At 32.7% G+C, this 144,179-nt stretch overlaps 6 protein-coding genes across 8 annotated transcripts; 1 reads left to right on the forward strand and 5 right to left on the reverse strand.

Moving 5' to 3' along the window:
* Nucleotides 1-13,331: 13,331 nt before the first annotated feature.
* On the reverse strand, nucleotides 13,332-25,815 carry LOC132725640 (innexin unc-9-like). Of its 2 annotated transcripts, none has more exons than XM_060710816.1 (6): nucleotides 25,722-25,815; nucleotides 23,212-23,485; nucleotides 21,918-22,450; nucleotides 21,217-21,328; nucleotides 19,928-20,067; nucleotides 13,332-15,411 (listed from the first exon to the last, which is right to left on the reverse strand). In XM_060710816.1, exons 1-6 carry the CDS (start codon nucleotides 25,730-25,732, stop codon nucleotides 15,216-15,218), a joined length of 1,266 nt encoding a protein of 421 aa, XP_060566799.1. In that variant the 5' UTR covers nucleotides 25,733-25,815; the 3' UTR covers nucleotides 13,332-15,215. The 2 variants fall into 2 exon arrangements, with proteins under 2 accessions (XP_060566799.1, XP_060566800.1); XM_060710817.1 differs by lacking the exon at nucleotides 25,722-25,815 and adding an exon at nucleotides 24,162-24,277.
* A 1,583-nt stretch (nucleotides 25,816-27,398) lies between these two features.
* On the reverse strand, nucleotides 27,399-32,323 carry LOC132725653 (innexin unc-9-like; the record flags this gene model as incomplete). The annotated part of the gene is made up of 5 exons (XM_060710831.1): nucleotides 27,399-27,745; nucleotides 28,588-28,712; nucleotides 30,421-30,532; nucleotides 30,966-31,495; nucleotides 32,117-32,323. Coding segments are annotated over 5 exons (1,161 nt in total), but the record flags the coding sequence as incomplete, so codon positions are not given.
* Nucleotides 32,324-35,280: 2,957 nt separating this feature from the next.
* Nucleotides 35,281-87,383, reverse strand: LOC132725654 (uncharacterized). The gene is made up of 13 exons (XM_060710832.1): nucleotides 87,082-87,383; nucleotides 66,191-66,242; nucleotides 55,114-55,396; nucleotides 52,436-52,965; nucleotides 51,257-51,368; nucleotides 50,678-50,805; nucleotides 49,712-49,912; nucleotides 46,779-46,826; nucleotides 39,808-40,090; nucleotides 38,671-39,200; nucleotides 38,201-38,312; nucleotides 36,904-37,031; nucleotides 35,281-36,090 (listed from the first exon to the last, which is right to left on the reverse strand). Coding segments are annotated over exons 2-13 (2,580 nt in total). The 5' UTR covers nucleotides 66,193-66,242; nucleotides 87,082-87,383; the 3' UTR covers nucleotides 35,281-35,867.
* On the reverse strand, nucleotides 79,993-81,294 carry LOC132725656 (innexin unc-9-like). The gene has a single exon (XM_060710833.1). The coding sequence runs from the start codon at nucleotides 81,292-81,294 to the stop codon at nucleotides 79,993-79,995; it is 1,302 nt and encodes a 433-aa protein (XP_060566816.1).
* Nucleotides 87,384-99,286: 11,903 nt separating the features above from the next.
* On the reverse strand, nucleotides 99,287-105,134 carry LOC132725642 (interferon-inducible GTPase 1-like). Its single transcript, XM_060710819.1, has 2 exons — nucleotides 104,899-105,134; nucleotides 99,287-101,967 (listed from the first exon to the last, which is right to left on the reverse strand). The coding sequence occupies exon 2, from the start codon at nucleotides 101,951-101,953 to the stop codon at nucleotides 100,718-100,720; it is 1,236 nt and encodes a 411-aa protein (XP_060566802.1). The 5' UTR covers nucleotides 101,954-101,967; nucleotides 104,899-105,134; the 3' UTR covers nucleotides 99,287-100,717.
* Nucleotides 105,135-114,961: 9,827 nt separating this feature from the next.
* Nucleotides 114,962-126,868, forward strand: LOC132725643 (dopamine beta-hydroxylase-like). 2 transcript variants are annotated; one of them, XM_060710820.1, is made up of 11 exons: nucleotides 114,962-115,112; nucleotides 118,346-118,541; nucleotides 119,277-119,409; nucleotides 119,911-120,012; nucleotides 120,532-120,711; nucleotides 121,226-121,392; nucleotides 122,198-122,441; nucleotides 123,964-124,060; nucleotides 124,696-124,859; nucleotides 125,331-125,424; nucleotides 126,487-126,868. In XM_060710820.1, exons 1-11 carry the CDS (start codon nucleotides 115,099-115,101, stop codon nucleotides 126,830-126,832), a joined length of 1,737 nt encoding a protein of 578 aa, XP_060566803.1. In that variant the 5' UTR covers nucleotides 114,962-115,098; the 3' UTR covers nucleotides 126,833-126,868. The 2 variants fall into 2 exon arrangements, with proteins under 2 accessions (XP_060566803.1, XP_060566804.1); XM_060710821.1 differs by lacking the exon at nucleotides 114,962-115,112 and adding an exon at nucleotides 117,262-117,424.
* Nucleotides 126,869-144,179: the final 17,311 nt, after the last annotated feature.

Raw genomic sequence — 144,179 nt, forward strand, 5'->3', positions numbered from 1 at the left:
ATCCCCACCATACTACGTAGGACGGACGAGAAGAGCGTGACTTATCAATCCTATCTTGGAATGTTGAAGGATTAAAACACTGTTTAACGGACAATGAATTCTTAAACTTTGTCACAAATTTTGACTTAATTTTTGTTAGTGAAACTTGGCAATGCATAAATGATGAATATTGTATTGATGATTATGTTTCGATATGTGTGCCTAGGCCTGAAAGTGTAGCGTCAAACAGACGTAGTTATAGAGGCCACGGTGGTGTTTGTCTTTTTATTAGAAACATCATACAAAATGGCATTACTGTTCTTGAAAAACACACAGCTGGTTTTATAGTTGTTAAACTATGTAAAGATTTCTTTTGTCTTGAAAATGATATTTGTATATGTTTTGCATATATTCCACCAAATGATTCCCCTTATTTTAGACTGCATGATTTTGGCTATTTTGAACATTTAGATCATTATATTAGAAAATACAACGATCTTTATAAAATGTGTGTCATCGGTGATTTAAATGCCATAACTGCAGATAGAAATGATTTTATAGTGTCATCAAGTGTGTTTGATAAATATGTTCACACACTTGACCAAAATACGGAAGAGTGTCCATTACTTTTAAATAATAGGAAAAGTGAAGATATGATTTGTAATGCGTCTGGATTGAAATTGCTTGATATCTGTCGTAGTTCTGATTTAAAAATTGTTAATGGACGAATTGGTGATGATGAGGGAATTGGTCGTTTTACTTACTTGTCCAGTAACGGTAAAAGTGTCATTGATTACGCTATTGCATCATTATTCTTATTTCATATCATATCTGACTTTATTGTACATGATTATTACACATTTTCACAACATGTTCCTGTACAGATAAATTTTAAAGTTAATTGTATAAAAAAAGATAAACATGTTAAATACAATAATGTACCCAAACTTATTTGGGATAAAGAAAAAGTTAATGACTATAATAATGTTCTATTAGATGATTTTAGTAAACTAAATGACATTGTTAACCAAATAATTTCCTCAAATGTCACAATTAGTGAGGGTGTTGATAATTTTGGTAATGTACTGTATAATGCTGCATATCATGTATTTGGTGTAAACAAACCTGTGTACTGTAATACAATAACATTTAATAAAAAGCATGATAATCCGTGGTTCACGAGCGATTGCAAAACTGCCCGACATGAGTTAAATAGAGCAAATAAAGTGTATCGTCGTTTAAGGACAAATGAAAATTATCTTGTGGTTATTGATAAACGGAGGTATTATAGAAAGGTAAAACGCAAAGCAAAAATTTTGTATGAGAGCAAACAAAAAGTTGAATTACATAATGCTTCAAAAAGTAGCCCTAAGAAATTTTGGGATCTTGTACGTAAATATAAGAAGAAAAAGTGTAATTCTAAAACTGATTTGTCAGCTAATGATTTTTATGAACATTTTAAGTCACTGTTTTCAGATACTAACATTTTTAGCGATCAAGATGTGGAAAATACAGTTAATGATGAAAATTTTGTACATGTTATAGAGCAGTTAGATTGTGAATTTTCAGATGATGAAGTGATTAAAGCTATATCTAATTTAAAACGTCAGAAAAGTGCTGGTGAGGATATGTTAATTCCCGAAATATTTTTAGACTCTAAACATATTATTGCACCTTTGTTATGTAAATTGTTTAATTATATGTATAGTAATTGTGCGTACCCAGACTCATGGACCAAAGGCATATTGGTCCCTGTACCTAAAAAAGGAGATCCAACTATCGCTGATAATTATAGAGGTATTATGTTAACCAGTATATTTTCTAAAATATTTTCTCAACTTTTAGATACAAGGGCCAGAACTTTTATCGAAAATAAACAATTATTAACCGATTGTCAATATGGATTTCGTCAGAATCGTAGCACTATAGATTGTATATTTGTTTTGCAAAGTTTGATAAATAGAATTTTACATCAAGAAAAAAAAAGAAACTATATCGTGCATTTGTAGATTTTAAAAAGGCATTCGACCTCGTTTATAGAAATGGAATATGGTTTAAGTTGTTGAATTATCAGATGTCATCTAAATTTATAAATATGTTAAAAGCTATGTATCGATCAGTGAAAACTTGTGTAAGATCGAATGGTAATATATCAGATCATTTTGAAAGTTTATGGGCGTAAAGCAAGGAGAAACATTATCTCCTCTACTTTTTATAATGTTTATTAATGATATGGAAGCTTATATTAAAGATATTAATGCTGATCTTGTAACAATAGATCACATGCAAATTTTCATGTTGCTATTTGCAGACGACACAGTGTTATTTTCTTATTCGTTGTCTGGTTTACAGGCGTTACTTAATAAATTGCATAATTATTGTGTTAAATGGAATATTACAGTAAATACAGCTAAAACTGTTGCCATGGTATGTAAATCTGGAAATAACCAAGAGCGTTTTGATGTATATTATGATAATACAAGATTAAATGTTGTAAATAAATTTTGTTACCTTGGTGTAATGTTAACTAGTAACGGCAAATTTTATAACGTTCAAAAGGCACTTTCTGAACAGGCATTACGTGCATTATTCACTCTCAATTCCTTATTTGATGTTGTACCTGTTGCTTTATCTGAAAAACTTAAGCTATTTGATTCTATGATCTTACCTATTTTAAATTACGGCTGTGAAATATGGGGATTCCATAATTCCCCGGATATTGAAAAAGTATATGTTAAATTTCTAAAGCAAATATTGCATGTTAGACAACAAACAACTAATGTTACTGTATATGGTGAAGTTGGGAGGGTTCCTCTTAATATTTTGAGAAAGGAACGCATTATTAAATATTTTTATAAAATTATTAACACACCCGATGTGCTTGTATATAAATCCTTTATGGATAGTAAAATTAACAATGTAAGAGGTTCTTGGGCAATCGAAGTTAAAACATTATTAGAAAATTTAGGATTTGCATATGTATGGACAGAAATGTCATTTAGTAAGCAGCAACTGAATGCTGCTATTGAAACATTATACTGTCAATATTATCAAAGGTTTTATTCTTCTGTTGATACAATGCCAAAACTGTGCACTTACAAATTATTTAAAAACTGTATAGGATTTGAAAAATATCTATCATGTGTAAAAAATGATTCTCATCGCATAGCTCTCACTAGACTTAGATGTTCATCACATAGACTAGCAATAGAAGAAGGTAGATTTAGAAACATACCAAGAGAAGATAGAAAATGTAATTTTTGCAATATGAATGTAGTTGAAGATGAATACCACTTTGTTCTTGTATGCTAACATTACCGTGAAATAAGAAATAAATGTCTTCCAAAATATTATTGTCATTGGACAACACTACTCTCAACACAACAATCGAATGTTTTAAATAAACATGCTAAATATATATTCTTAACAACAAAACTACGTTCTCCAGAAATTAGTTAAAAAATGAAAATTTAAAATGTAAATATTTTTGAAATATATGATGTCATGAAACCATAATATTCAGTACCTATATAAATTTGGCCTGACCTGATTTATCTGAACTCCTAATATAAACAAAACAATGACCGCCCAGATTATATTATTTACTTTGTATGCACCAGTGATCAGATGGGCCAAGTTGTACTGGTACGGAATATTGTTCTTTTACAAATGTTTGTATTTTTTTTACTTGTGTTTCAACTTTGTATAAATCAATTTGTTTTGATATGATTAATTTTATTCTATACTTTCTATTTCAATATTAATGCTGTCACTGGTTATATATATTCATGTGAATATTGTTCTTTAGTTATTTATATAGTTCATTGTAATAACATAATCATGCTCTTCTCATTGTAATAAATGTCACCGCCTTGCATGTTATATATGTGGGTAAAGAACATTTAAATATGTTCATATGCTCAATAAAATATTGAATTGAAAAAAAAAAAAAAAAAAAAATATAAATAACTGTTCATACTTCTGAAAATTAAACATAACTTTGTAATGGACGACACCTTCATTATGACATAATAAAAAAGGACACCGACTTACAATCTGGCGGATTAGATATGACCTTGACCTCTAAATAACTTTGACCAGTAGTATAAAATGTTCATAATTCAGGAATTTAAGCATAGTTTTTTTACGAATAATTTCTGTTTAAAATGAAAGCGTTTGTACGTGAGTTAACTAGATGTTCTTTGACCAACAAACAACGAATAATGAAATAATAAGTTCATGAAGAATCGCCTGTTCTTCTATAACATGTTTAAAGCTGATTAAATAAAATTGTTGAAGAGAAGTTGCCAAGACACGTTGCAAATAAGTCCAGTAAATAATCTGGTTTGCCTCTATAACTTAAGTTTAATGGAACATGAACAATTACAACTTCAAACCATTTCAATGGCGTAACTTGTATTTGAGTGCTTATAGTTTTCCGCTTGGCAGGGCGATATGCAAACAACAACAACAACAACAATCAAACAAAATCATGAAAACCCTTAAACACGGAACAACAAGAAAACAAGCAAATAACACGACAAACGACAAAGCAACAAAGACGAAAAGGCTAAAACATAAACGAATGAAAGGTAAAATTACCATTCAAAACATTTCCCCGGATCTCAATAATTCGAAATTCGACGGAAAGAACCGATAATTTCCGATAAGTTAAATCACATAACTTAAATATGCCCCGCTTTATTTTGTTTTTTTCTTATTGTTTTTTTGTTGTTTTTTTTTTAAATTTTTATCTGAAAACTTTTGTTTTAGATAAAACTACTTTTTATATGTTTTCATTAAAGCTGCATGCAACTAGATGAGCAAAATTATTTCAATAAAATCAAACCTGAGAAAACATGTACTGAGATTTTAGGAGAAGTAAAAAGATTCAAGATTTTAGTAATAACTTACATGTTTTATGCGATTAATGATATATTTTTCAGTATGTATATTCAGTAAGCATATTTCTACTGCTTTACTAACGCAGTTAAGGCTTTTTCCGAATATTTTGACCTCATTTTGGTAATTTACATGAGTTGTGATTGCTGTTTGTAATGTATTAATTGCTTCCTTTGGTTACTTCAAGATATTTTACTCATAAAAACATTTTCAAAATTTTCATGAAAATTAGCATGCTGCTTTAAATGCTGAAGCTATTTTCCTCCTTCTGTTTTTTAGTAGATTGTGACGCATACGCACAATAGGATATTGATAAGAAAAATGAAATGCAAATATCAACGTATGAACATTTTATCAAATTGTAAGTACTTTTAAGGAGGATATAATTTTGTACCATTATGTATCATACATACGTGTTCTGTATCTTGTCCCTCAATAAATAAAATATGACGCAATCCAAGGTTTAACAAGTTTGCATAAAACATGCATAAAACATGCTTTTAAGGAAAATTTACCTACCTTTGTATACAATTAATACGGGTGTTCAAGGAAAACTCTCGTCCTATCTTTGTAAATATTCGCGTATCAAGAAGTATTTTTATGGGTAGGTTTTAAACAGAACAAAAACTAGTGATATGAAAGTGTGCATGGATACTGTTTTATGTTACTTTATAATTTACAGAATTTTTATATGATACTTAATAGTACATTTTCAATGTAATATTTGAATCGGGTTTCAAAAAAACAAAAAGAAAATACCGGATGCAGATATATAAAAATAATACGTTTTTTTTCGTGATAATTAAAATTTTGTGAGTATTACTTTGCCCAACTCCCGGATTTATTTAAAACAAATTAGTACATAAACATAAATTATGTACATAATTACAAACTGATATGGCAGGGGCATAACTACTTAACTATACTGATATGGTTATAACTACTTAACTTAAAACTTGAGCACCAAATGTTTGATATACATGTATGCTGTATAATAATTTAAAACACCCAACATAGAGATGCTGTCATTTAAGCTCGTGAAATGGAGATACATTTTTATATTTGATATGTCATTGGTCCCACATTATTATTTTTGTCTCAAATTATAAACGTTCGTGTCCGGGTATAAGTAGATATGAAAAGGTATAAGTATATATATACACAGAGATTTGCATATTGAGCATATTAAATGGGTGACAGAAGTACGAAATATCCAAACTTTCTGTACCATGTAGAAAAGTTGGGTCGAAAGATGTGTGTTTTGTTTTTGATATGCAACGGATGTTTAAAATATTCAGTCTTTTCTACATCGAACCGTTTTCATACGCGAGTCTAGATGCAGTGGGCGCACACACTCGATTGTTACTGGAAGAATCCTTACAAGGGTCAAGCTTTTTGTTTACACCATTGCTGATTCATTATCAAATGCTACAATAACTATTACTCCTTTATTTGACCAGAAATTGTTTAAAAACAAGATAATTCGGAAATAAATACTTGATTGTTGTACTATTAGCAAATATCGCATACCGCACAGGCAATGTATTTGTTGAATTTATCTGGTAATTTATTACCTCCCTTTGTCCATAGGATGAATGTATATAATTTTTTCCTTCTATTTAACCAATTTAATATGATAGTAAACATCTGTGGAATAATGAATCGCTTTAGGCAGAACTAATTTTTTTCATAAGCATTAAGTACATACAAAAAAATTTTTCCCTCCCCCCTCCCCCGATAAATGAAAGCCTCTTCTTCGTCGTCTTTCTTATTTATCAGGATATTATTTTGAAGTTAAATAATAAATCATTAATGTTTGACTAAGTTAAATAAAATAAAAGAAAACATAAAAGTAAACATGCGTGGAATATTGAACCTCTTAAGGCAGAATTTTTAGAAAAATTCACAATCATTTAGTACATCAGGGTCTTTCATACATACATACATACGTCCGTACGTACGTACGTACGTACGACGTACGTACGCACGCACGCACGCACGCACGCACACACACACACACACACACACATACATACATACATACATACATACATACATACATACATACATACATACATACACAAAATATCTTCTTTTCTTCTCTCGCAAAAAACATCCATTTTTTGAAGGATTTTAGGGGTAACTTTTTATCAGTAGTTAACTCTACAAAAAAGTTTAGAGAGCTAATGAATAAATTACTTTTATACCGTATGATTAAGTCAAAGGTCAATGAACCCATCAACTATAATTAACATTTTTTGTCTACCTAAAATTGCTGTATTAGTACGCATGGTGTGTGTTTTTTCACATACATTCTGACAGCCTTTTGTGTCGAGGCTAGTAATTTTTCGTAATAAAAAAGATAAACGAATGTCTAACTCCAGCTTTTTACCTCGGTCAGACTGATGCATACATTTTTTTCTGACATCTTTACAGACCCACCACGAACTGTAATAATTAGCACCTATATACCTATCAGCCACAAATTCAATAAAAATTTAAAACGACCGTTTTTGTACTTTTTATGTTGACTTTTTACCCTTTCGTTAACTGTGTTGTAAACAATATTGTACACAGAATAATATAGTACTACAATATGTTACAAAAAAGGTAAACCGTTCGTGTAATTTTTGAAAAAATTGAGAACATAAATATTCATTTTTCGCCCCAAAAGGAAAACAGCCGCACACTAGACTCTTTTCACTTACTTTTGTTGGTGAAAATCATAGAAAAATAAAAATAGAAAAACGCATAGAAAAAACAACTGCTGCAATACATGTAATTTTCCAGGTATATTCTAAAGTTTGTGTTATTCTAGATATTTTACTTTACATAATTATGTGGACATGACACATATGACATCTTAAGAAAAAACTTCTTTAACAATAATAAACATGACAAGAGACGCGGAGTCGCCCTATGTCTTTAACCACATAAATAAACCACTTTTTTATTAACGCTTTTAACTTTTTAGCTATTTTTAACCTCAAAAGGACGCGGAGTAATACATTGTATGAAGTAATAAGGTCATGTGCTTTTTAAAAAGCCCCTTTATATACTTCAAAAATGCTATCATATTAATACTCAAAAAAAACTTTTTCCTATTTTGGAACCTTATTACAGTTTTCAAATAACAACTCATTTGCCATATACTTAAAATATATATATTTTTCCTCTTGGCTCTGTTGGCAGTAGGTATAATTATAGTGTATTGAAGTCAAAATATTACTTTGATTACATTGTGCTACCGTTGTTACACATCACAGTACGATCAGCGCTACTTTTGTCAGTTGTAGAACATCTAAAATGCTCCAAATCCATTATTACATTATAATTGAATATTTCCAAAGAATTTTATAAAGTATGGTTTTCGGAAGCACATTGTGCCTTTAAAGAAAGATATACATGTATTGTGCGTATAACTTCAACATCTCTTTCGATGTTTTCACGTGACCTGACAACAAAATGCGCAGCAAAAAGTAAATTTGTCCTTGTAAGCTTGGGCAAATATATAGACGTTCTGTTTGACATTGGAAAGTTTTTTTTTTACATACGTACGTAGCTGGGATTTAAATTGTAGTCACGTATGCCTAATTTGGAAAACGATTACTTCTTATTTGAAGGGAAGATTACTTCACTGATGCTACCTGGTTTTTTAGAGTGCATTTTTGGTGATAAGTAAATCTGTATGAATGAGATAGTTCAAAGGGGTGAACTCCTTTTAAATCCGTCGTAAAATCGAATATATTCACAGATCAAATAAATAAATTTAAAAAAATGTAAGTTATTAGCATGCATGTCTACGTTTATTGTATATATTAAAGCACGCATTAAATACAAACATTTTAAAGCCGCTCGCCTTCATATTGATGAATTTTATTGATTTTTATGAAAACTTTAAGAAACTGTTCTAATGAGTATACAAATGTTTTCATACGTTTAAACTTATACAAAATGTATTTAAATGATATTTTCCAACCCTAAGACTCTCGCTTTTCACAAAAAATCAGCTTCATCCTGCCTAAATATGCAGAATTTCCCCTTGATCCGTTAGTAACGGGATAGAAGGGGTAACATATTTAATCTTGTCATAATACATTCCATTTTTTATATATATTTTTTAATTCTTAATTGTCATATTAATATATTGCATAACGACAAGTACATATATACATATGTTGTTCTTAAGTAAGAATTTTGAAGATGCATTTAAGTCACCTGGAGGCGTGCCACTTTAAAGTGTTTTAGCAGTGATGATTTCATGAAATGCACGCGCATTATGCTGTGAAACAGACCTGTTTCAACTTCCTAGGACCCTTGTTGTTTACACGTCTCTGAGAAGGCACATGACAATTGAAAATCCACTGCAACGTGTAAGACGGCAAGTTCGCATGTTTTCTACAGCTTGGGGTAACGTTAAAGGTGGCACGACTTGGCCTCCATGAAGTTAACTGCCGGTGTCCTGACAAAAGCCGAAGGGAGTGGCATATAAAGTAGACAGGGACGACGAGAAAAGTGTACTAGGGTGCATGAGCTGCATTTAGTGCCTTAACAGGCGGATGGACATCATTTCATAGAATACATACATACATATATACAGACCTGTTTGAAAATTCAGAGCTAGGGCAGTCGGTCAAATATAACGCATGTGGATCCTTATAACTCATATACAGTACGGTCGTTCAAGGCCGAATAATTCACTAACTGAGACTCAATTAAAAGTACTTTATTGGCAAATAATTATAGTGCAGAGTCAATTCTAAAGAAAAAAATTGGGCTGATAAATAGATTCGAAACTAACACAGAACATAACTTCAAACAAATAGAGAAAGGTACAATCACGAATTGCTTCGAGTAACATTCTTGTGGGCTCAAACCCAACTCGGCGACGACCTTGAATCCACAAATGACGCAAGCACTGGTTAATCCCATGAAGTGGTTCAAAAACACTCCAGACATACAACGCGATTGAACTATCGAACTAAAATCAATAGTTTTTAATCAAAGAAGATTATCTAAAAATATCAACAAAAAAATATTTCTGAAACGTACGCTTAAGTGTTCGCCCACTTGTATCATATAAGTCTTATCTATCGTTTATGATTTGTCAAAAAATTGATAATAAATAAAAATGAAAATCTTAGATCTTGGGCCATTGTTTTGAGAATTTTAAACTCTGGATCTGGAGAATTCCTAAACCCTTGATCCTTTCCAGAACTGAATAAGATAATCTCTTATCTGATCAAAAGTTTACACGAGTTTATTTTGAATTGTTATCTAAATTGAAAAGAATTGTAAACTGAAAAAATAAGGCCCAGGTATACTTTTTCAGTAATGTCAGAAGAAAATGATAGTTTTGTTCATGTCAAAGAGTTTGAAAATCTAGATTGAATGAAATTAGGTGTGTAGAACATTTTTAATGACAAACTACCAATCCATGAAAACAACAGACACAACAAAAACAACAACAAAGAACTCTTTTTTTTGTTGTTTTGTTTCTGTTTCTGCTGGTTTAGTGGCGTCCGTGGCCGAATGGTCAAGGTCATTGACTTCAAACCGTGTGTCCTTTACCGTTGTCGGTTCGAGTCCCATTAGGAACTTCGGATTCTTCCATGCTAGGAAACTATCCAGCTAGCTTATCAAACGCCGGTGGTTCTACTCAAGTGCCCGTTCGTGCCTGAAACAATGCACGGAGAGGCACTAGTGAGCTTCGTCCACCAGTAAACCTGTCGCCATTTGACCTATACTGTGTTGGTTCAACGTAAATACCAACCAATAAAAAGGTACTGCCGTGAAGCTCATGCAAAGTTGCAAACCCAATTTGAAAAAAAAAGACTTTTTTTAAAATAAGAACATGCTGGGTCATATTTTGTGACTTACGTGGAGCTGCACTGAATAATGTCCTAATAAAATGGTAAATGTGGTATTTTTAAATGTACTTTATACAACGTTAAAGGCCTATTAAACCTCAGAAATGCTATCAATTTTATTTCTCAATGGTATCTTGTTACACTTTCAAAAACATGCTCATTTTCTATATGCATGAACTGTCTTCTGCTACTTTTGCTCTGTTGGCTATTGATATAATGATAGTGAATTAGTATTTTGCATGGCAGTCAAAATACTACTTTGTTTACATTTTGCTACCTTTACGAACCATAACAGCATGTTCAGCGTTGTAAAACATCTAACATGCTGTTAACCCATTATTCAAACATTCTTTAAGGCATTTGATATTTCTAAAGAATAAAAAATGGATTTCTGAAGCAAAATGTGCCTTTAAAATACAAACTAGACTGTTAAAAGTGGAAAAAAACTTGATCTGTTTAAATTCGAGTACTTCTTTAAACAATAACATTATTGTTAAAACGTAAGATAACGGTAAAGCGAGTCACAACACTGATTCGAAAAAAGGGGCCACTTCAAGTCCATTGTTTCTACCTTGTTTACAAACGTTTTATACCGAATTAACCTTATTTGAGTCATAACCCAATCTCTTCACGGCATGTTTTGATGCACTCTTTTATCTATCGGTCTTTGTTTGTTTAATATACCCCATCTCATCATTAGCCCAAGTTTGGGCATGGATGGGATCGTTTGTTGACATACAATTTCGGGTATTCGAGTGGGGGATGTTTGTTTTAGGGTGTGATAAAGCTCAATACCTATAGATATTTATTGGCTTAATATAACGTCCCGACATATATTAAGATATACCGTTGTCGTAATATTTACAGTGCATTGCGCAATTTTGAAATTAGGGGTCAATATCTCTAAATCGCCTGAACTCGTAAATACTTTTATCTTACCTTTTTCATAATTGGTTTTGATTTAGGAGGCTTGAATCATAATAAGAAAAGTGCATAGCGACGCAGGAATGCATGCATCGTGTTTATAGTATATCTCCTCTCCGTTGTTCAGTAGTCTCCTCCGAACTATCTATGCTGAAGACGTACTTTATTGTATAGTAAGGAAAGACCAGATTCATGAAGACACAGACTATCAAAGAAAAAAAGACACTATGAGGTATCAGGAAGACCCCTTATATTTCAATAAGGGGACTACTCTAGTCTTCAACCGTTGCGCGTTGTATGATTTTTAAAAACCTTCTGTTGATTTGTTTGCACCATCTCTGGCTGCACCCATTGCAATTAAAATATTTAAGATATTGAGTACCGAGTTCACCCCATTTTTTTCCCCGATCCCGTGTGACTCGAACGCTGTTTTAAATTCATCTTGTAGACAAGCGTAACTCAAAACTAGACAGTTATATCCCTTTTTTAATAAAGCATCTTTTTATTGTACCGAGATTTCATCACCCAAGAACACAATAAAGGAGTTCAAATAGATATATATTATTATTCTTTAAGATATATATTGTGTAATTTCAAACGTACATCAATATCATTGAAAATTAAGTAGGAAAATTGGGCGTAATGTAATAAAAGTTGTCTGCAAAATTGAATCGTTATTAGACTGACGCTTTGATGTCATTTCAACATGCATCTTTCCGTGTGAAATTAATAACATTGCCGTAAGTTTTTTTCTTTTTTTAATGACTGTTCAATTCGCCACACAAGTAAACAGTTTAAGTGCATTTTAAACATAAACTATATACATTTTAATTTTTTTATAAATAATATCATAAACTTGTAAAAATGGTTTAAATTGAAAATTTGATAAATAATCAACAACAGATCAACTACACACGAAAATCAAGAAAAACAACAACAACAACAAAAACAAACAGCTAAACACATAAGATGATACACAGTGAAACCTTTCTTAAAGGCCTTCTGTTGAAGTCATACAACATATAGCATAACCCTAATATCCAAGGCCATCGTTCCACTATCATAATTAGAAGAATAGAACACGAGCATTTAAAAAACAAACAAAACAACACAAAAAATCTTCTTTTTTCATTTAAAGAAATAACCAATTTTTGTCCACTTAAACAACTTTACTCATAAGCGAATAAAACCCTTTCTGTAAAAACAACTTTAATTTCATTAAAAAAAAACCTACTGTTTTATTTCCCATGATTGGCTTATATTTACAACGGTTTGATTATATTGACGAGCAAAACATGCAACACTCAAAATTATAAAAGTGGATTACATGAATGATTACATGAATGATAGCATTTGAGAAAAAATAACTACTGCCTACGACAAATATCATGGCATATGACTCGAACTCGAGAGATGACAAAGCAAAATGTGTGCATACACTCACTTCCTAGTCGTAACAAGTACTTATATATTTTAAGTTTAAACCCATGTTGCACCACTTGAACTGTCCTGAAATACATAACAGGTTGTTTATTCAACAACAAAATAATTTATTCAACAACAAAATAATTTATAAAGTGCAAAAAAGGATTTAATATCCAGATTAAAATGCAAAATTTAAAACACTTTTTATGTTTTAATAACCGAAGGATTTCACACGTGGTAAAAATATACAATAAACCAATCAATCATTTATGGTTTGTTTAGTATAAGATTGCTAAAAGTTTTCAGGAAGCATTGTTTTAGAGAAAGGACTAAAGAATTTACAGGATATTAACTGAATCTGTTTTGTCTCACTGTAGATACTCTAATTTTTATAATAAGTTTGTATCACTGAAGTATTACTCTATTTGTTTTGTATCACTGAAATATTACTCTACTTGTTTTGTATCACTGAAGTATTACTCTACTTGTTTTGTATCACCGAAGTATAAATCTACTTGCTTTGTATCACTAAAGTATTACTCTATTTGTTTTGTATCATTGAAATATTTATCTACTTGTTTTGTATCATTGAAGTATTACTCTATTTGTTTTGTATCATTGAAGTATTACTCTACTTGTTTTGTATCACTGAAGTATAAATCTACTTGTTTTGTATTACTCTACTTGTTTTGTATCACTGAAATATAAGTCTACTTGTTTTGTATTACTCTACTTGTTTTGTATCACTGAAGTATAAGTCTACTTGTTTTGTATTACTCTACTTGTTTTGTATCACTAAAGTATAAGTCTTCTTGTTTTGTATCATTGAAGTATTACTCTACTTGTTTTGTATCACTGAAGTATTACTCTATTTGTTTTGTATCATTGAAGTATTACTCTACTTGTTTTGTATTATTGAAGTATTACTCTACTTGTTTTGTATCACTGAAGTATTTCTCTACTTGTTTTGTATCACTGAAAGTATAACTCTACTTGTTTTGTATCACTGAAGTATTACTCTACTTGTTTTGTATCATTGAAGTATTACTCTACTTGTTTTGTATTATTGAAGTATTACTCTACTTGTTTTGTATCACTGAAGTATTACTCTACTTGTTTTTATTGTATCACTGAAGTATTACTCTACTTGTTTTGTATCATCAATTAAGTATTACTCTACTTGTCAATTTGTTTGTTATTACTGAAATATTACTCTAATTGTTTTGTATCACTGAAAATAACATTGAAGTGGTACCCTAATTGTATTACTTTACTAGTTCCGTATCCCTGAATAATTATTCTACTTTTTTGTATCACTGAAGTAGTACTTCAATTGTATCACTGACATATTACATATTCTACTTGTTTTGTAGCATATTTTCACATTTTCGGTTTGTTAATTTTTAAAAATTTGAATTGCAGCAGTCACAAGAAATAACATGACGTAAAGATAACATAATGATATGATTTGATACCGGCAGTATAGAGCATTTAAAAATGTATATTGGCAAAACACGTAATTTTTCATGATAACTTATTATGACGTCACAAACAAGTACTTTAATTACCAAATCAAGACGCGGTCTATTTATAGTGACGCCAAGACTTAGGTGGATATTTTCAAACACATATGTATCATTATATGAAGATTAAAATTCATAAACGTTACTAAATGATTTTTGTTTAAATGTGGTAACCACTCGAAAAAATGACGTCTGTAATGTGCGTTCAATGATGTAATGAAAATAAACATGTGACATTGTGGCTTGAATAATCGAAACAAAGGAAATTCCTCAATTCATCAATTCGGAAAAAAATGATCGTTCATTAAAATATGTATACTAAGATCTGATTTGACTAGCATTTTTTTCGTACATTGGTTAAAAAATGTTTTTATGAGCATTTGGGCACCTATAACCAAATCTGCAATTCCGTGACCGATTACAACCTATAACAGAATTTCAAGGTCAATGTTTACCCATCGTGCTTTTAACCCAGAAGCTATTTATAACCAACCAATTAAACCTCTTAAATTCAAATACATTTAGCCAATCACTTTTCGTAGATCTATATTCTTCACATTTTTAAACCAATCATAAACCAGCTTGTAATTATCTAGTGTTCTTCGGTTTCTTGGTCAATGTACGGTACATCCGGGTATTCATCATCATCATTTTGACCTTTGGATATTTTTCGTAGTTCTTTATCCTTTTCCTCTTTGAACTGGTTCCAAATGTGTTCAACAAGATCAGCAACTACTACGTCTGAAGAATTTAGAGACAGTATTCTTAGAACAAAGCAACCATCATCCCTGAAACAAAAGTATATAATGAATAATGAACTGTTCTGAAAATAGCTGCACACTTCGGAAAAATCCGTAATTTATCGTTAAGTTCCGTGAGTCGATGGACTAGGCACAGTCAGTCCTATTAGAAACGTGCAACAAACGTGCAACAAGTAAAATGGTTTCCTTGGGTGAATAATTTAATGATGTAAAGATATTTCATTTAACTACTTTCAACATTATTTGGGGGTTGGGGATCAATCAATGTTTGTATCAGGAATATAGTTGACAATTGAATAAACGATCAATATAGAAGAAGGTCTTTGGAAACTGGTAACAGTTGAAGAACATAAAAAAAAAATATTTCTTTTTAAGAAAATGATTGAATATGCCTACCATTTTATGAATAATTCCGAGAAAAAAATAAATAAAGTAAACACACATGTTTACGCAGAAAATATCTCTATTTATTTAAGCAGATGCCGCTACGAATCTTTTAATTTTGTAGATTTTCAATATAAACAATTTATTGTTTGTAAAATTTGAGATAGATATTAAACAATGATAATTTTCAAACACATCATTCAAGTTTTTCCACTTTAAACGGTAAAATAATTTTCAAAAATAAGAAATATCACGTAATAGTTTTTTGTTCTTAATTAGGTTATTCGGACTAATTCCCTCCAGGTAAATCCGTAACGTACCGGCAAACGGTATTTAGCTAGGTTTTCGAAAAGATCATTTAACCAATCATGTACGGTTAACAGATCACATGCTCCTCCATGTACCGAAAACAGGTCACGTGCTCCTCCATGCCTCAAAAGTTAAACGCGTACCAATACCCTGCGGTCTCCGTACCGCAGGGAACAAAATATATAAATACAAGACTAAATATATTTGATCTTTTAGAACCAAGCCATCATGAACTGCTTTCAAGTACGTATGTACTCGTTATGAACTTAATTCATCAGAAAAGAATGCAGATCCAAATTTTTGTTGATTTCAATATTTTTTGCGCATAATTTGTTTATTAAAAACATAAGTTAATTTCTAAACCTCAGAGGGTTTTTACCATCTAGCCAACCATAGAATGGGGGGAAGGGGTCATGACCACCTCAATTCCCCCCTCTGGGTCTTCATATGACAAATATACGAATAATGTACACAGTCATATCTAATACTAAAATGAGATCGGCTTCTTTCGCAAGCAAAATAATATCCCTAAAGAAATTTGTCAATTTTGATAAATACATGTACACTAAAAAAGCGTGCAATAAAATGTTTAACTGCCATTGGCAATAAATTAGTCTGCGTATGTTGCAAAAACCACTTAATAATATATACGCTTGATATATTTGTTATGAACGGTTTCAATTGAACAAACTGGTAATTGTAAAATTATACATTTTCCTGTCGTAAAATATATGACATACATGCACGTGTGCACGTAAAGTTTATGCATACGAGTAAATCTACGGAAACTTATAAGAACCAATATATAGCGGAATACATATTTTTTATTAGCATGTTAATGACCCTTGAAGATAAGAAATAAATATGATTTTTTTACATTAAAACCAGTAATGCAAGTTTCTCCCATAACGTGAAACTGAATATTTAAAGTACCGTAACAACAGTTACTTATGAGTATCCATTAAATATTCTCTTTTGTGAGCAGAGAAACACATTTGAAAACATAACACTTTTACAACTGTATGCACGTTTGAGTGATAGTTAATCCGAAATTGACTTTTATGTCATTTAATATTTGTCTAGTGTAAATGTATTATTTTATTCCTTTTATTTCAGAAAAAGATAATCCAAATAACAATCAACCTCTTTTATTTTCGATTTCTTTACATATATTAAACACAGTTTGTGTTATATATGGTAAGACGTGCCTAAAAGCCTTTTTAATTGGATAAGGATATAGTTATCATTATTTCTAAATATAATCTAATGATGTCCATTTTATTTAATCATCATTACAGCTGAAATGATTTGGCACTTCTTGGACACCATACTTTAAATCAAAGCAAAGTTGTTGATAAATTTGAAATATAACTTAAGACGATATGTTTTTACAAAATTTTAATTTTATGAATGTAAAAAAATATCCCAGTAACATCGAAATAAATGTCATACTTTCTTTTTTTGCTATTGCGTAAATCTAAATGATACACGCTGCACATTTTATGAGCATTTATGTGGTATGTTTAAATGTTGCTTTACATTTTAAAACATTAACATAATACTTGATGTATCGCATTAATTTTGATCTAAGAGGCTAATTTAATGAAATATGTGATGCATATATATCAATGTAAGAGGACATACAGGGACAAATTCAAACAAACACTTCACATTATGGCAATTTTTTTTCTGTTAAAGGCACATTTTGCGTTTAGAAAAACAAATTGATGTTTACTTCTTTAGAAAGGGCAAACATGAATTTTTATAATGTTTAGATAATGGTTTTAAAGAATGTTAGATTCTTGTTAACTGAAGGAAGTAGCAATAAATATGATATTACTTGTCATTAAAGTAGAAAAGTGTAAACAAATTATTGTTTTGACTTCCAAACAAAATACCAATTCACTATAACTGTACTTGTATCGTAGTTCGGAGACCTTTCTGTTGAAAATGTGTCAGGGTTAAATCGTATACATATACATGCACAGTGCGTTAACTGGAGTGCGGGGATTAGTTACCCGCACTCCAGAGCATGCCCATTGATTGGCTCATTTTTGCTGGGGTTTACATATTTTGACGGCAGAGAAAGTAGAGCGACAGAAATATCATATTCAGATGTTCGTTCATTGGTTCATTTTTGCCGGGGTTTCATATTGTGACAACAGGGAACGTTTTTTTTTATGTTTACTATGATACAAAAGAGAAAGAACACCAAAACACTCGGTAATCTAATTAATACTCGTGGGCTACGCCCCCTCGTACAAATCAGATAACCTCGTGTTTCGGTGCTCTTTCTATTACATATTGCAATAAACAAAAAAAAAAAAAAAAAAAAAAAAAAAAAAAAACAAGAGCCGGTTGAACCGGGTGATGCTCCCCGATTACGTTTTGGACACAGGAAGGTATACCTCTTGTTGTGTCAGAGTTATGCCACAGACAAAAAAGTTCAAAGTGTAAAAACAACCCATTATTGTGCACAACACATTGTCTCAATATTGTGATCATTTTCGTGAAATAGTTGTAAAATCCGACTTCAAATAACGAAGTAATGCGCCGGACATGATTTTGCTGCAAGGTCATGACATGACCTTGACCTTTAAGGTAGGGACCCAAATGTTGCATGCCACACGTCGATTCAATATGGTGATAATCTCTGTGAAATATATGTTAAATCCGACTTCCAGTAACAAAGTTATGGGCCAGACACGCTTTTTGCTGCAAGGTCATGCTGTGACCTTGACCTTCAAGGTGGAGACCCAAATGTTCAGGACCCTGCGTCTCAATATGGTGATCATTTCTGTGAAATATTTTTAAAATCCGACTTCAAATAACAAAGTTATGGACCAGACACGTTTTTGCTACAAGGTCATGCTGTGACCTTGACCTTCAAGGTAGCGACCCAAATGTTGCACGCGACACATCGTTTCAATATGGTGATCATTTCTGTCAAATATTTTTAAAATCCGACTTCAAATAATGAAGTTATGGACCGGAGACGATTTTGCTGCAAGGTCATGCTGTGACCTTGACCTTCAAGGTAGCGACCCAATTGTTGCGCGCGACACATCGTCTCAATATGGTGATCATTTCTGTGAAATATTTTTAAAATCCGACTTCAAATAATGAAGTTATGGACCGGACACGATTTTGCTGCAAGGTCATGCTGTGACCTTGACCTTCAAGGTAGCGACCCAAATGTTGCGCGCGACACATCGTCTCAATATGGTGATCATTTCTGTGAAATATTTTTAAAATCCGACTTCAAATAATGAAGTTATGGACCGGACACGATTTTGCTGCAAGGTCATGCTGTGACCTTGACCTTCAAGGTAGCGACCCAAATGTTGCGCGCGACACATCGTCTCAATATGGTGATCATTTCTGTGAAATATTTTTAAAATCCAACTTCAAATAATGAAGTTATGGACCGGACGCGATTTTGCTGCAAGGTCATGCTGTGACCTAGACCTTCAAGGTAGCAACCCAAATGTTGCGCGCGACACGTCGTCTCAATATGGTGATCATTTCTGTGATATAGTTTTAAAATCCGACTTCAAATAACAAAGTTACGGGCCGGACACGAATTCGGGACGTACGTACGTATGTACAGACGGACGGACTGACGGACGGACAGACAACCCGACGACTATATGCTCCCCCGAAATTTTTCGGGGAGCATAAAAAACAAACAAACAAACAAAAAAAAACAGATGAAAAAGATGGTTCATGTAATTGGTCAAAGAGTAACGTTTTTTGATACCATAAAAGCAAACAAAAACTAAATAGCTTTTGAGAAATAAAAATTAAAGCATTTCTAAGGCAAGATGGGTCCTTAAAACACTATACAAACCTCAGATAGAATTCAGCGAATCTGTGGCAGAGTTTCTTTTCATAGACTGTCATGGTTTTCTCCTCACCAGTCTTAGAGACCTTCAGATATTTCCGCACAAACATGTAGTTATTCTTCCTCATTACAAGCAATAAGAACCACTGAAATAAAAGTATATTTGCAACATGTTTCAGAATGGTTTTTGTGTTAAAGGGACTCCACTGATTTTCTTTTTGACATGACTGGACTGGAAACTATTTTCCGAGATTATTAGGGTGTAGACCAATAACTTGTGTGCAAAATTTCAGATCATTTGCTCTCTTCGTTTCCACACAATAATTATTTTGTTGAAAAATGACTCAAAGTTTCACTCAAATCGGGCTAAGAATTGAACAAAAGTACTATTTCATTTTTTTCTTGGTATATCTCTTTATTAACCTATAGCTCTTCAGCACTTCTTATGTAAAATGCTTCCAAGTATAATTTCCAATAATCGTAAATTATACCATACCCAGACTATGGTATAATTTTCAGTTTTGAAGATCGAAGGAGTAAGTGTTTCTGGGCGGAGCTATAGGTTAAAACAGATACACCATTGGTGCGTTGACAATTTCTGGGTTTGCGTAAATTATACCATAATCACGTGACCTTTCTTATGCAGCCTCACTCGACTTCGTCTCGTGCGGTTAAGGCATAAGAAAGGTCACGTGATTATGGTATAATTTACGCAAACCCAGAAATCGTCAACGCAGCAATGGTATATCTATTATCTTGCTTATGTGTTTCTGTTTCAAGCGCCCCAGCTTTTGTATAAAAAAAATAAAATTTTATATTCCAGACTTTTGGACCTCAGTGGAGTTTCTTTTAAATAAACACTTTTTAAACACAATTGTAAAAGGTGGAACCCTTAAGAAAGTCTAAATCAGCAAAAAATGAAAATGTTGTAGGCTCGGTTTGATTGAGCCTGTTCACTGACATTGGTATATGCAATGTACAGTCCATGCCCCCCCCCCTAGCACCGGCTTAAGTAGAATTAAACAATTAGGCAAAAATGCTCAGATAAAATTCGGTTGGTCTGTCGGGAATTTGAATCACGGAAAATTAATTAATACATGTACCATATCGCCATGCAGAGGTATAAATATGATAGGAGTCTGAAGTTAATTAGCGCAAGGGTGAATACTAGTTTGTCTTTAATTTTTCTTAAAATAAAATTATATCATAAGTAAAAAGAAAAGCAGAAGAAAATATCGAGATAAACACCATTTATTTGACACAGAGTGACAGATTTGATGATATAGGTATCTTACCTTGAAAAGATTGACACACGACAAGACAGCGATGAAAAATAACCAGAACCAAAGAAAGATAAAGACCTTCTCGTTGAAGAGATTGATTGGTAGAACACACTGGACTGTGTACCTGCAGAAAAATAGAACTTTGATAACGTGTCACATTGAAGGTTCCATGATAACCGCCGTATGAACACATCTGTGGATGTTTCTGAATTCAATTTTTCACCATTTTCGTGTTTAAATGTTGAATTCTGCTTGAGCCGGTGCTAGAGTCGTGGACGGTAAGTTGCATTTTTCAGTACCGTCAATGAATAGACTCAATCAAACCGAGCCTGCAACATTTTTAAATTATTTTATTCGTTCGTTCTTTCCGTTGTTCTATATTTTGTTTCAAGCCATTATTGATATAATCTGATAATCATCATCGAAGTCTACATTCTTTAAAATAGAAAGAATCCCAAAAGAAATTCTAAAACGTCAATGTTAAAAATGTTCTAGGTTCGGCATGATAGAGCCTGTACATGGACAGTACTGGAAAGTGCAAGCTACTGTCCACGCCCCCCTAGGACAGGCTTAAGCAGAATTCAACATTTTAATCGTTTGGTATCATTGTCGAAGTATGAATGAATGTTGCACTTAGAAAACGAGTAAAGCATCTTGTCTGAAGACAAAATATAAATAAAATAACGCATGTATATTCATGATTATTGACATACCTTTGGATGTTTTCCAGTTGGCGAATTCTGAAGTCACATAATGTAACCCTTGGAAATCGGGGACTTTCAAGCCAATTCTCAGAATCTGCTAAACCATTTAACACGTTGTATCCAAGGGAATTATAGTCCATTCCAAGAAAGCCATTAAGTAAATAAAATTGACATATGACATTGACTACATAAAATACTTTTATATTGAAATATAAAGCTGTCAAGTATTTCCCCTCTCGTTTATTACATACAAAACATAAGACTCGAGAAATCCGCGTTTTTGCACGTGCCACAAAATTATGCTTATTATGATAATGGTGCGAACGGAGCCACATGTCAAGAAAGATTGCCATGTGATTGATATGTTCGTCACGCTCTTTCTTTGATGCTAGCATAACTTTTTCAGATATAGAAACCAGTTTCATCAGGTTAAGGCCCGTGTGGGTGTTCATCATGGTCCAAAGCAGGTGTGGGAACTTGAACATGAATGCCATAAACATAAGTATCAGGGGAACCCATTGGTAATATGTCAGCTCGGCATTCTGAAATAAAAATCATGGATATCACTAGTTTAGAGTCCACCGGCTAAATACATGTATAATAAAATGCGGATCTATGAAAAGATAATCATTCGATGGTAGTAATCAAAGTTAACGCTCAATAATATAATTAGTATTCGTTTATACTGATTCAGTCAGGTCAAGATAGTAGAAGATCAAAGCATTTCAAATTTGATAGAAAACGAGAAACAAAAGACACGTGATAAATCAAATATTCTTAAACATGTATAATATGCAATAGATATAGATACATTAATTTTACAATTTATGGCTTTCAGGATAGTCTGGTTTCTAGGCTACATTTACTACGGCAAATAATGTAGTGTAAGTGGTAAGAACTCCAGACTCTTAAACATAGTCTTCTCCAAATCCCTCCCAATGCGTGCACGTCGCGGAGAATGCACACGGCAGGTCAAGGCGATTTCGTCTCAAGTACCAGAGACAATTGATTGACCTGTCGGGACTAACTCGGGAGGGTGGCACTAACAAGAGCCGTTTTATGTACCGCCTGTTTGCTGCCGTCACGGAACATGGTGCCTTGACAGTATCGTCATTCCCCCGCACCAACGAACAAACAACAGATTAAGGAAGATCGGCATGAAAAAGACGTCCCAGATCGGAAGTTTAGAGTGAACCGGCATGGACGCTGAGATCTCGGATACATGTATATGGAATTTCCGGCGCCGAGCTAAAATAAAACTAACAACACTAAAACAGAGAACATCTGGGAAAAATCTGCTTACCGATCGTACATTGACGTCAATCGGAATGGCGTCGCTGATTGGGACAAAGTACGTGTTCTTGATCCAACAGTACCACTTCGTGTACGCCTCATATGCGTTTGTAAACTCTGCCGGGACCCAGCAAAATATTGGATCCCCTACAAACTGATTGGTTGAAATCACTGTTGCAAGAATGATTAGGATTGTGACGGTGTAGACGTGGTTTAGCTTATCGATCCAATCATCCGTGGTACTACTTATAAGCTTCTTGAAGGTCACAAGACCTGTGACCGCTCTACAAGAGAAATACATTTTAATTTTGGAATGCTTAACAGTGGTGGTAAGTTTGGCAATTAAGTACATATGCCTCAGCAATCCATATTTATCAAATTCTTTAGAAATGTCAAACGTGTGTTTAATGTTTTAATAATGGATTTAGAGCATACTACATTTTAAACAGCTGAGTAGCTCTGAATGTGCAGTAATGTATCGTAAATGGTTTTTTTGTGAAACTGTAACAAAAAAGAAGTGTTTTAGAAATAAAAATGATAGCATTTCTGAGGCATAATGGCCTTTAAGAAAATTATGATGTCCACTCAAAGCTATCAATATATTAGGCATTCAAATAAAAAGAATCTTATAATGTCTAAAATGCATTTGATTATTGTAAACACTATTTGTTTTAAAAAGGCATCGTGCTTGGTTAAGGCGAAACTCAAATCAAGAAAATTAAAAGGAAAACGAAAGTATTAGCATAGATTAAGAATAAAACAAGAGTTAAAATTAACTAATAACTGGCGATTATTAATAATATCGTTTTGGCTGTAAGGTGGTTGCAAATAAGGCGTTTTCCGTTTACATTCCATCTATGCCTTGAGATGACATCACATTTGACGTAAAAGTTTATCATGACATAAAATGTTACGTTGAATATACTATAATTTTTCATAAAGAAGCAAAACTGAACTCACTTTATCGACATATTCTGACCTAATATATGGAAAACATAGAAATACAGTGCATATAGACTGGGCACAAGAAAAACTTCTTCTGTCTTGGACTGGTAATATGTGCCATCAGCTATGGTTCAAATAACCACTACACCTATGAAATAAATCAGTTACAATTAAAGTATATAAGCACATTACATGTATTTCAAGAATGACGTTTACCTTTACGCGACAAGTATTTGCATAAGGATATTAAAGATATTTCGAATTGATAAATAGTTTGCAGTTTTAAAACATACATTAGAGAAATAGGAATCCATGAAGAAAGTCAATAACGGCAAAATTGAAACTGTTGTAGGCTCGGTTTAATTGTTCAAAGCTGATTTCTTTGTTCTCTCTCTTCTGAAGTTTCTTTCATATACATATTTATATCGACTAGGTGCAACTGATTATCTAATTGTTTCAGTAAGAATATCAAATGTTTTAAATAAAGTTTAAATCAATGAAATTGGCATCTTATTTAAAACTCGAGCTTGCACCTATCAAGACAATACAAACGTGTGTTTGGTGTTCAGTTGTCCACGACCCCCACCTCCTAACACTGACTTTTGCAGTACTTGTCGAAGACGTTTATTATTCATGTGTAAACATACAATCTAAATAATCCACACGCCTGGGATTGTTTGTCTCTCTTAATAAATGAATGTGCTTATAAGACTTGCGTTACAAACAAATTGACCAATAAATATGGATACTGGATAGAGACATGATGGACGGTCTAATATCTAGTAACGCACTCGACCATAACATTAATAAATGTTCAAACTGTACATATCCATTTGAACTCGAAAATTGTCGGTAATCTGCACCACTATGGAATCTACTTCCTGAACCCTACCAGACCTGCATAGTGCCACATGGTTGTGACCAAAGTTCAGTTCGAACTCATGATTCCTGGTAAGAGAACCAGGCGCCTAAACCAATATGCCATCTCGTCCCTACTACTTGATTACTTGAGGTGGTATTAATATTCTTATTCATATTTTTCTCAAGATCAGTGACTAAATTGATCGTTTTACAGGTCTCAAAACTCAGTATAATTTTCAAACATCAACTAAGTCCAGCTACACAATCTTTATCCGCTAGTATGTCTTTTGGTGCGGAGACGTCATGACGGAATCAATCTGGTTTAAACCAGCTCCTAAAATGTTCTACTCCTTGTAAGAAATATGTGTCAGATTGGGACGAATTGGTTTGACCTTGATTCATGCAGTTACCGTCCAATCAAAAAGCATGCATGCATGCTATGTCCACAGCATTTCGGTGTGAAAAAATAAAAGCCAAACATCACACACACACAAAAAAAGAAGAAATATGGCAAAGATAAAATATATTTCACATGTCAGAAAATGTTTTATTTGCAAAGCATGTATTTACAACAGTAAAATATTCGAGAACATCATAATAGTTAATATTACTTATAACTAGACTGTTTAATTGACATTAGGCATACTTAACAAATGAGTCACGTGACAAAATATGTAATAACACTCACAAGATGAACATTATTCATATACTTACATAATCGTCATTGTTTCCTATAGTCTGCTTCACTTTTCTTGAAAATTTCCAATTTCAATCTATAGTCCTTTTCATTTTTTCAAACGTTTTTTTTTTTATTCTTCGTTTTTACAATAATTTTTTGAAATACATTCTTTTCATAAATGTATGCAGTGACAATCGTCGTTAAAAGTATATCAGTTTTGCAATATTCCTTTCGATTTTGTTTTTCACAAAACAGATATCAAATATATTTTCATCGAATAATTATCCCATTTTATTCCAATTGCTTTAAGAAAGAATAGTAAACGAAAAATATGAAAAATAACTGACGCAGCAAATCTGTTTTATCCAAATAATGTTTTTGTACCGATTTTATTTTAGCTCTTTAGGATTTAAATATTTCAACCTTTGGTATTTTATAATGAATGTATTGTTTTCATTGAAAAATCATACAAATGACAGAACAGAAGTCCAGATCCCACGGTCAGATTATATTCTAAAGTCTCGGAGAGTTAATGTCCGAAAAAGAAGAAGAACAACAAAAAATTGATAAAAATAAGAATGCACTGCGCGAACAGAATATCGAAAGACCTTAATGTACAATTCTGTTACAAAATATTCAATATCTAATCAAATATTATTTTATTTTTCGTAGTTTTTATTTAACTTATCTTTTGAAACAATGTAGTTTTAATTACAGTATATTTACTTAGATAAAATCATGATGTATATATGCATAAAGTATGGAGAAGCATTGTTTTAGTGGCTTATCAAGATTTGGTTGCTTGACAATAAATTATTTCAGATCAGTATCTCAAAGTCTGAGTTATCTGTCCCTTGTTCTAAATATGGTACAAGTCAGGTACCAGCAATACCTTAAACCGGTTACGCTCTATTCTATTTTTAGAAACATTTTACGACATCATGCATATTATTTCCCTCGTGATATCATATTACAAATTAAAAAAAATGAGATAATTTGATATCTGCTGTGCAATGAAAGATATATTTGATAATACAATAGTACGTCACAACAAATAGTTGTCAAACGAAAAAATAAAACAATGCATCGAAAACAATTAAAACATACTGTTACACCGGTTCTGACAATTTACAATGATATAAAACATGTGAAAGTGAAATAATTCAACAAATAAAAATGATAATATCATCATGTTTCTAATATTAAATAAGATAATATGATATTATTATGCCATTGGATTTTATTGGACGAGAATACAGCTGTTAAACCTATATTATGTTTTGCATCTGTATACGAGTCCAATATAACCAGTATTGTATAATGACATCTTTAATTCACACCAACAGTTTTTAAGGAGTAATTACAAAAATCGATTTGTTTGACTCTGGAAATGAAAACAAGGCCGGATGAAGTACACTTATAATAGGGTATGAAATTTGTATTTTCTGGCTAGATTGAGTACAATATGGATAATCTTTATTACGCTAATGTCAACCATATATCAGATAAAAGTAAGGCTATATGACCATAACAAAAAACAGAATTGAAAGACATTCTCTCTTAATATATGATAAAAACTATAGTTACCGTACTATGAAGTTACAGTATATTGGTAACAAAACAATATTTTTTAATATTGAAAATATAGAATTAATCAATTTTTTCATAAATTAGATTGTAATTTAGAACCTTTATACATCGTCATTATTAACGTCATCACAATTTTTGAGATAATTTGCGTCACCGTTCGAAAACTGGCAACAAAGTTATTGAATACTGTTTTAATGATGTAACGAAACTTATTGACCGGAAGTACTAGTATGCGCAATAAATAAAGTACATTCGTTGTCTTTTTCGTTTAATTTATTTTTCTCAATGCTCATAATTTTCTTTCTCCATGAAGGAGCCATCATCGGTGGTTTCGCTAAGGCTCGTTTCGCTCTTTTTCGCTCGTTTCACTTTTTGTCTATATTTGTCAAACATACAGTCTAGCAGGTCTGCGGTGACTAAATCTGTCGTGTTGATGGCAATCATCCGGGCAACAAAACAGCCGTCATCTCTGTGAAAATGTAAGATAAATACGTGAGATTATCATATTGTAGACAATTTCATTTAAAAGAATTATGCTACATATAAAGTAGAATTTAAACTGTTTAACAGACTTTATTAAAACTTTTGCATGACCTTACAATTAGATAACAAAATTAAACCGAAAAATGGGCAGATAACTCGAAAACGAGGTCGGTGACCTTCAATTTTCTTTCGCCTATAAATGTTCATTCTGAATCACTAAGAACTTTATCAACATTTATTTTCTAGAAAGATTTTATAGATATATCCAAATGATGTATTTCTATTTTTTTTAATCATTAATATCTGAAATACTAATGGAAAACGTGCCCATTGTAGACCAATCCACTTTAAAGTGTGTCGGTTGTCAAATTGTAAAGGTTGAGTAAAATTTTATCCTTCAATTTTCATTCGGCTATAATGTATGTATGTAATTTTAGCATACTATATGCCTTTAATACAAATGATTATCTAATCTTACTGAAAAGATGACGCAACTACCATGCCTCTATTTGTCGTGCTACGTCTACATTATGTCTACTTTTATAGTAATTTTATCGTACTTTTTATCATATTTTACAAAGTTATATTTTTAGTTCAAAGGAATTAACGCCCTATATCTTTTAAGTATATAGTTATCTCGTATTTTAAGACTTATAATCACATGTACCACATTCTTGTTTTTTATGACATGCACACATCGTTGTCTAATCCTTCATTCTTTTTTTCCGAATTTACAACACACGTCAATTACACGGTAAATTAAACAATCTTTAGGTACACTCAAAACAAAAATTCACGCTTATGTTATGTCAGAAAACAGAGCCCTACCTGAGATAATTGTCAGCAAACTGCCGACATAGCTGTTTATCTTCTGGTCCAATTCTGCCGGAAAGTTTCAGGTATTTTTTCACATACATGTAGTTGTTTCTTTTAAGCACTATAAGGTATAGCCACTGAAATTGGAAAGAAAATACAACTACTAGTATATATTAAAGCGACTCAGTTATATAAATATTGTGATTACAAATACATGTATTAATATTGACGAAGGCAATAACTTGAGTGCAAACTTTCAGATCATTGGCTCATTCCGTTATTTTTCCCAAGAATAATACGCAGGTTTGACTGCCTCTGTACTGGTGGCAAAGACCCCATTTCGGTTCCAGCAAGGTATGAGTTTATATTGACTAAAACTAACATACGAACCCTTCTAATCCGGTCACCTATGGCAAATATGATTTTAATGAATACTATAGACACTTATTTCTAAATCGTATAAAACAATTTCTTATATCTTTGCATATTTGAATAATATCGTCAATTCGAAAAAAAAATAATAAAAAAAAGAAAAAATCACATGAAAAATCTTAGTAACTGGCCTTCAGAGAACATGAATAATGGACATATGATACTTTTTTAATTGAAAGCGGCATTTTAAACAGGTATGGTCGTTTAAGATATCTTCCAAACAGATATGTGCAAGCCACATTCAAATCAAATAATAAATATGGTCGTTTAAGATATCCTCAAAACAGATAGATGAAAATGGTCTGTTATACATGAATGGTTGTTAAAGATACCCTTCATACAAGATATATGATGCATCCATAGCACAAACTAATTCTTTTTAAATTTTCAGAAAAATAACCTCCTGGGTGCCATCTAATATTTCGATGTGTTTTTTCCCTGCACTTAATCTTCACAGGTGGTCTATTACTGTTTTAAAATTTACTTTTCCAGCAAGATAACCTACTTGAATGTTGTCTATACAGCAGGTTTAACATCGTGAGATATTTTGAAACTTTTCTGTGCAAGTTTGTGCCCCATAATCGCTTTTATTGAACATTTAACACCCCAAACTAAGCCCATGGATATAAAACTATAGAAAAGATAGAAAAAGAGGAATTTTGATCCTCTCTGCTTACATTTTACTTTTCCTTGCGTGATAAAAAAGAATACATGTAGATAAAAGAATTGTGAATTATTATCTGAAATACCGTAAAACCTGGTTCTTTTGACCCTTTACAATACACTGCTTAGTTTATACTAATCTATTTAAGTTCGATTTAGTTGGAAGTTATAAGCTTATTGAAACACCCTCGAATCCGTTCCTTGAACCAATCAGTACTAAGCAATGAGTGTAATGTTTCTTGCTTACGGAAACAACGGCTTGTCTTTGTGGCCAACACTCCTCAGATTACTAGTCCGACGCGTAATCCAATCGACCACGCCGCTTGAAATTGTTATTAAGGAAATATTTTCTTATAGAACTAATTAGATTCATCAATGAATATAGCCAACAAAGTTCTTCGGTGTTTTTGTATTATTGTTGCCATTTGTGACAACCGAACCTTGACGGAGCACGCTGCCATGGCAATAGAAGGGAACACAGCTTTGCAACAACACAGTACATAAAGAAACAACTAACGAAACAGTTAGCAGAACAACATCACCCAACAGGAAAAAGGGATATACTCATAGAGCTGATATTGAGGACAGACCTTGGCCATGTTATTATCAGAAATAGTGCTCAATATAAACACCAATATGTTGTTTCCGAACTTACCTAAACAATATTATAAGCAAATTAAACGTCCATTTAGAACAACCGACAAAATTGAAAATGTTGTAGGCAGATAGAAGGCATCACACAACACTTACCTTGATAATACTGTAGGCAGAAATAACGCCCATTAGGAACAACCAGAACCAGATGATGATAAAGATCATTTCATTGAAAAGATTGATAGGCAAGACGCATTGGACAGTGAAACTGAAAATGAAATCATTAGTATACGTAAGATAATGGCAATATGTATTTGCTTTAAGCTAATGGCAGAGTTTCTTTTGGATGTTTTGTATTAATATTTCAATTTATGTGATTTTGCTGATCAATATCTTTAGAAGCTTATCGTAGGAACAGAAACAATAGACAGTTATTTTGTGGATTTTGAGAACATAAATTGAACTAAATGTGATACATGTTTTAAATTAAATGTTCTACTTTAATATATCTATATGTGACGTGTTGTAAACGTAACAAAGTAATGTTAACAAAAGGCATGTAGCTTTTAAACCAGGGTATTTCACATCTTCTTTTTGAAAGACGTGCTCTAATTATTTTTGTATATCCAAAACTGCTTCTTTTTTGACATTTGTCATGTACAGACATTTTTTTATTTGTGAAAATCATGATTTCCTCTTACTCTTTGATATTCTGTAATTGGCGTATCTTGAAGTCACATAAAGTGACCTTTGGAAAACGTGGGTTAACTTTCATGTCTTCTCCAGACTGCATCATGTGTAACCAATGGAAACCATAATTGTTGTAGTCGGTTGCCATGAAAGCGCTTAGCATGAAGAATTGACCGATGATATTTCCCAGGTACAATCCCTTGATACAGATGTAGAGTGCCGTAAGATAGGTTCCTTCTCGCTTGTTACAGAAGAAGAAGAAAATGTGACTTAGCTTCGACCGAAAGCGAACGAAACAGTTGTGTTCGTACTGCTGCTCGGTGTCTAGCCATTTATCGAGTGTGCAACTCAAGTTGTCAATCAAATCACGCCTGTCGTCACGTGATTTATAATGTGACCATTCAGCGTACTTGATGATGTTTCCGATTTGAATGCCACTCCCACCGTGAAGGATTTCCCAGAAGACATTTGGAAGTTTGAAAAGTAACACTTGGAGGAGAAGGATAATCGGAACCCATTGATAATAGGTAATCTCAGCTTCCTGGTAACACAAAGAAAATGTTGTATTAGACAGGATACAGATTAGTGCATTCTTGGAATTTGCGACATGTGAAACTTAGACCATTCTTTATATAATTGTGTGTTATAAGAACATATTATAAACTTGAAATAAGTTCGTTTACTTCATGCTTGTTATGGCAAAGTTATTGAACATAGATACATGCAGTTTATTTTATGTTCTGAGAAGATTTTGTTTAACGTAATGGAAACATTTAAAAAGTTATAAAATTTTAGTTTACATCTTGCATAATTGAAATGAACCCAGACATGTACAATAAACATGAAACCAATTTCCTGACGGTTAAAATGATTTCAGAAATACTAAGTATTTCTTAAGTGTGAATTTATTTTGAAAGAGTTAGATTTAAATTTTGAAGTCAACGAAAAAGTAGAATACATCCTATTAGTTTTGAAAAAACAAGACTAGCACCTACGTCCATTGGTTCAGGCATAGATAATATTATTTAACAAGTTTTGCAAAGTGTAGGTTTTAGCCCGCAACGAGGAGCAACATTTTTTTTTTTTAAAAAGGATTAGAAATTGTCTACTACGGACTTGCCTTAACAGAAGAATGACAAAAATATGAAAAACTCTCTCTGACCTGATGAAGACTTATGTCCTCCGGAATATAGTCGTGTTGTGGTATGTAGTACGTGTTCTTGATCCAACAATAGTTGTGTACGTAATCTTCGTATGCTTCCGTGAACTCCGCCGGGGTCCAGCACCTTATTCTGTCCCAACCAAGTGGGCGGTGCTTATCAAAACAGCAAACGCCAAGAGGATGAACACCGTGTAAATATGACTCATGCGGTCCGCCCAATCATCACTCCGGCCCCTCGTCAGTTTCTTTAGTTGAGGGAGCCCCTCCCATGGCCCGACTAACCTATAATTAGAAATCAACCTTAAAAATGCATGACGTCTTTGCTTGGCACCAACATCCCTCTTCAGGGTAACCGCGTTCTCATTGGCCGCCTTACAGTGACTTAATTTTGGCTTAAAATTCATAAATGTGGCTAATACTCGGTAGAAATTGCATGGAGGTAAATTATCACCACTTTATGCTTCGAAATTCACCCTATAAGGACATGACTGTTGACATTTTCGGGGTACCGCTCAAACTGGAAACTCTTTTTGTTAATGGAGTGGACTAAAACATAATTAATTCATACATATCCTGAGGTCTGACGTGCCAATGACCGCATATGAACATAATAAATGTTAAACTGCGCCCGCATTGTCAGACAGGTCCGAGTCCTTGTCACAAGCTTTTAACAAGTTACCAAATTTTAGTACTGTTACATTTTTTCACCACATTGATGCATGGCCATTTTTCTTACTTTTTCGTCACATGAACTAACACACATCTGCACTGACAAAATGGGTTTTAAATTGTTTAATTCATTTTCTCATACAGAATATCAATTCTGACAAATAATCACACGAAGTCTCATGACCGAATTGTCAAATATATACGGATATATACCCTGCCCTACGATACCTAACTTCGTAGAATGGCTGGAAATTTGACCATCAAATCACTGGTAGAAATCCCTGGTTTAAGCGGACAGTTGTGATAAAATGACCCCAACCGCATGGACATGCCATATTATGCATCTCTTAACGCTGAATTGAGACTGGAGACACACAAGAATGGAATGTCAAAACAATTCACTCGAGTACTGCTCGTGTTTTCCAATGTCAATGTCTTTATTTATTGAAATTGTAATTGTGAAAACTAGAGGAGCCAATACCAAAACAGATTAGCCTAATGGTTGTGTTGTTAGCCTGCTTATCCATGTCTTGTAGGTTCGAGCCCTGCTGGTCTCACGAATACATTTCCAGGAAGCGGATCCGAATGTGGTCCAAATATGTTATAAGCTTTTTTGTCATAATAGAGCGAAAATAAATGTATTCAAAACAGAAAAAAGCAAGCAGCTTTTCGGAATATACTTCGAAAAATAACTAAATCACATCGAAACATATCGAAACTAAATGTGTTTTAATTAACGATATTCTAATTTCAAATTAAATGTAAATTTTAATACTTACATTTTAAAGTCCTTAAATAATACCTTTTTTCATTCAAAACAATAAGCTATGTTTTAGAGAATGTTTTCGGAACAAATTAACCAAAATATAAACTATAAATATTCAAACCATTCGCTAAAATCCCAAAATTATTTACAAAGAAGTTCCTTTATTTCAAGTTTGACCCATTTAATACCTTCCTTTGGTGGCATTTTCTTTGACTAATTATTTGTTTACATCATCTATTGTTTTAGCAAGTGTTAAGTATTTGTTATGATGAATAATAATAATGCCTGTAATTGTAAAAGAATGACTGTAGGGATTTAGTAATTGTAATTATTGAATGCGATCGGAAATCAGTCAGCGTCAATATGGGGTATTAGAGATATTCATCTTATCTTTTTTGAAGTGTTGACAGGAATGACTGTATGTAAAACAATAAAATCTTACAAATTACAACACGTCTTAAAATAAAGAATAATGATAAATATTTGGCCCACAAACAGTAAAAAATTCCGTTATGTTGTTATTAACAATGAATTAATAGATTACTCATTCAAATTCAATAAGTAATCCTGGTGCGATTGCATTAGCTGCAAGAAAGAGTCGCCCTTGCCTATTTGCAGTAAAAAGTACGTACAAAAAGGGGGCATACTTCAAACAAATTTGAATATATCCCCTTGTAAAATCAACTGTTTTAATCTTATCTGCATATAATATATAGTTTTTTTATAATAAGATAAGCTGTAATGGTTATATCTTAATGATATATTACAAAGCGTTTGAATGTAGTTTTAACTGTTTTGTCTGAAACAAATACCTACGTAGAGGCATAAAAACTAGACGAAACGTATGGTCCGTAATTATAAAGATAACTCTGTGGACTATGATCGCACTTCTGTCACTAAATTTCCGAATTCTTGATATAAAAAAGACTAAAATTTTAACATTAAACGAAATGTAGGTGTTGAGAAAAAATACACCCCCTCCAAACAACAACAACAACAACAACAAAAACAACAACACATGCCCCGTAATGTCGTTTTAAATAACAAAGTATTTATGACATTTCCTAAATGTTACAACAGTTTGACATTTCAGAAAAATGTCATTTCGTGGTCAAGGTTACATTCAATAAGTCACGACGAAGCTCTTAACCCTTTTCCACATGGACACGTGTTTAGACGTATGTGCGACCAGTGCAGATCCAGATCAGCCTGCACATCCATGTAGTCTGATCAGGATCTCCATTGTTCACTTTTAAATCCATTATAAGAATTTCTGACTAAAAATCGAACAGAAGAGATCCTGATCAGACTGCACGGAAATACAGGCTGATCTGGATCTGCACTGGTCGCACATACGTATTTAAACACGTGTCCATGTGGTAAAAGGTTAAACCTGCTGGAACCGGAACTTATTAGCATTTGATACTAGTGCAGAGCAAGTCTCCAAATCCATGCAGTCTGACTAGGCTCGAAACTGTTTGTAGCTTCTTTTTTGTTTTTCAATATCAAATTTCCATACACTTTGAATGGATTAATTACATAATTTTAGCAGATTAAACATTAAAGGGCGTTCAAATATTAAGGCTACATTTTACGGATCGAGTATCAAAGGGTCAGAGTTCAAGTTATCCATAGAGACAGACGGACAAACAAATTTAAAATGAACACTATCCCTCCAGATCTATTTGGTCAATGCGAGGTCATAGAAATAAAGGAATGAACAAAGAACATATGGAATGTTGAAGATATATTTTTGTAAATTCTTACTGTTTATTTGCAAACAATGGCGTCATATAAGTCTTGAATAAAAATATATTTTTTTATCATTTTTTTTATCATTTTTTTCATATTTTATCTAAAATATTCAGGTGATTAATTAAGTATAAAACTGAATGATAAAATGCGCAGGTATGAAATAAATGGAAATGGGGCCATTCCTTGAAAGCAATACTATTGCATGGAATTTTAAGACTCGGTGTAACATAAAATTCTTACAGATCATTAAATCACAAAGAAAGTCATTCCATTACTAATTATGATCAAACAAGAGTTAAATTAACAATAATCGATATAAAGATTAACAATAATCAATTAAAAGATAAACAATAATCAAGTTTAAGATGAAATGTTTCTATACATAATTTTCACTAATATTGATCACGAAATATTTGTGCAAAAAGATCAAAACCTTCATGTTCTCATGATATCCATTTATCTACACAAGATGTCAATGTTACTAAAAACATCCTTTCATTAAAAAAAAATACTCTTGCTTATTTCATCGTATTCAAAGTTCCAAAGTTATTTTGTGTTCACTCATGCATATACTAATTGCTCTCTATTATTTACTAAAACTTCCTCTTTTTTCTCTTTTTCTAATGTATTCTGTTCTTTTCGTTTCCTCTCATTTTCATCGTCCGATTCCGGTTCATTCAGTTCTTTTCGTTTATATTCTCTCCACATATGTTCCAGTACATCAATTACAACCAGTTCTGTAGAATTCTTCCCTATAGTCCGGGCCACAAAACATCCATCATTTCTAAAAATACAACAACAACCTTAAATCAAACTACATACTTTGTTTACAATTCATTATAACCATTGAAATATTCTTATTATTATCGTGTTAATATAGTTGATGTCATGACGTCATCAGCCCTCACAATTATGTAAATGTTATTTATGACGTTTTTCAGAAATTTAACGCCACGCGTTAAATCATTTTGTAATAAAAAAAATCCTAAATTCATATCTCTTAAAAAGAGATATCATTAAAATATGGTGTTTGATTTGTGCCGTGTCGTATTTTTGCCCCGCAGGTCGCCAAAGGTGAATTTTGTCGTATTTACGTGTTTTTGTCCGGTGCCCCGAGGAGCAAACATAGGACCTGGCACAAATCAGCCACCATATTAAACTCGTGCAGAATAGCTGTTTAAAGTTTTAGATTGCATCCTGCACCAAATAAACTCTCCCTTTGCCCCATCTAATTACTTTATTGTAACAAATGAATCCTCTTAAACTAATCAAAGTTAATGCAGTGTATGAAAACAAATTTACATAACATAATGAAGACTGGTTTTGAAAATTATTACATTAGGAATTTCAATTCTGAAAGAGTTTTCCTTAAACTCGATTTTGTTATTTAGCTTGTTTTTAAAGATTGTTTCACACAGAAACTAAAACACTTTCTGATTGTGAAATTTGGGGCAATTAAATACGTTAAATGCTTCTTCTTATATCCTTGTGAAATATGGGGATATTGTTTCTTTTTGTTGTTTACTTAATAAATATTGTTTTCTTTTCTTTTTGTTTTTCATTTGTGAAAGCCTGGACTAACAAAATGTTATTTTACCTAAGATAATCTTCAGCAAATCGCCTACATAATTGTTTATCTGTTTCATTGTGCAATCTATTCGATAATACCAAATATTTCTTCACAAAATCATAGTTGTTTTTCTTTATCACAATCAAGTACACCCACTGCAAATAAACATTGTGAACTGCACGTATATATAAAACACGTACACATATATACGCATATAATAATCAAACAGGTGTTGTATATGATATCACTAATTTGTAATCAACACATTTAATTAAATATTGTTTAGCATCAACTTATCTGCTATATCAGTTTCAAATAGTAAATACCGGAAGTTTGTCTATCATATTGTATCTTGCTATAGTATATCGCCATGTTGATTAGCCATGTACCTTTGGTATGTTCTATTCTGTTAATTAATTATATTATAATTCAAAACCGACACGCTTATGTGAAACCAATGTGCTGATTTGTTGATAAACCGGACAAATTTATATCTATTTTTTCAATAAGAAAAAAATATAACAATACAATGTACTTTTAAAAATCAGTATTTGCTGATTATAATTATAATATTTCAATTTGAAAGACGTGCATGCAATGTTGTAATCTTTATTTTCAAATGTTTAAGCTTTGAAATTATCCAATATATCAATGAAAGTTCTAAGTCATTGACACGTGTTGATATATAGTAAGGAAAATATGATGTTATAAATTAAAAACTGTCAAATGTATAATTATATCAGTGTAACCACTAATGCAAATATTTACCCCTAACAAACCCAATATAAAGATGTTATATAAAAAGCAAATTCTCACTTTGTATGTTCTCGTGTATACGATTTCTACGAACAGGATATGAATAATTATAATGTAAGATCACATAAGTGGATTTCTTAGAAAATTTCAAGATAGATGATCCAGCAAATTTTGATCTAACTGAACCTCATCTCTGATAAAATGGGAATTGTGATAAACCCAGTAAGTTCTAATTTTAATGACACTCATCCGTTACTTATCCGTTGCAAAATGTCAAAACCGATAAACCAAGCAGGTTTTCGTACAAATGAAACTGATGCCGATAATTTTGATGAATCCAGAAAGTTCAAACTTAAAATCTGCATGCCTTACGATGAGCCAAAATATTGAAAGAAAATCTAAGTTGAGAAACAAGTACTCAGATTTAATATTAAAGTAATAATTTACATCCTATGTGTGCTTAATGTCTGATTTTGCAATATTATCAACATAAACAGTTTAATTTGATAAACAAATTTACCAAAAATGTAGAAAAATGGACAGGTTAATAAATAATATAGGTTGTCACCTTGATAAAACTGATGCACGTGGAAACAGCAACGACAACAAACCAAAACCAAAGGAAGATAAACACCCTTTCGTTGAACAGGTTAATTGGGAGTACACACTGGACAGTAAATCTGAAAAAAAAGACGCAGAAAATTCAATACAAAACAAAACTTCTCTAGACTCATGCCGTTATCTTTATAAAATATCAGTTTTAGCAATGAATAAATGAATGAATTAATAAAGAATGAATGAATGAATGAATGAATAAATAAATAAATAAATAAATAAATGAATGAATGAATGAATGAATGAATGAATGAATGAATGAATAAATAAATAAATAAATAAATAAATAAATAAATAAATAAATAAATAAATAAATAAATAAATAAATAAGTTAGTTAGTTAGTTAGTTAGTTAGTTAGTTAGTTAGTTAGTTAACTATTAATTAATTACGTCAGAAATCATATATTTTTATAAAATGATTACCTCTGTATGTTGTTAAGCTGACGAACTTCAAAATCGCACATTGTGACTCGAGGAAACCTTGAACTTTCCTTCATAGGTTCTCCATTTCGCATCATGTTCACATACTCAACCCCTTGCGTTTTAAAGTCCATGTCCAAGAACGAACTTAGTAAGAAGAACTGGCCAATAACATTGCTTAAATACATCACTTTCGTGCACAAGTAAAGCCCTGTCAGAAAATTACCCTCTCTCTTGTTGCAATATAAACAGAATATGTGGGAAAATCGCGCCTTGGCGCGTACCATTACATTATGCTTATACGGTCGTTGAATTTGAATCCAGCGCTGCAAAACTTTAGATAAATTTTTAATGACCTCTTCCCGCTTTTTAGGGTCTTCGCTTTGCGTCTCGTCAGCTAATGCACGGATCTTCCCAAGATTTAGTCCAGAGTGAACGTTCAGAAGATTCCAGATGAAGTTTGGGAAGTGAAACATTAGCGCTTGAAAAGCAAGAATGAGCGGTACCCATTGATAATAGGTAATCTCTTCTTCCTGAAATCATGATAAAATATTTAAATTCAAACATGTTACGTTGTTTTGGAATTTGTGAAACGAATATGCCATTTCTTCTCAATAAAGTGACATTATGCCCATCCAAGTCTCATTGTTGAGAGCACATGTAAAATTTAAAATAGCTTGACATTTTGCAATAATTGTATTCAATTTTATGTTTTACAGTGACCCACAACATTTCTCATTAGAAATGTATCCGTAAATTTCAATTTTTAAAAAGAGCGGAACATTTTTTTTTATAATTAAGGTACTTTATATATTTTATCTTAAACATTTTTCATTATCAAATATTGAGCCAATCTCTTGAAATATTCCACCAATGCAACTCGATCTGCCCGAAAAAGTAAGCATAGTATCATTTTAAAAATAGTCCAGGCCGATTTCGAACACACAACCAAAAGAGGCAGTTGGAAGTAATTGTGCTACAACAAATAGTTGAAGTGTGTGTGGTTTCGTTACTGTACATGTATGTAATAATATTTGAACTCGAGAGTGCTCGTCTTTAACGCTCTTTCATTGCTACAAATCATTTATGCGTCATAATTATTTAACTCGTTATAAAAGTAATCAAATGTTTCAAACTTACCTGTCGTTGTTGAACATCCGTAGGTATAGTTTCTAGCATCGGTATGTAATATGTATTACTTATCCAGCAATAGTTGTTGATATAGCTTTCATGGAACTCTTTCAGCTCTGCAGGTGCCCAACATTTTATCCGGTTTTCACCAACAAACTGTACCGTGCTAACCAATATCGCAAAAATTAATAAAAGCCCCGCTGTAAAAAGATGACTTAGTCTGTCCGCCCAGTCGTCTGTGCGGCATGATTCCTTGAATTTTGCATGTACCGATGAAAACGATTCAAAATGTCTGAAATTTATAAACAGGAAAAAAGTATATCGTTAAATCTGGTGCTTCAACAAAAGATTCGTAACGTTTTTTTCACATAGTTTCTAAATTCTTTCCTCGTGCAGCATTATCTTACTTGTTTTTGTCTAAGAAATCTCAATCTAAATTAACAAAACTCAAGGTTATATATTCATAAATTTTAAACCGGAAGTTGTGAATGTATTATCTAATATTCGTAATATCCATCAACCTTTTGTTGTCACAAAATTTAACCATGAAAACAAAACAAAAAAGTGATAAAAATTGCAATATAAAGCGCTTATTGTATAAGTAATCATAAATTAACAGTAGCAACAACAACAAAACGTTAAAAAATACTTACTTCAAAACCATGTCTCTATTTTTTCTTTCGTTTCGTCCAATTCATAATAAATTTTTATCATTTTAGTATATTATCAGTCCTCGAGGTATCATATCAGTCACTTGGCTATCAATTTTACGTGACGTGAAGATGCTTTGTGAAAATCCAGGAGATAAAACCCCTAAGTTTGGGGATCCCTACCGTTACAAGGTAAAAACAAAAATTCCGGACTGACCATTTTGTTGATACACAATATACTAACTGCTGTGAAGCCGAACTCATCGGACCTACATTTTTTCTCAAATCGTATATCAAACAACGAAAAAGTGCTAACTTAAGTCATAAAGCAAACCACATGGGCCCTTTTTGCACTTAATGTTTATTTAGTTTCCCATGTCATCAGATATGTTAGTTAAAGATTATTTTGCTTCTTGTATGTTTTCTACCGTTCGGAACTTGTGAAGATTCGTTTTGTTGCAAAGTTTGGTCTGAAGTATATCCACACTGCAGGGAAGACGATCCCAGACAGTAAAACATTGTTTGATTAGATATAATTACTCAAAAAACTGTATAAACATACGGTGTGAAGCATATACTCCATGTGGAGTGGCATTTTATGTCAATTTGAAAATTCTTTTTAAAAGAGTTCGTTGTCTGTTGGATATATGAAGATTTTCTACAAACATTAAGAGATTATCCAGGCCAGGCTTAGAGAGCTGTGAATAGCAGAAAAAGGTTGATACTTTAAAACCGGCGGCTTTGTACATCGGAGATTGAATTTTTCAAGGTATATAATATTTATATAAACGTGCCTGATTGTTTTTGATATATTGGTTTTATATATAAATATATCGATGTGAATAATGAACAAGTAGATAACAAATATGTTTGTCAAGATATTGTTGGTCCAATTACTGACCCGGTTAAAATAATTGACCCGGATAAAGAAAACGAATATGGTACAAAGCGAGATTGAAACGTGATAATCTATGTCATCTGTTTATAATTGACCCAGGATAAACTTGACATAACAATAAATAGTGGCTATTTAATTTTCGTCGAACAGCTACTCCTCTTATTTTGGACTGATATATAGAGTACATTTTTTCAATACTTATTCGGAAAAAATATGTTCCTTACCAGAGATTGTCTTTTAGAATGCCTCTTTATTGTAACGAACAACATTTTGTCTGTAAACAATTAAAAAAGATTTGAAGTGAAAGGTTTTTAATGCGGATTCCGACTGTTACTGCTGATTAATGAAAACCTCGTTAGGTAGCACACCACACTAATTATAGCCACAGCTTCGAATGGCCAGGGAGGATTTCCTTCGACCTTGTGACTTTTTTGGATTTAAATGACTGGTTGCCTTTAAAGTAGATTTCCAGTATTAAATGTGTGTTTGTGACTTCTAATATGACATCAAGCAATTTCGAAAACATGGCCAGAAATTAAAAGCTGTTGAAAATAAATGTCAAGAACGAAAGTCTTTTTGTAAACAATACTTTTGGGCTGTATACTCGGTAAAATCAAGTCATTTGTTTAAACTTTAAGCAACTGCAAACAAAAAAAAAAAAAACAATGAAAAAGTCTAAGCACCAGTTTCTTTGTGACATTTCACGCGCAAAGGGATTTGCTAAAGCAAAACATAATTCTGTGTCGCATACCATTGCAGGTTTTATTGCTAGAGCGACAAAAACTTTGTTTCAAGCCTCGGACCACAGTAGTTTTTCGGATTCTAAGCAGCTTTATGAGCTGTATGACTAATGTAAATACCGGTATGACAATATTAATATAATTTTGCCATGTTATGACATCATTATGTCCTCAGCAAAGGTATGTCTCATTTATCCAGGTTGTGCAGTCTAGGGTCAGAAATATCAGACGTTTTTCTTAAAGGACGTTGACGTCAGGAACTTGAAGGGTAATACAACCACTATACGTTCATAAAAAACTCGGCACAATTCACCACTTTCCGTGACTTAAAATGTATATCAAGCGTTCTTTACACAATCTTGTCATTTCATTGGTTAACAAATTAATTTGACAGATACGGATATCGACGAGTTTACCGGGTTTATCCGAATTGTTTTGTGAATGAAATTCCGTAAATGGGCGAAATGAATTGTGTTCGAGGCACTATCTATATTTTAGAAAGTCTAATTAAAAACATGTTTATTCATGTTAGTATTACGTAATATGGCCACATTATGTAACACATGAATACACTTAATATCATATTAATAACTATATTTATATACAGTCTTCAAATTGGGGATATTACATATGATTATGAGTGTCCCTATCAAGATTGTAAAATGATAACGAATGAGTCAATTCGCGATTATTCGGAAATACCTCCTTCAAAGTACTTACTTAATCACTACTATAGATATGTATCAAAAATTCGTCCACTTGCGTTTATGACGTCATTAGAGTTCGAATGTAAAACGCGGCTTTTCAGCCAAATAAAGGTTTTTGATAATATGTGATGAAGTGCTAATCGTTTTTCTCCGTAAATCTTATGTATTTTCAAGTAATTTCATTATGCGCCGCGCTGTCACATAATATACAAGCGTGTATAGTTCCATCTTTCTGCAGACAGTTCCGGTTTCAAAAGAATATAGCCTTTTTTTCAAATTGTATTCTTTGCTCACCCAGTTCGTTTTCACGTTATTTAAAAAAGACATATCCGTGTCAAAGTGTTTACAATTGAGAAGACACGACTGATAAAATAAGCGGAAACAATCCCTCGATGTCTGAAAAAGGCAAATAGGTGAAACGGTTGGCTGAACTGATTTTTTTCTGGTTGCAGATACGAGCATTAGACGTTTGAAGAATATTTAAATCGATAGAAACTTATCAATAATCATTTCAGTATGAAAATGAACTTATAAACCCTTAACTACTTGACCAACTACCATTTCCGGAATAATCCATAATCAATTTGGGGAGATCAAGATAAAAATACAAAGTTGGATAGCCCAGATTATCTTTTAGTGTGGTTTTACGGCACACAATGTAGGTGATATTGCGCCGAAACAGGAAAGATGATGGCTAACCTGTGTGTTACAAATTAAAGCAGCACCATGGATCAAAACCACCTCGTCTGCCGAATCTAAGAGAAGCATAGGCTCCCATTAAAATGAACCCATTCAGTTGCCTTTTACGATCATGCAGGGTTAAACAGTGGTTGCAATTATGATGCCTCAACCCTTATAGGCAACCTTCTCAGTCAAAAAAAGAGAATACTGCCTGATCGGTGTGCATGGATTTTCAGGCTTGTCTGGTCCTATATACTTGTTGCAAAGACTTATCACTAGGGTGATGTTAAAAAATGTATCAAATTTATCAGTGTATGGTGGGAATTTTTTTTTGCCTCAGTGAAAATTACTTCATTTGAAATAGCAAACCGTTGAAAATCAATAGATTGGAAACAAATTAAAACAAATTGATCAAAATCTGAAACATAAAATAAGAATCCATATACATATATCCATCTCAATCATAAAGTCAGATATGTTTACAGATATATCACTGCCTTTAAAAAACATATTAAGTGAAGCATATGCTTTTTAGGTAGCATGCTATCTCTGGGGACCTAAAGCTGTATGCCCTAAGATGAGCCGAAATATTTCAAATAAATCAAACTAGATAAAACTGTACATAGATTTTAAGAAAAGTAAAATGATTCAAGATTCAAGACCCTTAATATATTGCCTGGTTTTCTGTTTGACCAAGTCTGGAAAAAAGGAGTTTAGGTCGCGTTGTATTTTACGTAGAGGACGCCAGTTCGAGCCCTCAGTTTTTCCATCGGGCATCTAGCAGAGGTGAAAATGCTGACCGTAATAAAGTTGAAGACCTTGGCGTCCCCGCGTGTTTTTTTCCTTATGATATAAAAAAAGCTAAGAATATTTTTTAACTTCCTACATAATCTTTAATATTTATTGTTTGTAACTTTTCATGTAAAATAAACTTTTGCAATAAACTATTATCCATAAATTGAATCATTTTATTGGGTGCAATACAAATAAGCTATATGTACACCCAATAAAATAATTTAAATATTTGGGCGATAAAGCGAACGTTATAAATTTTAACCTCACAATTACCAAATACAGACTTTTAAGTATAAAGTACATTTTTGTGTACGATTACCTGACATAGTGAAAGTTTTTGGTCGTATTACACCATCTACCATTACATCAACTTGATGTGGGAAGGTCAAAAATAATTTGAAATTTGGATAACAAATAAAGACATTCACAGTAACAAACCATTAAAAGTGATAAGTACATTCCAAAGGGCATGTTTCATAAATAGTACGAATATTTCACTATGTAAACTTCATGGATAAATTATATTGTAACAAGAATATTAAAATATACTATGCTCATCTTTGTGTACATTACATTTATTTGCAAATATTTATTGAAATCTAGGAAACTCTTACTGCATATGTCAGATTTAAATAAGAGAAAGCATAAACTAAATTTGGGAAGCTGCATTCCCTATTACATAACTTGTCAAGTTGATTTCGTCCTTTAAAAAAACGACCATTTTATGACACATCCATTTTTTCTGTGGTCACCTATAGTGTGTAGAATTTAAAACGTAACATTATCGTCTCTGTATGTACTCAAAAAGATTTTTATTTCACATTTTTAAAATGAGACTGTATAGCAATTTGAGCTATTTTTAAATATAAAGTTTGAGCACAATATATCTTTAATTTATAATTCTATTTATCTTTATACTGGTATATCTTATTTATTTCTATTAAAAGGAAGGAGGAAAAACATAACGAATTCAATACTATGTTCGGGTATAGCTGTTCAGCAACATTAATTTTGTTTAAGAAGATAAAAGGCAAATATTGTATAAAGCGTATACTCTAAAAACTTTCCCCATTAATCCATTAAAATTTGTAATTTGTGAGGTTTCATAATAGTTGAGAAGGATCGTCTTCATGTTTTATTTCTTTCTTTTTTTATCGTGTTACGGTATACGCCCGTTGTGTTATTTAACAGCTTTAACGGATTTTTGCGTTGTTGTGTTACTCTATTTTTTTTGTACACTTTGACGGGATTATTTCTTTTATCAGTATTTTATTTCTGTCTTCGTTAAATGACACATTAGTCATGTCAAAACACTCATTGTAAAACATTCCAAGAAAAGAATTACGATATCCTGGATCGTGATAAAACAAATTTGGACTTAAGATATGCCTACATCCTGAATATTGCCTACATCCTGAATATATAGTAATTTGTGTGAATTTTTTAAAAGTACAATGTGCGCGTGCGTAATGATGCAATATTTGCTACAGTATCATTTACATATATTATAAGTATATTTAAGCCTAAACGTATCCGCTTTGTGGCCTATTTGTATTACAAATGATATCACTTTTCTATCTTAAAAAAATAATCCTATAGTCTTGCAATATCATACTTTTACAGGTCGAATAATAACTACTATACCGTTATAATACTTTGGATCGAACATGGCACAGAGGTTGGTCTTGTCCATTGCAAGACATAAAATATTTTGTATTATTTACAGCTTCCATAATGCAAGGGTTTTTCCATTTTAAATCATTTTATTTGACTGGTATGGATAGAACCATAATTTATCTGTCCGCTTCCTGAAGGTCTCAAAACGTTTCAAACCTTAAAACTTTGACTTTGCATGCCTTATTAACCATCAGCTATATATGCGTATAGGCAAGTCATTAGATACTTAACTTTTGTTACATTTGCCAATTATTCCTTTTCCAATATGCGCCAAAGCACTGAACCTTTAAAGTATCTTTCTATATTTACTAACGGACAGGCGAAAATCGTGCAGTTTGGCTGATGGGCAAATTGAGGAAAGAAAACAAACGCAATGGTTTTATATATGTTTATGGCTTCGTTTATTTTGTTATTTTTTTCTAATAACTTCATTTGTAACACAAAAAGATATCAAAATGATCATGCTAAATATATACATATTATACAAAAAGATCCGAAAAGTGATATGTGCTTCACCTGACAGCCATTTCGTTCGTTTCGGGAAATTATAATTATAAAAGCACATTTATATTTTCGGGAATTATAACGTATTCGGTTTTCATTTCAGATTAGCAATCTTAAAACAAACAAAATTACTTGACTTAACAAAAATCTGAATTTTAAAACTGAATCTGCGTAAAAAATATGATTTAAAGAAACTGCTAAAATCTAACAAGTAAAATATTTAAAAAAACTGAAAGGCATAAAATTGTCTGTTGCCAAAACATTCTAAAAACAAAACAAAAGAAGTTTAATCAAGGAAATGTTGGTTAAAAATTAAATAATTTCTCACCTTTGAAATGAGATATTAAAACTAACAGCAATTTTAACAATTCTACAACTACAAAATAATGCATATACCTATTGATTAAACTAATTCTATTTAAATTTTTACTGGCATAAAATTGCCGAGGCTGCTTTATATGATTCTCTAATAAGCATTTTAAAATGATTACTTATTAAATATGCCGTTTACCAATTATGTTTTCACTAGACCGCTCAAATAATCAATCATTCAATTTTGTGTAACAAATATCCACAAATCTTTCAGCTATACACAGCGCGTGTTGGAACAGTGCCAATATATTTAGTGTGTTGGAACAGTGCCAACAGCGCGTGTTGGAACAGTGCCAGTAAAAACTAAATCGAATCTAAAAATAAAATCATAGTAAAAACACATTAAAAAGAACATGTTTTGAAAATAACACAAAACATTAACCTTCAACCGTAATGGCAAGTTATATAGTAAAAAGCTCTTATGACCTTTAAAATATGAAACACATGAAACAAAATTTAATGAAATAATTGTAGTTTTCGATGAAATATTGTAGAATGAAATACACGTGCAGAATCACACACACATTAAAATGTTACACATATCCTTATATATGTACATATATTGCGTTTGCGTTACTATGTGCCATTAAAATAACACATATTCAGTATGGTTTTTTAGACATATATTTTAAAACAATGATTTCATAATAAATTACCTTTTCACTTTAGAACGGCACATAAAATACTCGTTTGTAATGAAAACATTCTTTTAAGGCCCTGTTATCTAAAGTAAGTTAATTTATATTTTAACATTCAAGAGTACACTTAACTTAAGTGTTTAAAACAAATATGCGGGGGTGATATGAAATATTATGAAGGGCGGACGAGATTTGAAAAATATGCAGTAAATTTATAATGACCCATCAAAAGGTGTCTACGTTTATTACACGCCCATGTTTCACTCAAGATATCTGATATCAGCAGATATTGTACATAGATGACAATTGCAGCAAAGATATATATAGATATAAAATTTGAACACCTGTTCCATCAATATTGTAAAAAAAACATTGATAAAAAAATTTTTCAGACACAGAAAACTTTTTTTTCACAATACAAACTTTTTTTCACAACAATAACTCTGTGCTAAAATTTACAAGTACTGCAAAAAGTATATATAATGTAAACAGCCCAGCTCTTTGTTTAAATTTAAAACATACACTTTCAGGACATACAACACTCCTTTCATTTTTCAACAGGTCAGTATGAATATTTACAGCATGTGAAACAATGCAATATCATAATTATTTATCATTGTTCGCAGTGGCCTGTTAAAAATACGGTTTTTGGCAATGCAATTACAACAACTAATGGTTCAATATCGGAATGGTTAAGACTTTTGTCCAAGATTTTGCATATATTGGTCCCTGATTTGTTTTACACATAAGAAAATAAGGTAAGGCACTAGTGTAATAATCATTATTGTGAGAACGTTAGAAAAAAATATTGAGCGATTATTTTTTTTAAAAATTCTAAAATTGATAAAATAATGGTTAACATGTTTTAAATGAAAGCACCATAATTTCGTGTTTTGGAAGTATAAAAATACAAAAATACATATACATGTATCTTGGAAGACGGTGAAAGCGGCCATACATAGTCATAGAGACATAATCTAAAACCTGGGCTGAACTTATCAAATATGAAACGTACACAGAATGCCTTTTCTTCATAGAATGCCCTTTTTGTAGTTCAACATACCTAAGAGAATCTCTTTTTTAATATATATTTTTGAATATTAGATCTAGTTTAGTTAAGGATTATGCAATAGTTCCAAAGATTTGGTTTGTCCAAAAAGAAACGATCCACTTGAAAGATTCAATTGAAATCAAATAACACGTATAGTAAATATTTCTGATTTGAGATCAAGAACGTCCAGTCCAGGTTTTAGTTTATGCATATGTGACAAAATTCAAAACAGTGTCAACAAATGGAAATTATAAGAAATAAAATTTACATACATCATTGTCCATGCTTGCGCTTGAAATAATAGAAGCTATTATTATTATACATTTATACTGGCATTTTTGTCATATCTATCACATAAGTACACAATAACAACCTCATGCATAAACTGCCTCAAATTGTATATTTTCCTACAGTGTTTTTCTCTGTATGTTATGACATACATTTTAATACGTCATTTTTTCTCTATAACTATCTTTGTAGATTCTAAAATATCTAGCATAAATTTCTCTTTTTTAATAAACAAAAAAATCCATTTTTCTATTCTTTTACCTAGTTATGACGTCGTTTATAAATCCATTATAATGACGTCATAAAATCAAATATGGCGTCTTCAAGACACGCGCGAACAATTTCTTATAGAAATGAAATCATCCATGAAACTGATGAAATGTCTGTTTATATCTTTCTTATAAACAAATGAATGAGACATAAAAATAATGCAGTTTGACTAAAAACATATATGACGTCATTAAAACATGCGAATAAAAACATCTATGACGTCATTAAAACATGCAAATAAAAACATAATAACAGATTTGTTCTTTTGGAAACCGCTGTAGGCCTAACGGCTGTTTCTGAGTCTATTGCGCCATGACGCACGTCCTACGTGTCTTTATCACCTATCAATCACCTTGGACCTAACCTGGCCCTGGGTTGTACACAGAAGGTCTTAAATCACTTTTACTGAAACAGAATTATAATTTTCATTTTTTTTTCTACAATTTTTACTGTTTCTTTTTTCTTATTATTTTTTTTTATTTTATATTTTTTAAATTTTAACTCATTATGACTGAGTCTCGATTTTTTTGAAAGACCTAGTGCACAAAATTATTAAAATCTAACACGATTTCAAATAATTTGTCATTGGTCATTTTAATTAAAATTTTTATAAATGAGAAAATTTCATCTTTAGTAATCTATCACTGTACATTATTTCCTCTGAAGTCCAATGGTGACGTGTCTTTTTCTTTGTCAATCAATTTGGACTCCTCGTCCTCGGGGTACTCGGGCCTCGGCTCCTCCCTCAGTCTGTAATTCCTCCACATGCAGTCTAACAGGTCTGTGATCACCATGTCTGTAGAGTTCATGCCTATCATTCTAGCCACAAAACAACCATCGTCTCTACAAGATTGAAAGAAGTACGATTATATTATTTTCTTTGTAAATATAAAGTATTATGCCCCAGAAACAAATATTTTTTTACTTCTTTATAAAAGGCAAAACGTGAATTTTACAATGTTTAAATAATGGTTTCGGAGAATGTTAGATGCTTGTTACCTGGAGGAAAATGCGACACACGTGAAATCAATTGTCATACAAAAAGCAAAACGTAAACAAATTAGTATTTTGACGTCCATACAAAACTTATGCACCATAATTGTACTTATTGCCAAAAGTCAACAGATGAAAAAAGATGGTTCAGATGATTGGCCAATGAGTAACTTTTTGGATACTATAAAAGAACACCAAAATTAAAAGCCTTTTGATGAATGGAAATAAAAGCATTTTTGAGGCATAATGGGCCTTTATAATTATATAAAAAATACATACTTTGCCATACTCAGCATATATCAACTTACAAGAAATGTTTCTTAAATTGATATGTAAAAAGTAGAAATTTACATTACATGTAAAATTCGGAACAGAAATAGGATAATGTTCATTACATATAACGTTTGAATATAAGCATACCATTCACAGTGCATGAAACAGCGGACACTTAAACATGTAAACTTGTAATTTTCATTGCATGAAATCATTATAAAAACGGGTTTTTTGTAACACTTGAAATGTTACATTATGTGAAACGATTAAAAATATTTACAAGTTACCCCTAAACAAGTTACATTGCCTGACAAAGTTGCGAATAAATCTCTAAAAACGAACCTGAGATACTGTTCAGCGAATCTATGGCAGAGCTTCTTATCCGAAGCTGTTTGCATGTGGTCAGTAATTGTCAGGTATTTCTTCACGTATTGGTAATTATTTCTCTTCAATACGATCAAGAACAGCCACTGAAATGGTCAATAAACAGAAATATTATACATTCAAATAATGCAAATGAAGAAAAGATATTAATTAAACGAAAAGGACAATATTGGAAATATCCTAGCTTTATATAAGATTATATGGAAAATAAACATAAACCAAAAACTGAAATATTAACATAACAAAGGAAAGAAAACACATGATAACACCTGATAAATTGCAGGTATATTTTACAAAAATGTAAGAGACAATAAGAAGAACTACAAACAAGAAACGGCGGCCATTTTTAAACAAATGGAACTCTTTGGCTAGATTATGGAAAACATATTTTGAGTGGTTAAAACGTTGTATCGAATATGAATTATTAATGAAATATATATTCGTTTTAATGATCTAATTATAAAATATAAACGTATTAATTTGAAAGGCAGAAAATAAATAATGAATACTTGGACTAAATAAATAAATGTATCTTACCTTGACAAGGTTGAAACCACAGAGGAAAGCGATAAAGAAGAACCAAAACCAGAGGAAGATGAAGATTTTCTCATTAAAGAGATTGATGGGTAAAACACACTGGACGGTCCACCTGAAAGAATAGAATAAAGTTTGTTATCAAAACGAGGCTGTTCTGTTATCAAAACGAGGCTGTTCTGTTATCAAAATGATGCTGTTCTGTTATCAAAGTGAGGCCATTCTGTTATCAAAACGAGGCTGCTCCAACTAATGTGAACTGCAGCGAGAGTTTAATCGTAAAACTAGACAAACTTCTTTTTTATTTAAATTCAAATGATTAAAACTACACAATTCATACTCTTTGGAGATTTGAATTCAAATTGATTGTACATACTTCTTGAATAATTCAAATGGTCAGTCAAAAAAGTACTAGTATCATATATCTTAATTTTGATAGGAGTTTTGAATACCACATTTCAAAACGAGACCAGGCAATCTCATTACACTGTTAAAGTACTTGTTTTACATCACTCAAACCAAAAACTATTTTTTTCATGTTATAATAATATTGTTGAAGTTAGTTCTTAGTTACAGCTTCAATGAAAATGTCTTTGTTGAGAATGTACAATTGTAAACTGACAATGTATTCATCAAGTGTCTTTTCCACAAACAGTATATACAAACAGACACACATATCAGTTTCAATTATTGTAAATGATTTATTTATAAGTACCTATTTGTTTCAATGTATTGTGAAAAAAGGCACAATTTGTTTATACTTAAAACAGATTATTGTGTCCACTTGTAACAAATAATTTAAAATTGACTTGTTAAACCTCACATCACTTAATACGGACATAATTGTTGTATAGTGTACTTTTAAAACAATTAACAATTATTAACAACAGTCGACAATCATTTTGAATATTATACAAACATAATTAGAGTCCTTTATATACATAAACAGCAAATTGAAAGAAAAAACCCGAAGTGAATTACAATTCTCGAATTACAATTCTTGCGAAGGTTTTTAACTTTAAAAACTTATATTACGATTGCAAGGCAAACACCCTGAACTCATTTCATAATGGACCTATTATCAATGTAAACAAGTATTCTACTTTAATCAAACAATAAGAATTCACAACAGAAAAAGAAACAATAAAGCAAAATATTAGGCTATATGCAGTACGTGCGTACCTTTGTATATTTTGGAGTTGTCGGATCCTGAAGTCGCAAAGGGTTACCCTGGGGAACCTAGGGCTTTCTCGCATGCTCTCGCCAGAATTTAACATCTTTATATATTCAAATCCATACATATTATAATCTGTCGCCATAAAAGCATTGAGCAGGAAAAACTGTCCAATCACATTAGCCAAGTATAAAACCTTGATGCAAAGATACAAAGCCGTCAAGAAGGTGCCTTCTCTTTTGTTACATAAGAAACAAAAAACTCGGGAAGCCTTTGCCTTGGCGCGTGCAACGAAATTGTGCTTGTACTGCCTGTGTGTCAGCAACCAGCGATCTAAGAAGAAGCTCATGTTTTCGATGGCACCTTTTCTGTCGTCTGGGGATCCCCACTGGGTCTCGTCGGCAAGCTTGCAGATCTTATCGAGGTTGAGGCCCGATCCTCCGTTAAGCATTTTCCATAAAACATTGGGAAATTTGAAGAGGAATGCTTGGAACAATAGGATAAGTGGTACCCACTGGTAGTAAGTGATTTCCGCTTCCTGTCGACAGAAATGAATTATACATGTAGACAAAGGATATGTTAAACGCGACCGAAAGCTCTCACTCAATGTCAACAAAAGCAGAAAAATGTATTAATTATTAGAAACATATTTACATATCTTTTTTCGTTAACGTCATAAAACCAACGGCGGAACAAATGGAGGTAATTAAAATGTACATTGAATTGCAACATCTAAAAGAAGACGTTTACTTAATACAATGAATAATTTGGATGTCAAATTAATAACAGAAAGGAGTTGTGTTTTATACAGTTAATATCTTTTCTAAATTTGACCTCTATATAATTCGTTGAAAACGTGTTTGCAAATTTGACCTTTGATACTATATGTCGTTTATTTTTCGTTTACTTTCTTTAAATTATAGCCCAATTTGACCTCAATCTATCGTTTGAAATTTGTAATTTAGAAATTCTGAAGTTTTGTAAAAATTTATGGCGATAACAAACGGTGTATACCACTGATAATGCTCGGTCAAGTGGTGTACTCCATTATCTATAAATGAACCCTTTGTTGACATGGTTTCCTTATCAGACGAAAACGAGGCCGTAACTTCAAAATCAAGCGTATTTCTTTACATAAAATACTATATTCTTTACGAAAAAGTGTATTGAAATTTGTCAACATTACAATTCAATGTAACAGATGTTAACCTTTGAGATTTTTTTTTTACATCGCACCGAATTACCGTCTATAAATATACCAGACGGATGACCGTTGTTTTACTACATCTTTTAACATTGGTGAGCTGAGTGATATAAGAAGTTTGGAAAATTTGAACCTCAAAATGTAAACAAGATAAAGTATTAAAATTGTCACCACACCTTGTGGCAAACCCTTTTTTCCCTTGAAAAAAGAGAAAATAAATAAAGATCGGATAAATGCTTAAAAGACACATATGTTTTTCAATAAGAAAGAATGAAACAAATCTTATATCATTTATAAAAATACGACAATGAAACGTTTGATAGATTCTTTTTTCTCTTATATCCTTGCACAGTGTAACACTTGCCGGAAATATATGTGCCATAAATTCCGTTAGCGGTGACGTTCAATGACAATGACGTCATATGACACAACGTTAGCTTTGATAAGCGAAACTTAACGTGGATATCACAAAATTATATTTAATATTAATCAAAATTGTTTTCATTACAAGTAAATAACATATTTCAACATTGTAGCTGGCGAGGGTTCGAATCCAGCTATGGCAATAAATGATCTATTACTTATGCCATGGCCATTCACGGGGTCCTGGCATGTACATACATTCATTAAATAATTCAAACTGATTTAAAAACAAAACAAATAAATAAATAAACTGACTAACTAAAGGTAATATCAAGGTAATATAATTCTAAGTGTATAGAGGTGAAGTTAGATTAATTTACTAATAACAGCTTAACACCAATTCTTAATCCAAAGATAAGCAAATACAAAACACCAGGCTATAAAAGATTACATTTCATAATAAACAAAATAAAATTGAGCCTTGTCACGCCGAAAAGTATACCTTCATCCTATTTATCGAAGCTTGACAAAAATGTTAAGTAGAAATGAACAATAAAAAAGTTTCTTAACATCAACTTGTTCATGCTTATAAATTAAAGTGATAAATCTAACTTCTTTTTTGTGTTTTCAAGTGAATAAGCATTTGAAGGTACTTTTCGTGTGGCAGGACTCTATTTTAAGATAAATTTTAAGAAAAAATGTATCAGCTAGTAAGCTTGCTCAAAATACATTTTCACCTGAATGGTATATGTATAATAGACTAAGATTAAAGCAAGGAAGAGGAAGAGAAATTATAAACCATGCCCATAGTATATATATACAAAAAAGAATCATATTTTCGTATAGATCATATACGAAATATATTCAAGCCATATCTTAATTACTGCGACCAATAAGAATTGCTGATACATGCTGTTACATGAATTTTGATTGGTTGTTTTTTAAGAGTATAAAAATAGCAACAAATCAAAACAAGGAGAGCAATCCACCACCATTTTGAACCAACCAAAAATGAATTTGTTTAATTAGAAATTATTGGGTCCCCCCCCCCCACAAAAAAAACGCCCATCATCCATTCAGGTGAAAGACTATAAGAGAAAATTTGAGAACAACTGTTACCTGTCTTTTATGAATGTCTATAGGTATAGTTTCCATCATTGGAATATAATACGTGTTTTTTATCCAGCAGTAGTTTTTAGTATAGGCTTCAAATGCGCCCGTGAACTGTGCTGGGCACCAGCAATGAATAGGGTCACCCACAAATTGACCCGTGCTCACTAACACAGCAAAAATGACTAGAAGGAACACACTGTATATATGGCTCATTCGGTCAATCCAATCATCACTCCGGCTCGAACTGAGCTTCTTAAACGAGGGCACAGCCCCCAAGAGTCCCGCAACCCTAAAATAGAAAGAGTGCAATGCTGAAACTCTCCCGTGGGTTTTTTTTCCTCACCTGACGTATGTGTATATCAATGGGTATACTATCCCACATGGGTACATAGTACGTGTTCTTAATCCAACAGACGTTCTTGGTATAAGCCTCAAACGCACCCGTGAACTCGGCCGGGCACCAGCAATGAATAGGGTCACCGACAAACTGACCCGTGCTCACGAGAATCCCGAACAATATTAGCAACATAACGGTGTATATATGACTCATACGGTCTATCCAGTCGTCACTGCGACTGGATGTGAGCTTTGAAAACGAGGGCACCGCCCCCAAGAACGCCGCAACCCTACAAGGAAAACATGTAAAACTTATCTGCTCACCTGCCTACTGGTGTCGTCTGCTGATGACGGGGCGTAGTCATAAGAGGTTAAAATACATGTATGCATAAAATAAATAGCAATTCTGTCCGGCTAAGAATGAAAGATGATTTCCACACAAACGCAAAGAACAACATCATTTGCCTAATTTCTAAACGTTTTGTCAAGTTTCAAACCAAGTATTGAAATCATAGAATAAGTGTCTTCCGTACCAAATACGTGTCTCTCATTTTCATTCTTAGCCAAGGACAGAGCGATCCGACTAAGTGTGGGATTATATATATTATGTGCATAGATGATAATATGATACATATATGCATGTATTAAACTAGCAAGTTTTTTTTGCGCACCTGTCGCTGTGCTATGTTTACTGGAATCACGTCAAGCATGGGGATGTAATACGTGTTTTTAATCCAGCAATAGTTCTTAGTATAGGCCTCAAAGGCTCCCGAAAACTCGGCGGGGACCCAACAATGTATTGGGTCCCCCACAAATTGTCCTGTACTTATTAATACACCGAACAGTATAAGTACGAAGACCGTGTAAATGTGATTCAGTCGGTCTATCCAGTCATCGCTACGACTCGATAAGAGCCGCTTAAATGAGGGGACAGCCCCTAACAGGTCGGCCACCCTACAAACGAGAAATGGTAACACATATACATAAAACATCTGTTATACCTGCTAAATACATAAAAAGTAAGTATGTATGCTAATAATGTAAAATTTCAAGAACTTGAAACAGTTGCTCGTACTAAAAATTTAACTGAAACTATTCCGAGATGTTCGTACAAAAAAACTTTAACTGAAACAATTGCGAAATTAGATCTTCTGAACTTCTTTCAACAAAGTACATGGACAACGGAAAGGCTAGATTTTTTTTTTCAACGTGTTAGTAGGTTCTTTTAGAATTTGTAAAATCCGAAAGAAACTAAGTTGAAATTAATCAGTTAGTAATAAAAGCACATTTCTACATTAACATAGTTCGAGTTATTGAAATTTTAGTTTAAGCATCAGCGGTGGTGTGAATGAAAAATAAGTACATGTGTAACTCATGTTGTATCAGCAGACGACAGGTTTTTAAATTGAGTACTGTGAAAGTCCTATGAATATATAGTAAAAAGATTTAAACTTTTTAAGACGATTTTCAAGCAAACATTTGATTTATTTCTCAATCTCTACTAAGCTGAAAAAAAAACGAGAGAAAAGTCTTATAAATCAAAATTGGTGTATTGAACTATATTCATTTTGACAGTGTTACATAAGCTACGCGTTCCGTTTTTTAAACCTTCCGTCGCCTTAAACAATATTAAACGCATCATAAACTGTACAGTTGTGTTCAAATATGCGCAGAAAATGAGTTCATAAATGTGTAACAAAAAATAAAATACGTACATTAATTGTAAGTCTTACTGTAGTTCTTTCTGAGTGAAATCGATCTCTATAACTGATTGTAATATCTCTTCTGTCACATACTTTATATACTTTATGACTCACCATTTTTGTGTATTGCTTAAGTTTAAACCATGCAAAAATCGGTATTTCGAAATACCACTTCGTGTTACATGTGATATAAGACCCTTCAAAGCCACTCCCGTGTAATCACTTACGTCTTTTCTGGTTTATTTTATGTTTATTAAGATATCAAAAATGCAAGGCAGAGTTTAAAAAGTCCTTAATAAACAGAAAAAAAATGAAAGAAATACATGTATGAGAACAAAGTAAACCCACTTAAAGCAAAATCTTCAGCCGTTGCATTTAGGCGTAAGAAATAAATAAGTAAATAAATAAATAAATAAATAAATAAATAAATTATTATTATTATTAAGTACCATTTCATTTGTCAATCGCATTAAAAGGTCAGTGACCACTAAAATACATAAATTACATACACGAAAAGACTGTTACTTATAGAGGAGTTTGGCCATGTTAACCCTTTATCCGTGAAGATAAAAAATGTGAATAACACGTAATATATTTTTTTTAGATAATGAGACCAAATATTTCATATTTTTGGATTATCTAATCTTCTAATAGGGACATTTTTCGATCGGTCATATTTTTAAAACAGACACAGACAAAAAAATATTTTCGTGTAAGAAAACTTGAATAATACGCATTTTTCAAAGAATGTAATCATGATTTTTAAAGACAACACGAGGTAGCATTTAAATTTTAAAGTCTTAAAAATCGCATTCTTTGACACAATTGTATCAGATCTGTTGAATATTGTATTTAAATACATTTAGCAAAGTAACGGGTATCTATATTGAATAAAGAATACCGTTACGAACGGAGTTATCAGATTTTTTACTTTTTGTGTTTATGCATTTGAAACGAATCTTTTGTAATCAAATGACGTCCTGTAAAGATAAACGTCTTTGTTTTGTCGCGTATTTTATGTATTCACATTTAAATAATAATAACATAAATTACTTTAAGTTTTTTAACCAGTCTATTAATCTTACGAACTAAAACGTCCTACAAAATCATTCGCAAAGGTCAGTTCCGATCCTCGCAGAAATGTATGCGTTCTGAAAGGGGGGAAATAGAAGAAAAAAAAACGTTCCTTAAAGACTTAAAAGAAATTAACGAGCGCACATTTTGATAATTTTCCAAATTTGTTGAAATTGAAACAAAGAGCTTTTGGCAAAATCGCAATATCTTATCACCCCCATGATTAGATTGTCGCAAATTTTAAATTGAAGCCCATTTAAGCGTTGTGATTTTCATGAAAATAAATTTCCATGAGGTGACCGGTTGTGTCACCGAAAGTTGGCAACAACTTGTTCGCAAGTGTTTTTTTTAATCATAAATAAAAATGAATTGTGAAATCATAAACCAATTGTATAAGTAAGATTAAATAATGAAAGAAAATTGCTTTCAAAATTGAAATTTTGATCTCATTAAATATGATATTTCTTTTTAATTCTTTAATGATGTTGACATTTTAACTTTTTGCCTGTAACACTCTTCAAACCATCGTTATATACTTGAAGATAAGAGAAAAAATAATAATTTAGCTTTCAAAGTACAGGTGCATTTTAATAGCCAGTGGTAATGGTGCAGAGCAAACTATTTATGATCAAATGCCTTAAAAGTCCTTTGCAAACTTTACAAATGCATAGTACAAATGTTCAAACACTTTGGTAAAAGGCGGAATTGTTTATATCCCAGTTTCCCAGACAATATGTAATTAACTTAGACAGTCAGGCCATTGTCCGTGACCTATTATGTACAAAGGAACCGAAACATTACGGTAATATTACAATGCTAAAGGTTTTATTAATACATAGACCCATCAGAATTTCACGAAAAAAGACCCCATTGTCATATGTATAAATGTTATACTCTTATATCGTCACTGGAGCCCTGCCATTCCAAAACTTATATATACAAAAAATTATATATACAAATTATATATACATAGCAATTATGAAAGAAGATTCAACAATATGATATTTGTTTGTCCATATTTTTCATTGTTTTACATAAGTTTAAAAGTTTGCTAAATGTGGCATTCGTGACACTGGGTGATATACTAACTAGCTGGGGCATAACCTGACTTGTAAATGGTAACACTTGACGATATGTTTGAACTGGACCGTTCCTTGAGGTTTGAAATAATAAATCTTCAGTCTTTCATAAATAAGACAAGGATTAACTAAATAAAGCTCTTTATAATATGTAGATATTAAAGTAATTGCATAACGAGAGTTCAAACATAATTTCTATCTAAGCTGTTACTATATTTAGAAAGGCATGCATGCATATACAGTCAAAGAACAGCGCCATATAAGGTGCGCACTTGTCAACAAACGCCGCGAAGATAATTACTAGATAATTCCAAGATGTTTTGTTCCTGATATTCAGTAGTCTGGTGTAGTCATTTATGCATTTTGAACAGCTTTCGTTTGAACGAAAATTTGTATTAAAAGTCCGTGAACTGACACCATTAATCAGCCAGAAAGAGACTGTTACCAGTTTTCGCGAGTTTGGTTTAAAAGCTGTCAAAGCGGGCAGTTCATTTACTCTTATTTATAGAATAGGACCGAGATAGGTCAAATCGTTTATTTTTATAATTTTACCCAGCAAAAGCCAGTGCTAGGAAAAGGAAAGCGGTTAGTGAATGTCGTTAGTAACTTGTCAAGAAACCGGGTAAGACCGGACGGAAAAGAAGACGGTCAATGACCTGGATTTGTATATAAAATGTTAATTAATCATTGAAATAAACTGCATGTGTCATGATGATGCATGAGAAGGTATTAATTAGGCATGTGACGATGGCGAGTGCGTGATTTATTGATATACGATAATGCACAGTCAGCGAGTCAATATATTACTTATACTATATTCAATTACATTTTTTTTAATCAGCTGATACAATATGCAATTTCAATTGCGTAGATGAATAATTGTCATTTAAATATTAGCATAATTAAATGGTCTCATGAAGGTTTTATACTAACACTTTGCATTGTGCATGATATAACAATAATTTCACACCATTCGGATATGCAAATTGTGCATCGCTAATGTCATGTTGGATGAAAAGAAGAAAAAACATTATCTTGCTAGGCACTGCGTTTAAACCGATTTTGTTCAATATTTTTTTCTTTCTACGATTTGATTTCTTTCAGCAACGAAGTTAACAATTATACATATTGCACAAATAGAAAAAAGTCCTTTCAAATGGTAGTTTACGAGAGTTTGGTTTTACACAGGGCGGCGTATTTGGTCAGTTGTTATTATTTATGAACCCACTGTCACCATGTCGTTTGAGTTTTTACAGCTTTTGCTGTATGACCGTATGTTCCCTTTGGTGTAATGTTAAAATCTGCATGTACGCAATTTTGTTATTGGTCCTTGGAGTTGGTAAAGGGTAACTGTTGGCCATTTCTTAAGGTGGGACTTTATACAGGTTAAAACTCTTAAATCATTCAATTTTTTAAAATATGAAATAAAAAATGGATAATGGCAGACAAATAGTAGAATACTATCCCTGGTCAGACAGGATCTGGATAAGTAAACCGTGGTTTGACTGTATCAATTTCTTTTATTACATTCATGAACTTTGTAGCAATGTGGGCGAATGAAACGACATTTATTTCATCAAAACTTGTCTAAGGATGAATAACCAAATTTTCTCTATCGATGAAGCTTGTTTCCGACTGAATGATTATTAAAACATAATCAATATTTAAACGCCTTGATACAACGTTGAACATAATGTTATGTTTGCTAATGATTTAATGATTTTATCAATGCGTCTCCATTAATACACTTCGTTATTTAAACAGCATTTCAATTGAACTTTAATAACTTTTACAAAATGTAAATACATGTACATGTATATATACAAACAGTTTACTCATATCACACATTGTACATATTTAAATATAAATTAAACAGTTATAGCTAAAAACTTTAAATGCCATTGAGTAAAGAAGTAATTATTCCATAGAAATTTAAAAATCACTTAATTTATCAAATAACGACTTTCTATATGCTACTGATGAAGAAAAAAACTGGCCGTTGTTAGCGGTCACCTGGAAGAAACGACCAACATTCCTTAAGCATGCTGGAGAGTTTAACAAATATTCAGAATTTTACGTTCCCGGTGGGATTCTTAAGATAACCGGACAAATAATTTTAAGAAAAAGAGAAATGAGTGCACATAATTTAATAACAGATATTCGTTTATTTAATCGGTCGTTACATACGTTGCTTTCTTATTATACAGTTATCGCTCAAAACATCTATAGATAGGCAAATTTTCCCGAAATTTGGATATAAAGTATCCTTAAATGCAGATAATTTATGTAAATATCAGTGAAAGTTTTCGTGCAGTTAATGTAGCTAGGAGCGAACCAACTAGGCCACAGAATTTCAAAATCAAAACCCCATGAATATGAATCTGTGCATCGTCTTCAATTAATGAAGTGTCATAATTTTATTCATTGAATAAAATGGTAATACATTTTGTAGTTCACCCACACCTAGGTGAAGAATGTTATAAAAACTGAGGAAAATGTTTGTCACCCTGTATGTTACGACTGAATTTTGCGTGGTATATAACTTAGCAAAATATGTAAACTTGATTTATTATTGAATATCAAATTTCTCTCTTCAATTGTTGTGAGTTTCTTCGATGGAATATGACACGTTATTTTTCTGAAGATACTTTGTTCTTAATAATCATTGTCTTAAATATCTGTACAGATTGTAGTGACCATTATCATATATTTACTTTCAAAATGCGTTTCGTTATAATAGCTGTTTGAACAACATAACGTAGATTGTTTGAATTAGGTAACGTAGGCTATTTGAATAAGGTAACGTAGCAACAATAATAATGATTCTTGTTTGTTTAAACCGATTGACCGCAATAAAGGTGAATTAAAGACACTGCACAAATATTGGAACACATTTCCATCTATCAGACATATTGAATTACATCAAAGACTTCACGTCACAATGTTATCAGTGCGGTGTAATGTCATGTCTGGAACTTACGTGACATTACGTTACAGACTATTCATTCACCGTTTCGCCATGTTATGTTACATTTCCTGATACAGATTCGGTTAATTTGACGAAAACGTCGCTGGCAATAATCGGAAAATAAGTATTCATATTGAGCACAGCATGCGAGTCAATATAAATTAATCTTAATTTTCCAGGACTGCTTATCAAACGCGTAAATGAAAGAAAATGTTATGGAACAACGTGAGGCGAAAATAACTTTAAAGCAATTTAAAATGATGCTGAAAATCATTTCTACAAGGAATGCTCCGCTTGTGTCTACTTATTTATTACAATTACTACTGGGAGAACTTTTGAAATAATGCTTATTGTTAAAAATCAGTATAATAGGTGTTCCCGAGAAATTTATTACTAAATTCGTTAAATGCGTTAGCATTATTTAAATAAAGCGTGCAGTATGCTAACAACTAATTTACTTTTTTTCTGTCGGACATTATGTTCGGCGTTTGTAACACCGCACTTTGGGGTCAAACGCACTTTGGGGTCCGACCCCAAAGTGCGTTACGTACTATGGGGTCCGACCCCATAGTGCGTTACGCACTTTGGGGTCAAATTTCGACCCCAAAGTGCGTTAAACAGGTACATATGCATTTTTCAACATCAAGCTAACGACCGCACTTTGGGGTCAGAGAAAATTTGTGTTCATTATGTTTTAAATAATATAGTGTAGTCAAAGCCAATGGTAAACAAAAATCAAGGTATTAAATAGACACAAACATGTGCCCTGAATCAATAGGGATTAAAATGGTCTTGATTAGTATGTGAAGAACTTTACAAAAAAATCACCAAATAAAGAATTTGTATCAATTATTTAAGCAGCACGCCTCCAGATTCACGCTAATTTTCATGAAAATTTTGAAAATTTATTTGAATGTACTCGTATAATATTGTGAAATAACCAAAAGGAAGCAAGTTGCACATTATCAATGGCACTTATAACTGATAATATGTTAAAATAGCCATTTATTTAGCTAAAAGTGACATATAAGAAACTTGACTAGGTGAAGATGCGGCTTTAAGTAGTAGTCCGTAGAGGCAGTACTAAAATATTAGCTATTTAAGTAGTCGCACATTATGAGCGAGCTTCAGAATAATGTAAAATTCTCACTGGGGGTATAGAGGGGAGTGTGGGGTTTCGAACCCCCGAGGGTTAAAACTTACACTTTAAAGGTCCATTATGCTTTTATTTGTTTTCCTTAAGCTTTTTTATTTTGATATTCTTTTATATTATCAAAAAATACACATTTGCCAATTACCTGAACCATCGTTTTCATATGTTGCTTTTTGACAATGATGAGTACAGTTATAGTGATAAGTACTTTATTTGGAAGTCAAATACTACATTGTTTTGACTACTTTTATGACAAATAATTTCACATTTATCGCTACTTTATTCAGGTAACAAGCATCTTACATTTCTCTGATACCATTATTTTAACATTATACAATTCATCTTTCTAAAGAAGTATGTAAGATTTCCCTGGCGAACGGTTGTTTTTTTTTTTTTTTTTTTTTTTTTTTTTTTTTTTTTTTTTTTTTTTTTTTTTTTTTTTTTTTTTTTTTTTGTCATCTATTTTTTTTTTAGTTTTGAATACATCCTTTTTTTAGTTTTGCATACATAATCTTTTTAAGTTTTGCATACATATTCTTTTTTTAAGTTTCGCATACATCTTTTATTTTAGTTTTGTATACATTTTTTATTTGAGGTTTTCGTACATATTTTATTTTTGTTTTTTTTTTTTACTTTTTTTTTTTCGTACATAATTTTACAAGATGCCATTTGCAAAGTAGAGGTTTGGATAATTACGCCATTTGTAAAACACCATTTTCAATCACTTCACCATCTGTAAATTACAGTACCCCATTTGCAAACGCCATTTGCAAATACCAACATTTTCATTTTTGGAGGTATCAAAAAGATAACAACACTTTTTAGTATATATATATATATTATCTATGTCTCTGATATATACATGTAAATTTATATACATGTATATATATATTTTCCCTATCAGTGGAGTATAAGGAACTATTTAGATCTTTCATTGTGCATTATTGTAATACACCAGTCATTTGTAACCGCCTCCCTTGCCCCGGGGGAGTGTGGGTTAAATAAGAATCGTGTTCTGATGTCTGCACTGTTCCGGGGCATAAGGCAGGAATGTTAATCTGAATTTTCCCGCAGGACGAAGATTTTACCAGTGGCTTGGTTTAAAGTCAATGCCCCCCCCCCGCTATTATCAGGGGGTGGGGTTGAGTAATGCATATTCATGGAATAATAATTGATCACCAATCAACAGCCCTTTCCAAATGGACACTAAAATAATAGTAGATAATAATTAAAAAAAACAATAATTATATAAAATACATATGATTTAAAGAATGGGCCGAAAAAAGGGTCGGCCGAAACCAGACTTGCCCGGCCGAAAACGATTGGGCCGATTCCAAAAATGGGCCGAAACGTGACCAAACCACTGTGCTAGTTTTATACTCAACTATGGGCTGTTATGAGATGTGAAGGCTGTTTTGATTGGCTTAAATATGTACGAAAAACAAAAATAAAATAAAAAATGTACGAAAAACTAAAAAAAAAATACAAATGCAAAACTGAAAAAAAAATATGCAAAACATAGATAGAAATATGTATGCATAACTTAAATAAGAATTAATGCAAATGTCACTTTTATGCCACCGTAATTGTGTTATATGAACGCAATTATTGGATATTTTAAGTGGTAAAATTAATGAAACTTTTATCACTTAAGCATCATCAAAGTATTGACCGCCATCTTGAACTCCACCTCAAATATTTCAATGTCGAAGATTGAAAATAAGTCAGTTCTCAGTATTTAAGCAGGACTCAGATGACACTTTCAGACCTCTGGAACCCAAAGTGCGTTGATATGTAGCATATTAACGCACTTTGGGGTCAATATCTCGATTTTGACCCCAAAGTGCGTTTGACCCCAAAGTGCGGTGCGAAGTTTAACGCACTTTGGGGTCGGACCCCAAAGTGCGTTTGACCCCAAAGTGCGGTGTTACAGGCGTTTGTTGTTGCAATTTTGATGAAAACGATGACAGTTATTATGACGCAAAACATAAGCGTACACGTCCCACGGCTATATGTACGGTTAACGGCTGTTTAATTGCCAGGTCAAGCAAAATGGCTGGCCCTGGCCGGTAACCGTGCAGATAGAACGAAACCACACATCTAATTATGCAATGACTAATGAACGAACGGTGTACACTTGTTAAACAGTTGATGAATATTATGTTTGGATTTGTATGTAACTATGTAATGCATCACTGTTCAAATGACCTACAGTCAATCCTTTGCCCACAGCTAAATTTCCTATCCTTTAATTAAAATGGTGTTTCTGTTCAGGTGAATCACAGTAATAAACCACACAGCTAACAGTTCGTTTAGATGTAATTTTCTTTTGAAGACCACGGTTTTATATATTTTACAGAAATAATGTATAGACATGTTCAGTAATGTTACTAAGACCAGTGTCGTGAAAGTTGAGTGAAATCAACAAAATTTCGGTCAGGTGTAAATATCTTAATAATTTTGTAGAAATCTTAGAACGTTTACTCATATTAATGTACTTTCCAGAATACATTTCTAAATCTACGAAATAATAACAACATATTACATGAAATATCTCATTTGTTTTTGTAATACAACAGCAATACCCTTGCGTCAAGTTTCAATTTTTCACGCTAGGCAAAGATTACGTTAAGTATTTTTCTATGCTTTAAATAATTACAAAAGAGTCTATTGTTACGGTCCGAGGACAAAGTCCTTTGATATGTCACTTCTCTAATAACTAGTGAAACAACGGCTAAATTAGGTATAAGAACACTAAAAGCATACTTACATCTCGTTTTAAACTCCCTGTCACTTGTATTAAGTCGAGATTCACTCAAAATCTGAAGTAGACGAAAAACGAAAATGTATAACTACGCGTCTTTCAAATATATATCCTACAGTGCACCAAAAATTAAAAAGTAGTTCGTATATACAAAAGGATGAATAGAAAATGCATATAAAAATGAGTAGGTTTTTCGGCAATCTTTGAATGGTTTGCATATATAATTATATCTATACACCTACAATGACAAGAAACTTTGAAAGATTTTATCAGTTTAGCCCTGTTAACTTTTGTTGACACAAAATTTATCAAAAGTTTTACGTTATACAAACATTGCCCTGACCTGATCATATTAAAATTTAAGCGAGAAAAAAAATCAGAATTCCATAATAGTTACCCCTTACTCGAGTACCTATGTTGTCAGGGAATGACAAGAAAATTGGTTGGTTGGAATGTGTAGATGATGTAAAATCGTACACTGACGTATCAGTAAACGGAGGTTACATTATCACACCATAGGGAGTTCAACCAATTATTGATTAGACACTACCCGGATGTAGAAACTATATACTGTATATCAATTTTCCTAGTAATCCTACTTTTGTATATTTACTATCATTTCAAACACTCAATCTGTAAAGAATTCTGCCTGATGTTTTATTCCGACTCTTACGTTAAATGTATTTTACGTTACATTTTTAATCTTACGTTACATTTTATTTCACGTTGCATAAATTTTCTATCAGATCAAAGATTAAATATTTCACCTAAAGTCAATAAACATGTATCGATAGTATACATATACTCGTATAAACAAACGGTTGTTTAACTTACGTTACATGTCATTAACGTTACATTTTAGTCTTAGATTACACACAATTTTCATCAAATGAAAGATCAAATATATTAGCTAAAGTCAATTCATATCTACATATGCACATCGTAAGACTGGAACAAAGTTCAAGTAAACTTGCTTCTTATTAAACATGTATATACTAGATACACATACAAATGTCACGGTTGGTTCAAACTATATAAAAGAGTATCTTTATTCAAAACGGTCGATCAATTTATCCCACTGATTCAATGACAATTCTCATAGGTTTTTTTTAATTAAATAACCATAAATTTACATGTTTTTCTTTTCTTTGAGGCCTACACGCTTGTAATGCTTAGGTCACATAAAAATAGGTTCAGTTCTATAAAACATACTACATGTATTTTTTATCTCGATATTGTATAAATAAACAACCGGATATCTCGAACTCAAGAAATGTCACTTCGACCTACACGATATTTGTGTCAACATATTATCTTATTACATCAGCATTCATTCATCTGAACGAAATGGTGAAATATTTTACGTACCAATAAAAAGAAATTAAAAAAATATCACATTTTTATGTGGGGTGGTTAAAAAACATTGATCATTATCTGAATATAATGGTTATTTAATAGAATAATGCCCCCGAGGTTAAAAAAAATGATTAATCGGAATAAACGGATTGTCTCGTGCAAATAATATAACATATTTTAGTTGACGTTTGTTTAAAAAACATATCAAAACACACAATAAAATGTGTTTATTACTTTTACTACCATCTTAAAGGGCCTTCGTATATTATAGATTAAAACAACAGATATGATTATGAATCCCCCGAAACGCTTGGGAAAACTTCCGTGTTCTGAACCTTATAATGGTATATGAAATATTTGAAAAAAAAAAGATATTCAACTCATTTTCAGTAGAATAAACCCACTTACACAACTTTTAATATTGTCATAAAGTCCTTTAAAAAAGAAATATTGACAGATTTATGCCGAATTCTTTTTTCAACATTAAAAATGTGTTATACATTTACTACGCTAAAAGAAATAGTATATAATTATAAAAACATTGTAATGCCAATATGGTTGGTAACAGACAAACTTTTCGTGTTAAGACAAAAAAAAAGAAAGAAAAAAAAACTTAAGTGTTAAGGTGTTCCCCTGAAATAAAATGAACTCTAAAACTTGGGTGTGTTACTAAATGCCGGTACCGAACACGGTTGGCCACCTAGCGGAGGTAAGAATTCCCACGAAAGGATACATTTGATAAATATATACACAAGGAAAGTTTTCCCATTCTCCATATAAACATTGTATTTCGTTGAAAGAAATCATGTCAAGTTTATTTAATAAATGATGAATGAATAATCAATGATAAGGTTATCAAAAAACTGATATTTGTAAAATATTTTTATTTGTAAAATATTTTATGACAAATCAATTTAACATTACGAACTATTACAATACATTCTTAATTGTGCATAAGCAGCGATTTTAATATCGATTCAACCATCTAGCATACCTTAATAGTTACAAAAATGCTATATAAATACACACAAAAATTAACTCCATAGCGGATCAAAGTATAAATAAACATTAAATGAACTACTAAACTAAATATTAACCGATTAGTTGTAAACGTTTAAGGTATAATTATTACTTATTTCAAACCATCTATATAAATGGTAAAACGATTATTTTAAGGAAATCGTAGAAAAAATAAACAAACCGTCTAAAATGTCCGAAAGTGAGAGTTCAAAATGGCGTCTCGTCTTAAAGCTTACACAAATATTTTGTCGCGGTTCGTTGCGCAAATGTAGGTAAACGTGAATATATATGAAAGCCGTGTTATGTCCTTTTCAACTTCTATCACATTTTTGTAACGCCTTAACAAACTTTAAGCGACGCGAGACTTAAATAAACTTTGCATCTGTAGTTTGTCAACTTAAAAGCAATTTTGATAATACTTTAAAATAAACGGTACGCGTTATTCCTACGCAAAACAATTTAATCCGCTCTGTAAATAGGTAAAGAATTTGTAACAGAGACGGACAATGACAGCAATTTATTATTACCTATATAATACAAGAATGAAGACATTAAAATGTTTTCTTAAAACAAAAGATTAAAACGGCAACCTGATATCAAATCTGCGGATCAACTTTCGGTGTTTTGATTATAGCATTTATAAAACATGCCCACGAATGAACACTTAAATACAAAAAAGTCTTTGTTTTAAATAATGAACCCGGGGTACGTAAAGATTCATGCAAGAATACTCCATTTAGAAATATCTGTAATATATGGTTTCCGCTTTAATGATTACCTAAATGTTAATTAATATGTCATCTACAGTCAAACCTGAGTGCAATGGTTTCTTATGGTAACATTGAACGGGGAGATAACCAATGTTTTCACGCGTAAGTAGCACAAGTCTTATTTGCTTATAGCCAGAAATTGACCAAATGCCATCTATTTACGTTTCTAGAGTGAACACCATTTCCAGACATTAAGTCACGGAATGGTATTTAAATGACACCACGGTAAAATTAATATGCAGGTAAAGATTAACTGATAAATAAACGCATACACAATCAAACTTGATAAGTTTTTATCTCCCTTAGATAGCAATCCGCCATTTGCTGAACAAACTATTTAAATTAGTTCCCTCCCTTGGTTTACCAGCCATTTGCAGTGAACGCTATTAATATACTACCATCTTCCCTAGCACATTCGTTAATTCATTTTCCATCTTTAATTAAAACAAATAGTTTAGTAAATGAGATAAAAAAATATACGCACTATAGAAACAACAACTATCCTTGCAATTCCTCGGTATATTTCCTGATAAGTATATAAGTTGTTTACTTATTGTTAAGGCATGCACAAGTAAACAAATTTGTTCTACTTCAAGAACTGACAAGTCTTATGTGTATGAAATATTTCGCATAGGTCAAGCATGTCACACGATTAATTTTATTCACCTAATTAAAAATAAGTTGCCCATGGCAACTTGTGTACACAGCCTTAAGCGTTTTACCTTAGCCTAATTATTATTTTTTTCGCATATATATACGACCTAGTTGTTTGACACATAAATTAAACTCCGTATATTCTTTAAAAGGCACTTGAATCAATTTCTAAAAGAGACGATAATTGCCTTAGTTTAATATCTGGATGTATGTTATCAGTTTTTGGTAAAAAAATTACTTTTCGGTAGTTTCCGTCAAGTTCCGGTTAAGGATTATGGGTACGGTGTGCGGTATGAAAATGCTTTCTTTACATTCAATGAGAGAATTATGTATTTGATTTTTTTTCACAGGAACGATAAACAATATAATTTTCCTAAAACGATTTATTGCAATATGCCATAAATATTCGCGAAAGAAAAATATCGAGTGTTTGTGAAACAGGAGTGCACTTACGTTTATTTTTTTTTTTATAAAAAATACCATTTGAACCTCGATGAAATAGCGGATGTTTCGCTTGAATATTCTTGTTCCATAGTTCGAAATAAAAGAAACCAACATGTATAGATGGGCCAAGAAAAGGGACATGAGAAGCTTTGTACTTTCAAACTAAAAACAGAGTCAATGTTAATTAATGTCAACTGTCCAGATAAAATGGTCTTTCCTGACTGGAGATGTCTAAAAATAGGCGAATTTGCAATGTTTGTTCTCATGAAACAATGTTGTTTTTTTTCAAGTTCAGTCACATTCAGCCTCTTATCAGTTTCTAACTTATAAATAAACATTGTGAATCTTAAAAAGATTTTATCTTTTGAAATTTGGACAACATAGATGTTTTAATCAATAACGCTGCTAAGCAAGATCTAGTGCCTGCACAAATACCCAAATTTCCAAGATAGTAAGAAATGCGACGCGGGTATGACCTAATTCTTCGGCTACCTCGAGACACCCGTGCAGAGCTTCGTAAAAGCTTAGATATAACCACCTCTCTACATCCACCTGCGATGTTCGTTAACACAAGTGGTCACGTGACGGTGCTATAAATACCCATGTTACCTAATACGCTTGTAATTTATAAATACCCATACATAATTTATAATGACATCATCTGAAACTCGCTACCCAGCTACCAGTTATTCGCTGTGTTTCTTGTTTACGGGTTTGAATTTCATAAATAAAATAGTTTTAACATGACACCGTTTGAATTTCGTAACCAAGTAACATCGTTTTCCTACTTAAATGATATAAATCTTAAATAAAAAAAATAATCTTGCATTGAATTATGAATACCTTATTTACACAGAAACATTCAAATTTTAAAGCGTTGAAATTTCCAGTTGAATGCATTTTCCAATTACAGTGTCTTTCTTTTAAAAAACTGTTTCGTTTATGTTTTTTTTGTGTTATAAAATACGTCATATTTGATTGGGTAAGGCGTAAAATTCGTCGAATTTGATTGGGTAAGGCATCTGATAATATCGCACAAACGTCGTAAAACAATTTATGGTATACTTTAAGTATGTACTGACATGTAATATCACAAAAAATTAAGATTTAACGCACAAAAAACAAATGAAAACCGTGAAGTCAAAATATATGATAACGGGTTTATTATGGGGCATGAGGGGTTCATTATGGGACATGCATAATATAAAAATACATTTTATCATTTTTGTTTATACTAGCAAACAGCGTCTTTGCATAATTTAAGCTATTAACTCAAAACACAATATGCATAAATCTCTTTAAGAAACGTCTTAATAAAATATCAATTAAAGTTAACTTTAAATGAAAACAAATGTGCACGCATAAATAAACCTACGATTATCAAGTACACACGGATTAACTAAAATGCGCATTTATAAATATATTTCTTTTTGAAAATATTTTTCAAGCATGGTCATTTAATTTAATAAACTGAGAAAAAAAACTACAGATGTCGCCCAGCTTGTTCGAATATTCACAATGCTTGACATTGCAAATACCAAGTGACAATGATTTTTACAAAGGGAAATAATTCTGTGAAAATATATACAAGGTAGAGTTATGTGTCTTAGTTAGTGAACTGTAATTATGAGTAAGAACTTTTTAGAAGGTTCAGGTCAGGCTCTGAATTGTAGGCGAGAGAAAACATTCACGCTAGACATTTGACAGGATGTTCAGTTTATAATTGTATTTAAGGGGTAATTCAAAAGAAAAACTTTTTTTGTTGCTAGGTCTTAGTCAGTGACATCAAAGACATGTGTGAAGTTTCAAGTGAATACATTCAGTAGTTGTGGAGATAAGACTTGCACGCAAAACTTCAGAAGAATGGAGAATATGACATCATTTAACAAGTGAATACATTCATCATTGCCTTCAGGGGTCATAAAATTTGAATCATGTATCCAAAAATGTGCAACGCTAGAGCCGATATCATATATTCGTACTACTACCTTATGATTATTCAAATACATTTGTAATTGTGCTAAAAGTACACCTCAAATATTCAAATACATTTGTAATTATGCTCATCTCAGAGAAAACTAGTATAAAGAGAGCGTTTTAAAAGAACTTCCGTATGAGTTACATTGACCAAACCTTTCTCCATTTTTATTCAGCTACCGATATGCTGCTTAAACAAGAGGGCCATGATGGCCCTGAGGTCGCTCACCTGTATATAGGCCCCCAACCCCCCCAACGTTGCAGGGCCAATTTAACCCAAGGGCTTTTATTTGCACAAACTTGGTAGACACCCATAAGAAGATGTTTCATGCTAAACATCTAAGCTCTAGCTCATTGGGCTTTTTAAAGAAGATTTTTTTAAGTTTTTTCTATACACAATAGTTAAAAACAATGACACCCCTGGGCCGGGCCAGGGTTTTATTTTAACAAACTTTTTTGTAGACCCTTACTAGAAATGTTTCATGCTTAATATCTAAAAACTTCTAGCTATTTGGGTTTTTTTTTCAAAGAAGATTTTTAAAGTTTTTGCTATAACACAATATAAAAAAATCAATGGACCCCGGGGCGGGGCCAATTTTGACCCGGGTTTTATTTGAACAAACTTGTAGACAATCATTAAAAGATGTTTCATGCTTAATATCTTAACTTTAGCTATTTGGGTTTTTTCAAAGAAAGAATTTTTTTTAAGTTTTTGGCTATAACACATATAAGGAAAATCAATGACCCCCCGGGCGGTGCCAATTTTTGACCCCAGGGCTTTTATTTGAAACAAACTTGGTAGACACCTATTAGAACATGTTTGATGCTAAATATTTAGCCATAGCTCTTTTAGTTCTTTTAAAAGAAGATTTTTTAATTTTTACCTATATGCATATAGGGAAAAAATCAATGACCCCCCCCCGGGGGGCGGGGCAAAATATTTTGACCCCCAGGGCTTTTTTTTGAAACAAACTGGTAGACACTTATTACGAACATGTTTCATGCAAAATATCCTTAGTTCTAACTCTTTGGGTTCTTTAAAAGAAGTTTTTTAAGTTTTTACTATATGCATACAGGGAAATCAATGACCCCCTGGGGCGGGGCCAATTTTGACCCCAGGGCTTTTATTTGAACAAATTTGTAACACCTATTAGAAATCAATGTTTGTGGCTACAATATCTTAGCTCTAGGTCTTTGAGTTCTTTAAAAAGAAGATTTTTAAAAGTTTTTACCTATATGCATATAGGGAAAATAATGACCCCCCGGAGGGCGGGGCCAATTTTGACTCAGGGCTTTTATTTGAACAAACTTGGTAGACACCCATTAGAGCATATTTCATGCTAAATATCTCTTAGCTCTTTAGCTCTTTGGATTCTTTAAAAGAAGTTTTTTAAGTTTTTACAATATGCATATAGGGAAAATCAATGACCCCCCGGGGCGGGTCCAATTTTGACCCCAGGACTTTTATTTGAACAAATTTGGTAGAGACACCTCACTAGAAGATTGTTTCATGCTAAATATCTAGCTTTAGCTGCTTATGGTTTTTTTTTAAAAGAAGATATTTAAAGTTTTTTCTTTCGGTTGCCATGGCAACCAGAGTTCTGCATGGAATTAAATTCTTTGAACAATTTTTAAAGGTGACCACCAAAGGAACATTCCTGTGAAGTTTGGATGAAATTGGCTTAGTGGTTTATGAGGAGATGTCATTTAAAGTACAAGTTTACGGACGGACGACGGACGGACGGACGACGGACGGACGCCGGACGAAAAGCGAGCACAAAAGCTCACCCTGTCACTTTGTGACAGGTGAGCTAAAACGGTAGAATCAAAATAGTAAGAAAATTACGTCTAACATCATATAAACATCGTTGTTATCACATTGACATCAATGCGTGTTTAACATTTTTTTTGCATTTAAAAGCACACACTATTTAATTGGCTTTAAGATTAAATGGTGTGTGCTTTTAAATGCAAAAAAGTTAAACACGCATTATTGTTACAGTTTGATGTAATAAACGTTGGCGACAATCCCAAATATCTCGTAAAAACGAGAGAAGACGAGTTTTTGTTTCCATTTAAACTTTTTACATGCATTTGAATTTTATCTTTAAATCAGTGATCTTTTAATTAGAAATAAAGTGCAACTTTTGCTATTCAACGGATATCGAGTTAAATTTAAATCTCAACAATTTTATTTCAAGAACTGAATTTATTTCTTAGGCAGAATTGAAAATCTAATTAAAATTTCATTGATAATTACAATGAGGAAAATCTTCAATGTCAACTTCATACCATTCGGAACATCTCACCGATTACTAATTTTCGGAAGTTGACGGAAAGTGCAGACAAACATGCAGATGACGTCATAACCACACATTGTAATTACATAATCCTGTTTTCCCGATTTAATATTGGGAATTACCCGACAACAAACTTATAGCAGCAATATGCCTGCACGGACCCATGTTTTACCAGAGGAGTCGCAAAATGTCAACAAGGGTAACGGAAATTCCAGAGAGGCTTCAGCATTTTACTTGTTTTCCAGAGGGAGGTTATGAATTAAGTTTCTGCAGTTTTTTACTTGCTTTTGCATGAATCTCCAAATGAGCCGCGTCACGACAAAACCAACATATTGGGTTTGCGGATGCGCAGGCTGGTCTGGATCCATGCTGGTCGCAAACCCATTATGTTGGTTTTCTCATGACAAATGCTCAAATGTATCCAAACCTAAGAGGGGCCCCACCCACTCTTTATCCGTTCATGAAAGTGAAGTTAAAAGACAGAATGACTGCTTATCTATGGTCAATTGTGAAGGGCACCGGTAAGCTTGAACACCTTTTGGTATCAGATTTACAATAGCTTCGCAACGCTCTTACTTATTACTGACGGAAAGTTTTGGATACGGAAGATAAGTTATAATTCCTACTAGAAAATATTAAGCTTTCCTGTCTTTACAAATAAAGTGTCCAAATGACATCCGGGCATTGTGATCACGTGGTACGACATGGGCGACCAATTTTTATGGTTTACTGCACATTAAAATAATTTTTATGGTTTACTGCACATTAAAATAGAGACTATGTAATGCTATCTAAAAGATGCCATGTGATGGCTGAAGCTGGCCATTAAATAAGTTAGTAACAGTCCTTAGTAAATCTGATATATGTCGTTATTCAGGTGACTCCTGTTCATTACTTTTTCAATTATTTATACATAAATCAGCAAATGACTGACAGTTGCGTCACAACTAATGAAAGACAAGAACACATTTTTTTTCATTGACATATTTTATTGATAAAATATTCTGACAAACTATAACACTATTGTATTGTTGCTCTAATTAACGTACAGTCGAGACTGCCTTAGCGACCCCCTGATTTAAACGACTCCCTGTCTTATCCGACCTTGTTTCAGTACTCCCAACGTATTTTCCTATAAAAATGGTCTGAATTAAACGACTCCCTGTCATATGTGACAAGCGACCCTAATTGTCTGGTCCCAATGCAATGTTTTGTCTGATTTAAACGACTTTCACACCTTTTAATTGTCCGTTAATCAGACAAATAATACCTATTTTAACACCCAGAGGGCCAAAATAATTAAGTCAAATTATAATCCAGTAGCAAACAAAGTCTACACACCTCTGTCTCAATTACACAGTTAACATGTATACAGGTATCGAGTGACGTCACTAAGCGTCTGTTAATGGGAAGCATCATGGTGTGTAATGTACATATAATGACCTGAGTAAACTGGATTAAGCTTGTGTCAGATTTTTTTTTTAATAAGAGAGTGCCAACGGAAGATATTTTAGACAGCATTTTTTTAATTTACCTTTACTGGCTGCATAATTAATACGGAAAAAATATGGATACCAAACCAGAAAATTTGGATATGGATATGTTTAACTTTTACAAGTACATGGATGCATCAAATTCCAGTTAATTTATACAAAAAAGATTAAAAAAATTAAATTTTGTGTGATAAACATGCTAATATATAGTTGTTTTACATGGATTCTTATTTTATTTACATTAAAAATTTACGATTACCTATGTTTATTTGCAATTGGTTAGATAGTATTCCTTCACACAGTTATGTATGTTAAGTCACAATGGTATATAGACAGATAGATGGTATTTAAATTTAATTTTCTTTGAGACTGTATTTAGAGACTCCCTGTCATATGTGACCTTTTTCTGAAGATCCCTTGGAAAGTCGCATATGACAGTCTCGACTGTACTTTTCTACTATATAATTTTTTAAAGACTAGGCATATTTCAATAGGTTTTAAAACCATCAAAAAATAGGCCAAGTTGACAGAAGATACGAATGAATGTTTATGGTTCCCTTCTCATTGAACTTTACTGGAGATATAACGATAAACTGGTACGCCTGGGGTGGAGAATTGGTCGAAAAACACCGAATCCATGAGCAACTTAAGCGGATTCTGATAAATCAAGGAGCGACCATGTTTGCGATCGCCACACATCATATGGTAGAAACATGTTTTGTTTTCAAGTTGTCAGATTTCTCGGAGAATATCTGAGCAATAATATATCAAAGAGCCGGAGACCAGAAACAAATTCATCATACAACATTCATTACTTTTTCAAGTTATCACAATAATTTTGAAAATGTTATAGTAAATTGTAAAATCACCCACAAAGGAATGTTTTATTGGTCATGAATGAAAATCAATTTTTTAAACAAAAGAAATACTTTTTAAAAGAACAAACAACTATGATGTATCAAAGAATGAACAAACAATAAATGATTATGTATGAAATGAAACAATTTATCTAGGATAAATACAAATGATACATGTAAAAATCATACTGCTTTACTATGGTTTTATAATGTTGAAAAAACAACACAAAAACTTTCAAAGAAAAAAAATCTACGACAAAAGTGCAAAACTTTTAACTAATAACTATTTATAGCTTTGTAACAAGTTTTTTATTTTTTATAAAGTTATCTCAAATTAGAAAATCGTGATATTATGATAAAGATGATGACTTTTTTTCCTCTACGAAAAATGAAAATGAAAAAATAATTAACAAATATAATGACAACAAATGCATGTCACAGCACCATGGTTCGGTTGTTAGGTTGAAAAAAGGATTAACAATCAATTAAAATTTGCTTGCCTTAAAAAAATAAGAAAAGCAACATAGAAAATGCAGTGCACAAGTATACAACCCTTCCACCAGACATATGATTTACATATTAACATTTACACGGTCTTTTTTCAGAATCACGCAGCTCTTTCAATAAATCACGTGGTTCTTTAACTGAATAACGTGGTACTGGTCACTTTAATAAATCATGCGATCCCTTTCGTTTACCGTGCAGTCAAGTCAGCAAATACTTAGCAGTTATTTTGCACAATCAAGTTGCCTTTAGCATTAATCACGTGGTCCCTATGCTTAAATGACATGATTCCTAATTGCATAAATCACGTGGTCATCTAGCATTAAATAGCATATTGCAATCTTTCTCATTTGTTCAATTGCTCAATAAAGAAATAGTAACATCACAAACTTTTTTATTTGAGAATAAACAACTTGCTAAAATAATAAACAACTTGACAAGAAATGTAATGAATTATTAAAAAGAAAAGAAAACAACCCTGCCAATGGCGGTCATGGTCTAAACGCAACTACCTCTTTTAGACGGGAGTAAAATTACAGCGTAACATTTTAAAAAATTGAAATCTTTAATTGTGGCATGAAAAAATGTTGTAAAACATGTTTCAGAAATTTATCAATCAAATTTTAAATTAAGGTTTCTTAAGCTCCATTAATGTTACTATTTCTTAGACGAAGTGTCATCTACATCCCAAAATTAACTTAAAGGCCCATTATGCCTGCCCCCCCCCCCCCAAAAAAAAAACAAACTTTTATTTTTATTTGATTTGTCAAAAGCTTTTTTATTTTTGATGTACTTTTTAGTATTTTGTATGAAAGTCAAAATACTACTTTGTTTACATTTTCCTACTTTAATGACAAACTATTCCTGATTTATGTTCTTTAGGAAACAAGTATCTGACATGCTCTAAAATCATTATTCAAAAATTATAAAATTCATCTTTGCTTTTTTAAGTAGTAAAAAATTTAATCATTTATGAAGCATAATGTGCCTTTAAAACATACATCAATATCACAAAACACTTAACTAACATACATACCTAATATACATTTCAAAATACTCACAAAAATAAAACATTTACATCTTATTTCTTTTATAAAATATTAAAAGACTATCAGAAAAATGAACAATACATTATAAAACTATCCTTAGTGAAACCGTTGGTAACACTTTTCTAACAAAATTTTTACATCTGTTTTCTTTCACTGGCACATTATATAAGTATATATATCACAAATACTTTATGAATCTCTTTAACACAGATTATATTATTATCACTAGTGTTCTACCAAACTGGCATTAAAAAATCAAATCTAAAAATAGAAATCTAAAATGCAATTCTATTTATAAATGCATATGATTATCATTTTTATAAAATAATCACAAAGAAATTGTCAATCACTTTAAAAAATGCAGAATAATGAACAGTGCATTAAGTAAAACTGTTGAAAAAAAATCAATATCTGGAGCAAATTCGATCTGGCAAGCAATTCCCTTTTACAAATATATTTATATTAAAAAAGTAGAATCTTCTATAATGATAAACAATATGAAAACAAAATTACTTTTTTCAGGAACAATGTAATGAAATAATAATGCTTGCAAATGCGAATCAAAGAAATAAATGCATGAACGAAAATAGTATGATAAAATAACTAAATCATATTAACAAAAATATAACATAAAATCACTTCTATACACATTACAAATTCAACTCGTTAAGTAGTATAATGTACTTAACGTTGTTATTATGTAATACTAAGGTATTTTTTAACGTAATGTATGCATAAAGATTCTCTACGACTCACGGCGACCAATCATAAACACAAAATCTCGCTCTATGAAGAAAATTGAAAGACATTATTGAATTCAGATATGTTATTTATCGTGTTAATACAAACTGACAGTTTTCTTAAAAAAATGTCATTTTGTCCCCTTCTCTTTTTGTCTCATTATTTAAAAGCTGGAAGCACGAACCCACGAACTTTGGCAGAATTTGTAGTTACTTCGGAACTAATGATTTTAAAATTCAAGTAAAATCACAACAAAATATCGAGATCATTATGTTTTGTAAGGAAGATTTTGTACCAGGATATATTTAAAACAACATACCCAAATCGATTGCCAACAAATTTGAAACAATGCAAAAAAATATCTTCTTTAATATTTAAAATATTTCTTTATCCTAACCACAAAGATTCTGTCCAACCTCTGATAACTTTAATCTAACATCATTTCATGCATTTTTAAAAAATAGATATTCTTACACGTACTTCACACGTGCAGAACCCCGTACAGAATATGAACGAGTGTGTCATGTTTTGTCCGTGCCATATGTCTACTTCCTACCAAAATACAGGCAAGATTATTTTAGAAAAATCTGGCATATTGGAAGAATGACACTGTTCTTCAGTTTGACTTTCTAGAAAAATGTTTTCAGTCTACGGGTAAAGGCATCTTTTCGTCATTTGTAGGTTTGAGTTCATTTGGTCGTAAAGTATCATCATTGTTTGGCATGCGCCTGTTTTGCTTCTCTTGGAAGTTTCTCCACATTTGCGTAACTAAGTCAGTCGTTACCAAGTCCGTGGAATTTCTCGTTATAACTCGTAAAACAAACACTCCATCTTCTCTCAAATAATTGTCCGCGAATCTATGGCATAATTTCTTATCAAAGCCGTTTTGCAATTGGTCGGTTATTTTTAGATACTTCTTGACGTAATTGACACGGTTCCTCTTCATGATCAGCGTGTAACTCCACTGCAAGAGGTTGTAGACGGCAAGAATGGCGATAAGGAAAAACCAGAACCACAAAAAGATGAAAATCTTTTCATTGAAAAGATTGATCGGCAAAACGCACTGAATCGTGAAACGTTGCACATTCTGAAGTTGACGGATCTCAAAGTCGCAGAATGTAACGCGCGGGAAACGCGGACTTTCCCGCCATGGTGTGTTCGTCTGCAGACCATGTATGACCTCGAAACCGTAAAGATTGTAATCTGTTGCCATAAAAGCGTTTAGAAGGAAAAACTGTCCAACTATATTTGCAACATACAGAATCTTCATGAAAAGGAACAGTGCCGACAAATAAGTGCCACTTCTTTTGCTGCAGAAGATACAGCAAATCTTACTGACGCGTTCTCGCATAGCCGTGTATCTGTTCCAGCTATAGTTTCGTTCAGTGTCTAACCATTTGTCGATGTGTTTAGCGAGGTGCTCAATAAGTTCCTGTCTCGCAGATGGTGACGTCAGCTGCGTCTTCTCCGCCATGTCAACAATTTTGCTCAGGTTAATACCGCAATTTGGATGGAGCATTTTCCAGATCACGTTCGGTATTTTAAACAAAAGAGCTTGGAATGCCAGGATTAGAGGCACCCATTGGTAGTATGTGATTTCTCTGTCTTTTCTTTCGGTTACGTCCACAGGTATCATCTCAGAAAATGAGACGAAGTAAGTGTTCGAAATCCAGCAGTAATACTCGGCGTATTTTTCATACCAGCCCTTAAACTCTGCCGGATGCCAGCAATGGATCGGGTTCCCGACGAACTGAGATGTGCTCACGACCACGGCGAATATGATAAGAAGAATTGTGGTATATACATGACTCATCCGGTCAATCCAATCATCATTTCTTGACCCTCTAAGCTTCTTAAAGCCAGGGATGGATCCCAGAATAGCGCTCACCCTGTATAGAAGAGAAAGATAGACGAGAATTAGGGTGTTGTAAACGGAATACGTCATTTTCTATAAATAGATACTATTATACTTCTTTTTTTCAAAACGAGGCGAAACGGGTTAAATTAAGTTTTCAGAAACAAATCGACAAAAATGCAGATTTTGAAAGAGAAAGGAAAGCTTTCTAAGGTTGTATTTATTTAAATCAATATCATCGCTTACAACACCCAAAGGTAGAAAGAAGAAACGGTTAGAAAAGAAACATTATTTTAACCCATTTGGCCTCTACGGGTACAAGACAAGTGTTTATTAATTTCGTTTCCGGCGTACGATTAAACTTCTATATTTCGGATAGAATGTTTCGGATAAAAATATTTTTCAATTTCAGGTAACAATCTGATGCTACCCTTATATGCGACACTCTGTTCTGGAAGGGGCCATTGAAATTTAGCGTCCGTGTAAATATGATTCTGAAACGGGCACATTCCCTTTTCAATGGCATGGGCACAATACACATTCACTAATTAATTAAAGTGCAAAATGCATTGCAGTTGCGTTGACAATAACAACAATTTGAAATTTGAATTATTGTTTTATATGCATGATCTAGACGACATGGTTTTCTGACAGATTTCGAGAAAGAACAGATTCGAAACAACCGAGTTTCGAATAAACCGAAACAGATTCGAAACAAGCGAGTTTCGAATAAACCCAAACAGGATTTTTTTTTACATTATACAATTTTTGACCTTTTCTTGAATTTACCAATTCGTGTGAAAAGCTTTCTCTTGTTTTTATTATCGTACACAAGTCAAAGTAAACACATTCTAATATATATATGTACATACCAATTTAATAGGGCAAATAAACGTTTACGATAATCCGTAGATTAAACATGACTTTGTTTTTACAAAATAATTTCATCGGATTTTAAAAGCTGAAATGTCAATGACATGATCACGTGATATTGAAATTAAAACTGAAACTGAAATTCCCCAAGATGATCAAATATAATAACTTAAGATGAAATCTAATTTGAGTTTCAGCTTTTCTTTTTTTCTGATTGATTGTGAGGGCTAATTAGTTGTTTAATGAAAGGTGGGAGGGTACCATTTATTTTGTAACAAAATCGAGTGATATTTGGAGGAATATCAAGGAACGAAGGGAATCTGAATTGTGTAGGGCTTACTCGTCAAAAATCTCAGTACTATATAGACAATGTCTGGAGTAATTTAAATGTATACATGTTTTGGATCTTAAACATAGATAATGAAGTTTGGTATTTCAGAATGTAGAGGCCTCAAATCAATATTTATAGATAAAGGACAGACGGGTCTGATAAAATGTTTGAATCGCTATGTATATTTACTTAGGGTCCTATGTACCTACGTTCACGATAAAACTATATTAACATATTTAAATTACATCGCCGTTTGTTCTGTAGATATAACGCTGGCTTCACAAATAATATTTGATGCGAATTTAATATCAAGATAAGATTTATGGTTCATTTAAGCTTAAAGACATGTAAAGTCACTTTTGACTGTTGGCAAACTTTTTATTGCTTTTATTACGTGATATGATATACCAGACTAGACAAAATCAATGAGGGTATAAAAGTGTCAATATTTTTCGGATAGTTATATTTTCGGACATAATGGCGGTATAAAAGTCGCACCAGGTGTTTAATATGATGCAATGTCCGTGACTTGGCATAAATTACACAATCAGTGAAGAAATAAGTGACCATAGCGTCATATTTTAGCTGAATAAAGCCCTTAAACGAGTCTAAAAACATAACGCCCAAATATGATTTACAATTTAGTATCTTTCGAATATCATAATGTAAGTAAACAGGGCAGCACCATTCTGGAGTAGTCTATGGTATATGTTCTTTGTTTACCTCTATTTCTATATTGTATTGTTGTTGTTTTTGTTATATTAAATATCATAGCATGCAGACATGCAAAATATCTTTTCACAATTTAATGCTGATGCATGCACGTGAAACTAAGCGTATCCAAAAGACCGCTATTTCCGTACTGATAACATCTGGTTTGAATTACTTTTAACAGTTTCACCATCAGTTGGCAGCCCAGTGAATACAAAGATACATATCTAATTCTTATAAAACACGACGATAAAATCAGAGGTTATCCGATCATCAAGTAATTTTGCTAATGGCAAGACAGTTTACTCGACCATGCAGAAAATCTAACGCGTAACTTAAGGCATTTTTGCTTATTTCTGGAGTTAAAATACATTTAAAGTTTGAAATTTAGAATTCCAATAAAGGAAACAGGTTTTTTTTCTTTTTCTGTTTGGCTGATTGTTCAAAGGTTTCAGGTTAGTTTCATGTTCAACGGTAGTATATAAAATTTGTCAAAAAGTCAAACAGACTGACTGATTTGACTCGAGTATTAAAGGCTCCGAAATCACATGGTTCAAATTTCCATAAATGGTCGAAGTATCAATGCATGCCAGTGTTTAATTGTGATTTACGGCCTTTAACTCGAGATTAGGTTTCTACAAAGGTCAGTCAACACACACGGAGAATGGCATTTGATACATTAAAATAACCACGTATAGTTCTCCATAGAAATTACAGTCCTCAGCATCGCGTCTTTTTTTCTTTTCTTTTTTGTAAAACAAAGAAAATGCGTAAAAAAGTATATTATTGTACAACCTTGTACTTAAAAAAGACACATTATGCTTCAGAAACAAATATAATTTTACTTCTGTACAAAGTGCAAACATGAATTTTATAATGTTTAAATAAAAATGGTTTTAGAGAATGCTAGATACTTCTTATCTTACCGTCGAAATACAAAAAAATAAGATGTGAAATTTGTCTTAAAACTTACAAAGATTAATGTAAACTAAATAATATTTCATTTTGACTTCCGTACAAAATACTAATTCACTATAAAGCTGCACTTAATGCCAAAAAAAGCAACAGACGAAAAAGATGGTTCAGGTAATTGGCAAATTAGTAACTTTTTGGATACTATTTTTTATTTAAAAAGAATACCAAAATTAAAAAGCTTTTAAGAAAAATAAAAATAAAAGCATTTCTGAGGCATAATGGGCCTTTAAATAAATACAGATAGTGTCATGCGTAAAAAATGCACTGCAGAAATGTAAAAGAAATTTACATTTCGTGTTTGTTTTAGAGCAGTCATAATTTCATCCTTTGAATAGTTTCTGTACTCAGTCACTTCCTTTTTGTGGACACCGGTTTATTTGTGTTTTTTTTGCTTGTTTTACACGTCGTAAACATCAAGTTATTCCCCATTTCCTTATATGCGATTTATTTAAGTAGCAAGTTGACATTTAGTTAATACCGCTTGTCAGCCATTGAATTGGCCCTTCCCCTAAATGTCAATGTAGCAAAATGCTGCTCCTAAGCGTTTGAAACGGTTTACCATAATTTATGATGAGGTAAATTGCCTGTGATCGCCGATCCATCTTTTATCAAAAAAATAATTGTTATTTGAAGTTACATCATAAGTGCATGAAGTTTTTATGAAGTTGTTTTTTTATAAACAGAAATTGTAATTAAGAGTAAGCTGCATATTTAATATTTCAGCTACAAAATATTAATTTATCTAATCGTTCAAAATTTGTCGTTACAGTAATAATTACAAAAAAAGATTGACATTCGGTTCATTTAAATTTGTTTACATGGACATGAGGTGATTAAAATTTCTCTGAGACAGAATGACGAAAACGGAGCTGAAAAGACACCGGAAGTGCTTCATGTAGCAGACGATAAAAGTTGTAGTTATTCAGACAATATAAATGTAGGTCAGTATATCAAATCGTGTGAACAGAAAATTGATATGGAACAACAAAGGTCACCTTTTCCCTGTATATAAATATATATTCCCCTAAGATTTTGTGTTTTATTCTAAATATTTTTATTCAATACAAATATCGTTAATAAATAAAGTGTCGCCAATCTACAATCTAAAATAATAAAACCTGATTTCTTTCATAGTATTGGGATATCTATACAAAATATCTGAGATATCTATTATAATTTGTAAGGTGTGTAATGTCACGTATTTCAACACCACCCAATTACATTCGGCACCCTTTGTGACGTAATAATAGGTAACTTTCATGCAAGCACCTGCCGATAACCATCTATGTGTTGATATAATTACATAAACCCCTAGAGGGGTCCCAATATACACAAAACTGTGCACTAAATAAACAAACCCCTTGAAGAAGATGACGTAACACAATCTTTGTGTTATAGGCAGAACGAATGCGGCGTCGCACTGAATATTGCAACATACTACATGCAAAACGTTTGGACCCCACGTTGAGCTTAGCTAGAAATGCCTATGCAGTGAATTGAAATGTGTCTGGAAACACATTGGACACTGTGTTTAGCTAGCCTGTATAAATTTTCTTTGAGGGAGATAAAATCTTTTTATTGCACTGCACGCTGGAAAACTTTAGTAGAGCCTAATTCACACAAAGATGTGAATTTCATCAGACGAAAATTTCATCAGAAAATTCTATTAACATGCAGCCCCGGGGTCACGCGGTCAGTCGTAGTATTCAGACAAAGAAATTCAATCACTGACCCATGCATGTACAATGCATGAATTGACCCATCAAGATGTCGGGAATGCAAAAATTGACTTTGAATTGACGGCTACGCGAGTGCATTACTAATTCCCCGCTGTCATTTTTGTTTCTGTCCAATATGACAGATTGGATATCTTATTACAATACACAAATAATGCATCATGAGTTTTCAAATAATTAATTTTAATGATTTATATTCATTTAATAATGACAGACAACAAAGATGTTTTAAGAAAATGCAAAGTGGGAGAGAGATTCTTTTCTAGTTTCAAGTCGGAAAACCATAAATCAATTTGCTAATTTTCCTTTTCATTTACTAAGTCTATATAAGATATGTTGAATTAAATTATAGGCAATTGGTGGTGTCATTATTTATAGGTAAAAACTGCATTTCCGCCTACGATTTTACCATTTAAATGTAAAGAAAACAAGGAGAATAAATTTGTAAAGAAACCCAAAAAGGTGCTAGCTATAATGAAGCCCATTAGATTTCATTGAAAATCGATATCTTTAAATTAGCATTACAAATGCCACGTGCCAAAAATACGGATTGACTTGCGAAAAGCTACTGCTTAAGCCTTTTTTGTGTACACTTTTCTGAGTGACATAAACAACTTAAATAGATTTCGTATTTATCACGCAAACGTACATGTACAATACTAATAAAAGTATGTCACAAAAGATATCAAAATAAATCGTTACTCGTAAATAGAAAACGTACGTCAAATAGAATTCTGCTGACTTATTATAATATTATATACTATTTATAACAGCACATTTTGTTGTTGTTTTGTTATTTACTTTTAAAGAATGTTGATCTAAGCACAAACTTATCCAAATTATATAACATGCCTGTTGTTCGTTATTTTCAAAGTGACTAGGATTGAACAACATTTTAAAAACATGTTACCCAAACAAGACAAAATCTGAGCTCAATTTTTCTCTTACTTTAAAATGATTTTTTTCCTCAAAATCAACAAAATTAAAAGTGGTTATTTTATAGCCTCTATCGCCATAGTGACCTATTTCTCGCTTATACAAATGCCTTGATTTTTTTCCTACTATCAATTAATATACATGTATAATTCTGATAGTTTACACTGTAATACACAAGTTATTTGTAACTTAAAATAACTCGTCAATTTTCTAGTAAGAATCTAAAAATCCCCATCGAAGACAGATATATATGTTCATACTTAAAACATAGAAATGTAAACTGAAAACTTGTCAAATAATAGAAAATCTACTTACATTTTCGTAAATTTATCCGCCCCAAGCGGGATGTGTTTAAGTTGTGTTCTATTGAAACAAATCTGCTCTTTACACGATCACAAAAAAGAACGATGTCCGTTAACACAGGCGTGGGAAAGTTTCACTGTCCCGAATTAAAAGTTATTATCTGTCGAAACTTTGGAGTAACTTTCCTAAAATGTCCGAAAGAAAAAAAAGTACAACCAAGGTTGCGAAATTAAAACTGATGTAAATCGTACGGTCTCTTGCCGAAATTTTATCACTAATCAAATGTAGTGTGTAAATACATACATCGTCGCTTCAAAAGGCGTGTTATAAATAATTCGACCAATCAAATGAGAGCACAAATGACCCTGAGGGCTTTACAGCTTATCGGCTACGAAATGTTATCCGTGTAGATAGCGATGTCGGCTGTGTTTTTAAACCGTGTTCCATTTATTTATGTTCTGTAAAAATTAATATTCATAATTTTTATAATGCATCCTTAATTCTAGATAGAAATAACATTGTCTTGAAAATCGACTTATAAATACCATCTGCTTAAAAGAAAATGACAGTTTACATCAAACACCTTCCTTTTTTTTTCAAAGAAAAAAATGTTGTTACGAGAGCAGCATAACACTAAATGAAATTATATATTTATATTGATAAATGCAATTGCTATTTGAATCATTATAAATAGTTATCATGGAGCTATTAAATATATATCTGTTGAGTTATGTAACTTAATATATACCAACCACTTATCTTAGTAGCCTTGATATAAGGGAGAACACTGCGTTATTCTGATATCGCATCTCTTTACACAATTACGCCCCTTGAATTATAGATATTGAACCGCCAAGTAGTGTCAGGGAGACAACTTGTCGTTAAATCATATTTAGTCAGAGTGAGTTTACGCCCTTTTAATAAATAATAATCAAATGAATTGAAGAATCGAACTGACCGGACCTTGCAGAAAAGCCTGTCGCTTATCACTTTTTTATTTGACATTCGTTCGAACATTATTCTATTTCATTGAATCTTTATTTTCCAAATTGAAGATCTTCAAGGAAAGGTAATAATTCAATAATTACAGCCAGAATGAGAAAACAACCGATCACGTCATTTACTATTTTTTTGTTATAAATTTGACATATTTGATTCTTGAAAATATCCATTTCTGTTGCTTTTGAAATAAATAAAATCTTCTGAATTTTGGCTTATTGTTACTTACTCATCTTTATCTTTAACATTTCAAAAGTAATGCACTTATTATTTCTAACGTCTTTTGACGTCATTTTTCTCATGTCGGCGTTCTAAATAATTGTTTGCTATTCGGCTTCAATGAAATCAAGTCTGTCTTGCACTACAGTGCCTATATCACGTGACTTTTTGTGATTTTAATTGAACAGAAAACCTTTTCAAAGGCCAGTTCTTCTGATAATTTCTTCGGACCGTCTATAATTTTTGTTGTTGTTGTTGTTGTTAATTTCTTCGGACCGTCTATAATTTTTGTTGTTGTTGTTGTTGTTTTTGCCTACGGAGATTATAAGATGTCACGTGGTATAGGCAGCGCGTGGGAAGATTTTATTGGACTAAATGTAATATTTACTAAATAAAAGCATCCTATCACATAAAGGTTGAGAATATCGCACTTAGCACAATGATAATCATTCTAAGGTGATGCGCACGAAATCACGCGCTTGCCATGCGACTGAAGTGCACGCGAGTATGAAATCACACGGGTGTAGTGAGCACGTGGGATGCATGCGCATACTATTTCGGAGCTTAGTCTTCATTAATTCGTTTTCATGTTGTAAATGAATTTATGCTAAATGAAATAAAATCAAATAAAACTGGCTAGTCAACACAAACCGCATGCGCACGCACACAATTCAAACATTGTGTTCCCAAAATCCCAAAATTCGTATAATACTTTTTTGATTCACAATCTTTTATGTTTTTTTAGAAAAATCTAGAAGCTTGAACACCAAGCAACGGAGTTTTAAGTGCCTATTAGTTTAAAATAGTATCGAACCCGCGACTGCCCCGGCAGTAATAGTGGCAATTGTTATACTATCCGGTGGTGTTTTCTTGTCTTATTCTATATTGTGCAAGATTTCTCATTTTTTGGCAAAGTATACCATAGATTATAATAATGCTAATAAATTTCCCCCATTCTGATTGGGTAAAACGCTTTGTATACTGAGCCGTATAAGTACAGAAGCATGCGCAAACAAGCCGCCCGGTTAGCTCCGTAGGTATAGAACGTAGGACTGTGAATCAGGCGAATCCGGGTTCGATTCCCGGACTGTGCAGGTCATTTTCGTTGTAACTGATAATGACATCCTTTTACGGTCATTCGCACTGTACCTCTGCTCTGGCATGTACAGAAGTTTCAGTACCTTGCGAAAGTAAATGCAACTAGTACTGGTAAATTGATTGACAGTCTGCCCAGAAACGATGCGGTCACTTCACTGTGCTCTAGTAAATTCAGTGTGGCTTTCTGCCATGATCCGGAGTGGAAAACACCAATAATTTTTCAATGTATTATTACTACATCGAGGACGGTTATTTACTTTTGTGCCTAAAACTAATGATTGCGTTTTGGTCTTAATGACATATTTCTCGGTTCAAAAAATTATTGTGAATACACTTGAATTACATTTTATTGCGCAGCGTTTGCATATTAGTTTAACATCCGCCCGGTTGCTATCTCCTTTACACGCGCTTCGATTAAAGTCAAAATTGCTTGTTTCTTTTTTAACTCGAGTACTGCGACTCCAGTCCGACAGTTGTCTACACCCCGCACTGGCCATAACGTTTTTAAGGCACACAAACCCTGTTGGTGAAAAGCTAGCTCACCACCAAGTGTGGTTTGTGTCCTTATATACGGGAAACATTGCCTTATATTAATTCATCAACTTCAGTTTTTGCATATTATTATGCTCATTATCAGTATTATGAAGAATGTTCTACCGAGGTAGATTGGTATTCGGCAATGTAAATATGTTATGTATGCTCTTCATTACTGTAGGAATTAAAAAGTTAAAATGCTGTAGTACCAAGAGCACGTATGTAACCACAAGGACGGTAACACCGCACTTTGGGGTCAAGCGCACTTTGGGATCCGACCCCAAAGTGCGGTAAACTTCACAGCGTACTTTGAGGTCAAACGCACTTTGGGGTCAAAATCGAGAAATTGACCCCAAAGAGCGTTAATATGCTACATATCAACGCACTTTGGGTTCCAGATGTATAAAGTTGCCATCTGAGTTCTGCTTAAATACCGAGTACTGACTTATTTTCGATCTGCAACATTGAAATATTTGAGGTTGAGTTCACGATGACTGTCGATACCCATATACATCACTGTGCAATTTTACTAATTGCCATTTAAATTCTGATGTAGCAATTTTTGAAAAAAAAAAGAACGTTTTATACCTAATGTTTTATTAATTTTACCACTTGTAACCACTTGTAATATAAAAAAAGTTTAATAAATATTATAAATATGTGACCGGTTGTGGCCATTTTAAGCCAGCGAGAATACGCTTTATCATAAAATGTTTTTTCGGGCAACTTACAAACTCGCGACGTTTCTGTCAAAATCGTATAAAAATGTCGCGACGTTTCTGTCAAAATCGTACAAAATGTCGCGGTGAATGTATAAACCTCAATATTTTAAAATAGTTGTTGGAACTAACAAGGAATATTTTGCTATTATAAAATGGCGGTTAAGTTTCTTGCGACTTTAGAAAGGACGCTACCGGCCACCATAATTGCTATTAGAAATAAAAGATGTTTAAACAAGAGGGCCATGATGGCCCTAGATCGCTCACCCATCGAACACATCCGATCAATTACCTAGACAAGCATTCTGACCAAGTTTCATGACAAGTGAGTCAAAAATGTGACCACTAGAGTGTTAACTAGGATTATCCATATTTGAGCAGTGTGACCTAGTTTTTTACCCAGGTGACCCATATTCGAACTTGACCTAGAAATCATCAAAACAAACTTTCAGAGAAATTTACAGGATATTTGGATCAAAACAGTAGCCACCAGAGTGTTAACGAGATTTTTCCATTTTTAGCTCCTGTGACCTAGTTTTTCATCTGGGATGGCCCATGCTCGAAGTCAACCGTGCAATTACCTAGACAAGCATCCTGACCAAGTTTGATGACACTTGAGTCAAAAATGTGACAGCTAGAGTGTTAACAAGGTTTTTCTATTTCTAGCTCCTGTGATCTAGTTTTCATCCGAGATGACCCATGTTCGAAATCATCCAAGCTATCACCTAGATAAGCATCCTGGCAAAGTTTGATGATGATTGAGGCAAAAATGTGACCTCTAGAGTGTTACAAGGTTTTTCTATTTTTAGCTCCGTTGACCTAGTTTTTCATCCGAGATAACGAATGTTCAAACTCATCCGAGCTATCACCTAGACAAGCATTCTGACCAAGTTTGATGACGATTGAGGCAAACATGTGACCGCTATAGTGTTACAAGGTTTTTCTATTTTTAGCTCCGTTGACCTAGTTTTTCATCCGAGGTGACCTATGTTCAAACTTATCGAAGCTATCACGTAGACAAGCATCCTGACCAAGTTTGATTATGATTGAGGCAAAAATATGACCGCTAGAGTGTTAATAAGGTTTTTCTTTTTTAGCTCATGTGGCCTAGTTTATCATCCGAGATGACCCATGTTCGAACTCATCCGAGCTATCAACTAGACAAGCATCCTCACCAAGATTGATGATGATTGAGGCAAAAATGTGACCGCTAGAATGTTAACAAGGTGTTTCTATTTTTAGCTCCAGTGACCTAGCTTTTCATCCGAGATGACCCATATTCAAACGCATTCAAGCTATCACCTAGACAAGCATTCTCACTAAGTTTGATGATGATTGAGGCAAAAATGTGACCTCTAGAGTGTTAACAAGGTTTTTCTTTTTCTTTAGCTCCGGTGACCTAGTTTTTCATCCGAGATGACCCATGTTCGAACTCATTTGAGCTATCAACTAGATAAGCATCCTGACCAAGTTTGATGATGATTGAGGCAAAAATGTGACCGCTAGAGTGTTAACGAACAAGTGTGGACGGACGACGGACATTCAACGATCATTAAAGCTCACCCTGAGCAAGCTCAGGTGAGCTAAAAACATATCCTGTCCTGTCAGCCATTTACTTGATAACTTTTGGTGTCATATTGGAACCAATTTTCAATATGTCGTGGATGTAATAAAATGCAATTGATATCATCTCAGTACATTTCTTTTAAGATGTTAGAAATACAATTTATAATAACAAAGTTGAGCCCTTTTCTCAATTTTAGATATTCCATAATACTGTGCAACATGATATCGCTAATGAAAGCATATACAATGTCGAAAATTCATTAAAGCTTTAGAAAAAAAAGACCATGATAACTATCAGTGGATGCATTACAGTAAATTTTGGTTTGAATTTTGTAAACCCTGATTATTTTTACTATTACCAATCCTGTTATCTTATGAAGTGACTGCAGCTATAAGTAAACTTTTTTTCTTATATATACTTGTATATGTCCGCAACGACTTATTTTTAATTTGTGGCCAGTTTGGATGCCGTCCTGAGACTAAAAAAAAATAACTGATAGGAGTAGAATTTAATGTAACATAAATTTACAGCCAAGAGACAGTTTATACTCGGAATCAATGAAAACTTGCAAGTTATTTAGGTAACATTTCAGGTTTTGCAAAAGTTACGAGTTTTATGTGTAACCAAAACTGCTGCCATTTTGAATGAGACGAGATGACTTTCTTACTTTTCGAAAATGAAAACTTGCAAGTTATTTAGGTAACATTTCAGGTTTTGCAAAAGTTTTATGTGTAACCAAAACTGCTGCCATTTTGAATGAGACGAAATGACTTTCTTACTTTTCGAAAATTACTATAAACGTGTTTTGAAAATAATTTCTGCCATAATCTATTTCATGGCACATATTGTGTATGTGTATTTCATCTAAATATACACTTATGATTTTGTTGAGTATGATGTATTCTTTCAATATGGCATCAATCTTTGAATCCATTTTAAATGCTTCATTTTTCCACAGTTGTGACAGATTGACATAGCTTGAATTCAGTTTACAGCATTCAACATTGAATTTAATTTAGAAACGTTACCTCCCTTTAATAATATCTTTCTCCAGTTGTGGCAGATTGACACAGCTTGAATTCAGTCTACAGCATTCAACATTGAATTTAATTTAGAAACGTTACCTCCCTTTAATAATATCTTTCTCCAGTTGTGGCAGATTGACACATCTTGAATTTAGTCTACAGCATTCAACATTGAATTTAATTTAGAAACGTTACCTCCCTTTAATAATATCTTTCTCCAGTTGTTGAATTCAGTCTACAGCATTCAACACTGAATTTGATTTAGAAACGTTACCTCCCAAGAAATAGGGTAAATCGAGATTTTAATGGGTCCTCAACAGATCCTATCGTAAAAGGAACTGGTTTTTAATAAGATGGAAATATGTGTGAACATTGTCAACATATAACGCTAGTTCATGGGTAAGCCTTAAATATAATATGTTATCTAATATATTGTTACACACAATACACATCAAACATATCTATAATTTTACGTCACTATCCAATGAGAGAAATAATTGAAAATAAAACATAATTATATTGAATGGCAAATTGCAACCCTTTGATATAACAAATTTAAATAATCTATCGTCTGCTATTGTGAATACTTAAAACATTTTGCCTACTACCTTCCTTATATTTAGTTTACACTTGGCATTAACTACAAGATATTATTCTAAAATATCACTAAAACTTATTCATATGGACCCCAAAGCGCGGTCGTTTGCCTGATGTTAAATAATGCATATGTACCTGTGTAACGCACTTGGGGTCAAACTTTGACACCAAGTGCGTAACGCACTTTGGGGTCCGACCCCAAAGTGCGTTTGACCCAAAGTGTCGTGTAACAAAGGACGACACCTAAAGCACTGTTCAAAAATGAATAAGTAAAAATCAAACTATAAACGGCTTACTTTATTACTTTACAAGAAATAGTCGGTAGTCAATACGAGCCTGATTTGATCAAATTTGTTTAATTATAATGACTTTGATACGTAAAATCAAATGAGCCGCGTCACGACAAAACCAACTTAATGCATCCGCGCAGTCTGATCAGGATCCATGCTGTTCGCTTACAAACCCTATTACAAGTAGAGAAACTGATAGCGAACAGCATGGATCCAGATCAGACTTCGCGGATGTATTTCTTACCTAGATCAGCGGAGTTACTTAAAACAAAAAGACATACAAAAAGAATGATTAAAAATATACTCAGAAATAAATTGATAATCGTATTTGTATGGCATTCTTATCCCATTTGAGTAATAAGCGGTGCAACGCTTTTCAATTTTCTGTCATTTTTCACAATTAGAATAAATAACCTGGAAAACACGGAGTGAGCGAATGACCTGAAATTTTGACTTCAAACTAACACATGTTATCCCCTTTATTTTCGTTTCTGCGCAACAAGGTGCGTCATAACTTCTTTATTCAATTGGTCCCTTAACTCAAATACCATCTTTAAACTTTCCTCTAGGATTTTCATGCAACGTTTGCAAATGTTTGTCATCCCTTCACCTCTTGTCATTCCAACAACAAAATCTGAAGCCCGCCGAAAATGCCCAGAAACTCTGCGCTCTAGACGTCTATCGTCAACTTTGGCAAAACGTATTACATTTTTCCCCGAACCGCCAGCTCTTGTATCAAAATCAATACCATATTGTTCGTTCAATTCTCCGGCTAATTTATACATAGTTTTGATTGTTGTTAAATTGTCTTTGTCAATTCCAAACAGCTGTTGTTGAAACATGATCTCTTCTTGTAGTATCTTCTTTCGTTCATCAACCGTTTTAGCTTTTGAAGCCTGAATTCCCTTCTCGAGTATTCTTTTCTCTAAGAGTTCTTTTTTTGAATTCATTATCTTTCCTGTGTGCGTCAAGTCAAAAGAAAATGGAATTTCTCCAATCTTTGTTGATTCGGCCATTGGTAGAAGTTCATCTTAAAAATATTTTTAAGAGTATGAAACGTCAAACGCTAAAAATATATTGTAGAATTTCGCCAACCACAAAAAAAATGTTCACCCTTGTCAACCAAGTACTTACTACTGACTAAATTGACTAATTTCATTACACGTAAGGAGATTGTTAAAAGTAAACAAAACAAGGCGAACACATTTTCATAACAAAGCATAATAAATATAAGAAAGACAATTATAAACCGCTCCACAAACGTATCTTCACGCTCAGAAAGTACAATGGGAATGAATTAATACAAAAATCTTATCGACATTGATACAAAATTACGACAATGTTTTTGACATTCTTCCTTAAGGTAATTAAAAGAAATTGTTTCGAAAGAAGACACAATATCTATGATCCGATTGATTTCTTCTGGTACTGTTAAATGATATGTTTTCGCGAGTCCGAAGTTTTTCGCGGGCAAACTAACAGTCGATGTACTTTAAGTTTTGTCATGTTTACACGATTCTTAGATGTTTAATGAACATTATTTTCCCCAAAAGTCTGGTTTTAAGGTCACTTTACAAATGTCTATTTAACATACTAGCTTTTGACACACATGTTCCGTTAAAACTATATGAGGAACAACATGTGTATAAAAAAGAAGTGTTGAAAAGTGCTGATGAACACTCAAGAGAGTAAACCATTATAGGTATATTTTGATTTACATACAACTTATGTTTCTGATGCTCAGCTTGGTAATCGAAACATTGTTTAACTAATGTCTGCGAATGTTTGTTCCCAACATTTCTGATTTTCTGTCATTTCTTTTCTTTGTCATGAGGTGTGACATAACTTCTTTATTTAATTTTTCACGTAAGCTATATATCATCTGCAAACTTTCTTCAAGAATCTTTATGCATTGTTTACAAATATAAGTGGCCCCTTTATTACCTTTAACTTCCAAGACAAAATCAAAAGCCCGCTGAAAATACGTACAAACGCTGCAAGTACCTCGGCTATCGTCGACTTTGTCAAAACGTATTACATTTCCCCCAGAACTGCCATGTCGTTTGTCAAATTCAATTGTAAAATCTCCAATCAAACCTTTGGGCAAGTCGTACTCAGTTTGGTATTTGGCCAAACTGAATTCATCCATTCCAAAAACCTCTTGCTGAAATTTGATTTCTCGTTTTAGGATCTCCTTTCTCTCATCAATGGTTTTAGCTTTTGAGGCTCGAAGCCCTTTGTCTTTTATTCTCCTCTCCATCAATTCCTTTTGTAACTTCATAACGTCGTCCGTATGCTTCAGATCAAAGGAAAAGGAAATGTCTCCAATTTTTGCCGACTCGGCCATTGGCAGGAGCTGGTCTTGCAAAGCTTCAAACTCGAAGAAGTTATTAAAACTATCATCAGTATCAACAAGGAATATTTTACGATTGGTTACTCCATACGCTTTAATGTTCAGCTTACAATTTTCCCTTATCTCTTCTAATATTTGTAACTTGTTTTTCCTTAATGTTGCTAGTTTAGTTCCATCAACACACTTCCCGATACAAGTACGAACAAAAAAACATGGCTTCCCCGTTTGCAGAACGTCTTTAATAAGCCAATTATCAGATTCCATGAAGCTTTTCTCTGACAATATCAAGAAGAAGTCGTACCGATCAAAGCCTGTGCCATTTTGATCAGTGATCTGTTTGGTGTCTTGTATTTTTTGTCCAGGAAGTTCCCACAGCTTTACATTAGGATTTTCAGGAAAGTCATATTTCATCACTTGCTTATTTGTTACACTATCGTCTACGACTGCACCCCCCGATGGAATGTTTCTAAGGCGGTTAATAACAGAAGATTTACCTGACTTTGGTTGACCAATTACCGCTATATTGATTTCCACAGACTGTCCTATCACTAAACTATGCTCTAATTGCCATTCGTTCTCTATTTCTATTGCATGTTCGATTTCGTCACTAGTTTTCGTAATGTTCACAGAACAAGAAGCCATATTGAAGATGGTCTTTGCGACTGAAAACAAACACTTTTGAATTAAAATATTAAGAATTTGGATTCTGTTGTTCCCGGTACTTTTTAAGTAAGTTTTACTCTAATTCATCGTGTAGTAGCATGTGATGAGTAAATAATAACTATATATATCAATTAATGCTTGAGACAAACTTAGTTTTACTGCCTAACTGGTCGCAAATCTGTTTTAAATCTGCAGTCTATAGTTTCGAAGTTACTAGTATATCAAGATATGCTGGTAAGTCCTTAAGTTTTAATTCTTTAAAGTAAGTATCTTATGCATGTATTTATCATTAGGGTCAGCGTTAATGTTAAATTTAATCTTTAACTCAGGAAGGTAATATGTGTACATGTTATAGTGTGTAAAAACAATTTTCTAAACGATCTACTGTCTACCCTCGAACATATTACATTATGTAAAAAAGACTTTTGACGTTTTATTTCACCAAAATGTACATAAAAAATGTGACATGCCAACCCCTTTTACTCACTAGCAAGAGATCTATAGACCTTGCCTTTCTCCGACCATAATAACCAAGGTTTGTGACCATATTCAGAACAATCCCAAACAGAAACAAAATAATAATAATAAATATAACAATTATAAACCTTCATCCAAAGAAACACCAAAAAAACTCCCTCAGAAACAACAAAAAATCAAACAAACAAAAACAACAAAATAACAAATACCTGGATGTGTGCTTTCGTTCTCTTTAAATGCGAAACAAGAAAAACTGGTATCTCCGTTTTAGATGTTTCAGAAAATAAAGCTTATGTCACGTTTGGTACTATTTAAAGGATAAATCTTTACCACTTTATCAATATATTGTTTGGCAATAGTGACGTGTAACATTTAAAGATCTAATTAACTTTTGTCGATAATTATCAAATTCCGAAGTAAATATTACCGATTTTAAAGTTTGGAATAACTGTATACATGATTTATGTGTAACACAACCCTTGCTAAATAGCCTTAATGACAAGAAGTAAAGATTCAGTTTCAATTTGAAGGTAAAGTAAGTTCGAATCTTATGCGAAACTTGATAACTATGTTATTTTGTGCCAAACACCCATTGTACGACATAACATATTGAAATTAGGTAAAATTACATAAACATGGTTATCAAAGTTATACAAAAACACAGCGGAAAAAATTATTTTATATAATTAAAGAAAGATGAAATAATTCTGAAACAAATAGTATATCGAGGATTCCGCGACTGCAATGCCATCCTACTTACCACGAGGCAATCAGGTCACAATTATGCCAATGAAAGTATCGAGAACTTTAATATCATTGATAATCATTTGGTAAATCGTAATGATTTAAGTAAACCTACGAAAAAATACTCCCGAAAATTAATCAGTTTCAGGTCAATATTGCCAAACATAATAAGATCATATTTAATCGCAATTAGATATTCTATGTTGTATACTTTATCACCACCATGTACATGTATCTTTATGATTTATTTCGTAATGCTCCGGTTATGGACCTGTACCAAAAATGAGCAATGATATGCAGGTCCGAATTAACTACTAATTAACATGTCAAGTGGTTACCGATTTTACACTGGTCGATATACAGTAATGATTGTAAGATGTACGCGATAAGATGTGTTTAAATTTTTGCGTATACTAAACGTTACAGTGCAGTAGAGTAAACTACGTTTTTTTGTTTTTAAATTTCTACATGTGTTACGTATTCTAAGATCGAGACCACGTAGTTCCATGTTTTTTATTAATATTTTCAACAATATTGGAGCTATTCGACTATATTTAGGTTCATAAAGGCGTTTTGAGAGTTTTTACTGTTTTGTTATAGTATGTTTGCATTTAACATGGTCCCCTTTTCTCAAAATAACATCATTTAAAAATAAAAATCTACTATCAAAACTAACTGAAGCAATAAATGATGGCTCAATTCAGTGTAGTACAAAACGAAACGAGACAGAGCAGTAAAAATTAAAATGGATCAAATGGAAGAAATGAAAACAACAAAATTACATGAAAATAACAGACTTGATTTGATTGTGTCTTTTCATGTAGGATAATGGAAAAACTCAAATTGACCTAGATGATTTTAATTTCCTTAAAAAATATTATAAATTATGCGAACATTGTAACTGCTCAGCAAGGGATAACACTATATTTTTCTTTGAACCATTATTCATTTTATTAGATTTTGAAATAAGAAAGAGAAAGAAAGATGGTTGACTCATTTATTAATGTTTATGAGTCAAAATTAACCTCTTGTATTTATTCAACAAGTGTTTTTCTATAAGACTTGATTAAGATAGCTCACTGGCCCTCAATGCTATTGGTTCGAATCACATCATGGACTTTGGATACTTTCTTTTTAGAAAGCTATCAAGTAATAGTTACCGTGTGACGAACACGTCTACACAGTACAGACTTGTATGGCGATCCGAAAAGCGACTGAGGCTTTCGTTTCCATCTGAAATACAGCACAAAGACACCAGATGTATTCAGTCCACCAGTCAAGCTATAAAAATATGGAAAACGGTTCATCCCTCGGAAGCAATGAAAATAAGATATTATTTGAGAATTGCAGACCCGGTTAGATTGAGTCTATTCATGTGAGAGATTATGTAATACGCAACATCTCTAGCACCGCCTTAAGTGGTATTCGCTCTTCAACATTAATTTGCTGGAAATAATAATCCCGAAGGACCAGAGAAAACACTGAAGTGACTTATGGGGAAACGGTTTACAGCTTCCACACGGCGCTTGACACCTGCCGTTATGAAATATAAAAATCTGGAAAAGGGGTGAAAAATCGCCATTTGTCCATTACTAAAACGTAGTGATTTAAAATTTGTTTGTTTATTAAAGTTATGAAATGGTAAATTATGCTATAATTGCCATACTGAAATTTGATTAAGACATTGTACAGTTTTGAATAGAATTACATAGAATTATTACATTTTGTTTACACTAGCTAGCTTAAAATCACACACATCCAGAAAACTTCAGAAGCGCACATCAAAACGTAATTAACATAAGAATGACAATTATAAACAGCATCACATACATGTCTTCACGCGCAGAGACATGAGAAAAAAATTCACAATAGAAATGAATTAATACAAAAATCTTATCGACATTGACATAACGTAACGAAAATAATATTTTTAACATTCTTCCTTACGGTAATTAAAAAAAAATGTTTCGAAAGAAGACACAATATCTATGATGGACCGATAGATTTCTCCTGGTACTGTTAATTTATATGTTTTCGCGGGCAAAATCAACGTTTCAGACTTACTGTCGATGTACTTTAAGTTTTGTCATGTTTACACGATTCTTAGATGTTTAAGGAACATTATTTTCGCCAAAAGTCTGGTTTTACAGTCACTTTACTAGTGTCTATTTAACATACTAGCTTTTGACACACATGTTTCGTTAAAACTATATGAGAAACAACATGTGTATGAAAAAGAAGTGTTGAAAAGCACTGATGAATACTCAAGAGAGTAAGTATTTCTCATTATAGGTACATTTTGATTTACATATAACATCTGTTAGTGATGGTCAGCGTGATAATCGAAACAATGTTTCACTAAATTAATGTCTGCGAATGTTTGTTCCCAACATTTCTGATTCTCTGTCATTTCGTTTCTTTGTCACGAGGTGTGACATTACTTCTTTATTTAATTTTTCACGTAAGCTATATATCATCTGCAAACTATCTTCAAGAATCTTTATGCACTGTTTACAAATATAAGTGGCTCCTTTACTACCTTTAACTTCCAAGACAAAATCTGAAGCCCGCCGAAAATACGTAGAAACGCTGCGAGTACGTCGGCTATCGTCGACTTTGTCAAAACGTATTACATTTCCCCCAGAACTGCCATATCGTTTGTCAAATTCAATTGTAAAATCTCCAATCAAACCTTTGGGCAAATTGTATTCAGTTTGGTATTTGGCCAAACTGCTTTTATCCATTCCAAAAACCTCTTGCTGGGACAGGATTTCTCGTTTTAGGATCTCCTTTCTCTCACCAATGGTTTTAGCTGTCGAAGCTAAGAGCCCTTTTTCTTTTATTCTTCTCTCCAAAAATTCTTTTTGTAAATTCATAACGTCGTCCGTATGCTTCAGGTTGAAAGAAAAGGGAATGTCTCCAATTTTTGCGGACTCAGCAGCAAGCAGAAGTTGGTCTTTCAAATCCTCAAACTCGAAGAAGTTATTAAAACTATCATCAGTATCAACAAGGAATATTTTTGGATCGGTTACTTCATACGTTTTAAGGTTCAGCTTACAATTATTCCTTATCTCTTCTAAAACTTGTGACTTGTTTTTCCTTAAGGTTGCTAGTTTGGTTCCATCAACACATCTTCTGATACAAGTACGAACAAAAAAACATGGCTTCCTCTTTTGTAGAACTTCTTTAATGAACCAATTATCAGACTCCATGAAGCTTTTCTCTGACAATATCAAGAAGAAGTCGTACCGATCAAAGCCAATGGCATTTCGATCAGTGATCTGTTTGGTGTCTTGTATTTTCTGTCCAGGAAGTTCCCATAGGTTAACATTAGGATTTTCAGGAAAGTCATATTTCATCACTCGGTTATTTGTTACACTATCGTCTACGACTGCAGCCCCCGTTTTAGTAGATGAAACATTTTTGAGGCGGTTGATAACAGAAGATTTACCTGACTTAGGTTGACCAATTACCGCTATATTGATTTTCATAGATTGTCCTTTCATTGAACCAGGGTGTAATTTCAGCTCTTTTTCAATTTCTAATGCGTCGTCGATTTCGTCACTAGTTTTCGTAATGTTCACTGAACAAGCAGCCATACTGAAGATGCTAACTAAAACAGAAAACAAACAATTTTGAATTATAATATTAAGAATTTTGGTTCTGTTGTTCAGGAACCTTGTTAAGTAAATTTAACTTTTATTCATCGTATAGTGGTATGTGAGTTATTATAACTAATTTATCAATTTTGCATGTGACATAGTTTTTGATTTTTATTAACGCCCTTAAAGGAATGGTCGCAAATGTGTGTTAAATATACAGTAAATAGTTTCGGTTGAAGTTAAATCTATAATGAACCTTTGGTCATCGATGCTCGGGGATTAATCAGTAAGGTCAGTGATATCCCTGTATGAATGGATGTGTCGGAAAGTCATCAATTCTTAAAATGTAAGTAACCTCTGCATGCATTTAATAACGCCCCGTTCACAGCTCACTGAATACACTCACATTACTTCAAACAAAATGCTAATATGCTCCCTTCCCAGCTTACTAAATACACTCACGTTACTTCATACAAAATGCCAATACGCTCCCGTCGCAGCTCACGGAATACACTCACGTTATTGCACAGTATTTTTTTCTGTATATAACTACTACCCTAAAAGGGTACTGTTCCCAACAGAAAATAGACATTAAAATCCCCAATTTCTAATGTGTTAATTCCCAAAATGGCTGTTCAAAATTCCCACAAGGCCAAGTGATTTCTCTGAAATAATTTAATTCAACACATTCATATAAATCACCACTCAATAGTTCTACCTGAACAATGGAAGCTATTAGCTATTGTTATTAATGATGACTACTAGTAATCTTATTTGTAGCTGAAAAAATGCATAAAAATCCCAATTTAAGTCAAAATAACACATTTTTCCCAATCAGTCTGGTACCGGCACCATTCCCAAAGTAGAGAAAAAAACGCTACTTCATACAAAATGCTAATACGCTCCCTTCGCAGCTCACGGAATACACTCACGTTACTTCATACACGTTACTTCATACAAACTGCCAAAATACTCCCTTCCCAGCTTACTGAATACACTCACGTTACTTCACACATAATGCTAATATGCTCTATCCTCAGCTTCCTGAATACATTCACGTTACTTCATACAAAATGCTAATATGCTCCCTTCCCAGCTTACTGAATACACTCACGTTACTTCATACAAAATGCTAATACGCTCCCGTCGCAGCTCACGGAATACACTCACGTTATTTCACAGTGTTTTTTCTGTATATAACTACTACCCTAAAAGGGTACTGTTCCCAATAGAAAATAGACATTAAAATTCCCAATTTCTAATGTTAATTCCCAAAATGGCTGTTCAAAATTCCCACAAGGCCAAGTGATTTCTCTGAAATCATTTGATTCAACATCATATAAATCACCACTCAATAGTTCTACCTGAACAATGGAAGCTCTTAGCTATTTTTATTAATGACGACTACTAGTAATCTTATTTGTAGCTGAAAAATGGATAAAAAAATTCCCAATTTAAGTCAAAATAACACATTTTTCCCAATCAGTCTGGTACCGGCACCATTCCCAAAGTAGAGAAAAAAAAACGCTACTTCATACAAAATGCTAATACGCTCCCTTCGCAGCTCACGGAATACACTCACGTTACTTCATACACATTACTTCATACAAACGACCAATAGGCTCCCTTCCCAGCTTACTGAATACACTCACGTTACTTCACACCTAATGCTAATATGCTCCATTCCCAGCTTCCTGAATACACTCACGTTACTTCACACCTAATGCTAATATGCTCCATTCCCAGCTTCCTGAATACACTCACGTTACTTCACACCTAATGCTAATATGCTCCCTTCCCAGCTTCCTGAATACACACACGTTACTTCACACCTAATGCTAATATGCTTCATTCCCAGCTTCCTGAATACACTCACGTTACTTCACACAAAATGCTAATATGCTTCTTTCCCCGCTTCCTGAATAATACACTCACGTTACTTCATACAAAATGCTAATTCGCTCCCTTCCCAGCTCACGGAATACACTCACGTTACTTTAGACAAAATTCTAATACGCTTCCTTCCCAGCTTACTGAATACACCCACGTTACTTCATACAAAATGATAATACAAATGCTAATGCTCCCTTCCCGGCTGACTTGAGCGATAGTGAAACATTTGACCGATGCGCGGGAAAGTAGTATTTAAGGGTCAGCGTCAAGGTTAAATATAATCTATATATTTTATGCCTGTTAAAGTTTACAAGTGTGTAAAATGTTCTTGTCGTGATGGTCCACTGTTTGTCCCAGTACATATCACATCATTATCGATGATGTAACAAAGACTTTTGACATTTTATTTCACCCAAATATTGCTTTGAAAACGTGTCGTGCCAATCCCTATTGCTAGCAAGAGATCCATATATCTAACCTCCCTCCCACCATAATATTCAACGGGACTTCTTAACCCTATGAAGATCTCAAAACAGAAACATAATAATAATAATAATAATAATGATAATAATAATGGAAATAAAATAATATTAATAAAAATAATAATAATAAAACATATAACTAGAAGTCTTTTTGTCATAAAAAACATATGTCTCCCAAAACTATGTATGGCCACTCATGTGAAGTTTAATTGAAGTTTGGTTGAAATTCCACCAGTAGTTTGACCTGCGAAGGCCGACAAGATATTTCTATTATAAGCTCTGGAGGCCATTTAGTGCAGCGAAGCGAAAATCGCCGGTGACGTGCACAACAAGAGATGGTACTTATCACTTCTGTAAAGTTTGGTTGAAATTCAAGCAGTAGTTTAACCTGTCAAGGCCGGAGAAGCTTAATGCGACCGGACGGACAACCAACGGATGAACGGACGGACAAACAAAAACAACATGTCTCCAAAAAATTTTGGGAGACATAATAATAATAATAATAATAATAATAATAATGATAATGATTAAAAACTCAAGTAACAAACTAAATCAACAAATAAATACCTTGATGTGCTCCTTTGTTCCGTTTGAATGTGAAACAAGAAATGCGGTTTTCCCCCGAATTTTGCAGGGGATCTCCGTTTTAGTTATTTTCAGAAAATTAAGCTTATGTCACGTGTGTGACTCATTTAAGAGATAAATGTTGATCACTTCCTCTATATGAAGACATACTTAATCGCATCTAAGTTTTATCTCGTATACTTTATCACCACCATTAACTCAATTTTTCCCGTAATGCTCCGGTAATGGATCTCATACCCCCATAAAAAAAGAAAAACATGTGCGGTTAAAATTAAACAATGATTAACTACAGTGGAGCGTTTTATTGAATTAGACTGTTACTAGTAACTGTATACTGATCTGATTATACAGTCAATCTTCGGAGGATATTCGGTAATGTTCATAAGATGTACACAATAAGATGCGTTTATATTTAATATGTGTTTGTATAACATTCATTAAATGGTTAAAAGCGCAATAGGGTAAATAAACTACGGTTTAATGATTTCTTCATGTCCTTCGTGTTGTGATATCGAGACCACGTAGCTCAATGTCTTTATGTATGTTTCCAAATTATTGAAGCTATTAGACTACGTTTAGTGTCAGTTTGGTGTTTTTAGGTTGTTGTTTCTTTCTCAGAATGTTTTGCATTAATATTTCTAGTTACTTCCTTAAAATTTACAATATTTAAAAATAAACATCAATTATCCAGTCCAACAGAGGTAATTTATGCTGATTCCATTCAGCAGAGTACAATACGAAACAAGACAAAGCAGTGTATTTGAGTTGTTTAACATGTTCAGTTTACCAACAGTAAAGCAAAGAAAACAAACTAATAAAGAAAGTCAAACACAGCGAATTCGAAAATAAAATGTTGCAGGCTCGGTTTGATTGAACCGGTTCATTGACGGTAGCGGTAATTGCAAGCTACCGTTCGACCACAAGCCTCTGTCATATTACATAATTAAAAAACCAATGTGCCATTGCGGATCCGCATACATGCGATGGCGATTATTATTTAATGATACGGATTAGAAATTCCAAAAGTTTTAAGGCTCTTCTTTTGAGCAATATAAGACACAGAGCTCTTGCACAAGGGGGATGGCCTCGAGAGGTCCGCATGTCACTTTCGTTTTTTTGTATGGATGATTTATTCTGTCTGTATATAAAGTATATACCAGTACATCCTTTTCTGTAGCAAATCGTTACAACACTATTTGCCTTAGTTCCTTTTTACAAAAATAAATGGCAAAAAGCTCTTACCTAAGGGAAATGGCCACAAGAGGTTCAGAGGCAATTTGTTCTTTCTCTTTACCCTTAGATCGACAGCAAAATTAAGCAAGCATTTTTGCAGAGGCTCAACCCTTCTGAAACTGTGGTCTATAATATTTGAATGTGACATAAACCTGTCCGTTAATCTTAGTTTCAGAATGGTTGAGTCTCTGTGAACATGCTGGCAAATTTGTCAGTCAATCTAAGTTACCCTTAAAACAAAAATGCTATGCGGGCCTCCTTTGTGGCCATTTCTCTCAGGTTAGAGCTTTATAATAATAATAATTACCACATTTTTATAGCGCCCTTCTCAAAAAATAAAATGTTTAAAGGCGCTTTACAATGGAATTATATACATTTACAATGACTTTAAAAACAAAAAAAGTAATAAAAATAATAACACACATATATGTATACATTTACAAAATATAAAATATGCCATGATTAATCTAAAAGTCTAAAACTCAGTCGATCAAATAAAAAAAATGTACATGAAGAATAATCTAAGACTTGAAAATTAAATAAAGAGAAACGTTAAAACTATTAAAATTAAAAAAAAATACAAATCAAGATAAGACAACTGAAATCTAAATCCAATTTGATAAAACATTAATCAATAATTGAAATGTGATTCAAAAATAGACTATAATATTTCAAATGTGTACCCAGATATCTCATAACATCTACAGTTTTTTGAGTCTCTGGTACTGTCTGGGAGAGCATTCCACAGTTTTGGTGCCACCGAAGAGAAACTGCGTTCACCATATCTTACAGTCCTACTTTTGGGAATAACAAGTTGCTTTGAAGAGTTCTTTGATCTTAAGTTTCTTGTTGGTTGATTAAGATAAATTGGTGACTGGTCATGTAGGGCTTTATAAGTTTGCATAAGGATTTTAAAATCTACTCGGTAAACCACAGGAATCCAGTGTAGTTTCTTCAATACTGGAGTGATATGTTCAAATCTGGATGTTCCTGTGATGATGCGGGCAGCAGTATTTTGAAGATGTTGTAGTTTATTCAATGTCGTTTTAGGTACACCATATAAAAGTGCATTACAATAATCCATGCGTGAGGTGACTAAAGAATTCACTAAAGATTTTGTTGCATCAGTATTCAGGTGTTTCCTTATATGACCAATCTGGCATAGTTGTCCATAACAAGATCTACAAACTGAGTTAATGTGCTTTTCCAGGGTCATGTTGTTGTCCAATACAGCACCAGGATTTCGTACACTATTTGATGGTTTTATGTTTTCATCTCCGATAGTCACAGTTATGGTCTCAACATGCTGTTGGTTTCTCTGAGATGTAAATATAATTACTTCTGTCTTGTCAGCATTGATTTTTAACATATTATTGTTCATGCATGTTACTATTTCAGCAAGACAGCTTTTAACTCGATCTAAAGAGTCATTCTTAGAGACTGGACATGTTGGTTTAAAGGAGAGGTACAGTTGTCCATCGTCTGCATAATAATGATATTCCAATCCATGTTTCTTACATATTGCACCAACAGGTTTAGTGTACATAGTAAAAAAATTTGGTCCCAGAACGGATCCTTGAGACACACTGTAGCTCAATTAGACTGGGTTTGACAGTTCACCATTTATTGTGACAGTCTGGTGTCGATCACTTAGATATGAACATATCCATTCTAACGGTTTTCCAGAAATGCCAAAGTCGGTGTTAAGGAGCTGTAGAAGTGTAATGTGGTCGATTGTATCGAATGCAGCTGATAAGTCCAGCATAACTTACATGGTAACATCGTTGTTGTCTAGTGAATTCAATATATCATTTTGAACTTTTATAAGTGCTGTTTCAGTTGAATGGAATTTTTTATATGCAGATTGATGCTATATAACGAAGAACCTCCAAAGTAATGCGACGGCCAGACAAATCAGACGAATGGTAATTGAACGGTTGGTGCCAGAAAATGATGTTTTCATTTACAAAAAACATTTTACATTGCGATCTTTTGTGACAACGCGCTCTTTGGAACACGATTGTACAATAATTACGGCATGTACGGTGAATCATGTAAGAATGAACGCTACATGAACGCTACATACTTATAATTCCAACACATTGTAAATAGCGATTTTCATAGTCTGGCCGCCGAGTAGCAAAACAATTATTGTCAGTTCAATTCAGTTGAAGGTTGTGGGATATCTGTCCAGTTTGAACACCTAAACCTAGATTTTGTGTCTTTAAATAAAACAATGAATACAACAGGGTCTCTGTATATGTAATATAAGGCAACATTTTTCATTCTAAATTACTTTCAATTTAGGCTTTTTATGCCCCCGAAGGGAGGCATAATATAATCGCACGTCTGTCTGTCCGTCTGTCCCACTTCATTCGTGTCTGGACTGTAACTTTGTCATACATTGAGGGATTTTGAAATAACTTGGCACAAATGTCTACCACATCAAGACGATGTGTCGCGTCCAAGAACCACGTCCCTACCTCAAAGGTCAGGGTCACACTATCATTTTGAAGCTCATTTTATCACAATTAGAGTTTATAGGTACACACATTCGTGTCGGGCTGAAACTTTTGTCATGCATTGAATGATTTTAAAATAACTAGGCATAAATGTCTACCACATCAGGACGACATGTCGCGACAAAGACACATGTCCCTACCTTCAAGGTCAAGGTCACACTTATAGTTTGAAGGTACTCATTTTCTCGAGATGTGTCGCGCACTTACACAACAATCATGTCCAGACTATAACTTTGTCATGCATTGAGGGATTTTTAAATAATTTGGCACAAATGTGTATCTCATAACAACTTTTTTTGTCGCGCCCAGGAACCACGTCCCTTCTTCAAAGGTCAAGGTCACACTTATATTTTGAAGGACAGCTATCACAATTAGAGATTACAGGTACAATAATACAAAGAACAATATTCAGCAATAAGTTACTTTCATTCTCTTTTCTTTTCATAATAACTGCATGCTTAATGCCAATTAATATCAGTTTTTCATAAAACACGTGCACCACTTTCTTTGAATTTTTGGTACATCTGAATTGTAGGCTGTAGTTTCATATACATATGAGCCGCGTCACGACAAAACCATCATAATGGGTTTGCGACCAGCATGGATCCAGACCAGCATGCGCTTCCGCGCAGTCTGATCAGGATCCATGCTGTTCGCTTACCAACTCTATATCAAGTAGAGAAACCGATAGCGAACAGCATGGATCCTGATCAGACTGCGCGGATGCAAAGACTGGTCTGGATCCATGCTGGTCGCAAACCCATTATGTTGGTTTTGCCGTGACACGGCTCATATTTCTTATTGTTATCTATGATTCAAATATAAGTAATATAACAGCTTATTATAGTATTTAATATTAATCGAATTGTTGCTGTTCAAAATATTAAGCTTTTGCATGCATTTATAAATCAGTTACCTGATAAGATATATGATTTTGTAAAAAAAATACCTGTTTGCACCTACCCGTTCTAAATATGTCAAATGTACAAAATCATCCTGTGCATTAATTTTAACAAATCTGTTTTCATTATTTCGCAATTTTTAAAAAGTTGTGATTTTAAAGTAGCGGCATATGTAATACTTTTTCTATACTATTTATACAAAATGTATTTACATAGACCATATAGGTTAAAACAATCCAGAAACGATTTTTGATTTTACTTATAATCTATTTACTTAACAGTTTTCCTAGTTAAGATCTTTATTTATATTTAATTTAAACAATATGCTCACTAGCTTATAACATTTGCTTTTGTTTTAAAGGAAAACATAGGCAAAATTTTCATATCTTCGATTTGAATTTTTCATCCGATATTCTATAAATGTCTATTAAATGAATATACTAAGCTGTCTAGGGAACAAAAATTGTCTCCATAGAAAGAAAGAAAATGTTGGTTTCCTAACCTGACCCAGGTGGGTCAAGTTAGAGCATTTAGATTTCACGATAGTTATCACAGTGAACTATGGGAACGTAAAGGAATATGTCAAATGAGCGACTTAGGCTTGTTTCAATCATACAATATCCACAATATCTGTTTTTTAACTTCCAGGATTTGTCATTTCAAATGAATTGTTTTAAAACTACTCGTTGATTCTGTCTGCATCTTCATATGAATAGGACTTGAACTGTTTATATAATCGTTGTTCAGGGCCACCCAAGAATCATTCATGTGAAGTAAAAAAGAGAAAATATCCCCGATGATGTTTAAAGATATAAAATAATATATAAAATAAAATATTTTAATCGCAGAAATTTATTGAAATCTATGCAATTCTTACTTAAAATAATAGAATGAAAAAAGTGTATGGAACGTGCGTTCCCTATTACAAGACAACTTAAGTTAATCTTAGGAAAACAAACAACAAAAAACCCAACAAAACCTGCCGTTTTTTTTAATGACACTATATATCCATATGGTGACCACCTACAGAGTGTAGAATTTTAAACATAACATATCTACTTTGTGCGAAGTCAAAACAGGTTTATTTTATATCTTAAGAGAGAGTGTGTATAGCAATTATCAATATTTTCTAAATTTTCTATTTTGGGCATAGTATATTGGTCAATAACGAACGACGGACAACAGTCGTCGGGAGACGGACAAATTGCCGAATTACAAATGATAAGTTCTGAGTGCTCAGATGAACTAATTTAAAAAAAGGAAAAGAGAGAAAAAGGAAAAAAAAACAGCAAAAAACAAACATATACTTGAATGTTTTCTTTAAATCCCTTTAAATACGAAACAAGACAAATATACAGGGAAACTCCATTGTGGCCATTTTAAGAAAATCAAGCTGACTCATTTAAACAACACTTAAGACACTTCCTGTCTTGAGGTTATATAACTTTTTAAGCAGCCAACATAATGTTTTGTTTATAAAATACGCTGTATGCTACTTAAAGTTTTAATTGTCATTCAGTGCTCTGACGGACTTTCGAAACCTGGAGAATCATGCATTGTTTGTAAATATGGTCCAAATTAGTATACTTCAGGTGTCATTTTGGGAGGGTAGTGGTAAATATAAATTGTTGACCGTTTTTACTTTAGGTGTTATGAAGGCAAACTATCATTGTCCTCATTGAATGTCACATATCCATGAATATTACTGACTCTGCTTTACGAGGATTGATAAAAAAATTCTTGGCCTGATGTACTTCCGGTAGTCAGAGAACCCAACTCATGGTCTAACTTTTCAATATAATTGCCATCTACATCAAGGCACTTCCCTCAATGCACTTTGCCCACCTGTGCTTGAACTTGTTTAACCCTTCAAAATAGAACACAAAGAACTCATTGACCGCCTTCATGACACCTTCATTGCTTCCAAAACATCTACCACGAGACAGATTCGGAAACAGGTAGAAGTCAGAGGGGGCCAATTCCGGAGAATATGGGGGATGGGAAAGAATTTCAAAGCCGCAGTCAATTGAATAAACATTTTATGTTGATAGCACTAATGCTGCTGACCGTTCCAAGGCGGCGCCCCTCTATATTCCTCAGGTGTATGTCTTTGTTGTTTCATACTGTTTTGGTGACATGCTTGTTTCCCTTGTTGTTTGCTCTTTAATTTACCAACCTCCCTTCTCCGGGTCTCCTGTCCCCTTCCCCTGTGCCCTTTTTCTGCCCTTGTCACTGGTACTTGTTGCTTGGTCATGTCAGGGTTCCGTTCATTGAACGCCGCCTTTCCTTGTATGTGTGATAACAAACCATGAACGAATTATATGTGGATGTAAATGATGGACTGTTCTAGAGCTTTTATAGTAGAAATTAGTAATATAAATGTCATATTAAATCAGGTAGATTTAGATAAATAATTTTTGTTCAAGAAATATTTTGTAAAAATATAATGATTTTATCAATATTTGAAATATGTTTTTGTGAAAATATGCCCATTATAGACAAATCCACTTTCAAAAGCATTTTTCATCTGAAGTCAGGAGATGGAGCGGGGCATACCTTGATGTCTCAAAGTTAATTAATACCTAAACATATTGAGCTTACTTAATTTTATCATAAATATATAAATACATCTTGCGACATTAAACGGTCGTGTTGCGGCATTAAATGGCAAGGGAGAATCGTGCGACATTTAAAGTTACCATCGCGACATTTAAGACTTTGCGAATTCTAGTGGCGGTTGCGATATCTAGCGACATTCGTGAGGCATTTAGCGGCATTCGTGAGGCATTTAGCGGCAAGTGCAAAATTTACAAAAGTTGAGATATATAACGGCGTCAATCGGGTTGATCGTACTTTGTGTTTCTGATGCAACGATGTACGCGTATACATAACCGTATGTTGACCTGTTCCTATAAGTTTATTTTGACCATTTTGCGAACCCAGGGATATGACAAAGCGATATTTGTTTTCACATACATCGCATTTCTTAATATTACATTTATTTACATAATACGAACTAAAAGCGCTGATTATATAGGCCATGCATTTTGTTTTAAAATTTAAACATATTTGTTGCCTCAAATACATGTCAAATATTATACAAATGATAAGTATATAACAAAAAGCAAATGGGTTGGGCAACAAGTTCTAGCAACATTAGATTAAGCCCTTCCCAGAAATTTTATTTTATAGAAAAATTACTTAAAGGGCAACACCGATTATTTTTACATGCGTATAAACCTCAAAATATGTAATTGATTTTAACAGTTCATTTATTCATTAAATGTAAAATATTGGTTTTAATGCGCCATCCATCAACACACAGGCTATCTTTAGCAGTGATTTTAGATTAATTATAATTTCATACGAATCTTAAAGCGCTTTTTTTCGAAACCTTCTTTGTGAGATAAAAGATAACACTGCAGTAACGGTCGCCAATTTAATCCTTGTTTTATGGAGAAAATATATAATATAAGTTTGATGGAATTTCGGTTTCGTGCAAACCACTTTATTAATGCAGCAGGCGTGCTTTTTAAAAGTCCGACATGTAGTATATATAAATATATAAGAAAGTCATGAGCAGAAAAATCGCACGAAAAATCGGCATGTATTAACTCCCTTACAGCCACTTCATCTCGTGAATGTGATTGTAAGGGGGCAGGGGACATATTCGAATGATGGCCCCGGTCAAATTTTTTAATAACTCAGACATGGTGTTTTGAAGGTACTGATAACTTCTGATATTTCTCTGTCATTGTAATTCTTTCTTGTTTGTGTGTAGGAAATGAGATATATTTTTGGGGTTTTACCCGAAACTAAGCATTTTGGTAGCTTTGTATGTATTTCTGACTCTCCGAATGGAGGTGAAAAAGTTAAAAATCAAGCTTTGACAGTTGGCGCCAAACAAGTAAGAAATTTCAGATAAATTTTGTGAAAAATCTAAACGTATGACAGACACTTTATTTGTCATTTCTGAAAATGCCATAGCTTGCACTGCGTGTTACTGATATTTTTAAAGGAATCGGGCGGATTCTGGAGTATGCTGCACCTTCATGAAGATTGCCTATATTGGTACATTTTAGGTGTGATTTTGGCTGGGTGGGGGTAAATATAAATTGCTGTCAGTCATTTTTTGAAAGAGCAATGCATGCAAACTATTATTTTCTTCAATGTATGTCATATATCATTGAATAATGCTGTGCAACTGGTTATCTGCCTGTGAAACAGATTTTGAAATATTTGGAATTGTGTTTCTGGTCACACTGAAATACAAAATTTTTCATTTTTAGGTCCCCTGCCCCCTAAATCATCGGTTTAAATAATATGATATCAGATTGTGGAGTACTTTTTCCAGTTTTCACATCTGATAAATTATGCACTCCTCCTTTTCATTTACACATCACGTGACGATTAGTTTAGATTTTAATCTCCACCGATGTGCATGGCGAAATTTATTGAGCCACAAGTATATTTCAAAATAATTTGTTACTGGCTAGAATCTATGACATACAAACACTTCCTGTTCCTATAAGTTTAATTTAACCCTTTTGCGAACCCAGGGATATGACAAAGCGATATTTGTTTTCACATACATCGCATTTCTTAATATTACATTTATTTACATAATACGAACTAAAAGCGCTGATTATAAAGGCCAAGCATTTTGTTTTAAAATTTAAACATATTTGTTGCATCAAATACATGTCAAATATTATACAAATGATAAGTATATAACAAAAAGCAAATGGGTTGGGCAACAAGTTCTAGCAACATTAAATTAAGCCCCTCCCAGAAATTTTATATTATAGATAATTACTTAAAGGGCAACACCGAGTATTTTTACATGTAAATAAACCTCAAAATATATAATTGATTTTAACAGTTCATTTATTCATTAAATGTACAATTTTGGTTTTAATGCGCCATCCATCCACACACAGGCTATCTTTAGCAGTGAATTTAGCTTAATTATAATTTAATACGAATCTTAAAGCGCTTTTTTACGAAACCTTCTTTGTTAGATAAAAGATAACACTGCAGTTACGGTCGCCAATTTAATCTTTGTTTTATGGAGAAAATATATAATATAAGTTTGATGGAATTTCGGTATCGTTGAAACCACCATATTAATACAGCAGTCGTACGTTTTAAAAGTCCTGTTGTATATACATGCATAAATATATAAGAGTCATGAGTAGAAAAATCAACGAAAAATCGGCATGTATTAACTCCCTCCCTTAATTACATCACTTCATCTCGTGAATGTCATATCAGATTGTGGAGTACTTTTTTTCCAGTTTTCACATCTGATAAATTATGCACTCCTTTTTATTATTTACACATCACGTGACGATTATTTTAGATCTCAATTAACCATTTTATTTTCCACTCCACCGATTAGCATGACGAAATTTATTGAGCCACAAGGGTAGAATCTATGACATACAAACACTTCCTGTTTGCGCGCGCATATAAATTTGTTTAAATACAATCATAACATTACACAATCCGCGGGAAGACGAAAGATGAACAAATTCTTGTAAGTACTTACACTTTTGTTACTTATTTTCTTTCAATGTATATATTACATGTCATTTGTTTAATTTATGTTTAATTAACGTCTAATATAGGTTAGAAATAAAATCAAAGCATCGAAGGTGCTGAATTTGTTTTGGTCTCAGAATGTCAGAAAGGTGAAGGTTGTGGGATTATAAACCAATTTGTTTTTGTATAGTGCCACCAATGCTTTCCAGTGTTTTAACTGTAGTAAATTGGCTATAAGACTATTTGCAGCACTTATAGTCAATGCAATGTTTATTTGACTTAAAAAATGAATTGCCTCAACTGGGATTTGAACTCGAGACCTCTCGTTTCATAAGCGAGCGTGCAAACCTCTCGGCCACGGTGAAGTAATGAGTTAACGGCCTGAAGAAAACCATATTATTCTAAATAGGGGGTTTGTAACTCTTATTATTTCGATGCTAAACACCGATGTAAATAATCATGGAGCTTACTGCATGCATTTATATCTATAAAGAATGAAACAATATTAGAAATATTCGACCATTCGGGAACTTCTTTGCTTGAAAATTAATGCGCCTGTCATTTGACAATCTTTACACATTGATCGCCCCTGAATTTTTCGGCGTTGATGTACATATAAAAGGGAAGTAACCGCTTCAAAAAAGTGGACTACTTTAATCATTTGCAATTAACAGCATTAGGCTCTGAAATTTCGCTACCATTGTTTGTTTGGTCTGACGACCCAAACAAATAAAAACTGCACAGTTGTTATGTTACAGTTAATGCAGCTGTTTTTGGTTTTATTATGCATTATTTCTTTCGGTCATGTTGAACACATGATGGTGTACTAGATTTACTTTTTAATTTAATAAAAGAGGAAAGCTTTAAATTGTATCCACAATTGACCACAAATTCAACTTTAATATTGCACGGACTGTAACAAACCATACTACATGTACATATAAAGGTAGCAACACATTTATAAGTAAAATTATACTGAAAAAGCTAAAGGGCACATGTACGATCGTTGCCCAGCAAAGCATTCTATTTCTTCTGGCTCTTATTTTTGTTGTGTTTATACTCACGTTTATACACACGCGGTTAGTTTCCCCCAACACGTTTTACCCTCGTTTATTTTGTCATAAATAACAAAATTCTTCGACGGAATATATACACGATGCAAATACTGTTATTTATATAATATAGGTTAAAAGTTACTGTCCTTAACGGAAACTAATATTAACGAACCACTCAAGTAAACGTTTTTGCTGGAGCCATCGCATACAGAAATTAACCCGTTGTAGGAGAAATATGAACCATTATTACTCGGGACTTTTTTTAGGAGACTGATGGCCGAAATTGCAAGTCATGAATATTTAAGAAATGAGTGTAAGCACTAAATCACTGCGATATTGGCGTCCGCGCCGAAGAGCTACGCCCTTTATGGAGTGAAACTGTACAAACTTTCGTATGATCTGTTGTGGGTTATTGATATGGATGTAAAAACACACTGGTGGGTCAGACGAGGTTTTTGAAGTAATTCATTAAAATAGTAGATTGGCTTCCCAATAAATCATTTTACAGACTTTATTAATGTTGTCCACAATTTTTTATGTTCCAAAGAAAATACCACACGAACTTAAAATTCTATCAAATAACTAATATTAATGATAATATCCAAAAATACCCCATTATAGCATAAATAGACTTATACCATATAGGGAGTGGGGTATATTTTGGATATTATAAACATCTGTATATTCTACTAGTTCATCTTCACTTGCTGCATTTCTTGCTTGGACGCCCTTTGATGTTTTGCATCAATGCTTTTCTTGTATAGTATATAATCAAATCCAAATATTATACTGAAAAACATACACCCCTGTTGTTTATTTACAGAGATTGAGCCGATCACCTGACGTTTTTACTTTTAGCTTCCTAAGGCTATACACTCATTAAAATATGGTATCTCTATTTGCATGTAAAATGATACCAAACAATGTAAGTAAAATGCGCCCTAGGCTAATAAATTTACTTCAATGTAGTACTTTAAATAAATATGTGCCAAAAACTATGATGCCTGCCAAAAACTATACCTGCCAAAAACTATGACAAAAATACCGGTTTCCTGTTTGCGCGAGCACTCGATTCATCAATATTAAACTTCCTGTTTACTAAGATATACGCATATACAATTTATAACACAATAAGCTTCATTCAAGTATATATGCACTTGAACCTTATGACTTTTCATCTTATTTATTGCCGTTTGAGTGCTCTTCTGATATAGGTATATTAAAAACCAAAAGAAGCGATGCACGTTTTCTTGTAAGTTTTAATCTTATTAATTTTAATATATCATAGTCACATTTGATGTTCTTCCACATGATCTTTTATACATTCTGTTGTGCATGTGTAATGGATTATAGATTCATTTCTGCATAGAGGAGCAAAGGTAAAGTAGAGAGGGTGAGGAAATTTGCTGATTGTTTTATTCTTTTTGTGTGTGTATGTAGTTTTTTTGCGTCGGGTGGTGGTGGTGGAGTGGTGGTAGGGAAGGGTTGAACTGAACGCAAAATTATAATTTTTTGTTAACTTGAATTGATGAATTATGAAACATACATATAGAATTCTCCATAGGTTTACATTATACATGCCTCTTCGTTAGAGATTTGGATTATATCTGTTCGTGTTTATGTTTATGTTTATATTAAAGGCCCATTATGCCCCAGAAGCAAATATAGTTTTATTTCTTTAGAAAGGGCAAACATGAATTTTATAGTGATTAAAATAATATTTTGGAGCATGTTAGATGCTTGTTATCAGAAGAAAATAGCGATGTGAATAGAATGTGAAATGATTAGTCATCAATGAAACGAAATGTAAATAAAGTAGTATTTTGACTTCCAGACATAATACTACTTTACAAAACAAATAAGAAAAATGGTACAAATACTGGCAATGAGTCACTTTTGGATACTATAAAAGTACATCGAAATTAAAAAGCTTTTGAGAGAGAAAATTCATTTCTGAACCATAATAGGCTTTTAATTATTGATAACTTTCATATATAACATGTGCAAGCCGAATTTATTATTTCATATTGATATTGATATGACCTGACCTTGTATTTTCCAGAGATGTCATTATTTTATTGTTTGGTTTTCTAGTGTTTTCTTTTCAAAAGTATTTTCAAGTAAAGTGATAACAATGTATCACAAATAAAATAAATACCTTCTCGTATTTCAGACTAAGTGTTATTTTGGTTGTGTACGTACAACATAGCGTTTACGGGTACAGGCAATTCCGGGAACAGATTCCAAATGGTGAATTTGTTCCAAGTCCGTGTAACAGAAACTTAATATGGCAAGGTGTCGGACATCAAGCAAAAAGTGGTGGGGGTCCCAGGAATCCGTTTGGAAAAGACTTTGCCGGAGAGGGATTTGTGAGTTTAAACTTCATTTTAGACCTATACATTTGTTTGAACACTTTCACTTTCAAAGCACGAGGGTTCGCTATCCGTCAAAGTTCTGCAATTTACCCCATACAACATTCTGTTACTAGAATAAGAAGGTTTTACACTTCATCCGATTGAAAATAATGCAATCTTTAAAAAGTTATGGAGGGTTGACTTTTTTGCCCCACGCAAAACCAAAAAAAATTCATATGGTATAAGCACCATACATATAATCCAACAGGGAACTAATAGCTAAAGGATGAAGTTTGTTCCCCTTCAAAGAAATGGTGGGGTAAGGTATATTGGTTCGTCTGTCGATCGGTTTTGCCTTAATCCAAATCTTGCCCGATCAATAACGAGCGAACACTTAGGTGTAGTTTCATCATATTTAGTGTATACCAGATAACCTTGATGTTGATGTCAGTGGGTCAAAGGTCAATGTTACTATCAACGCCTTGTTGAGTTAATAACATGAGAATTTGCCGCTTTACAGTATCCGGATTCGATGGGAAAGTTGAAAATAAAACTGTAAAGAGTTCAGTAGGTCATCAAATAAACTATGGTCACTTTTACAATGACCATACATATAAGTCCAATCAGTAAGTAGCAAATGCTTTGGCCTATTCCCCGGATTTCTTTTTAATGTTTTTTACAAATTTTTTATTTCATAAGTCGAAAGGTGCATATTTGCTAAACTAACATATCTTATTTGTAATGATTTAGACTTGGACAGAGACGCTTTGTAGAAAAGACTCGGATGCAGATGGGCGGACGAACGGCGAGGAGCTGGGCGATCCTAACTGCGTTTGGAAACAGGGTACTATTCCTGAAAGAACAACTGGAATAGCACACCCAGGTTTACTTACAACATATTTTTTTTTATGTTTTGCGAACAAACAAACAATCAAACAACAGCTAAATGGTTTGTAGCATAGTCAGGTTTAAAAAGGCGAATAGGACGAGTATTAAAACATATATGAAAGATTGGTTTCAGTTGTCTTAACTGATTTTAAACTGGCCAATTTAACTTTCGCTCTGACCGTGCCTTTTACCTGCTGGCTCCGAAAGCGATGTAGCCTAAGGCCTGCTTACACAGTCGTGCAGTCAGACTAGATTCGATACATTTGGTTGCCTATTTTTTTTGTTTTCCATATAAAATCCTTCAACTGTCCATTCAAATATCCGCTTGTCTCAAAAAATTAACACACGAGATGTTAAAAGGCCTCAACATGCCTGCAAATGATTCATAAACTGCAGTCTGGTGAAAGACACATTTTGACAACACAATGGTTCTATGTAAAGTTTAAATAGTAAAATGTTGTTTTTAAAGTGTAATTTACTTTTTGACTTCATTTAGGTATCTGCGACCCTTACAACTCTACTGAATGTATTTCTAAAAATAGCTTTTTGGATTGTACTAAGATGGCTTTCCAGTGTGACGCCGTGGACAGCGATAAAGGTAAGGACAATCAATGGTAGTTTAATAATAATAATAATAATAATAATAATAATAATAATAATAATAATAATAATAATAATAACAACAGTATAATGGATTTATTGAATGAGCGTAAGACTTGAAAATAATCCTCTAACTTTTTCGGAAAGGTAGTGTCTATAAAGGACAATTGCTCGCGTTATATTCTTTTTGTCTTCTATTCTTCAGTTTTATACAAATCATTGCATTGTATAACGTTAAAACTTCTTTTGATTGCTTTGTTCTCCGAGACGAGACAAAAATCAGTTTTCTTTGTCGGATCTATCATCCATTTGGACCGATAGAGTAATTTTAACATACTGCTTCTTATCGAGGGTTCACCGCAAAACTACAGTTACTTATATAAAATTAAGAAGGGCTTACAACTGTAAAACAGTCAACCCTCGATATAATAATGTCATAAAGACGTATGAATTTTAATCCATCTTTAACTACGAAGCCGACGTAATGATTTTTTTATTTATATCTATATATGTGCAGATATAAAGGTCGTGGATGTAAGGCTAAATAAGTCATCTGTTCCGGCCGTGGAGACAACGTATATGTGCCAGGTTTTAGACCTTCCGGTTGACAAGGATTACCATCTGGTTGCCGGGAAACCCTTTATAGATAATGCTGACGTCATGCATCACATCGTAGTTTACGGTTGCACAGATGATGGTAAATAACTTTAGAAAATTTGACAGTTTGGTATTCAGTTTTAAAAAGTTGATATATGATCAATGTGAATGTGAAATACTTTTGAATACATAATTATGCATTGATTCAATTCTTATTTTATTATGTTTATGAACGTGTAGATATTGGAAACTTTCAATTACGAAAAGTAGAAGGACGAATATTGACTTTATTCCATTTATATATTTGAAAGCAGCCGTACAAGTTAACTTCTTGTTAAGCATATTTTGAATTATTTTAATCTTCATGAATATGATACTCTATGTAGATAGCATATATTACGTATTTAAGTAATTATTTGGGGTAGAGAGCGAGTGAAATGTTTCATCAAAGACTGGGAAACGGACAAATACGCCCCAGGATAGAAGGCCCCGTCCAAAAAATGTCTTGGACGGCTTTTCGTTTTATTCCCTAAACTTTATGAATGTTGCACATTTTTCTTGCGATAACTCTTTAATCAAACGTGTGATGTAACCTATGTCTTCTCTTTATACAGCGAAGTTTGAGCCGAAACATCTTTCTCCAAATACATGTTTTATGAATAGACTTGAAGGTTGTACGGATGTTATAGCGATTTGGGCTATAGGCTCCTCTGGAATTTGTTACCACAAAGATGCTGGTTTTAGAATCGGACCTAACGGATATAAAAAGGCATTGATAGAAGTGAGTGGCCGTGCTTCTCAGTCATTAGGCCTAAAATAAAATGTTGTTGTTGTTGTCGTTTTTTTTCATAAAAAATCTCTCCTTCCGGAGGATTTTTGTTTTACAAAATTATTTATCTATATATGGAAATAGAAAATGTCATTGAGAATCACGTGCCTTAATCTGGCGTATTTTGTGCATTGTAAATGTATACACTGTGATAAATGAAGAATAACACTTGGAAGCGTTTATTGTAAACTTTAAAGGAACTCCAAAAAACTAAAAACATAAAATTTGAATTTCTGCAGTTGAATAAGCTGGGGCAATTGAAAAAGAAATATATGTCTAAAAATGATTAAGAGATATGTTAAGAAATAAATTGGAAATCGTATTTCTGTGCTATTCTTATCCCGATTTGAGTAAAAAGCGTTGCTATGTTTTTCAATTCAGGTCATTTTTAAAAATTGAAATAGTTACTTCGGGAAAACGGAGTCAGCGACTGATCTGAAATTTTGTAACAAAGTATTGGTCTAGACCTACATCAAGTGAAACATTAATATCGAAAAATTGTTTCCATCATGTCAACATTGCAAAATCAAAATCCTTTATTGAATGAGTTCATTGTAACTTATTCTACCCCCCCCCCTTAAAAAAATTGTTATAATAAAAAAATAAGTGTTATAATGCAAAAAATTTAATATTAGTGACTCTTAAACATCGTCTGATATATCAATACTTTTAAGCACTTTGATTAGTAATAGAACTGCAAAACAGCAAGCCGTCAACATTGTTTGTTAATGTACATAATTCTCGTTATTTATTCCAGTTACATTGGAACAATCCGTTTAAAGTATCAACATACACCGATGGTTCAGGTATGAGTCTGTATCTTACCCCTAATCTTCGCCCGAACGACGCTGGAATATTTTACATCGGACAGATGTACCTGGAAATCCCACCAGGGGTAGAACGATACACTGCAAATTCGACCTGCACCTCGAAGTGTATACAGGAAAAGATGAAAGACAGAATCAGCATCGTTGGCGCTTTCAACCATATGCATTATTTGGGTAGTAAAAGTTTAATATATAAATGCACTGTTATCTGATGCTAGTTTTAATCCCAGGAGGAAGCTTAATATTAAATAAGCCGCGCCATGACAAAACCAACATAATGCCCTTACAACCAACATGGATCCAGACCAGCCTCCGCATCCGCGAAATCTGATCAGGATACATGATGTTCGCTTACAAACCCTTTAACTAGTAGAGAAACTGATAGCGAACAGCATGGATCCTGATCAAACTGCGCGGATGCGCCGGCTGTTCTGGATCCATGCTGGTCACAAACGCACTATGTTGGTTTTGTCATGGTGCGGCTCAAATGATCTCCAATGATAAAAAGCTAACATAGATCAACCGGGGCACTTATGAGATCAAATATGCAAGTGGTTATATAAATATAGTTCAAATTAACCTGAAAACTGATTGGGTTCACGGAGTTGAGTTTAACGCGTTTAAACGCTTTTTAATTTTGGGTCATTTTGCATAACAAAAATTATTGTGAATATTAGTGTGAGCGTATGATCTGAAATTTTGCCGAAACCAAAATTAAATGGTACACAAATCTCAAAAACGTTAATTCCAGTCCCGTCTATGTAAATACGAGTATTAACTCTTAGTGGAATCCCTTTAAAAGTATTCGACCGTCTATTTCATAAGAGGAATTTAAACTGACTAAATCTCTGTTTAGAAACACAGTGATGACTGTTCAAGAAAGTTTTAATTTTGATTTTCTTTGTATGTAATTTTTTATGTGCATGCGAGACACGTTTTGTAATGTTCGTGAAGTTGGCAGCCTAGGTCTAGAAGCCGAAAAAAACTAAGAATATAACAAACATGAAAACAGTCTTAAATTCACAATAAGTACTTCTTTAAGTCATTACAGACTTATTTTCAATTTCATGATCTTTATATTTTATTATGCTGAGCTTAAAAATATTCATTCTGGCACTTCGAGTTTGTGAAATTGACAGCCGAACAACCTAAATAAAAAACTAAGAATGTTAAAATAATATTTCTTTAGGCTGCCCGGCTGTTAGGCTGCCTACTGCACAAATTCTGAAGCGTCAGAATGAAAACAAAGTAAAAGCCAATTACAGCAAAAATCAAGCAAAATTGAAATATTTGACCTTAAAGGTCAATGTCTTTAAAAAGTAAAGATTGTGATGTTGAAATTAGCAATGTAATAATCCATTAAAGAGCTTTGAATGCATTTCCGACCGGTTTTTCTGTTTGTAATATTCTTCGTTTTCTTTAGGCTGCTAGGCTGCTAGGCTGCCAACTTCACGAGCATGACTTGTATAAACCCACCAGATTATATTTCATAATCAAAAGAATAATAATAATAATAATAATAATAATAATAATAATAATGATAATAATAATAAAAACAACAATTACAACAAATTTGATTTTCTTTCTTCTAGTTTGTTTAAATTCCATATAACATTTTGACAATTATAACTTAATACATATGTTCAATATTATGTTTGTTTATAATTTACATTATATGTTTGCTTTTAAAAAAAAGGTGTATCGGCGTCGTCATATATAACGACAGATGATGGAAGGGTGCTCCATTTATCCCATGAAGAAACTTACAGCTACGATTCTCCCAAATTTGTCGTGTTAGTATGCGTTTAAGTATTCTGTAATGTTCATGTTTATTTGATTTATATATGATTAATTTTACCCTGATTATTTTAAATTTAATAAAAGAAGAAAATATTCTTTATATTACACACACGCGTTTAATTAAATTAATGGACTTATCATATAAACAGGATTTTGAAACAGGAATTTTTGTATTGTTAAACAGGATTTTTTTTTTGTATAAAGAAATTTATTTTGTGGTTCATATAAAATATTGAATATAATAACTTATTACATTTCCTACAAAACACTTTATATACAAAGAATACATGGTCCTATGTAAACTTTGTTTGTATATAAAGGCTGTGTTGTACAAACAACCATAGATATAACACTTTAGAAATCTTAATAACTCGTTAATGATTCTGCAAACTTCCCTTTTTAGAGAATTAAAAACAAATAACTTCATAAATCGACTGCACCAATGTATATAGATTATATAAACGTCAATATTATCTTATGACAAACACAAACAGTACAAACGGGCGGCATTATAAATAATTTTATAACAGTCATGTGAATTTTGTATTTGAGTTTATCAGGTGAGGCAACCTACAAGTAAATGTTACAACTTGCTTCGTCATTCGTTTTTTTATAATCCTAATTTCAGCTTGGATGAACCACTGGTTTTAGAGGAAGATTATAATATACAGTTAAAATGTCACTACAAGTCTACCTCAAAGAAAACAACAACTTTTTGGGGCGAGAGTACATCCGACGAGATGTGTTATACATTCCTCATGTATTATCCTAAAAATAACTGGATTGGAGACGGTATGATAATATTAAATACCTCATCAGAGTAATCATCATAGTCATCATCATCTTATTCTTTTTTTGTCGGCGTTGTCGTTGTTGTCATCATCATCGTCATCATCATCATCGTCATCATCATCATCATCATCATCATCATCATCATCATCATCATTATCATCCTCATCATCATTATCATCATCATCATCAACATCATCGCCAACAACTTCATCACAATAATGGCCATCATCATCATCGTCGATACCACCATGATCATCATCTATTACTGATTGACTGACCTCGTTTTTATGAGCAATGTCAGTTACTTTTTATTTGACCTATGTTTTGTTTGAACAATTGCAATTACAGTTTGATTTAGCATCTTGTATTACCTACAAAAAAAACTTTTTGCATGCTATTGCTTTTGTAAAATTATACACTATATCAATATTATCGTACGTGTGTGTTTGTAATGTCATTCTTTTTTTCCAGAATGCGGTTCTTATAAACAATACGATACTTGCTCTTACGACCCGGATCTTCGAAAAGGACCTGTCTGTGATTTCATGGAACTTGCCAATTATACGTAAGTTATATTTTAAAGTTCAGGATTTCTAAATGATAATATATTATTTTTTTAGAAGAAATCGTTTCATATTATTCTCAAATCAAAAAAGTTAAGGTGCAAAAATCGATAGAATAGATTAACAATAAGGAAACCTTTGAAACCTCTTATTCTAATGATCCACTTTGTAAACATAGCGGACGATTCGTTTTTCGATCATCTATTTTTAGATACAAACATCACTGGTGTGCTATAAATAGCTATCGGGACGTTGAGTTGAAAGAGCATTACCAGGGATACCCTTTTCCAAATTAAAAAAATATTACCGTACTTAGTTTGAAACAACACAAAACTGTTTTAACAACACAAAATAAAAGATTAAGGGCGCTTTAAGAGCAGCAAATAGAACCAAGAAATCAATTGTGGCGTTAAATGACCAACAATTATGACAACACAATTACTAGCTCATGATTGTAATATAATTGGGTTCAATTGTTTTTATGAGAATAATTGTTCTATAAATTGAAATAAAAACTTTATCGACATTTTGATAACGAGCATTGAGACCTTGTTTTCGCTCACTTGAGCTGGTGTCTGTCGTTCGTCGTTATCCATTATTTCTTTAAAATAACATTTCCTCCTTAAAATATTGATAGGTTTGGACCAAACTTCATAGGTATGATCCTAGGTGACCCTGTACAAAAGTAACACGAATGACTCCAGTCTGATACATGTGACCTTATTACTGACTTGAAACATTGAAGGACCTTTTCCAGCAATGCATCTGAAGTGGGCTTTTCAGGCTTGTTGTTAACAAATATATAATCAAATATGAATCTGGTGATCGAATTTTCAACACTAAATGTATTCAATGTATGAACTGTAGTGATTTTCAAGACATCTTGAAATACAGTGACATACCACTTATTTAGGATAGAAAAGAAAACGGAATTATTGACCAAAATGTTCTTAGTGTTTTATTTTATATTTTGGACAAGTGGGATTTTTATATATATTTCGACTTTAAAATACACAATTCATACATATAAATAGAATTATCTTTTAAGTGTATCTTTCTTTTAGCCATCCCAAAACAATCGCAAGGACCACGCGTCTTTACAGTACATGTGAACCAGGCGTTTGCAAAGATGGTTGTCTGGACACGGTGCGTGACATTTTCAACGACCCTTGCTTTCAAGAACATAATCTGGAGAGGCAGAAAAGCTCCATGCGATCCAACAATGGTGACCCCGCCATGAAATCGGCAATCATGGAATATTTCTATCGGATTGATTCATGCAATGCTGAGCTGGCAAGGGAAAAGTGTGGAACAAAGCCATGGCCTGATACCAGTTCATCGAATTCAAATTTCATTGACTTGGCTTTTGTCCTATTTCTGAACATGCTTGTATTTTATTTCGTATACTGAGTCTGTCTTACGAAAGAATGATAATATTTTTCTTTTTATACTTACATATTCTTTAACTGTTTTGTATTTCAGTTTTTAAAATTCTTTCACTTAAGACATTGGTATAGCATAATTAAGAAAACTATAGCATACTTAAACAGAAAATAGCTTGTACTATTATTGAATGTGTTGTGAACTTTTTGGTGGCTTCTTATTTTTGCTGTCTTGTTTTTTTTCTTCTCTTACATTTTGGAAATTTGTTCACTCAAATATGTTTTATTGTTTTATTTTTTTGTTTTATTGATGTTTTTAAAAATAATACATTGATAACTAATGGTCTTGTCATGGCAACCAATATAATAAATAAATATGATTATCACATTTACTAAAATGCGTATTCTATTTTTTGTACATATCAAAAAGATTATTTATAGCCATAGTGTTTTGTTTTCAATTTTCGCTAGAACTTTTAGAAACGATATATTTATTAATATACGTAAAAATTCATAATTATTGGACAAAGCACATTATTAAGCTTCGGTCAATATTATAAACAGACAGTTTGATATTTCATTTACCGATGGCGGTGCTTAATAGCCAGATTTCTGCAATCTCAATTTTCACAAACAAATTGTTGCAACATTTTTTTTGCATCATTGGTTATATTAATGAGCACATACCCGCGTGATTAGGGATAAATGTATAAAAACAACGCCATTCAAGTCAAGCGCATGTGCTCAGTGTTTCGATTGCATTACAGTTTCATTTTCAACTCGCTTTATCGAACATTCTAATCTTTTTCTTACATAAAGGTACTTTGGTATCTATTTGCAATATAAAGATACCAAATTCCCGCCTATTAAACATAGTCCAATATAATTGTATACACTTTAATGTTCGGTCCAATATTGTCTTATACACTTTTATTTAAGAGAAAGTAAAACTTTCATCCTTCCCTCAAATACTTTTATCTACAGGAATTATTTTAACTACGCCATCTTATGATTACAAATATTTAAGTCATTTATAGGTTTGGTTTTCAGCTCGATTGCGAAACAAGTTCTTGCAACTTATATTAATCACTTTCGAGTCCGCTTCCTGGAACCAATCAGTACTGGTGTCATATGAAGAAACATGGTCGTAACCCGAGTAGCGATCGCACCAATGAGCTCTGGGTTGAGAGACAGACACCTTAACCACTAGGCCACCGCTCCCCTTATTTATTAAAACATTTATCAATATTAAAGATTTTTACAAGATCATGATGTGTAACTCATTCGGTCAAAAAAGAAAAAAAAGATAGGGAACAATACATAACAGCAGCAAAAACAACACAATCATCAGCTGATTTAATCACAACACGAAAACGTGTTAATTATAGAAAATTTAGGTATTGTGTTATTGTTTCTACTTTCTATTTTAAGTATCTGATGTATATAGGTAAGGTTTACATGAATCCAAACATTATCACATAATGCAAATACATGGTTTTTTCTTTGTTTCTTTGTTTTTCATTCTATAACTATGCATGTTGTTTTTTTAAGAAAATATAAGAAAATATCTCCTTTTATGTTATACATACATAATTTCATTCATTTTTCATGCTATATGTATCAATATTTTATTGTATATATGTATTATTCATTGTTAAACACTAGAAACTGTACAGTTTACGTGTAATAACATCTGTTCTGTTCTGTTCTAATCCGTTATTCCTGCTATTACCCCGACAGGCAGACAACGAGAAAACAGATTGAAATGTCTGTGCATTTATTACTTGTTTAACATCATTGACGAATAAAGGCCTTTATTTCTCTTAAAATTGTGTTCTCCTGTTATTAATTTAGCACTTTTTACATTCAATAAACAATCCTCAAGCCGTCAGATGAGTAAAAAAATCAGGAAAAACATATTTGAGAAGAAATGTGGTAGGATTATAATTTATAAGAAAAGTAAAAATATTTTCAAGATTTAAGTAATATTTGACATATTATATGCGATTAATGATTTATTTTGTAGCATCTATCACCATAATTGTTAACTGCGTGACTAACGCAGCAGCAGCTAATTCTGCATATTGCGACATCTTGTTTGCTACGTAACGTGGATTGTGAGTGCTGTTTGCACTATGAAAATCATTTTCTTTGTTCACTTCACAATATTTTACTATCGTTTTACATTTTGAAGTTTTTACTTATAATAAGCATGAACCTTGAGGCATACTGCTTAAATGGATTTGACGGTGTTTTTTTTTAATTTAATTTAAGATCAATTTTTATATTCTGTTAAAAATATATCTTTATGAAGAACATTATTTGTCTCCTATTTTCATTGAAAATGCCCTTTTTATCGCTATAGTTTTAACACGCAAAGTTTTCATTAACCTGACGTTGACACGTAGGTAATGACTTGAGAGTAAATGGCTGCAAATAGTACAGACACGTGTACCTCGTTATCTGATGTTAGCGGCGATTATTAAGTACATTGCTTTTAAAACCTACCGAATTGTCAGCTGGAAATAGTGTGAGACATGAAAACAAAACTGTTTTGAGACCGTGTGAGATTAAAAATAAAAAAAAACAACAACAGAAACAACAGCAAAATAAACAAAAAAAAAACAACAAAAAACACAAGAAAACAACAACAACAAAAACAACATGCAGAAATAGCTTAGTACGCTCATTTAATGAACAAAACAGAACATGTGTTTTATTTTGAGTTAAGCCATATACATACAAGAAATATAATTTATACATGCATGAATATGAAAAAAGGTCAACGCGTATGAATAAATGAAATAAATTATTGAGTGTGTAATACAATGGATGATTGTTAATACAATTTAAAGGGACTCCACAGAGGTTTAAAAGCCTAAAACATAACATTTGAATTTCTTACATAATAAGCTGGGGCACTTTAAACAGAAAAATATGCAAGGACAGTTAAGACATATTCTTTGAAATAAATTGAAAATCGTATTTTTAAGCTTTTCTTAGTCCGATTTGAATGAAAATGTTCAAACGCTTTTCATTTGTGGACATTTTTTCACAATTTGAATGATTATTCTGGAAAAACGAATCGCGCGCATGATCTGAAATATTGCACAAATATTAGTGGTCTAAACCTACATCAAATGGTTCATTTATCTAGAAAAAAATATTTTCTATCCCATCCTTTCAAAAAACCTGCAGCGGAGTCTCTTTAATGATGTGTGCTAATAAATGTAATACCAGTAATTTTTTTTTGGCAATTTTGCATCATTTACGAAGTTGAAATCAAAAGCGCTTGTTTTTTAATGTTGTATTTTATTGCATTTCAGTACTCGATTGTGCTAGCATCTGAAGTTGTTAGCCATCATACTTTTTCTGTTGTCACATGTTTTTTTTTTTTTTTTGTTAATATTTTTTATTGCTTATCCGACTTAAAGAGACACAGATTTAGTATTAGAACAAACAATGATAACAATATTAAATAAATTTATTGTAATGAAACTTGTTACATTTTTGTCCGCTTAAGACGTATAAGTGTTCGCATTTTGGTACGAATGTACTCTCTTTAATTACGTACTGCAAAAGTACTTCAATAAATATCTAATTTAGATTTAATTGGTTTATTTTCAAGATTGGAACATTAGTAATTCTATGCTGCTTTAATAACATAAAAACACACTAAAACACTTATATAACTACATTAATGGATAATCGTGAAAATTGAATCAAATCTCTAGGGTGACAATCCATTTTGGTATTTTCATTTTCTAAAATGTCCTAAATTGTGAATACTCGATTATTTTTCTAGACAGAACGTTCGAATAACCACGTGTATTAAGGAACGTGAATTCTGAAAAAAAAGTTTAATTACTTTATGTTGCTTAATGATTATATAGATTTAGTGGCCTTCAGCTTTTCTAAAGGTTAAATATGTTTCTTGTAGATAAATCGTTTCATATAATTGTTAAATAAACTAGAACTGTGTCCAAAGGACACGGATGCCCCCACTGACAACATATATATGGTATATAGTGAAAAAATCAACAAAGGGCCATAATTCTGTTAAATTTGGTCGCAGCAAAAATTCCTTCCTTTACTACCATCTACACATTAAGGTTGTTCATCCCTGGAAGTTTAAGCAAAATCTGCCATCCGGTTTAAGAGGAGTTGCGTTCACAAAATTTCTATAATGGTATATAGTGAAAAAATCAACAAAGGGCCATAATTCTGTTAAATTTGGTCACAGCAAAAATTCCTTCCTTTACTATCATCTACACATTAGGGTTGTTCATCCCTGGAAGTTTAAGCAAAATCTGCCATCCGGTTTAAGAGGAGTTGCGTTCACAAAATTTCTACATAGTATATAGTGAAAAAATCAACAAAGGGCCATAATTCTGTTAAATTTGGTCGCAGCGAAAATTCCTTCCTTTACTACCATCTACACATTAAGGTTGTTCATCCCTGGAAGTTTAAGCAAAATCTGCCATCCGGTTTAAGAGGAGTTGCGTTCACAAAATTTCTACATGGTATATAGTGAAAAAATCAACAAAGGGCCATAATTCTGTTAAATTTGGTCACAGCAAAAATTCCTTCCTTTACTACCATCTACACATTAGGGTTGTTCATCCCTGGAAGTTTAAGCAAAATCTGCCATCCGGTTTAAGAGGAGTTGCGTTCACAAAATTTTTACATGGTATATAGTGAAAAAATCAACAAAGGGCCATAATTCTGTTAAATTTGGTCGCAGCAAAAATTCCTTCCTTTACTACCATCTACACATTAAGGTTGTTCATCCCTGGAAGTTTAAGCAAAATCTGCCATCCGGTTTAAGAGGAGTTGCGTTCACAAGATTTCGGGACGTACGGACAGACGGACGGACGGACGGACAGACGTACGGACGGACAGACGGACGGACAAGTGCAACGCTATATGCTCCCACTCTGTGGGGGCATAAAAAGAATTACAACGGAAAATTAAATTTCCCATCGATAAAATACATAACAAAGAAGGAACCCCTCGATACATCTATGTGTGTATAGTCTGTGCTGAATGAGGGTCCATTCGACCGCAAGGACACACAATGAATTTTGAGCCAAAAGTAGGTCACTGTTCGGCGGTATGTACAGTAACCTTCGATACATGTAATCTACTAATTCTCCGACTCTTTTCCCCATCTTCTATATTTAGATATATGGGGACGCTGTTTTGAAGAAGGCTTAACTTTGATATGATGCATTTTTTTCCAGGCTAAAATTATTGTAATACATAGTTTGAAACAATACTAAATTGTTTTCCAAAATAAAAGTTAAATCTGAAGGCTACTGTAACGAACCAGGAAAGTAATGTTGTTTGATTTTTACCTCCTAATTTGTATAATGTATAGTTATGCAAGAGTTTTACAATACACAGTTGTACTGTTCCATAAGTTATCAATTTATATTGACATCGAATGTAGAATTCCATTATAGTGCATTTATTATAATGACATTATGCCTATCCAAGGGTATAGATGAGTGAACAGGTGGTAGTCAAAATAAGTTTTTATTTTGCCATTATTCCTTTTAACATAAACATTTATTTCTAGTTCGTGAGACAAGAAATTGATTCCAGGTCATATACCGCTAAGTAGAATTCCCTTCATAGTCTACATAAAATCACTTAAAGGCCCATTATGCCTGAGAAATGCTTTTATTTGTATTCCTTAAAAGCTTTGTATTTTTGGTATACTTTTATAGCTCCAAAAAGTTACTCATTGGCTAATTACCTAAAGCATTTTTCATCTGCTGCTTTTTTGCAGTTTGTACAGTTGAAGTGATTTAGAATTTTGTATAGAAGTAAAAATACTACATTTTTTATGACGCATTATTTCACATTTATCGCGAATTTCTTTAGATTACAAGCATCTAACTTCCTCAGAAATCATTATTTGAATATTAATAATTTCATACTTGCTCTATCTAAAGAAGTAAAAATTTATTCATTTCTGAAACCTCGTGGAACGGGATAATTCGACGAGATCTCGTGTTACAATATCGTGCCTCGCTTCGTGTCTCATCGGAATGTCGCGTCTCGCACGATTTTGAGTCGTCCGATATTCCATAATTATGGCATTACCCGGATTATTTTAGGAACTCATACATGTTGTAAGTGCTTTTTTAATGGCGGATCTGAAAACCGCAATTCTTGGAAAATGACGATTTTTACATACATATATTTCTGATGAAAACAAAATACGTGTGTAATGGTCTTCTTATTTTCTTCCATAGATCATTTAAGGGCCTCCGTTACCGATTGAATAAAAAAAAACAACTTGTCCCTAACCGCTGTAGGTTCGACATATACACGGGCCATCGAACTATTCATCGAACTTTGCGAGGATCCCTGTCAGTGTCCAAATGCGAAATACATATCCGCATGCGCACGTCATAGCTATCGCGTGCGCAAGTAATAGTATCGCGTGACCACCTAAAAGCTATCGTGTGCGCACGTACTAAATAAGAAAATTGTTTGTCCCCTTTATGCCACCGTAGATACTACCTTGTTTTTGCTAAGAATATTTCTAGTGCCATAAATCTTTTTTAAAATTTTAAGCATTTAAAATAAACGTATCACAATTGGTAACGATAACAATAGACTTGCTGCATATGTGTTTAGGTTCTGGATGCTTCACTTGTAGAAATTTTCATTGTGACATGCAGAACAGGGATATTCTTTAATTTAATATATGACTCCTATGCAGAGGCAGGAAGTTTTTGACTGACCTAAAAACGGTTTTATAAATACAGAAAACACTGAACAATGGCTGGTTGCCGGTAAACGGACGGGCATAATTATTACCTTTTAAGAATTTTATGAAAAAATGTGAGACAAATGTGCTTCGAGTGTCCTTTCTATTGTGTGTCGGACACATCTGTCTCATTTCCAATTTGCCGCAAATATGAATGTTTACAAACACATCGGTCACACTTCGTGAGACAAATGTGCTCCGAGACAAATGTGCTCCTACAGAGCACGGTTATAGTGAAATTCCGTTTATAAGGAACAATTAGATTATGCCCAAATTTTTCCGTTCTTTTTTTCAATAGCATAATGTGGTTATATGATCAATATGGTTAAAGCGAACACGACTTTAAGGATTGTATAAAATATTCTGTTTGTAAAAGCTTTCTAACATTTAAATATAAAGATACCATAATGGTAATGCTATATATTCCTGGAGTTCTTTGTCAGCTGAAATTGATTCTTTCTAGTTAATAAAGTTTTATTTTCCTGTAACCTGAAATCTTTACTGCATTTATAACAAAAGAATCCCGGGAAATACAATTTATATAAAAAAGTTTAGTAGCAAGAAAGACCTAATATAAAACATTAAATACGATGATTTGAATTGTAGAAATTCACGCGATGGAAAGCATGCTCTAATTCTTAATAATATATTTATCATGTTTATGTGTCTGAAATGTTTCAATTTATTTCTAAATTACTACAAGCACACGTATTGTGGCCACACATACTGTAATGCAGCAATACAACATTCTAAAATAAACTCAAATAAGTTTACTTTCATAATTTCAGTCACAAATCAAATATATATATTAAGACCCAGAATAACGACATCTTAAGTTTTATTTAAGCCAATATCGTGTCTTCTGAAAGGAGTTTTTAATTTCGGTGTCGCATTAGGCAAAATTGTTGCAACTCCAATACCGCTGGCGTCAATTACTGTAGAAGCAATTAGCAATATTCCGCTCAAATGAGGGTTTTTTTCCCTTAGCATCATTACCAGTTACTGTCTGTCGCTGGAAAGGTAATTACAACAGAAAGTTCCAACAATATTGTATTAAAGGATTTCGAATTTGTTTAACATTCTCTGTAATATTCTATTGAAAAATTGCAATTAAGGCAGGGAGGAGAGCAGAACATCAGCGGCTTTGTTTTCATTAAATTGGGTTGAGTAAAATATATAATATGTCCGGAATTGAGGATTAATATTACTTGTTTCGAAAGTTTGTTTCAAAAAGAAAACAATCGTGCCAAACAAAGGCATGGCTGATCCTGTTTAATAAACAGCAGCTGGTTATGCATGATGGTAGCAGCTTACTTTCTTAATTTAACGACAGTGAAATCAGTCAAATGATTTAATTAAGAAATGAATATTTTCTGTATCTGTATATAACATCCGCATTCAAATATTCCTCCCCAAGCGTATATACTCGTACATTGTCATAAAATTATGACATGAAATCAATAATATGATTGATTATGACCATTATAATAAAATGCCATTGGAAGTGAATATAATGTCATTGGGAGTGAATATGATAAAATAGAATTGGAAGTGAATATAATGTCACTGGAATTGAATGTAATGAAATGATTTTGGAAGCGAATATAATGTCATGGGGAGTTAATAAAATAAAATATCATTGGAAGTGAATACTATGTCATTGCAAGGGACCATGATATTATTGGGAATGAATATAATAAAATGTCATTGAGAGTGAATATAATAAAATGTTATTGAAAGTGAATATGTCACTTGAAGTGAATATAACAATATGCCATTTGAAGTGAATTAAAATGAAAATGCCTTTGAAAGAGAATATCATGAAATGGTTCAGTACAAATAAAAACAATATCGTAATATTGTCAGAGCCTTTATAAAGTTCAAATATGTCATGCCTACTCTAAATATTTTATCATTCGTCCATAAAAGTCGTGCCAAGAAGCTCTTCGATATGTCAAGAACATAGGCCTCTTTGATTGCAACAAAAATTTTTCTATTTGCTACATAATCTTTAACATATTGGTTTGACGGAATATTGCCACTCAAAATCATGTTATAAACTGTTATAAACATTTTCGTAATAAACCCGACAATTTTCTCGCAAAAAAAGTGAAAAAACCCCAAAAACATTAATTGCCTCATTCAAATACATATCAAATTTGTACAAGTTTGGTTGATCATCTATATAGGAATATGAAGCCAAAGCCCTTACCCAAAACAAGTGTCCCGAAGATTTTCGTCTGACATGCTCTCATTTTGGGACTTGCGCTTTGTTCTTTCTGTAAATAAACTGTAGAAATTTATGTAAAAAATCACAATTTGTTTCGGACAAGAAGGTCAAATGCATTTACCGGATTCCTACGCATTCTACAAGAAATATCAAGATAAATTGAAGTTGATCTTTTGATGCTTTTATGCATTAAATTGTTATAATTTGGATTCGCTTTTGTAAAAGTTTGGTGGTCATATTTACAGTAATAAAATCACAAAGCCTTAACCAAAGAAAAATGTCCAGATTTCCGCGTGGCATTGTCGGTTTTTTTGACTTACGATTTGCCCTTTCTGTATATAAACTCTTGAAAGTTTCGCAAATAACAAAATATACTCGAGACAACTGTGAAAAATCAATTTGCGTGATTCCAATGCGGATTTGATTTTGTACAAGTTTGGTTGATCTTTACAGTAATAAAGGCATAAAGCCTTAAACCAAGAAGACTGTCCAGGAGATTCCCGCATGGCATGATCGTTTTTGGACTTGCAATTTGTACTTTCTGTAAAAAAAGTTGAGATATTTTAATGAACCCCCAACAATGATCCACGATTAAATCGAAAACAGCAAATTACCTGTTCCGAAACGACCAAGCCATGCGGGAGTCTTCTGGACTTATTGCTCGGGTGAGGGATTTGGTTTTCATGTTGTGTAAAGAAAAAGCTCCATAGCTGTACAAAAATGAATTTAAAACGGAATCAGACAAATTGTCTTTTATCTATTGGATCTAGAATATGGTGTTTTTATGCACTTTATATAGAGAAAGAACAAAACTCCGGGCTAATAAATGACATGCGGAAATCTCCCGGAACAAGTTTTTGGATAACAGCTTGGGCAAAGAAGACCCTCCAAAGTTGTACAAATACGAAACTGCAACGGAATCAGACAAAAGGTGTCAAAATGATTGGCTTTCGAATATGGTGCTTTTATCAAAAATGACCATGCCATGCGGAAATCTCCTGGACATAATGTTTGGGTTAGGGCTTTGGTATTCATTTTGTACAAAAAAGACCCTCTGAAGTTGTACAAAAAAGAATTTGCAACGGAATCAGACAAATGGTGTCTTAACGGCTGGCTCCAGAATATGGTGTTTTTATGTACTTTAAATACAGAAAGAAAAAATCGCAAAATTGAATTTGCAATGGGATCAGAAAATTTGTGTTTAAACGATTGGCTTAAGAATATAAGCACTTTATATAGAGTAGAAAGCAGACAGCCCGTTTAAACAATTGCAATGCCATGTGGAAATCTCGAGTAAAAATTTGTGGGTTAGGGCTTTTGGTACATTTTGTGAAAAGAACACCCTCCATGATATGAGTTTGCAAATATTTAGTTGATTATATCGAAAAAAAGCAAATCGGCGACCCAAAAACGACCCAGCCATGCGAGAATGTCCCAGGCATATTGCTTCGATAAGGGCTTTGGTCTTCATATTCTGCAAAGAATACGTTCCATAGTTGTAAAAATACGAATTTGCAACGGAATCAGATGAATGGTGTCTTCACGGTTGTCTGTAGAATATGGTAGTTTTTTATGTTAGTTTACGTAGAGAAAGAACAAATCATCGGTTCCAAAAATGACCATGACACTCGAAATCTCACGGACATATCATTTGGGTTAGGGCTTTAGTCCTAATCTTGTGCACAGAAGGCCCTCAAACGTTGTACACAAACGAAATAATAATATTAATGATGTCTTAATGGTTAGGAATATTGTGATTTGATGCACTTTATATATAATCATAAATGAACAAAACACTGGTCCAAAAATGGCCATGTCTAGCGGGAACCTCCCGGTCATATTGTAGGGGTTAGTGCTTTGTTCTTCACTTTGTGCAAAGAAAACCTCTAATGTTGTACAAATGAATTTGCAACGGGATCAGAACAATGGTGTTTAAACAAATGGCTATAGAATATCGTGTTTTTTACATAAATTTATGCGCTTTATAAAGAGGTGAAAACAGATCGCCCGTCCAAAAATGGACAAGCCACGCGGAAATCTCTCGGAAATATTGTTAGGGTTAGGGCTTTTGTGCTTATTTTGTGCAAAGTTGCACAAAAACGCATTTGTAACGGAATCAGATGAATGGTGTCTTATCTGTTGGCTGTAGAATATATTTTTTATACACTTAAACAAAGACCATGCCTCGCGGAAATTAAACTGACAAATTTCTTGGGTAAGAACTTTGGACAAAAGATTGTGCAAAATTAAACCCTGTAAATTTGTACCAAATCAAATCTTCAATGACCTGAGACAAATAGTGTTTAAACGGTTGTCTCAGGAAACTGGCGTTTTTATACAAATATTTATGGATAGAACCAATCGCCAGCACAACAAACGACCATGCAACGCGGTTATATCTGTAGGAAATATTCCTTGGGTTATGTCTTTGGGCTCTTTATTTTGCAAAGGCGACCCTCCAAACTTGTACAAAATTGAATCCGCAATGGACTCACACAATGGATTTAATGGTTTGCTCGGAAAAATGGTAATTTTATACGATTAATAAACTGAAATAACAAATCGCCGAGGGAAAAACGACCATGGCACGCGGAAATCTGTCGGCTATATTCCTTGAGTTAGGGCTTTTGGTCTTAAATTTTTAAGAGACCCTCCGCACTTGTTCGAATTCGAATCGGTCACATGGCGTATGAACAGATGGCTCAGGAAAATAGTGTTTTATTCAGTTTAAAACAGAAAGAAGAATTCGCAGGAATAATTAAACGACCATGTCACGCGTTATGGTCGTTTTTGTTGTATTTATTTTTTGGACTTGCGATTTGTTCTTTCTACATATTAACTGTAGAAATGCTGCTATATCGCGCAATATCCTCGAGACAACTATGAAAAATAATTTGCCTGATTCCATTGCGGGCTCGTTTTAGTACAAGTCAAGTGGTTCATCTTTACAGTAATATACGCCACAAACCCTTACCTATGAAAAATGTCCAGGAAATTTCTGCGACTTATGGTTGTTTTTTTATCTGCAATTTGTTGTTTCTTTATGTAAATTTTTGTTAAAAGAAACGACAACCGTGAAAAATGCCAGATTCAAGTTTGTACCAGTTTTTGAGTCTACTTTTCAGTAAAATAAGGCCAAAAGGCCTAACACAAGAAAAACGTCCAGTAGAATTCCGCGTGTCATGGTCATTTTTTTAACTCGCGAATTATTCTTTCTGTTTATAAACTGTAGAAATTTGCCTTGAAATACAATATTCTCGAGACAACCGTGACATTGTCGTTTTTGTACCTTCGATTTGTTTTTTCTTTATAAAAATTGTAGACATTTTATAAAAATAAAAATATTCTGGAAATAACCATGAAATATAACATTTTCCTGATTCAAATGCGGATTCGACTTTGTACAAGAATAATATCCTTCAGATTTCCGCGTGGCATGGTCGTTTTTAGACTCGCGGTTTCTTCTGCTGTATAAAGACGGAAGGCATTTTCGTCTCGAGACAACCGTGAATACAATTTGCCTGATTCCAATGCGAATCGGATAATATACAAGTATTCCGAGGTAGTTTTTTTTATTGTACAGTAATATAAGGCTCAAAGCCAAGTCCTAACCCAAGAAAATATCCTGGAGATTTCCGCGTGGCATTGTCGTTCTCCATACAAGTTTGCGGTTTGTTCTTTCGGTAAATCAACTGTAGAAATTTTACTGTAATATTCTCGTGACAACTCGTGACAACCGTGAGAAAACTATTTCCTGATGCGGATTCTTTAGTGTACAAATTTGCCGGGTCTTCTTTACAGTAATATACGGCCAAAAGCCTTTCACACAAAAAATGTCTTAAGTTTTCCTCGTGTCTTGGTCGTTTTTTTTTCGATTTTGTACAAGATTTGCGGGTCTTCTTTACAGTATTAGAAGACCCAAAGCTCTAACCCAAGAAAAATGACCAGGAGATTTTCGGATTGCATGGTCGTTTTTTTTTGCACTTGCAATTTGTTTTTCTGTATGTAAACTGACCAAATGACATTTTATTATATTCACTCCGAATGACATAACATTCACTAACAAAGACATTTCATTGCAGTTACTCGATACCGCTCGTTGTTTGCAAATATTACCTTTAGTTTCAAGTTCTTCCAAAGAAAATGCCTTAAGTTTCCTTTTAAATGTCATCTACTTTAATGTTATGAGATTATCTCTCATGTTTGGAGAGCTTCAATCATATGTAAAGCTCATTTCGTTTACGTTTTTAATTGAATCATTTGACTGTTCGTTCTCTCAAAAAATATTTGCTAATAGATACTTATGAAAAAATGCCTATTGTAGATTAATCCGCTTTCAAGTAAATGAGAATTCAATACCTGGGGGTAAACATACTCAGATTTGCATGCCTCCATGTAAGTCAAAATATTTTTTTTTTTAAAAATTCAAGTAATAATTCACATGTTTGTTATTTGTGATTAAGACTGATTTTACAGTTACTTTTTATCCATAACCACTGAGCTGGTTTTATTTTGTTTGGCTATAAACTTGTTATTTGTTTTATGCCGATGAAATTATTGGAGATGGGTTGAATATATATCACCATATTGACTAACGCAGTAAGAATTATTTTTGCGCATTTTAACCTCTTACTTTTAAATATATATAAATATACATGTATATTTTTCATGAAAGTAAGCATGCATTTTTAATATTGAGTAACAATATTACATTTAGAAAACAAACATGCATGATATTAGAATTATCTAACACCATCCTTGATAGTATTTAGAAATACATGACATCATTTAACAATGTTTACGTTTGTCTGAAATTTGTTTGTAAATTTCACTGTTTAGTAGCGTGATTTTATTACATATGGGACATTTTTCAACACAATTTTAGCAAATGTTAGGTCAATTTAAATCCTAATATAGATTAGTTATTAGACTATGTTTATGTCTTTTTTATAATTAAATTTTCAATCAATGATGTCATGTTTGATGTAAAAGGAAATGTGAAATGCCATTACAAGTGATTTTATGTAAAGTTATTTCCATTTAATTCCTCTTGACTGTGGCATTGATTGTCACATTAACTGTAATATGGTTTCAGAATAAAAAGTTTAAATAGCAGTTATAAGTGAATGTTCAAGCAAATAACTGACAATTTTTATATAAGTAGGTAATATAAAATGCAGATTTAATCATCTTGAAAAACCGCCATATGAATATAAGCTGATTTTTAAAATCTGAATCCAAATTTTATTTACCATTTCATCTTACATGTTGAATCCGGCTTTTGCCAGTGTAAGGGGCGTGAACAATAGCTTGCTCAACTTTTCAGTACCACCATGAACACGCATATTCAAACCAAGCTTGCATTTAGCTGTATATGGTTAAGGGTGAAATAATCCTTATCCACTTAAATTCTTTTCCTAAATAAGACTTCACACTTAACCTGTCAAGAGCAAAAATTGCCAAAATCTTTTTTTCCTTATTTTAAACACAGAAAATATAAAAATAGAAAAACGATAACCTTTGACGGTCTTTCAAAAATAAACATAAAGTCAGTTCCATTATATGTGGTACTGTGAACGCCCCCACATCGAATTAAGCAGAAAGCAATGTCATGGCCATTTATCATAAGAAAAAGTATTTGTAGAGAATACTACGGCAAATGTTGTTGTATTCAAATGTGTCAACATAAATTCTCATTAATACATGTAATATTTGAATTAATTTTAATCAAAGGAGCAATAAATGTTAAGTTCCGAACAATATACGTCAGGACTAGCCAAAAGTAATATCAATACATTTTGACATTTACTTTTTTATTGACAGACATGTTTAAAGGTTGCACGATAAATCAATACTGAATCTATCCATATAACATAATTTGTTACATTGCGTTAATTTTATATCATTGAATGCATGAAAAATAAAACTTTACATTCAGATACATTTGCAGTTTTTTTTAAAACAGTTGTGGTGTATTTTTTTTTTTAGAAAAGAGTATTTATGAGCATGTTTGTATTTAAGTTGAAGTACCTTTCCCGTGCGTTTATGACATATTGTTTGAAACTACATCCAATAGGTTTTAAAAAGTTTATCTCGATTTGGAATTGTGCAATTGATACATATGGTATGAATTTATAAAATGATAAAACGAAGATATTAAAGACACTTATTCATTGTTTATAAAATAAATAAACAACAAGGTGATGCTGCACATCAAAGACGCCGACAAATGATGTATACAGTCACAGAAAAATTACAAAATCAGCATTTTGACAATTGTTCTCAATTACGATTGAATTAATTAAGCACTAATTAATTTTTCATGTTGTTTTATTATTAAGTTGCAAATTTTTGTGAAAATATAGAACTTAATCCATAAATTCACAAAGTAATGCCATGTCTGAAATTCTGAAATGTTTGTCTGTTGCAACACAAATTGAAAGGTCTGGTGGAAGCAAAAATTTTGGATGACAAGTAAAAATGAAATGATTGGTATACTTATTTGAAGGTGATGAAATCAAGCGTCCTAAACATATTGATATTGGGTCGAAATATTGGTGCAAATTGTATAATGTTCAAATGATTGTGAGGACGGAGTGTTCTATTATTTCACAAATAGCAAAATCATGTCTTTAATATCCAATTATATACAAAAATAGTTATGAATAATTTGTTGAATGTAATAAATTCTTAGTTATCTATAAAAGATTAAAATATTTTATTAAACACAAGATTTCATATTTGTAAACAATTCACTTAACGGGGTATTTAGATATAGAATCACATAATGAAAGAAATCTCAACAAAATGGAACAAACGTCACAAAATTCTTCCAACCAACAAAATGCAAATATTTGTGATACATTTTAAAACAAACTTTCTTTTCTTTCAATAAATCTGTTTTATAACTTAAATGTTTATTCTTTTTATGAATAAGCAAATGTTGTGCCTGTCCGTTGCGCCTGTTGCGCCAAAATAGTCTGTTGCGTTATTTAGTCAATTTATATGTTCCCATCCAAATTTGGTTCCCGTCAATAAAAATATAGACTGGCTCATTGACACGTTATTTATAAGGTAAGAAAATAAAGATGAAAATAAAAAGAATATGATATTCAAGCATGGCACTATCACTTCAGTCAAACGTTTATTTTTATTCTGAAATGTCGGTGACATGTTGTTCATCAGAAAGGCTATTTTAATTATAGAATATGAAAACAGTGTGATTTTGATAAAACAAAACAAAAAAAGCCAGACTTAACTTTTCCTCATTGCTGGATAGACAAATGCATATCTACTTACCGCCGCGTGCACACGGCGTCTAATAAGGAAACCCCTCGATACCTCTCATCTATGCCCGCTTTCTTTATCTAAATTAGTACAGCAACAATTCGTTTCCCGTTCTTCATTTTTAAGAAACAAACGTCATTGACACTTTATAAACAGCTCTCGGGCGCCGTTTTGGTGAAGGCTTAACAGTGAAGTAATGCACTTTTCCCAGAAAAAATTATTGGAATACTAAGTTTGAAACAACCCTACACAAAAAAGGTACAGGCCGCTTTAAGCCTTATATATTTCAAAGTTAAAGCATATCTGGAATGAACTGTTCATTGACTTACGCAAGATGCAGATAAAAAACAATTACCCAAGATCTATATATATATATATTCACATGGACAGAAGTGTGATATAAGAAGTGCCTGATTGCCTCACCAATCAATTACTGGTTTAACAACGTTTCTGCGAAGCGAACATTATAAAAAACGTTGTTAAAAGGAAAGCAGAAATCGGTTAATGGTCTTACAATTAATACTGAGTGTTCAGATAATGTAATGTTGACTGGTACAAGATGCTCTTGTTATGTATACCAATTTTTGCATTATGACATACAAAAGAGGACAATTGTACTAAACATACAGAAAATCCATTCAACCAATGTGTGAAACTTGTACGGCGTACTAAATAGCAAAAAAATGTCTGGTTTTTTTTGTTCTCCTATTAAGTGTTAATCTTAAAAAGGTCATATGAAAATTGACAGTACAATAGACAATAATGACCGTGTAGGATTCCACTGTGCTATAAAACTTTGTCCAACCTAAGTTGCAAAAATCAAAACTAGTAAATTCATGCATCCGTTATCATTCAGTGTGATGCTTGATTCACAAAAATGTGTCCAATATTTATTCTTTATATAGAACATACTACCACCACAAATAAAGGCACTTAGAATTTGCATAGTACCTTTGTCTACAATGACGTTTTCTTCCAAAAAGTAAGACTCCATTGATTTATTTCCTAACAAAATAGTAAAATAGACTCTTTTGTAATATCTTTTCCTCTTAAGAAAATAGAATACTATAAAGT

Source organism: Ruditapes philippinarum, unplaced genomic scaffold (assembly GCF_026571515.1).
Source record: "Ruditapes philippinarum isolate M1 unplaced genomic scaffold, ASM2657151v2 ctg133_1_1_1_1, whole genome shotgun sequence".
NCBI lineage: Eukaryota > Metazoa > Mollusca > Bivalvia > Venerida > Veneridae > Ruditapes > Ruditapes philippinarum.

Excerpts from the sequence above, each read along its gene's own strand:
- LOC132725640 (XM_060710816.1), bottom strand. Across the intron at positions 21,329-21,917 it reads CAACTGGAAAACATCCAAAG|GTACACAGTCCAGTGTGTTC; the intron begins GTATGTCAATAA and ends ATTTTTCTGCAG. Across the intron at positions 15,412-19,927 it reads TTCGCTGAATTCTATCTGAG|GGATGATGGTTGCTTTGTTC; the intron begins GTTTGTATAGTG and ends CTTTTGTTTCAG.
- LOC132725642 (XM_060710819.1), bottom strand. The coding sequence starts at position 101,953 with ATGGCTGCTTGTTCAGTGAACATTACGAAAACTAGTGACGAAATCGAC.
- LOC132725654 (XM_060710832.1), bottom strand. Across the intron at positions 40,091-46,778 it reads TTTAATATCTCATTTCAAAG|ACATTTTGAATCGTTTTCAT; the intron begins GTGAGAAATTAT and ends TATAAATTTCAG. Across the intron at positions 39,201-39,807 it reads CGGATGTTCAACAACGACAG|GAAGAAGAGATTACCTATTA; the intron begins GTAAGTTTGAAA and ends TCATGATTTCAG.
- LOC132725656 (XM_060710833.1), bottom strand. The coding sequence starts at position 81,294 with ATGACGTATTCCGTTTACAACACCCTAATTCTCGTCTATCTTTCTCTT.
- LOC132725643 (XM_060710820.1), top strand. Across the intron at positions 120,013-120,531 it reads CGCCGTGGACAGCGATAAAG|ATATAAAGGTCGTGGATGTA; the intron begins GTAAGGACAATC and ends ATATATGTGCAG. Across the intron at positions 124,061-124,695 it reads GATTCTCCCAAATTTGTCGT|CTTGGATGAACCACTGGTTT; the intron begins GTTAGTATGCGT and ends TCCTAATTTCAG.